Raw genomic sequence first — 121896 nt, forward strand, 5'->3', positions numbered from 1 at the left:
TTCCATTGGAGCACTAGTGACTCTGCATGCTGGGTGGGTGCTTCTCTTCCTCGCCATGTCCTCTTGGCTGGAGCTTCTGAAACAGCTCTCCAGGAAACTACAGTAGTTCAGGCCTTGCGGATTGGAGCACCTAAGCAAAGCCTTTTTAGAAGCCTAGCAGTATGTCAACCATCTTGTCTGCTTCTGTAATGTGACTGTCATCATTGCCCTTGCGCTCTCTCAAGACATATCGCATGGCCTCTGAGCGCAGCATTCTGTCTGCCTGCCTCCGAGAGAAGTGAACCACCATAGTTGCTGACTAACAGGGATGCACAGAAATGATACCCACGTTTCACCTCTGCTTGAGCCAGTAGGTGCCCTTGGGTCTGGCATCTATCGGAGTTGTTAGCAATGAGGTCATCCCTCCATTATAGCTGATCTGGAGTGTCTGGGAGGCTCTCGGAAGCTTAGCTATCGATCACCCTCCACTTAAACTTCCCCCGGAGGGCTTCTGTTTCAGGAAATCTCTACTTTTCCTTCTCCTACATATATTCTCTGTGGTGTTATTCTGTGAGGGAGGCTGTGGGAGTGGGATTTAAAGAAGCAGTAGCTGAAAGTGCGGCTATCAAGTGAGCGTGTCAAGCATTTTGCTGAATATTAAATGTTTCTGACTTTTATTCTCCAAGGTCTATTGGGGAAATGACCCTGAGATCAGAAGTACGTTTCCTCAAAATAACTAGGGCTTAGTTTGGAGCCTGACAACATGAGCACATGGCTAATTAGAAAATGCTTGTTTTCAGTTACATTTCAGCCACTGAGCACAGATTGGTCTTGGGGTATTTGGCTGCAATGAGGTCATGGTGCTACTGGGGTGGGACGGGGCAAGGAGCCACAGGTGGTGAAGCATTGTTGTTTTTAAAATCAGGCCTGAGGTAATTCAGATTCCACACTTATAACTCCCGGTTTGAAATGCCAGTTCTTAATCTCAACTACTAGGGGACTGTGGAATGGCCACTTGCCTTGCAAGGGATTGTTTGTAAAGTGTGTCACAATACTTTTTATAAAAAATCATTCTTAATCCAGTGCCCCCTTAGTTACTGCTTCTGTGACTTCAGTGCAACAGTCCCTCACAAAGTATATGGCAAACAGCAATCTTGCTCCCGCAAATTGAAATGAAAAAAGCCAGAAGTCAGCACTCAACTAAAGCTCTGCTCCCTGCTGTACAAAATGGGAAAGCAAACAGTCAACTGCAATCAGCCAGCCCTCAGGTCTGCCACTGCTGCTGCCGAATGCCAGGTCGGCCTGGAACAAAATCTCCCTCATCCATGATCTAATTATGGATGAGGAGGCTCATCTGGCATGTATTACTGAAACTTGGGTGGGTAAACAGGGTGGAGTTGGTCTCACCCAGTTGTGCCCACCTGGCCCACTTGGGTGCAGCATCAAGCCAGACTCGAGGGTTGGGGAGAGGGAGTTGCTGTGGTCTATAGAGATTCTCTATCTTCAGGGTCTCTGTCCAGGGGGGGAAAGGAGGAAATTTAGAGTGTGTGTTCCTAGTGTTGGGCAATCAGGACAGATTAGAGATTCTACTGGTTTACCACCTGCCTCGCTGCCCAGCAGTCTCCCTGCCTGAGCTGACAGAGCTAGTCTCGAAGGCAGTGTTGAGGACTCCCAGACTGCTGATTCTGGGTGACCCCAACATCTATGCTGAGGCAGCTGGTTCTGGGGCAGCGCAGGACTTCATGGCTCCCATGACAACCATGGGGCTGTCGCAACATGTCACTGGCCCAATGCACATGGCAGGCCACACTCTGGACATTGTTTTCTTGACTGGGCAGGAAGAGGGTGGTTTGAAAGTGGGGACAGAAAAGAGAAGTTTCCCATGTGAAGTTTCCTGAGTACTGATTTTTTTTTAAAAAAATCTCTTTACACTCATCCTGTAAATTCATATCCCCCCACTTCAGTCCCTCCCATTATCAGCTGGGGGGAATGGTGGGGTAAATAGGCTTTGTTCCTTTTTATATATATGACCATTAGGTGGTGAAATTGCATTTTATTCTCTTATCTTGGAAGATACAATAATTAACTACTGCTTTGGCCAATGGGATGAGAAGAAACCCAGTCACCCTAGCTGTTGGATTATGTAGTACTAATCACCAATTTTTAGTGAACCAGGCTGGAGATGACTTTTTGGAGAAGGTAAGGGAGAATTTCAGCTGCTTTTCTAATCCAAGGCCACTTTTTCATCCATTATCCCAGGCTGGCCCAAACTTTTGTTATTCAGAAGATCACACCCAATCAAAGACCAACCTAAACAAGTGCCCAAGAAGTGACCACAGAAAGAAACCAATTTAAGTTCAGGATGTGGTAACAACATCTATTTCACAGTATTCCAAGTGTAGTGGAAAGTGCATTTTAGTGGCATCAGATTTACATTCCTGAGCCCTAAAATAAGTACTTTTTTCTCTTATAACTTTATATTCATACTTAGATGTATGAATGTAAGTTGCTTTGAAGTCGTAGGATCGCAGAACCACAGAGAGCCCAAGATTAATCTGTGCCTTTTTCTTACTTAACCTCTGCAGGTAGTTGCAAGAGATATATAGACATAACCTAAGGCAGCTGTGTCCTTTCTGAGATGCTGGGGGATTCCTTGTGCGCCCAAGTGGGGAAGTGGAGAGGAGAGCTGCTGTAGCTCTTCCAGTCAAGGTCTGGCCTGCTTCCCTTCTATTGAAATTACATTTCCCTGAGGTAATCTTCAGGGATATGTTCTGCTTTATTGTCTGAGCTAATTGCTCATATGAGATGTATTTACAGAGGAGTCTCTGTTTGTGAGAGACCACTGGTGCAGACAAATAGGTTCTGGTTCCACCAGGCTTTTTCCATTAAAACGTGGAGGATGAGAGCACTGTAAGAAGCTGATTAAGCCCAGGCTAGCAAGGGCTGTAGGTTTCCTCAACACTCAGGACTACACGTGCTTTTTACTCATTGTTCAGCAAATTGCTAAGTTAAATCCTCCATCAGTGTGCATAGGAACATAGGAAACCACCTTATATCAAGTTAGACTACAAGCTCATCTTGCTCATTCTTATCTACACTAACCAGCACTGGCTCTCCAGAGTTTCAGACATGTCCTTCCACACACCAGTCCTACCTGGGATGAAACCTGTTACCTTTCGGATGCAAAGTAGGTGCTTCACTGTAGCAGACAAACTGTTCTCATCAGCAGAAGTTGCTAACATTACTGCAGTCCAACATAATAATAATAATAATACAAATAACATGGGGGGGGGAATTCTAGCATCTCCAGGTAGGGCTGGAAAATGCCTCATCTGAAACATAGTACTGAGGCAGATGGACCAATGGTATAAAGAAAAGGAATGTGGCAAGGCAACAATTTATTTATTTCGAACTCTTGTTGGCCACCCAGTCAACAGAGTCCTCTTGATGATCCACAGAATGACCATGCCCTCAAAGGCCTCTGCACACATGCCAAGGCCCCTTCTTGCCAGCCAACTGCAGAGAATCCAGTGCCTTTTCCCCACTGCAACTGCATTCAATCTGCCCAACCCCCACCTAAACAGGCAGGATGTGCCCGTCACCTAGTGCTCACCAACCATCACAGACCGACAGCATTCACTTAAGCAAAAGTCTTCTAGCCCTCCATGTGCCTTACATGACTATTTTTGCCATTAAGTAAGCTAACCAAAAGTCTAGAAAAAAGTTCATCCTCCATGTCCAAAGTAGATACTTACAACAGTGTTATGTAATGCTTAGTGTTTTGTTAATGATTATCTACAGGATAAGGCAGCTTTCACATCCAAATGCACATGTTGTTATGGAGACTATTTACAGATTTAGGTAATCTTGGCCATAATATGTTTTCTGGGTTGTGTCTACAGCAGTGCTTTATGCGTTTTATAGTTTTGTTTTAATGTTTTACTGTGGTTGTTACTGGCCTCTTAAATGAATTCAGCGTATCATGTATCAGAGATCTCCACCCTACTGCCAAAAGAAGAAGCATGGAATCAGCCCATGCCCTCTCCTGATGAGTAGTTTCACCCAAAAACTGTAGTGATGACTTGGGGACTGAAAATCTGTTAACTAGTTTTTATACCTATAGAGCACCTTCATTATAGGACTGCCACACATTTTCAGGCTGCTTTCCCCCCACCCCAGATCATGAGGCAGATGTTTGTTTCTTTAAATAAACCCTGGCACTCTTGTTTTACTACAAATGTTGCCAACCTTACCCATCTCTAAAACAGTCACATTCACCACACAGTATTTGGCAGCTTTGCTGGAAAGAGCCTGTCCATTTGCTGTCCCAGTTCCAAGCCTGAAGCTTAACAGGGTACTGTTGTACAGCAGGCTTTCTTGCAAGCAGAATCACAGAGCAGCTTGACTGCCAATCAGATGACCTTAAATTTTGCATGAGACATATAAAGAGGCCACTGCTATGGATGGAGACGTGTAGTGGCCGGCTGATTTATGATGGGAGGGCAGAGAGCAAAATGCAAGGAGGAGGCAGCAAACACTTAGCGAAACTTCCCAGCTCCCTCAAGCAACCACACGACCCGGAATTAAAATGAAATAAGTTTTCCTTCAGCTAAACTATTCAGTGCCTATGGTCCCTGCAATGATGAAAGAATGATTTGCTATGCTGGGAAGTTATTGCATGGGTGATGCAAACAGGGTTGTTGTTATTTTAAATCATCTTCCTCTTATTATAAAACCAGAAGGGGGAAAGACAGTGATGCTGTCAGGGCAGAGGGCCAGGGCCTCACTCGGGAGAATGAGTAGGAGGGCCCCACAAAGGCAGCAGGGCTGTTGGCTTGCCACGTTTTGAAGTACACACATATTACCTACCATCTGAAGGGAAATCCTGTATGACCACTAAGTCCAGAGTCCAAAATTACCTAACTGCACCACGGGGGAAAGGGAGAATTAATAGCAATCCCTGTATGCAGAGAGAATTTCCCTCTCCAGCCTTCAAACGGGCTGGTTTCCTTATTAAACCTTGTTTTATTTCTTTGTTGACCACTGACTTCTAAAACTAGATGTTAGGCATCAGGGCCTGGGACAGACCGTGTATTGCTGGAAGATACCAGTATTGTTTCTCCCAAATTCCAGATTTGTAGCAGCATGTTGTTGCTTGAGGAGGAAGAGATGCACTCGTACTTATTATTGGTTCACATGTAGCAGGATTCAGCCGCTGAATCAGGTTTGGTGGGGCTAAGTGCAAGTGAGCCTTGGCTTAAATAGAGTCCTATCTAAAACCACCTAGGTGGTTTTACTTACAGTCCTATCTAAAAGCACCTAGGTGGTTTTACTTACAGTGGCTTAGCCTAGTGTAGACTCAGGAGTACAGTTTCCGTACTTTAAAAAAGGCCCTCTACCCAGTGTGCTTGAAGACTCTCATTCCTTACTTACCCTGGCCAGCAAAATCTGAAATCCTAAGTAGCTTGATAAAAAGAAGTTATGGTACCATACTTACTTGAACATTGCACAGTAGCTGTGAAGCAGGGTGATAAGGAAATCCCAGCAGTGAGAATGAGGAAATTCCAGTGCAGAGTGCCTGTTTTCAGGATTCCAGTCACTCTGTTCCATTCTCCCCAACAGGCAGTCAGCATCCTATGCTCATTGAGCACCATCCATTTTCATTGCGCCTGTTTTTCCCTATTTCCCTATTGGGTGTTTGGGAGAGTAGAAGCACTTCTGCCTAATAATACCAACTGCACTAAAATGACTGGTTTCTCCATTGATGTTTATGAGCAGCTGTCCCTTACTTCCCTGGAGACATTTTAAAATTGCTGCTCAAAGTGAACTAGAAACTTACCCAGGCAATGAGATGGCTCTTTTTTTACCCTTTAAAAATATCTATAGGTCCTTCTCCCTTTCCCCCAGTGACCTGGCTGTGAGGTTTCCTTTCAGCTGTTCAATATTCTGTGCCTCTGAGTTATTGTGGAGCGGTTCTGTGTGGGTTTCATTCTCTGAGAGCCTTTCCTATACACTTTTGGGCATCAGCAAACCTTGGGGTTACCCCAAGTCTGCCGATACCTCTCTTACACACAAGAGTGATGCCGCTTTTGCCTCAAATTCTATGAGCAGGGAAGATCTGAACTGGTATTAAAATAGAATATGCTTTTTTATATATATAAAAAGGAAGAATGTAACAATGCATTTCCATATCAGAAGAGAGCACTGTCTTGTTTGCACAAGCTTATAAGGAAACTAGAGGAAAAGAGAAACAGAATTAATCTTCAGCACTACCCGCTCATGTTACTCGCTGTGAAACAGCTTGAGAGAGGTATAGGTTACAACCAATGTCAAAGTCAGGAGGGAATCTCACTGCACTAGGTGACTTTAGTCAAACTACTATTAGGCTCACCTTCCCATTCCCCCTGCCATCTGCAGTATGTTTGGAATAAGACTACCTTAGAGGGCTTCTCGACAAATGTATTACAAAGAAGTGGCTACGTCAGAATTTTCTAGGGCACTAGTCTGCTCTTCGAACACACATGGATTTATAAGAGCCTTTGTTGGAAGTGCAGCAGCAAGGATCATTTGGATAGTAGTCTAAGGATTACAGTTATGTTCACCGTTAGTGAACCAAAAGTTTGGTAGAGGTATATCTAGCAACCACTCAGATTGGCATTATCCTTCCTGAGGTAACTCTAGTTCTGATTGGCTATGTAGTTCTGAGGGATTTTCCTCCTGTATGTATAGTTATATATCTTCCTGCTATGTACTAGGCTTGAGCTACGAAGAAAAACAAACCTATCTGTTCACTTCTCCTTATATTATGTACTCCCCCCCCCCTGTTTATACAGTATAGGATTAGCAGTGCCTTTCCCCTCTGGACTCTGTCTGCATCATTCAAGTGACTCTCTTAACATCCTTCAATAAGAATTTCCAGGGCAGTTTGTATAAAAATATACAATTAACAACAATGATAGTAATAATAGTACTAGTGGCCCCTCGTTGTAGACCATTCACTGGTCTGTTTTTGTATTTGGTAAATGTCTGAAAATACAGAAACAAGCTTTCATTTCATGGGTGAAAGGCCTTTAGATATCAGGCCTTTTATAATGTTGCTTTAAAAATGTATAGTTCTGTTCTGGATACCTCAGTAAGTTAGACAAGGTTGCAGGTTCAATCCCCCTATGGGACAGCTGCATATTCCTGCATTGCAGGGGGTTGGACTAGATGATCCTCAGGGTCCCTTCCAGATCTACAATTCTATGATTCTATTTACAGGAATGCTGTGAGGAATGTGCATATAATTATAATAATAAGAAATCCATATCTGATTGTGTGTGGGGTTTTTTAAGTGCTACTTTCAGGGAAGTCCCAGATTTTTCTGAATTTTTTTTTAAGTACAGTGGTACCTCAGGTTACATACGCTTCAGGTTACATACGCTTCAGGTTACAGACTCCGCTAACCCAGAAATAGTACCTCGGGTTAAGAACTTTGCTTCAGGATGAGAACAGAAATCATGGTCTGGCGGCGCGGCGGCAGCAGGAGGCCCCATTAGCTAAAGTGGTGCTTCAGGTTAAGAACAGTTTCACGTTAAGAACGGACCTTCGGAACGAATTAAGTACTTAAGCCAAGGTACCACTGTACTGTACTTCATTACTTTTTCTCCTGTGCAAAAAGTTGAATTTGAAATGGTTTTAGATAAATATGTGTTGCATTTCAGGAGCCATCTGTGCAGTCTAATGAGACGGTTACTCCCTAGTATACATAGTATTGCAGCCTTAATTAAACAGATGTCAATGTTCCTTTATTTATTTATTTAGTATTTGTAAGCCAATTTTTAAATATTTCTATCCTGACGTGTTACAGCTATCAAAGTGCAAAAATTAAAATATTGAAAATAGAAAACAAACTGTAATTCAAAACAACAAATAAGGGGATGCAATCAGTACAGGAAACCAGTGCCGGTCAAAAATAAAAATCCATAACAATATTGTTAAAAGCCTGCTGGGGGGGGGAATGTATTTTATAATGAAAGTGTTGTGGTGATAATCTCCTTTTGCTTTTTGTCATATATCGTCATTGGCCCGATGGAGAAAATATTTAATCTGACATGACGCACACATTGTTTTGAGAGTCAAACATGGATTAAAATGTGTGTCATATAACTAAATACCCTCCTCTTAGTACAATGCTATGCACAGTGGAACTGGAGAAAATTCATCCTTCACTCACTGCCAAAAGTACTCTTAACAAAGGGTAACAAGAAAGCATAATTCAGATAAGGGACATCTGTTCCCTAGTGTTTGCAGATAATGATGGATCAAGTGTCTGCATAAAGGATAATTATTATCAGCAGATGGTTTATCATTATTTTTTTTAAAAAACCTGGAAAAGGGGAAGAAAATGAAATTATCACTGCAATAAATTGTATGATTTCTGCAGAATGTCATTTTTCTATACAGCATAAAGTGATTTGCAAATGAATGATTTCTAGTCTTTTAAACAGACCCTTGAAAGAGAGATGATTATTTGTGATCTCATGGCTAGTCACACTGGGTAAAACTGCTAATCTTATTCACTGGGGTTTTATGCTGAGACAGTTTTCTTTGTGTAAAGGGATTTTATGTGAAGCGATGGGTAATACTGTTCTTGGAATGTAGCGTTTCCTTTGATCTTTGGGTCTTGCCTGTCTATGTCATGCTGCCTACCATTTAGATGGTCTCTCAGAAGTGAAGTGATTGCAGCTGCAAGGGGGGCAAAAGGAGCAAGATTACTCGAGATTTCAAAATGTAAGGCTCAATGCACATCTGCGACATCTGCTATGCGCCGTTTTATGGCGTGTGATACTTATTATTGTACAAGAGGAGGAAAGGGATAACCCTTACAAGTAAGAGATGTACAACTTTCTTAGTAAAGGTAAAGGGACCCCTGACCATTAGGTCCAGTCATGACCGACTCTGGGGTTGCGGCCGAGGGAGCTGGCGTACAGCATCCGGGTCATGTGGCCAGCATGACGAAGCTGCTTCTGGTAAAGCAGAGCAATGCACAGAAACGCCGTTTACCTTTCCGCTGGAGTGGTACCTATTTATCTACTTGCACTTTGATGTGCTTTCGAACTGCTAGGTTGGCAGGAGCAGGGACCGAACAACGTCGCAGGGATTCGAACCACCGACCTTCTGATCGGCAAGTCCTAGGCTCTGTGGTTTAACCCACAGTGCCACCTTAGAACTTTCTTAGGAATGATGTAAATAAATGTTCAAGGGTCCCCCCTAAAAACACCACAAAAGAGAACAGACGACATAACCTAGAATCATACATTGACGTTTTATGTATTTATTGCACTGATATACCTCCTGGCCTTCAAGGTGCTCAGGGAAAGGCACACAGTTCTACACCCTCCCAGCCCATTACCCTAAAAATACTGCTGTGGAGGTAGGTGAGGCAGAGAGAGAGGGAGAAAGAGACACAAAGCAATTGACCCTAAGTCACTCTAGAAGCAAAACTGAATAAGGATTTAAACCTGAGTCTTCCTAGTCCTAATCAGGCACACTTGAACTAACTTCAGCACACAGGTTCAGTCACTGATGTACTGTATACTGATGGCATCTAAATCAAATGATTCATAGAAGTGGCCTGTGCAAAAATAGCACAAAAGCTGTAGAATAAAAAATGATTTCCAAATGCTGTAGAATATAAAATGATTTCCAAATGCTATGGTCAGCTGTTCATTGATCTGTTCTGAGTTCTTAAAAATATGCATGAGTTAAAGCAAACTTCATTAAGTTTGATATGGCTGTCTGTCCAAATGCTAACACAAGGAGGAGCCACTGAAGTTTGCTATACATCTTTTCCTCTGCATCTTTTCTTTTGGTTTCATGCAAAGCCGCTGCACGTTGGTGTGGCCGTTCCTGTGAAAGCATAGGCAGTCGGCATATATTGCCATTGCAGTTTGTTGCCCTTGGGAGGCGATTCAAAATCCAGAGCATTAACAAGACTAGCCACCAAGCCCAACCGTAGACACATGAAATCATAATCACTCTGTGATTTCCATGTGGAAAACCTTTGTGCAAATTGTTCCTGAAAAGGACAAGGAATAAAGACCATGCTATGAAGTGTGTGTGTGTTTCATAAGTGTGTATTTACACTCACTCTAATACAATCACGGTTGTCACATGTTCTCATAATACTGTGGTGACCTCATTTTTGGTGCTATGAAAATCTCAAATACTGTTTAAATTATAAACATCTGTATGCCAGCCTACAGTGTATTTAGTAGCATTTTACCATATTATTTGCAATATAAAATTATCAACATGTCTATTCTTTGCCAGGGTGGGTTATGGGGATTTGGTGAAGTTGGCTGTTTAAAGGAAAAGCAACTCTGGGTAGCTTTCCATGGGTCAAAAGTATTTTTTGTTAAAATGCTTGCTCGATCTTTACTTTTTCAGTGATTGTTTCAGAAGGAGCATTGTATTACTATGGACAGGAGAAATCACTGCTTCTGTAATAAATTACATGGAATAAGCCATATGAAATCAAAACAAAGCCTGGGTATTGAATCTCATAGTGGAAATGTATTTTTTGCACTTCCTCTCTACTAAGTATGTTTCCTCTGAATAAAATCCTGGTTCGCCTTCATAGCCTTCATATCACATTATTATTATTATTATTATTATTATTATTATTATTATTATTATTATTATTCAGTGCTTTTTTTCTTTAAAATGTTTAGGGGTACTCTCATTTTCCTACTCATATTGAAATACTGCCCCTCAATGAGGCCAAACTTAGATTCACAAAATGTTTAGTGGTATGCGTACCGCCCAGAAAAAAACACTGTTATTATTAATAATATTAATAATATTCTGTTGGGAGCTGTCCAGAGTGGCAGGGGAAACCCAGACAGATGGGTGGGGTACAAATAAACATATTTAGCACTTTACTTTTGGAGGCTCATTGTTTATTTCTGTGAAGCTTTGGGATCCTGTAAATTGTGGAACCACTCAGAGCTGACAACGTTCCATAGACTTAGACAGTAAGCACTATATATAGACAATGCATTTGACCTGACATATGGTAAAGACAGGTCAGGCACACATGGCATTGGAAAATGAAGGTATCTCGCCATTTAATATAGTATCCATTTAAAGGCAAACTAAGATTATATAGCTGTCCAGACAGGCTGAGAATGAGTCTCTCTATATTGGCCTTAATGCATTTATTTCACTGGCAACCTGATCCACACCTCACTGACAAAGGGCTACTGCTGAAGCGACACAAGCACACAGATACACACAGCTAAGAATACTTCTGCTATTTTGCTTGTTGGGATCAAGTGGTCCGAATGGTAGTTGTGTTTCTGACATAATGCTATCCCCAGCCAGCATAAACATTTTTAAACCATGTAATCTTGAAACAACAAAAATTTCAAGATGGGAGGGGGAAGCAGAAGTAAAAAGCAGAGGGCAGGGCAAACCACTAGCTTCTCATTTAACATCAATGCGACAACACTGGGAACCTATGCACAAACACACACAGAGCGGTGAAGAAAAGATCAGTATGCCAGCCTCACCCAGCAACCTCACCCACATGGCTCTGAAAGTGTATTAGGGATCCAGTGTTAACTCCAGGACAATTGGCGAAAGGCACATTCTGCCCTCCCTGTTGACTTCAGTGGCGCAGTTTGACTTACACCACCCTTTTTGCTGGTAGAACTTGCACTGGTTTGCCAGGTCATGTGATGGGCGTAGGATACAGCAAAGGTAAGGTAAAGGTAAAGGGACCCCTGACCATTAGGTCCAGTCGCGGAGAACTCTGGGGTTGCGGCACTCATCTCACTTTACTGGCCTAGGGAGCCGGCGTACAGCTTCCGGGTCATGTGGCCAGCATGACTAAGCCGCTTCTGGAGAACCAGAGCAGCGCACGGAAACGCCGTTTACCTTCCTGCCGGAGCGGTACCTATTTATCTACTTGCACTTTGACGTGCTTTCAAACTGCTAGGTTGGCAGGAGCAGGGACCGAGCAACGGGAGCTCACCCTGTTGCAGGGATTCGAACCGCGACCTTCTGATCGGCAAGTCCTAGGCTCTGTGGTTTAACCCACAGCGCCACCCGTGTCCCTCCAGCAAAGGTACCTCCTCCTTTGTTCCTGCCCTCACGTGGGTACACAAACTAAGGCCCTGGGGCCAGATCGCCTTCTCAATCTGGCCAGTGGGCGGTCCGGGAATCAGCGTGTTTTTATTAATTGAACAGGAAGGAAAATTAAAACGCTACTCGGCCCAGCAGATCTATGGTCAGGATTCCTCCTTTATACAATGCAAGCAAGCTGAATCATATTGAACAAACAGCAACAATTGGTCGGTGGATCTGTCAATGGTGTTCATTATCCCATACAGTCCACAAATTATAAGAAGCAGTTTTCTTAGGTACAAAATGAAATTGGAAGGAAAAAAATCTGGCTAAGCAGGAGTGATGATATAGCAGTACATGTAACAACAATAAAGAAGGAACGCTGTGGAATATGTTAAATAAAACTAATTTCAGAACTATGGGCGACAAATGAACAATTTCCAGGTGTAGAATTTAAACAGAACTAGAGGTGGAAGATCAAAAGCAGAAATTGAAAAGTATGTTATAACAGACAATTTAGAAGAAACTACTATTGACAGGGGGAATGTTCACATTTTTGTAAGTGTATCCTTTTCAAACCATTGCATAACCTCCAACATTCCTCAGATGAAAATAGAGACATTTCTGACTTCTCCTCAACTGACCTACCTTGACCCCCCCATTTTTGTCCCCCCTCCCCTGCAGAGCATTTCCTGTCAAAAGAAAAGTGAGTACTGTTATGTACTGAAGTTCTCACCCTGGGCCAGCAGGGGGATACTGTAGATAGTTCAGGTCCACATATGCAAATAAGGGATTGAAAGTGACGTTCAGTGATTGGATAGTTACAGAAAATGGTTACTGTTGCGTTCTAGTGATGCTCTATATAAGCAGGCTGACTGAACCCTTTGGTTCAGTTCTGTTCTGGCCTGTGAATAAACAAGAGCTGTTTGAAGAATCGCTGTGTCATCTGATATGTTCACCCACAACTTAACAAGTGCCACCACCACTTCAGCAATGGGACACAGCACACACACCCTCCACCAACCTGAGAAAAACCCTTAATCCCAATTTCATTTCATTACATTTTTTGGGTGGATTTACAAAAAGAAAAATGCACATCAATACAATTTTTTTAAAGAAAGAAGCAAGAGTAGAGGCAGACACACAAAGCATTAAAAAACAACAAGAAGACTCTCCTGAACTGCTGCTTCTGATCGTTTCTACTTCTTGCCTTGCCTAGACCATGGAGTTGGTTTGTTTGTTAGTGAATGCTGCAGAGGAGCATGTTGTTTGGAGGTCTAGGCTAATGGTTAATTTACCAGCTAACTAGTAATTTTCCATGTACCGTATTCCAAAATACCGTCCCATGTATACGGGAGTCTTTGGCCGGTTGGTTTGGGGAAGATAACATTCCAAATGTAAACAGATCAAGTAGCATTTGCTTTAGTATGCAGATAGCCAGGAACCATGCCTTTTAGATGTCCAGTTGCCGCACTAATTTTAACGTAGGACAAGATATGGATCAGCAATAGTCATGAGATCAGATGACAATTTATACTTTTTAGTTATTTGTGGCCCTAAAGATCTGAGTAATTCAGGCTTCAAAGAACTCCATTCTAGACCTGAAACCAGGGGTACATTATTTTCTGACACTGAATATGGAGCTTTTGGGTGCCCTCTAAACACTAGATAATGCTATGTGGTTTGGCATCCATTGATTCATTTACCCCAGGAACACCTAAAATTAACCTCTAGCCTTGCTAATAGCATGAGTCACATGGTTCTTTTTATTTCTTTTATCTGCTTCTCAAGGGACCTATGTGTTCCCAGTGGGACTGTAGCCAGATCTGAGATTCTTTTTTAAAAGGTGGCATTGGGGGTGGGGTAGGGGGAGCCATTTTTGTTTTGCTACCCCAGAAACCCTGGGCACAACTTTGTTTTGCACCTAGCAGAAGCTAATCTAATGAAGACTATGGGTAGGCAAACTAAGGACCGCAGACAGTCCAGGCATCAGCATGTTTTTATATGAGTAGAATGTGCTCTTCCATTTAAAATGCATCTCTGGGTTATTTGTGGGGCCTGCCTGGTGTCTTTACATGAGCAGAATGTGTACTTTCATTTAAAATGCATATCTGGGTTATTTGTGGGGCATAGGAATTTGTTCATTCCCCCCCCCAAAAAAATATAGTCCGGCCCCCAACAAGGTCTGAGGGACAGTGGACCGGCCCCCTGCTGAAAAAGTTTGCTAATCCCGTTTTAGACTGTTTCAATCTGCAAGTTGTATTTTGCTTAACATCTATCTTACCCTGGCGTCCAAACAGGTATTTATGCTTTTTGTTTATCCTCATACCATTGTTTCATGATAAAGACCAGAATGGATTTTTTTGTTGGGTCAACATTTGTCAGGAAATCGTAGCTGCACTTCTCCACTACAAAAACGCGGGCCATCATTTATCATACAAAGACTTTTACTTTGCAATCCACCCCAGCAACTATTCTTTAACACATCTGAAACCCTGGATGAGGGGAAAGTGGTTTGGTGGCTGTGGTGTTGCAGAGGCAAAACAGTAGGTGGAGAAAAGCTAAGCATCCTTGCCTTCTCCTCCTCCTTTGCAAAATATTCCCATTCTCCACCCCCACCTCCCAACTAGGAGGAGCATGCCTGGGTTTTCAGATTCATGTGGATTGCTAAGCATTTAGCAGCACAATGCATTGCATATTTATTCAGAAGTAGGCCCCATTGAGTTTATTCCTTAAAGGTGTACAGAACTGCTTGCATAGTTCCAGAGAGAGGTGATATTCTAATTGCAGAGCGGAACAGCAGAATTTGTTCACATCATTAAGACATTATAGACATACTGTTTCCTCCCCCCAGATTTCTCTTTCTTTTATTTCAAGGTTCAAAGTTACATTTTATCTCTCAACAGTTATAATCCTTATTCTATAATACTAATGACTCCCTGCTCATCCATCCTTGATATTTATAATCACGATTACAAATAATTGTGTCTTAAAATTCCATCCAGTTTCATCCTCTTTAAAAAGTAATTTAATATATTCTGCTATTTTCTCTCTCTTAAACTTCAAACCCTGCTGAGGCCTTCACATATTAAAAAATGTTTTTTTAAATAGACAAGAAAGAGTTTCCAGTTCTCCTTGAAAGATATACTGGGGTGTGTGTCTTGGACAGGTGTTACAACCCCATGATACCAGTAGGGGAAGCTCTGAGGGAGCTTTAGAGCACCATGCTTGAGAAGAAGATACATGGATGAAAGCATGCATTGATGTGGTAGCAAGGCTCAGCATTCAGAAGGCAAATAAGGAAAACACCACTGAAACTGGTTGTTGTTACTTTCGGAGGCCAACATAAGTTTTGAGAAAAGGTTAACCCACGCAAGACCCAATCCTGATTGTGCCATTCCACAGCTGGTGGGATATATTTGTTTGTTTGTGGGGGAACTGAACATATGAGATACAATTGCACATTTAGTGTAATGTCTAGTTTGGACTTTAGCATTATTGGATTATATCCAATTAAGTTCTCCTGTTCCTGCAGAGACTTATACAACAACAGTTCATGGAAGAACTTCCCCTCCCTTTTTCCGCACAGCCCATTGTTTTCAGAAATACATGACGTTCTAAGTGAAAGTTCAGAATCTTTCAGGCATGGATCATGGCTAGGAAGGGAAACTGGAAGTATGCTTTCATTTCCAAAAATAGATTGACAAACATCCTAATCCCAGTAAACAATCTAATTAATAATGATGGCTATATTTGCAGTTCAATCCCATGTATGTTTACCCCAAAACAAGTCCTGCTCCCAGTTACTTGCAGTTTGGAAGGTGAAATAAAGCAGAACTCTTTCATATTGTTATTAAATGCAATTGAATATCTAAAGTCATTTCAACTTTTAGAGACAGGCTTATTTTCTGGACCTTTTGGCTAAAAGCATGAGCCTCTTCTGGTTTGCATGAGAATGAAGGACTACATACTATTTTAAAGCCAGATAATACTAATATATTACTGTATATATTTTTAAGAACTCATTTATTGATAGTTTCTATTTTCAACTTTTATTTATTTAAACAAGTTTTAGTCAACTCTTTACCCATGCCCTCAGGCTTGCAATCTAAAAAGAAAAGAAGGGTTTTCTCGCTTTCCCAGCTGGCAAAAGCTATGAAGAAAAACAAAACATTTACGCATGCTTACACATAGGTAAGCTCCACTGAGTTCAATGGGGCATACTTCCAGGTAGGTGCGAAGAAGCCCCTTTTCCCAACCTGTGACGCGTTACAGAATTGTGGAACTCCAACTCCCATCAGCCCCAGCCCCAACGGCCAATGGGCAGGAACGACGGGAACTGCAGTCCAGCACCATCCACACGGGGCATCCCTGGCGCTTGGGAACAGCAGCCGCAACGTGGGAAAATCAGGACTCGGGTCGATAAGAAAGCGCAGCATCGCATGAGCCTCGCAGATTCCCAGCGGCCGCCGCAGCTTCAGCCTTCCTGCTATTTTTTTAGCCCTCCTCCCACTCTCTTTTTCCGCAGCCAGAAGAAACTCTCGCTTCTTCTCCGCTCCCGTTCAGAGGTTCTGTTCCCTCGGAGTTTGCGCCGGGACTCCATTTCCCATCGTCCCTCGGGAGGGCGGTCGCTTCCGGGTTGCTGTGCCGGGCGCGCGTGTGGAGGGGGAGAGAGGGGCGGGGAGAAAATGTTGGAGGAAAGGCAGTGTGTTTACTTCCGGCCACCCTGAGCGCGAGAGCGAGAGAGAGGAGAGAGCGCTTGTGTGTCTCTCGCCCGCCGAGGCTGGTTGGCTGAGGGGACCCGGCGGGCGCTGCCTTGGGGGCGGGAACCCAGCGGAGCCGCCCGGAGCAGCAGCAGGAGGAAGACGAGGCGGCGGCGGCGAAGAAAGAAGAAGGAGAAGAAGTAGCAGCCGAAGTAGCAGCCGCCTCCTCCTCCGCCTGAGGGAGGAGAGAACGGGGCGCCAGGCGGGAGAAGGTCCGGTGCGGGACAGGCGCCACCCATGAGCCGCCTCAGAGGCCGGAGCGGGCGGTGAGGAGAGGAGCTCAGGCGGGCAGGCAGGGACGCAGCCGGAGCCGCCTGCTTGCTCGCCCGGCCCAGCACCGCGGCGGCGCAAGGCAGCAGGCGGCGTCATGGACTGGCTCATGGGGTGAGTAGCCTTGGCTGGGCGAAGCGGAGGGGGGTGGGGGGCTGGGCTGAGGTGGGGTTTTGTGCTTCGTTCCAGCTTCCTCGTGGGGTAAGAAGGTCAGAAGGGAAGGTGTTTCCGGGCTTGCTGGCGGCTGCTCCCACCTCCTTTCCTCCCCCCCCCCCGAGGCCGCGGGGGTCGGTTTTGGCACGGCGCTGGCAGGGTCAGGTGCAAGTTGTTCCTGAGTTGTAGTCAAGATTGGATTAACTTGGATTAAATTAGCACCCAGCATACTTTAATCCCAGCCACCACCTTTCTACTGATTCTCAGTCGGGGCAAGGTAAAAAATGGGAGAAGATGAATTTCATGCTGCCTGCCCGAACAAGCATAATGTGTGTGCGCGCGAGCGCGCACGTGTTATGCACACATGCAGATTTGGAAAGTGCATCCTTATGCATGGAGTGGAGGTTACAATCTTTGATTTGCCATCTAGAATCAGGGTGGTAGTTACTCCAGGTAAGCAAGTCCTGAGATTTTTTTGATTTTTTTTAAAAAAGATGCAATCTGTGAGAGTATTTGGGAACTATTTTACGCTTGGTTATGCATGCACTGTCCTATGCAGTTGTGTAAGAACCAGAGACTATAATGCAGGGGGTGTCCTGGATTTCGGGGGTGGGGGGAGGGCAGCAGATCAGGCTTGAATAAGATGCAGTTGCTATAGAAACCTTAACCCTGACACAGCACCAGGATGTCAAGGAGGAATTTCCAGTGGTGGGAGACTTGGCAAGGGGCACAAAAGGGAGTGGTGTGTGAGTGAAATGCAAAGTGCTCACTTTGATGGGAGTAGTACATTGGTCTCGTGTGGGTATGTGGTGGTCAGTGTATTAAGGTTCTGCTGAGTGGCAGAGATGCTGGATCACATGTCCGTAAATGGCATTTTCTAATTGCAAAATATGGAGCATCACAACAGCTGGCTTGGGATCCTGTGCTGTTGGAAAGCAAGGAATACAAAATGGTTGGTAATACCTGGTTGGGATTGAAGTGCTTTGTAATGGTGGGGGCTTGACAAGGGAGTTTCCGAAAAATCATAACTTGTTCAGGCGGAGGGGCAGAGAGGTAATGTGCAATAATGTTAGGAGTGGGATTTTTTTAAAAAAAATGGGCTGATGCTTTTATACTTGTCAGCTGTCCAGGACATGAATATTGCTTAATTGGGTTAAGAGAGAGGAGAAATGTAGCATACATATATTGCTGTAACCCATCAATTTAGTAATAATTTGGATTCAGGAACAGCAAGTTGCAGCACATTTCTGTCAACTTAGACTTCTGTTTTTGCAATATCACTTCAGGTCACACCTTAAAACTTTTCCAACAGTTTGTCTGCTAGAATGTAAAAGAGGAGACCTTGGCGAAGGTTAAAACCAAATCATTGCCACCCCAGGGGGCTTGGAGAGCTTGGGATTAATAGTACTAATTACCCAGAGAGACAGAAGGTAGAAAGCTATTTGCTGTTGGTTTTAGGGTTGAAAATCTCAGGCAGCTGAGGGATGCTAGCTATGATTAAATGCAAACGCTTGAATACTGACTGCGCAACTATTCTTGACTTGGGTGAACTATGAATAACGGTGATGCGAAATTCATTGGTGAGTAAGATGTGTTCCATAAATGTGCACTCAAGTTATTTATCTTTATGTAACAATTTGATCTTATGCCAAAGGATAATAGTTTGATAGGATATCATAGAGTTTTAGTAGAGGGGTCACAAGCCTTGTGCAATTTTAGATGTAGGTGGGGAAGGTGTCTTATGCTTAGGGTGACTGAAATCAAATCAGTTTTGGGTAATACTTCTAATAAGGGTTTCCGGCTGCATATGCTGCTCCTCGAGAATACTTGCTGGGACATCTGGAGCAAGCATTGACTTTATGTGTATTATCAGATTAGGCGAGCTGGCTGATAAATTGTATTATGCTTGCATGTATGCCCATCAGTAGAGATGGGTAACATAATGATGGTTAGTTATTTAAAACCTCAGAGGTTTTTCAGAGTTAGGTCAGTTACTCCTTTGATGTTTGTGTTTATAAATCATAATGTATAGAAGGTAGAATTGGACCGTGTAGTTATAAGTAACACTTAGGGTAATTTAATGCAAATTGTTTGTGCTGACCTTTTTCTGAACTGAATCATATATAGATGAATAGAATTGTGTACTTTAGTGTGGCTGGGATTCTTACAGCATTATGCAAATCAAACTTAAATTGCTATACGTGCTTGCTGCTATTACCTGCAACTTTTGGAACACTGTTCACGGTAATGGTGCCTGCTTTGTTTTATCTCAGTTACTATAGGCTTTCTACTTGTGTAGTCTGGTTTTGAAGCGGGAAGCCTTCAAAAGTTAATGTGTGCACTTCTAGAACAAAACACATAGTATTTTACTACTGTAGCAAAGTTCTGATAATAGACAACAGACTTGCAACTAAAACTTAAAAAACAAAAGCCTAGTTTGCATGTTAAGATAAATTATTATTAATAGCTTACTACAATCATAGAAATTGGACCCTTTTGACGACTCCCCCTAGTGTGAGCAAAAACTACAATGCCTGACTTAGTGTTCTGTCTGAAGTGCGGATCATAGTTTGTTTTGGTCCACACCATGATTAGTAAGCCAAGAACAAACCCTGGCTTCACATCATGGTATGTTTGTCCCAAAACAAAACTTGCTGTAAGGGAAACACTACTATGATATTGGGGTCTCCAAAACTGATGATCAGGGGAATGTTTTGTTGTGAAGAATCTTTGTTCATACAGTGTTTTACAAGGCTGTAGGTCCTGAATTGCTGGAAAATAACAAACCACCATCCTTGATTCAAACATAATGCTAAGCCACTGTGGTTTGTTGCTTGCAGCAACAAATTAACAAAGCCACAGCCACCCCTCTAAAGCTTTATGCTACCTTTTAAAAGAGGGATTTCTGTGAAATAAACTTTGTGTTTCTTAACTTTGTGTTTTCCCTCCAATACTATTGCGCATTAATTTTCTTTAGTCCTTTATCTAATTACCCCTGAATAAAGCCTGTTGGAATAATTCAGAGTCACAGAATTGTAGAGTTGGAAGGGATCCCACAGGTCATCTAGTCCAACCCCCTGCAATGCAGGAATCTCTGCTAAAGCTTCCGTGACAGATGGCCACCCACCTCTGCTTAAAAACCTCTGAGGAAGGAGAGTCCACAACCTCTCGAGTGAGTAATTGGGACTCACTTTTGAGTAGACATATACAGTGGTACCTCAGTTTTCCATCATCTTGGAAGCCGAACGGTTTTCGAGCACTGAAAACCCAGAAGTATGGTAATTGCTTTTTATACTTTTGTATTGAGCAACATTGTCAATTGTCCTTATTCTAGGCTTTCACAGTTTCAAGTTCATTTGCTCTTTTGAGCCATTATTCAAAATCTCTGGTTACCTGAGTGGAAGCATGGTGCAGATGTAATGTTTGCTGATCTCTTAGGCATAGTTAAGAGATTGGAAGCATGCACAGACTCGGGTGCCTTCAGTGTTTAACATGATGCGTGGCATAGCATCCTATTTGTATCATGGTTAGCTTTAACCAGGGTTTGATGCTCGTTTGTAAGCTTTGGTTAAAGCTAACTGTGATGGGTGTTTACCCTCATTGTGGTAATGGCTCTACAATATATTTTTATTGTTTTATTGTCTGAGTTTCTGTGGGTTTGGGGGGGGGCTGTACACAACTTTGAAATGCAAATAATTAAGCAGTATGGGAACAAATATTAGGAAACACTACATTCACACCAAGCCTAAGGGCAGTAATCAAGATGACTTTGTACTACCCAGAAACATTGTGCTTCTCTTTCGTGTTCTTGTATGATTTGCTGAAATTTTGAGGGAAGAACTATGTGAAACAAACTGTCATAACTGGATCACCAAATTTCTATGACCTTTCTTTACATTAGTTAAATATTGTGTATCCTGCTGCTGAACACTGCCATATTCATGTCAAGGTCAGTGACTTACAGGTGTGTGCAAATCCAGTTAGTCTGCACAGGTGTTGCACAGTAAAGGGGAATATGTTAAGCAATATATTGCAACTTTTAAGAATGGGAGATTACAATTTTCCTGTTATATGTAGACATACGACACACCAGTTTGAATGGAGTTCAGAGTTGCATTAGGATTTTGTGCACTTAAATTTGGTATGAATATGTTGAGCTTTGTTTCCTTTTGGAAGAGGATTGATTGCTATGAAAGTTTGTTCTGTTAGTTTTAAGTGTCAACAAATAGTATCCATGGTTGTTTTTAGTTACATAAATTTCTTAACTTTTTATGAAGGAACAAAACTGTTAATACATTTGTAGTTCTGAAGTGACAAGACAGTGACCATTTCATCATGGGAGCTGATATAATGTTATGTGACAATTAAAAATATTTATTGAAGAGCACCTTATTTTAGGAGACATTTTAACATCACCTGTCAAGTATTTTCTAGCCAGTTAATCTTCTCACCTTTGGAACTTTTAAAGACTTGTACATTCTGAAGGAAGACAAAAACATGGGGCAGGGAACATGTGCCGTAGACTCCAGTAATGATGACCAGTTGGCGTGACAGAACACTGTTCTATATTTTTGTACCATATGCTAGTTTTTAGAAATACTAAAATTGTAAACTGTCCGGAGTGCCAAATGCCAACAATAACCTTCTATTATTCTGTATACAGTTTTCAGAGCAGCTACCTCTTTATTCAGTAGAAACTTCAAGCTGGTCAGTATTATAACCATGTTGAATTCACTATCATATGGAACTGAATAGTTAAAGAACTGAGAGATACTGTTTTAAGAAACCCAAGTCATCCTTTGTCTATGCTTGTGTGCCGCATACATCAAAGTTTATATTCTTCATACATTTTGCACATTTCTGGTACCTTCTATGTAGAGTGTCAAGTATTGTTCTTCTTTCCTTCTTTCTTTCTTATTTCTATACCGCTTTTCTACCATGGCATGCAACACTGTAATTTTTAAAATATCAAAACAAATAAATGACATAAAATGTGAAGTTGAGGTGTAGGGTTGGAGCAGTTCCTGATGTTGTCTTTGCCTGTCTTCCTTGCTCTCTTCTTCCTGCCCACAGGACAGAACATGTAATTTGAAAAAGTAAACATTGTGCCACAGTAACTAATGGTCTAGCATCAAAAATTGCTTACTCCGGTGGAAATAACTCCTCGTTTAAAGTTAGTTGGAGCCATACTTCCCCAAGCACTGCTCATGGGAGCCACCAGTTTTCTCTGAGTCCTGTTTCCTCTTGCAGCCCTCAGAACCCTGTGAAAAGCTGCTCCAGAGAGTTTGAGGCAGGAACTTCCTCCACTGGTTCTCAGTCCTTTTCCCCAACAGAAAGACAGATCTGGATCCATATTACCCTGAGAAGTGATGGTGACATACAAATATGGTTGTATTAATGAAACTATGGACATCTTGAATGGGAATTTCCAATGTGCATGTAAACTTAGAGTTACGATGCTAACATGAAACATTTAACATGTTACGTCCTCGTGTGGTAGACGAAATCTAAACATTTTAGAACTGCATTAATAGATTGGATCATGGCCCATTCGGGCTAACGGAGGTAAAATTTAGCTGTCATGACTGGTAGACAACTTCATGAAGAAGTCCTCTATCAGCGGCTAATTTCTTTTAGAGCCATCTTAATTCCTTAATTATGCATTGTGTGACAAAGCTCTTCATTTTGTTTGGCCTGAATTTAATGCTAATCAGTAATTAATTTGTAGTTTGTCAGTAAGCCCTAGAATATCATCTCTTGTCACCTCTAATTCTTGAGATGTCTTGCCTGAAAAAAGTAATTTAAGCATGATATCTAATATCTTCCACTGAAGATTGATGCAGAGAAGCAGAATGATATTGCCCTGCCCTTCTTTAATACTTTCACACCTTGGCTATCTAACAGTCACCTCCCAGGCTAGTTTCCTGCTTCTGTTGTTACTTACACAAATGTTGGTCTTAATGTTTTTAACATGCCTATTGTCAGGACACCTTTTTGTCAGTTTGTGCTTCACTTCATTTGGACAGGACTTTAGAGGAAACCGCCTTGGCTTTTATGGCTTCCTTGTCTCTGCTTCTTAGCTATACTGGCATACCTTTGGACTTGGTCTCATCTAGACAGCTCTGTAACTAAAGTTTCTAAGATGTTTATCTAGACATTTTTGTCACAACCTCTAAACATTGCTCCCCCATTGCATTGATTGCATGCATGTAAAAGACATTTTTAATGACCATCATGGGAGGTAATGTGTAAACCTGTTCTGAGTTTCACTCCTTTAATCAGATTGCACATAACCTCTGTTCCTACTACAGACTATTATTAGGGAGTCTAGAACTCCCTAATGTTTGTTAAAAGTGCTGCAGCTGCTTAGGTCAATATAATTATTTGTTAACTAGCTGTCTTCTTTGTTGACTAAGCAGTCTTCTGCAAGGAGGCTTCAGAACTCTTGGATTTTTTCATTGGAAAAGTACTTCTAGTAAAGTTTCAACTGTTTTTTGTCTCAGTCTGGTTTACATGTCAGTCACAGTAAGCTATAGTTTGAAGTAAACTACTATATTTGTGCCTGCTTTGTTACCTAACTTGGCAAAAGGAAGAACCCATGGAGTGGATGACTTAGCATTATATGTGATTCACTGTGCATGGTTTTTTCTCTCTCCAACCATGAGTGGAAGTCAAAGTGTTTCTTGTAGCTTACTACTGGATGCTTGTTTCGTAGAAGCAAATCATATGTAACATCAAGCCAGTTTCTCCATGGCTTCTCCCAGCCTGGCAACGGAGCAAGGGAAGCAGGTGAGATTGAGCAGAATGCACCAGCACATTGCTTGTTCATGGTAAACCTTAGTTTAGTTCAGATTATGGTTTATTACAATGTGCAGACAAGACAGTGTGTGCGCACGATTCGTGTGTTTACCATTATAAATGTTTTATATTTTGTTTATGGTACTATAAGGGTCTACTATGTTGCACACTTCTAGAACTAGTTTTGGTATCATGTATAAGTGAGAACCATGAAGGAGTTAAGAAGGTTGGCAGCTACCCAAAACAGTTAAACAAATTAATGTTAAAAAAATAGGCACCTTGTCTGAACATAACAGCAGTCTGATACAGGAAATGAATTAGATCTTAAACATTTATTAAATTTCTCTGTGGCTTTGTTGAGACAACTTAGAAAATTTGGGGAGTTTCTCAAGAGCAGCTAACAGATCAGATACAATCTTATGATATAATCTCATCACTATTTCTTGCAGGTAGACTTTCTCCAAACCTCTGTTTGAAGTGGATTCGAATCCAAGTTGGTTACTACACATAGAAACATAAAATTGTAGAGTTGGAGGGGACCCCAAGGGAATCTCAACACACTGCCTCCCATCCAATTTGAAACTGTATTGGACCCTGCTTAGCTTTGCAAATGTTCTGACAGTTTTATTGCTACTGTGCAACTAGATAGTTGCTATGGATGGATATTGAGTTTAAAAGAAACTTTCCCCTTCTTTTTGTAAAGCCTTGGTGTCACTTTGATTTACACAGCTGCAGTGTATATGCTTGCTTTCAGTTCTCATTTAGGCAGGTGTTACTCTTTTGTATTCCCACTGCTTTTTGTATTCCCACTACCTTTGTGAACTTCTTTCCCTCTACAGAAAACCACTGAAGATATCAGACCTATGTTTTCCACCCATGAAAAGGTTCATATTATTGAAATGTTTTGACCATCATATGCCCTAAATGTCTGATATAGTGTTTTCAATAATTTTTTGTGACTTCTTCAAAGATACTTAAAGGTATAGAAAAAAATAATTGGGAAGTTTGACAATTTTTGGATTCACCTAGCCGCAGCATTGAAAATTTGTCAGGTGGATTTTGCACCTGGCTATTGGCCACTTGTGACCAAGTGAAAATGCCCGGGCACCAGGATGGTACCTGATGACTCCACCCTATGGAAGTACATGCCTGGGGATCCTTGGATCCTGATGACTGTTTTCACACAGTAGCAACACATCCTGTAAAATTGTATACATTATATTTTATCTGCACTATCAGAATGAATTCCAGGAACCAAAAAGTTGTATTGAGAAATACAACTTTCAAGCTGTCTGGTCCCAAAAATGGCACCTAGACATTCTGTTTTGGTGACTATAACCCTGGTTTAAGGAGCCATCTGGCATATGCATATATCTATATTTATATCTATAGCTATCTATCTCAGAGTTTCTAATACTCCCTGGTAGGTAATGCATTTCATTGTTGTAACAGAAGAAATAAGTGGATGATCTCCCATTACAAAAAATTAACTCAGTAAGAGAGAGTTTTGGCATCTTATATTCTGTAGGACACTGTGAAGCTTATTCATAGAAGGGGTGCTCTAAATATGTTTGCATCAATCAGAGCAGTGATGGGAATTTGTGGTCCTCCAGATGTTGCTGGATTACAGCTCCCATAATCCTTGACCATTGGCCATGCTAACTGGGGTTGATGTGAGTTGGAGTCCAACGACACCTGGAGAGCTGTTGTTCACCACCACTGTCCTAATGGAGAGCAGGTGAAGATACACAGTGAAGATACACAAAAAAATCAGTTTGAAGATTAGCATCCTGTAGCATGCTGTTAGTAAAGAAAAATTAAGGCCATGTTCCTGAAGGTAATGTCCTTATAATGATAATGCATCTAGTTGCATCGTTTCTCTTTTAATATTTTCAAGCTTTGGCATTCTGTTTGTGTATTTGTAGGTACAGGCTTGTTGTTTCTTTTTCCTTTTAATAGGACAGCACACAGGAGAATCTCCAGGAAAGATGTTAATGCTAATGGTTATATATGTATGACATAGGTACTGATTTGCTTGGTTTGGATGAGATATTCAGGGAGTTCTGTATTTTTCCTTCATATACCAAACAGGGTTCACAGGAGGGCATTGCTTTAGCTTTGGCTGCTGACCAGAAAGTTTTCAGATGCCTTGGACTGTAAGCTGAACAAAGACAATAACTAAACAGACGTTGATTTCATTTTTCTTAAAAAATTAAACCTTTAACTCTTGGATGCCAAGAGAATTCAGGTCATAGTTGTGATAAAAATTCTTGTTGTGGTTGTGTGGTATGTTTGCTGGACTGTCTCATGGCCTCTGGAGAATGTGGGCAATGTGCCCTGGCATAAAGAGCAATTGAAAGAACTGAAAGCTGGCCTGGGTTTTCTCTCTTGCAGGAACACATAACATTGGTTTTCTTGATTAACTTGGTGCATGGACTTGTTAGATCACACGTTCATGCTAGTGCTGATAATATTACTCAGTGCACAAACTTCATCTTCTTATTTGGAGAGACTCCCCCCCCCCCCCAATATATGCTATGTAATTCTTCCTTTGTTATCTTTCTACTTGTGGGAGGGAGAGTTCCCTTCAGTTTCTTGTTTTACTCAGTAACAATTTTATGGGTTTCAGTTAGTGTGAGATTTGTCCGCTGAATTGAGCCACCTTCCTTTTGTAATACTTTGTCTGTAAGTTTTGTTGCTGTACCTGCTGTCTTTATACAGCAAACCCAGAAGTTACAGCCTAGAAATAGGGAAGTGTGTCTTCAGTGGCAAGAGCACATAGTAAGTTAATAGGCCCTTGGCTAGTAAAAGAATGGCCTGGCTATTTCTGTTAATCAGATTAACGCACGCATACACATGTTACATTTTAATCCTCCTATGTTTTTTAGATCAGTTTGAATAATTTATGCTTCTTCCAAGGCACTTTTTGATGATGAGTGTGCTCTGTGACCTTCAGCTCTGGAGTACATACTTGTATTATTTGAACTAAAAGTGTTAATTTCTCATGTGTGTGTTTGTCACAGAGCAGGCATTTAATGCTGTTAGATGGGGCTTTGTGGCACCACCACTTGCTGGGCAGTAGTTTGTTAATGCTAATGGTTATACTTCTCTCTGAGCATCCAGAGCAACAGAATATTGTAGGGCTTACATAAAATGCAATGTGAACAAAAAATAGTCCTTTATACCTAATACAAACCAGGAACTGCTGTAGAAGAAAATATGTGTTTTGTCTAATTTCCTTGCCTTGTGCATGGATGAGGGGAGGAAGATGAAAGGAGAACATTTTCCTGAGGCTCACCATGACTTGTTGCTACTCATGCACTTAATAACAAGCTATGGTTTGTCGTTGCATCTACGGTAAACTGGGTCATTGTCCCTCAGGAATGCATGGATGCAGCTATCGGTCTGTGAGGGGGTTGATTTTGTTTTATAATGCAAGTGCTGTACCTTTGTGGATAGAGTTAAGTGTGGGGTTGTTAATTTTTGCTGTGTGCATATCAATTTTTTTCTTTTCAAACAAAATCTGTAGGAAATAACTTCTATCTTTATCCTATTTCCTGTATTATTAGTCTCTTTCATTTGGAGAACAGCTACACTATCTCCTTTCCCTTTTTGTACTGTATTTGCATATTTTATAACTTGTAGACTTGTTGCCGGTACTTTGTTCTTTTCCAATTTCTGTAGTTTCTGCAAGGAAGACATGTGCGTGCAAAGCACCTCATATTCACATCCTGTTTTCAGGCACTGCACTTCTCTGATGTTTCTATTAAGAATGTGGCTTCGAGGGATGGATATACAATGCAGTTCTCATTGGAAAAGATTACAAAAGTTCTCCTCACCCACCACTGTTCAGTTGTTGTTGTTTTGTTAAAACACGTCTCCTGCATAACACTTGCTTCATCTAGTTGTGGTGTTGAAATCCCATGTTTTAGTAGTTATTCTTTATTTGACTGTCTAACCAGTTTAAGATTCTCACTCTGAAAAAATTCAACCACAGAGAAACGTCAATTGCACAGTGAAGGAAGTGGTCTTGGAGAGGAAACTAAACTTGTTTCGGTGTAGTGTTCTCTTTAGTCATCTGGCTAAAGAGATGTGCAGATGTATAATACTGGAAAGTAAGAAGTAGCACCGAAGTTCATTTTATTGAAAGTTGACCCTATCTGCACATTTAAAATAAATGTGTAACTGTCTGGCTGCATTCTAAATAGAAAGAATTTGCATTAGAACTCACTTAATTTTCCGCTGCAGCTTTAGGGGCTATGTCAAGTTTGTCAGTTCAGGGCTACCGTAAATATAATCAGCAATTGTATAAGCTAGAAATGTTAAGATTCTTATTTTTACTGATATTTTTCTAAATATGTGTATCTCTTCATAAATCTGTTTAAGGCCATAGAACTGGGTAGCAATCTAGAATGCTCAGTGAATCCTCTTCAAGACAAATGCAGCTGGTTGTGCTCTCTGTTCTGATGTGAGGTACAAATCGGTATGGGTCTAAAGACTCATCAAGATTATCTAACTACCAGTTGCCCAATTTTTTGCAGTGTACAAGTTGTAGTTATGCAGGCTTTTGAACACAAGCAATGTGAAATCATTGCAGCAATTTGAATAATGCACGTTCTTCTAAAATAGTATATTTGTAAGTGGGACACATTCTACAGAGTTTGACACGATACCATATTGGGTACGCCTGCTTTAGAATTTAGGTTTGTTACAATAAAACCCTGTGTTCCCAATCTCCTGTGTGACAATTTCTGGTCTAAGGTTGCAGCTTCCTATGTATAGACCAATAACTGAAAGAGTACTCTAGTTTATGGGTGAAGAAGAACCTGCAAATAGAATTCATAGAATCACAGAATTGTAGAGTTGGAAGGAACCCTGAGGGTCAACTAGTCCAACCTCCTGCAGTATAGGTACCTCAACTTAAGCATCCATTGGGCATCAAGAAAGCAGTTGTACCTCTGCATAGTGGAGGGACTAAATTGTGCTCTTCTGATCCTCAGCCTACCTATATCATCAGAAAAAGGCAGACCTTTCCATAAACTCAACCAAATCCTGATGCAGGGTTAGGCATTTAACCCATCAACAAAATATTGTCAAATAATCACTCCTTTCTTTGCAATCAAATGTAACTTTGATAGGTGTAAAAAAGAAAGGAAGGAAATTACAGTGGTACCTTGGGTTAAGTACTTAATTCATTCTGGAGGTCCGTTCTTAACCTGAAACTGTTCTTAACCTGAAGCACCACTTTAACTAAAGGGGCCTCCTGCTGCCGCTGCACTGCAGGAGCATGATTACTGTTCTCATCCTGAAGCAAAGCTCTTAACCTGAAGCACTATTTCTGGGTTAGCGGAGTCTGTAACCTGAAGCGTATGTAACCCGAGGTACCACTGTACTGCTTACAGGGACATTTGTGGCTGATGATATTTAGCTGTTTTTAAACAAATGCCCCAGTACATAGTATTTGACCAGTGCTTTGCCCTTGAGTAAGCTTTAATATTTCTTTTGCAATATCTTTGCCATAATCATTTTGATGCAGTGGGAGGACATGGTAGGTCTCTTCCCCCAGCAAATATCTGGATGTTTAGTGGGTAATAAGTATGAAAAAGTAGCTCTAATCTGAACTCCCTAACCTTGAAATGGTAACTTTAAAAGGTTTGATAGCCCCTTAAATGAAATGAGAACTATGACTGTGGAGAAAACAGAGAACGTCTATTTATGGTAGGTGTTTGTCCTACAAAATATTACTGTATGTTGGTGCATTGGGTTGTAAGGGTGAGAGGCTTGTCCATCTCTGAAGCCTTGGAACTATCTATAAAAGTGCAGTGCTGATGGAAGGAGGCTTTTTTTAGCTCACTAAAATGATTAGGATTTTTGGACAGAAGCAAACACTTGCATGGCATTAAAATATCTTTTGAGCTAAAAATAAATGATACTATTTTTAAAAAGTAAGTGCATCAGTTCTGGGTTCTGCATCAGCTATCTGACTAAGTATACTCTGAGTAGACCCACTGAATTTAATATGTATGACTAACTTTAAGTCTTTTTGAATTAAGAGGGTCTATTTCAAGTATGACTTAGTTGGATACCACCTATTCTTTTGGTCCTTGGTAAATATTCCAGTAGATTCCAGATTAGAGCTAAGCAAATATATTGAAGTCAGGCTAAGGAGTAGGCCTTATAAAATATCAATCCATGGCTATCATTTGGATATGTTCAGTGAAATCCTGTTAAATGACCTGATTGTGAAATAATGATAGTTTGTCGGAGCTCTGCTCTTGTGCACCAGGTGGTACGAGTATAATGGTCAAGTGATCTTAAGGAGGTAAGTTATGATGTGTAATTTAGCATCCACATAACCTTCTTGTGGTCTTGTATGAGCTAAATTAGTTTTTAGGATTAGCGCACATTTTTGTGTATGTTCAACCAAACCCCTTTTAGCTCCCAGCACCACTGCTTATCTTGTGTACATCCTGTTGCTGTACACAAGAATGTCGGCTGAGATACTAAAGATTCATAGGAGATCTGTGAGGTTAGGAAGAAGGATGATTGGAGGCGGTGGCTGCCTCCAGAGCCTGCCCAGCTACTCATGCCACTGGTTTGAGGAAAGGAACTGAGGGAATGGCTTCCAGCTGCTGCTTGTCACTTCATTGAGATCTCCTGTATTCACTTCCACCTCTCTGTCTACCAGAACCAGGCCTGTGCTGGTGTGTGTGTTTCCAGTCACCAGTAGTTTTCTAACAGCCGGCAACTACTTTGAGGCATAGCTTGTGGTAAGAAGCCTGATCCCCCCCCCCCCCGTTCATTTCTCAGGAATTGAAATGTAGGGATCATAGACCAGATCTACACACAGAGGGTGTAATCAACTGCATCCATGCATGTGCAGAATAGTCTCACACTCACTCACTATCCTCCTGTCTACCTACTGTGTGCCTCTTTGGAGTAGATTTTGCACCTGGGGGTGTACAGGGGCAGGGAAGTCCTGTTGCCAGAATGGACATGCACTTGTGTAGCATTTGATTTTACCCAGGAGCAGTTCCTGTGAATAGCCTGGTTTGCTGAGCGTGAGTATTCTAGCCTCATCTTGGAGCACTTCTATTTGCCTACCACTTCGAACATCTTTTCGCTTCTCTTTTCCTCTGTCCGCAGGCTAACAGGCAGTGCATCAGTACACTTGTTACAGCTCTTAAGTGTACTGTGTCAGTTTCACAGCTCTCTGGTGTAATGTGAAAGGCAGTGGGATAGGTTTATCAGAAGCAGCTGTTTTTATTTTGTAGATTGTTGCATGGGTGGAGTGGCAAGGGATGGGGCTAGTAGCTTTTGCAGGAGATTAAGATGTAATTGCAGATTTGCCTTTGAAAAACACCCTGCTAAAGAACAAAACCTGTGAGTAAAAGGAATAGAGCATCAATACATTTTAATAAGCCTTTTGCTTATGGATCTTTGTAGCAGCACTGCTCTAAGCTGTAGGCCTCAGAATACGTTTATTACATTCTCAATTTTGCCTTAAGTAATCCTTTTTCAATTGTGCATTGAACATGGGCGTGGCTAGGCTGTTGCTGAAATGGCTTGTACAACCTTCAAAGGATACTTGAGATGGGTCAAGGTGTTTTGAGGCAGGGACTAGCCAATGAATTCACCCTCTCTATATAATCTATGTCTTATACCCTGAAAGTGCTAATCAAAGAACATGCAGCTCATTAGTGATAGGAAAGGAGGAGTCTGTACAATATGAATACTAGACCTTTATGGAAAGGATAAGAATATACTGCTTTGTATAGATATTTTCTTCATCTCTCAAAACACTTCTTAGAAATCTTAATGGTTCTGAAAGGTAGTGTAGTGTCGGTATAATTTTCCCCACAGTACAGATTGGATGAGTATTGTGGCTGACCTAAGAAAATCTAGTTTGAAAATGTAAACCACTTGGTACTTTTCATTAGGCTTTTTTATCCCTTCTAATTCTAGGTGTGAAATTCTAGAGAAGCTGTGCATTTATTATTTATCAGGCTTATCCTTCAGTAGAACTTACTATGATGTACATAAAGTTTCCAGGTGATCTCCTGTCTAGGTGTTGACAAGACCCAGACGTGCCTGCCTTCATTAAGGTTCAACACCAAGTACCTTCTGACCATAACTTGTTGGGGAAAAAACACCTTGAAAATAAATACAAAATTGTTTTAGGAATTTACTCCTATTTATTTCTTCTGTGTTTGGGAATGCATGGCCAAACCTGATCCTTGGCATTCTGTTGAAACTGAAAGGAGTTTAGAAAATGTATCCTACAAATTATAGCATTGTTTGCATTCTGTGATGTCCTTGTGAAATGCCTAAATTATATTTCCTGTGCTGATAAGATCCAAGATCAGTTATTCTAGTAGCAAATGGTGGACATATAACAGCCCAATTTCTCATTAGTTCAAAATCATTTGTGAAATGTCTTGTGCTATCACAGATGCTTTGTGTTACATCTAATGCTAGTGCCACTTGCAGAGAAGCTAGTACAGATTATTTCTGAGCAGAAATAAGTGCATAGAGGAGCACTGGAGTGTCTGCCTTGCACTAAAGAAACAGCAACTACAGGCAAAGTGGCCATAGCTGCCAGATCAGCTGCTGAGAGGGTGTAATCCTCTTCCATAAACAGTCAGCTAGCTTGTTTCATGTTGCCTGAAACTGAGGCTGATCCCTGCAGCCCTGTTTGGAAACTTGATTTTTCTTGCCCTGCCCCTCCTCCCCCCAAACCCACTTTCCATCCCATCATCATTGGGAACATTTTACAATGGTAATGAGCTTGGCAAGCACAAGGGCTCTGCCTGCTGCCAGGATAAAACACAAATAAGAAAAACAACAGCGGCTCCCTCCTTTCTCTCTCCATCCTTTGCAGTGGGGTGGCTGGTACCACTGTGCCCATGCTGTAAGGAGGATAGAATGTCCTGCCTGCGGTTTCACGCAGATGGCCTGGAATCTGTCCACACTGGGCAAGAAAAGAGGGAATGCCACTCACTGGCCACCCTGTTGTTTGTGATTAAACAGAGGGAAGACAATGCATCTAATTTCTCTGTTGCTCATTTAAAAACATACTGGCATGTATTGTATATTCTGTGGAAGTTGACCAGGGATGATCCAGGAAATTATAGACCTCTAAAACTAGTTTTTTGTCCCATATGGTTGGCATCTGTATGTCTTGGGACAGATGGATTTGGAAGAGTGTGCCAAATAACCCAGTGGAAAGCACCTAAGGGTAGAGTTATTAAACATGTAGGAAAAACAAGCTTGCCACCACCAATCATTCATAATTTTTTGAGATGTCAGTAAAGACAGATGGAGAGATCTGGCTACATTAAAACCCACTTCCAAAGGATATTGCACTTATTCCTTGCGATGAGTACATTTTGGGCTTTCTCGTTTATTAAAGAAATAGCTAAGGACAGAGGTTCATCATATGATGAGGATAGAGGAATTTCCTCCATTAGAGTATCAACCTGCAAAGGCCCTGGGGACTATGTTTTTTATTTTAACTGGCGAGGCAAAGCCTCTATTGTTCCTGCTCAGGACATCTAAAGACACTCAGGGAAGTTGAATCACTGTTGGCTGAAAGTCTCTGTGTTTTTAAATGTAAACAACAGCTGTGATATGCGATTGGTAAACAGAAGAATAAGATGTGTTGGCATTTTGGATTTATTGTTACTGGATGATTGTCATAATATATTCGGGGAGTTCAGAGTTTAGGGTAGATGGTGCTCAGAAGTTATTGATAGCTATTCAGTGATGATGATGGTGACTGAACTTCAGTGACAGTGCGGGTGTGAAGGGAGAAACCTTGCAGGCACAAGGGAATGCCTCTAGAGGTGTATGTGTGCCTGGATCTGCTGCGCTGGCAATCCTTGGATTGAAACAAATCCTATTTTTGTGTGTGGTGGGGTGAACTTGAAATTCCTGGGTTCACATAGCTGAGACACTAACTTGATGGCCTTAGTTAGAGGTAGGTAGCAGTGTTGGTCTGTCGTAGGCGAAACAAAACAAAAAAAATAAAAAAAATCTCCCAATAGCACTTTAGACTAACTAAGTTTGTTATTGGTATGAGTTTTCATGTGCATGCACACGATGTATCTGAAGAAGTGTGCATGCACATGAAAGCTCATACCAATAACAAACTTAGTTGGTGTCTAAGGTGCTACTGGGAGGAATTTTTTTATTTTATTTTGATGACCTTAGACACGCTGTTCGCTCAGCCACAATTTTCTATCTAAAATAGGAATAATAACCTATTTGAAGGACACATTGTGAAGATGAACAAAGGCTTGTAAAGCACAAAGTGCTAAAGTGCTATGATAGGGTGTAGTAAACTTCAGAATTACTAGGTTTTAGAGAAATGCAGGTGGCAAATGCTACTTCAAAAAGCTCTTATTGCTCTGAGCTCTCCCCCCACCCCCCCAAATGCTGTGGAAGTGCTACAGGGAAAAAACCTCAGTGACTCCTGATGCTAGTTGTAATTACTCAGTGTGCATTGTTGTCATGGTCTGATGTAATTAAGTTAGATGAAGAGATGATTTTGGCCTTTTGCTATTGATGTCCATTTAAGATTCATATAATAGTTTTTAGTCAAATTACCAGTCCCTTTTCTGAAGGCAAGCATTTCCTCATTTGTAGGGATAGATCTCATTTAACATTACTGTAACTTTTAAGTGTACACGTACGTTTTTGTTTCTATCATTGGCTTAATTTGGCAACAGCAAAGCAGGTCATTGGCAGTCAGTAGTGCGCATATTGGTCTGTGCATTTCTTCCTTTCCTCCCTGATTTTTAACATTAGTTTACTGTGACATCTGAATTGGCACACAGTGGCATTGCTTTGCCTCCAAGTGATACTTCACCAAACCAATTCAAATCAGTGGAAAGATGCTGCCAGTGTTGATTTTCTCTTGTAGCAAACTTGATGGACAGGAGGGTGATGAAACAAAGTCACCCACTGAAAAAGTGGAGGCCTTTGCATGCTTGGAGAGTGAAGCTGACTCCAGAGGACCATTTGATGAAGATATAAAAAGTTTAAGGGTGATATTTCTTCCCTTAACTTTAGCAAAGGATTAAAAAAAACTTGGTGGGTAGAGCATCACAGCATCATTCACAGGGTTGGAGCCACATGTTGGGCAAAAGATTTCTGCATTTCATGGGGTTGGACTAGATGACCTTTGTGGTACCCTCCAACGCTACAATTCTATTACTTTGTCAGGCACAGCAGGGAGGAGGTATATAACTGCACACCTCACGGTGCTGCTCAGGTTAGGCACTTGCTGATCAGATTCTTTTGCAACCAGCCCTGTAACCACCGTACTCTTTACAGTACTCAGGCTTGGAATGAGTAATTTACAGCATGGAGGGAATACCTCTTCCTCCACTGAGTAGCCCCCAATGTCCTCTCACTTTTCTGTCCTAACTGCAGCTGACTTTTTTTTTTTTGCCTGACTTGCAGCTGACTTTTGTTGCTTGACTGTAGTTGCTGACTAGCTGCTGCCCTTTTATTTTCTGTTGTGTTTACTTGTTCCAAAACTCCTATTTAGAATAACTGCCAAATAGAAAGACATTTCTGTGAAAATGATTGCCTATGAATTAGTCACTTTAACAGGGCTGTGTAGGTCTTTTCTACCATACCACACCCCATAGGTCTTTTTAAAAAACCTGCCTGAACAAGCTGGAAAGGCAAATGAGCCATAGCTGTGTTTTGTTTTCCTTTGGTAAATCATTGTCCTGGCTAACGAGTGTTGTCACCATTTTAAAACTACTTTTTTTCATTAAAAGCAATTACTGGTGTGTTGATTAGATGTTTGATAGGCCCAATTTAATAGAACTTTGTATTTGTCTTCATGAAATTGAGGTTCTCAGTCTAAACTAGTACAGTGGTACCTCGGGTTAAGAATTTAATTCGTTCTGGAGGTCTGTTCTTAACCTGAAACTGTCCTTAACCTGAGGTATACCACTTTAGCTAATGGGGCCTTCTGCTGCTGCCGCGCCGCCAGAGCACGGTTTCTGTTCGCATCGTGAAGCAAAGTTCTTAACCCAAGGTACTATTTCTGGGTTAGTGGAGTCTGTAACCTGAAACGTATGTAACCTGAAGTGTATGTAACTTGAGATACCACTGTATTCTGTTCTTGTAAACCAGACACATGCAACATAACATCAAGCCAGATGTGGGGCTTACTCACAGCCTATTTGCAGCCCCCTAGGATTCTTCCAAAATCCAATCAACAGTGGACGCAACAGTTGTGTGTTGCTCCTTTCTCTCTTTGGTTCCAGAAGGGTGGTGGAGTTCATATTAGTTTGTCCAGTTTATTGCAGCTGGCCGTGGTACTACAGGGGAGAAGGACCTTTTTCAGCTCATGAACTTCAGTGTCATGGGCAACATTCCAGGGGTCACATGCCAGTGGTGGGCATAGCTAGAGGCAAAAGTGGGTGGAGCAGTAGATGTAACTCTTGCCTTTGTTTAGTAAGCTGCATTCCAGCCAGGCAAAAGCACCCAAGAAGGGCATGGAGTGGGGTCTGTGGAGAGTCTCAAGGGCTGAATACAGAGGCCCAGAGAGACACATTTGGCTTCCAGGCTTGAGGTTCCCCTGCTGAATTGCCTGTCTAATGCTGTAACTCTGAACGAATTGCTGGGAAAGTGAAATAAGCACTTGGTGGGTACCCTTGTACTGAACAGAAATGAGGGTGAAGAAGGATTGAAGAAAGAAAAATGGGGCTAATTGTGAGATGAGCAGAAAGATTCCTGGTACAGGGTATATATGTGTGTTGGGGAAACGGGATTTCAGCCCTGTGCCTCCAAAGACTCACCTAATCTATCCCTGGTATTCTCCTCTCTATAGCTGTTGGAGCACCTATAGAGGGACAGGGGAGATTTCTGCCATGAATAGATCTTTGGCAAATTGTCTCATTTAACTACAGACATCCCTCTCCACCACTGAAGAGGATGGCCCTACAGTTCTATGTCGCTCAGTGTTCAGAAAAATAAGGGATTAACTCAGGTTGCTTATACTTCAGAACAATCCTCATTTGTAATAAGTATTTTCTACATCCCTTAACTGAGTATGAATGTTAGGTGAAAAGAGACATGGCTTTGACTTTTGCAAGTGGTAACTTGTGGAAAAATGGAATTGTGTAAGAGTACAAGGAGCTAAAAATCAGAAGGATGTAGGAGTGCTCTTTTTGAATGCATTTGCTGCAGAGCTCCCTATTTGTAGTTTGAGGGCGGTTATGCTGTCATTCTTCATAGAGTGGTTTGTAAGGATTACTGAAATAATGGTATATGAAACTCTGAGTATACAACCCCACGTTATGTAAAACATACTACAGACTATTCACATACTAATACTTGTATTTTATTGAAGCTTTATAAAGAAAGTATATAAATAAAGTGAAGGAAAGAAAAAAGAAAAATTAAACAAACTATAACACAATATGATATATGGGTATATAAATACTACCCACATACTAAGCCACTACTAGAAGTGCACTTTGTGTTGGGGGCTTCTCTGGATTTAAGAATTTTATGATGTATTCTTTGAAAAGTCTCCTTATTTTGTTGCATTAGCAGAGCACTTTGTATCCAAAATATGTTATTTTTCTCGGGACATTGGTGTTACCTTATTTAAGAGGTGAGGGTTAAAAAAACAACTGTCTATCTTGTCTCAGAAAGCAGATTGTAAAGGTTTAGACAACTTTCATCAGAACTAACCATAGAACAAGAGCGCACTTCTTTTTAAAAAAGCAACCAAACGCTAGGATGAGCAATGATTTTAGATGTCGTTTGTTAAACTCAGACTCCCCTGCTCCCTTCTGAAGTTATGAAAGGTTTCCTTGACTTTATTTTGACCTGGGCCAACTCAAGTTGCAGGCTGCAGATCTCCTTGCAACTCAGCTCTTTAAGCACCAGAGTTTCTTGCATTTGTAACTAGAGATGCAACGCCCTAATTTATATTCCGTGTGTGTTACTTTAGAGTTTATGGAACGTCAGATTCCAAGCAGCTACAGTTGCTCAGGTACAGAAATGAGAGCTGACAAGATATGTGGACAGACATAAGAATGTGTTGAATGGGATATCTTCCAATCCCCATTTGAAATTAGTTGTTGATAAACTAAGCTTGAACTAAGGCAGGGACATGAGAACTCAGCTATGTGATACGAAGTGTCGTTCTTCTATTATCAGTATTTGTGTACTCAGTGCTACGAGAGATGTGAACTTTGAAATTAAACAACCTGTGCTCCAGCAGTTATTCACATTACATTTCTTAAGTTTTCTTTGAACCATAGGGTCCAGTCCCTCCCCTTAAACAATATATGGACAGATGTAGTTGCATTGCAGCTGTTTCAACTTTTCCACTTGCATTTCTTGTTCCTCATATCATTGCTGTTTGCATGGGATGAAGAGGCATATAGTTTGTTTCTTAGAAAATGATATTAGCATCACCACTGGCATGTGCTCTAAATCTGAAGTTGAGGACTATGGCTTCTTTTGTGTGGATTTGCAAACATGGTGTGTGTGTGTGCTAGCAGCTTCTTAACTTAGTAATGCACTTTCTGCCAGCTAGACAGGGAATCTTTATCAGTGCAGGCTCCTTCTTTCTTCATAATGCTGAAACCAAATTAACAGCATCAACTGACTTTATTTCATACAAAATCTGTAACTTGTATTTTGCCATGTATTATGCATTATAACTTTTCCAAGGGCAAAACACATAAACCATCAGCTGTAGAGTGCTTTTCAATTCTCTTCCTCCCACTTGGTGTTCTAGTGAATCTGCCTTGCAGCCTTTTGATTACACCTACTTGGTAGTGCTCTTCAAGTGCACACTTACACACTGTCCAAGCATAATGCTACTGTATGAGCACAACACTTCAGAAATCATATATATGCCCCATGATAATAATTGCCCTGGGAAACCAACCCATAAGTGATACTTGCATGCTTAGGCTCTCTCCCTGCGCGCGCCCCTGCCCCATTTTTACTGTAATGGTGGGTTGTGGTGGTCGTGGAGAGGTGGATCAGTTCTGGACTTCTGCCACAAAGCATTTGTCCTGGGGAAAACATGGACTAGAGCTAAAGCCTCGGCATTTCTGCCATCATGGGAGGAAGAAGGCCGCTGCCTCCACCTTGATAAATTGCTTTCTCCATTCTCATTAACTCATTTCCGTCAGGATAGAAGCTAGTCAGCTGGTCATCTCCAGCATGTTTGCTTCATTTTAGAAACAATAGGAGGTGCTGGCTTTGAAACTTGCCCAGAGTCACATGTTTTGAACATTACATAACTTACTCCTAATGGCAGATGTGAAATAATTTGATGTAGCTACTCACTTGTAAAAGGCACTTGGATATACTCAGGGATGCCCTCTCATTATTTTATACACCTTTGGAATGTTTAAAAATGGCTTAATATGAACTATGTCAGGGCCCAAGTCTATCAGAAAGTCTTATTTAGCAGTATTTATTCTAAATTTGTATTTGGTGGTTTGTGGTTACACTGGAGAGAATGTTTCATATGCCCTCTTTTCTTTATAATTCCAGACAATCTATGCAAAACCAACCACATCTTTATGCTCTCTATCTGTTAATCTAGATGAGGGCAGCCCAACTTTTCATAGCAAGTGTGCTGCAATAGTACTTTGACCTGGAAACCACAGGCTGCACACTACCTTGTTGTGCAGGGAAGTGACCAGCATTTGATGCCCAATCCAGCCCTTCTTCTGCCTTCCCAAAGCCAGGTAAGCAAGGCACCAGGTTTTGGGAATGAGGTGTGAGGCAGGGCCCTCCTACCTCCTTTTCAGAGCTGGGAAAGTGCTAACTAGGCTTTGGGGAGGAGGTGGGAGGACTCTAGGGCTGTGTTAGAGCCCCCATGCCTCATTCCCAAAGCCTAGCATTTCCCTTACCTGGCTTTGGGAAGGCAGCACAAGGGCTGGAGGGGCGGGCATCAAATATTGCCAAGGGCTGCCAAAAAGGGTCCTTGGGTTGCACATTAGACCACCCTGATATAGAAGAAGTAATAACCTCTTATTTACATACTTGCAGCCACAAAAGCAGAAAAGAATTCTCAGTTTTCCCAGGAGTGAACATCAGCTTTCATATTTGGAAAAGCAAATTCTGGATCTAAAAACTGATGAGCCTTGACTCAGTTTAGGTCATGCACCACTCAGATCTTCCTTTTGCTTCAGAGCTAAGGCAGAGTTATTTTCTTAGGTAAGGAGATGGGTTGGTTGGAAGAACTCACATACACTTGCAGTATGTTATTTAATTTATATAAAAAGTATATAGTGCTCAATATTTCAATATAAAGGTATTAGGTTGACATGGTTTATGCCATTCTATGGTGTGTGAATCTGCATGGTTATTGAGACAGCAAAGTAACACATGAAAGTAATGTTAGATGTGTAGACGTAGCTACTTGTATGCTGTGTATTATGTGTAGGGAGGGGCAATCCTCATAGGTGGGCACATGTGCAACTTTATGGAAGTGAGAGCTGAGATTGCTTTGTATGACTGTGGCTGATCTAAAATTTAAACTCTGATCCCCAACCCCATATCCATAACCATCCATTGAAGCATGTTGCCTTTTGGCTTTGTGTCTTGTTGGAAACACCACAGTTTAAAGTTCTGTTGGGTTGCTGAGATGTAGTATGCTTTTTTTGCAGGCTGTAGCAGAGCAGGGTAGACATTTTGAGCTATTTTAGGCTAATTCTTATGGCTCTAGATCACAGAAGTTTGCTTTAAACAGAAGTTGTTGTTCTTCAACCAGGCATCAAACTGCGTTTGCAGATAAGGACTCTGTGAACTGTAAACTGGTAATTTACTAAAAATATCTGCTCTGTGGACCAAAGTAAGGCATACTATGATCTTGTAAAAGTAATCATGTTACATATGTAATCATGTGGGGCTTTTGTTTTACCAAACACAGCATCTAAAATTTAATTTCCACCTGTCAAGAAACCCCTGCATTTTGCTTAAGGGTGGAAAGTGACATGGGTAACTGCTAGCTTTATAGTCACAGATAGGAAATCAGCCATTGCTATGTTTCTTATTTCCAGTGAGTGTTAATGCAGCCTGATGCTTGCATAGCACCTGAAAGGCCTTATTTGAATACCTGCTGTTTCTACCCTTACTCCAACTTAAGACTACAAAATGCTGATAGAGATAGCTTTACCATCAGCCAAATATTTTGTTCCTCTTCCATAGCTCCCTTTTGCTTTGATAGCCATCTAGGCTGATAAAGAATGCTTGGGAACTTGAAAGTTTGTGCACTATTTTCTAATATTTTGGTTGGTCCACTAAAAGTATTGTCCTATAAAATGGACTTTGGAGTTTTTCTTATGGGTCAGCACAGCTATCTTTACTTTTCATGCTAAATGAAATATTCAGATTGCTTGTTGAGCTTACAAATAATTCGGGTATTTTTCCCCTATATGAGCAGCTGCTGATTTATTCATCCAACTGACACTTGCATCATTTAGTTCTGTCATCACTATGCTCTTTCAATAAGCTTCATGTTCTAACATACTCCTGTTCTTCACTGCCAATTTGTGATTCACTTCTCTTGAATTGCCACTTAACTTGCAGAACTCTCTCTGCAACTTTTCCACCTAGTGTCCCCATTGTCTCTGCTTTGGCTTCACTAGTGAACCAGTAGATTTGTGTGTTTAGCCTGGATGGAAACCAGGTTAAACCATGTACAGGATCCTTGTGACTTACATGCATTTAGCTTGTATGCATTCAGTTTTAACAAACAAGTAAATAGGGGGTTGGCATCCAAGGGAAAAAAAGACTTCAGCAACCCTACCCACCATTGAACCCAATGTGTTTTAACGATACACAATTTTTGACTTTACGTGCTGTTCTCAGAAGGTAACCCCCGTGTAAGTTGAGAATCACCTGTACTAAATATGATTAATTCTGAAACTATAATATTTCCTTGCAAAAGGTGCTGAAAACAAAGGTGGTATGTGAAACACTTGCAGTACTCAAAAGAGCAAAATCATTCAATTGGTAACACTTGTGCTTTTTGCCTTTCTTAAAATGCCCCTCAAAATAAAAAACAAAACTGATGCCCTCTCAGATACTTTTCATATAATCATAGAATGGTAGAGTTGGAAGGGTCCCTGAGGGTCATCTAGTCCAACCTCTTGCAATACAGGAATCCAAGCATGTAATAAATGACAGTTGGCCATTCAACCTCTGCTTAAAAATCTTCAAGGAAGGAGAGTCTACCATCTTTCAAGGGAGTTTGTTTCGCTGTTCAACAGTTCTTACTGTCAGAAGGTTTTTCCATATGTTTAGTTGGAATCTCCTGTCTTGTAACTTGAAGCCATTGGTTTGCGTCCTACTCTCTTCAAAGCAGGTGAAACAAGGTTGTGCCATCTTTCATGTGATAGCCCTTTAGATATTTTAAGATGGCTATCATATCTCCTCTCAGTCTCCTCTTTTCCAGACTAAAAACACCCAATTTCCTCAACCATTCCTCATAAGGCTTGGTTTCCAGACTATCATCTTGGTCGCCCTCCTCTGCACACATCCCAGCTTGTCAATATCTTTCTTAGATTGTGGTATCCAGAACTAGGCAGACTGCTCCAGAGAAGAAACATTTTGAAAGCCAGATCCCTCTCCCCAGGGGGCAAGGGAGGGGCCACCTTAGCTGGTTGATGAGCAGCTCATCAGGCTATTCAGCCTTTCCTCTCTTTGCCTCAGGCAGAATGAGTATTTGTTTTGTAGAAGTAGCAGCCCTCACATAAAAAGGGCATGTTCCTCAACCACTCTATTATAATGACTCAGCAGGGCACACTGTCTCTTTCCCCCTTTGAGACACTCTGATGCTTAAGTGCTATGGGTATAAAGCCACCTTCTATCTGCCTTTATTATGCAGAATGGCTGAGGTTTGCAATTTTATTTAAAACCTAATTTCATTGTCAAACTACAAAAATAGCAATTGGAAGTGATGACACATTGTTTTGGGGCCACAGCAGATCAGTAGGGAACTGAAGCTTAAACCATACAAGAAGCTATTAGCATCTCATCTACTTTTGTAATGGCTCTTTTCTTTAATAATTTGTTACAGATTAGTGCTGATGGAAGTTAGCATTGATTACATTTCAGCTACCCACCTACATTTTTCTCAATCACATATTGGTGCAATAGAAAGATGAGTGTAATAGTCCCCATGTTTATTTGGAGGTAGAAAGGCAAAAGAAGGCAGTGTTGGAACTTTCAGTTTGTTTTGCTTAGTAAAAGCTTAGGTGCAATTCCTATTTGTAAATACGTCATACCAGTATTCACATTTCTCATTTCCTGTCCATTATAATTACTGTTTTCCATGACTTAACTGTACCTGCTTTTAACGTGTAGAAAATATTTTTAATAAAAGTGTATTATATCTCATTAAAATTTAATGTATTGTTTCTATCTGACCTCATCTGAATGTCAGTATTGCAATCCAGCGCTTCTCATTTCTGCTTGATTTTCACCTGACTCATCCCTCCATCCCACTGCCCAGCTTGTTAAGTGTTGCATGCATTTTTTTCTTGAAAGAGAAAAGGGCAGAGAGTAATAGTTACAATGCATCAGAACCCCTAGCACTGTAAGGTCTTATCGGCTGTTTGAAAGTACAGCGGTACCTCTGGATACAAACGGGATCCGTTCTGGATCCCCGTTTGCATCCTGAAGCGAATGCAACCCGTGTCTGCGCGGGTTGCAATTCGCCGCTTCCGCGCATGCGAGTGCTGTCATTTTGACCGTGTGCGCATGTGCGAGCGATGAAACCCGGAAGTAACGCATTCCGTTACTTCCGGGTCGCCGCGGAGCGCAACCCAAAAGCGCTCCACCTGAAGCATATTTAACCTGAGGTATGACTGTATGAAGCTATTTCCCTTGCTATTCCCATTTAGGTTTCTTGGGTGTGTGAGAAATTTACAATGGTTGAGGTGAGGACTCCTATCCCATGCTACATTGAGAAGTAAATATGTATGTTGAATTTCCCAGGACAAGAGTGTATGTTTAAATTGGGATATATTGTTGGAACTTAGAAAATTTGTTCTCCTGTTGATGTAAATAGCAACCCAACCACACACTGCAGAGTCTCTTATGCAAACTGCTGGAGTGAGAGATGTTGCTTCTGAATCCTGCTAAAGCAGTGGTGTCCAAACTTTTTTCAAAGAGGGCCAGATTTGATGAAGTGGGGGGGGGTCAACCAAAGGGCTGACCAAAGTTGTTGACCTTTTCCCTTTTTTAAGGATTTTACCCCAGGAAATAAGATGCCACAGGGGCCGGATTAAACCAACCGACAGGCCGGATTAGGCCCCCCGAAATGGACTTTGGACATGCCTGTGCTAAAGGCACTGCATAGATTTAGTGGTTCCAGGACATTCTGAATGAAATTGATTGTTTACCTCCAGTTCAGTCTGACTTTAGGCTTGGTTTTGGAATGTAAATTACTTTGGTAATTAATTTGTAGCAGATAATGTACAGAGGACTTTTATTTTTAAAAGTAGCAGCCTAAATGTATTTGCATTCATTGTGCTTACTCATGGCATTACCAACTCATCAATCCCTAATTTGTTACAGCGTTTCTTTCATGTACGATAGAGTAGACCAAGATAAACCAGTAATGTATAGCAGTTCTTTCTTTATGAGAAACCTTAAAGCAGACCTAGAAAGAGAAAGTGTATCTTCTTTGATGCTTTGTCTCTATAACTTGCCTGCCTGGACAGAAATTTTATACACACATCATTGCATTAAAAGGTGGACCTGTACATTGTCTCTTGTTCCTCTAAGCTAGCGAGGAGGCATTGGAGGGTGGAATTCAACTTTTTTGCTTTGGTGAATGTTCTGTCATTCTGAACATTGCAGCTTGCCAGGCAGAATGATCTCCCCTGGCAATAGAGGGGAGGAAGTCCCATGGCGCAAGCAGATGCCCTCACACTGACCAACATCATTAGGTGAATCCTACCCAGAGTATCTTGTAGTAGGCAGGAAATATTAGGTAAGCAGTGATTCCAATGTTAATGTTGTTGGATTCTTTTCTTTACAAAAACTCAAACAGGAGATGCTAAATCCTGTAAACTGCCAGAATCAGCCTTGTTTTGTAAGCTTTTATGCACTAAATGTATGCTGTGAAGGAGTTGAATCCTGTACCTCTTGGAATTAGGTCTTTTAGCTTAGTCTGCTTCTCTTAAGCAGCTAACCTGCTGATGACTCAGTCAGCAGAGGGCTGCAGGCATACTGCACCCTTTGTAGCTAGCCATTTATTCATGCTTCCTTGTGGATTTGCTCAGTGTTAGGAGACTTTCAGGAGTGAGGTCTGCCTGTAAGTATGCAAACATGCCAAAGTGTGTTGGCCGGGCTCTCATTGTGTCTGAAAATTGGCCTGCTAAATGCTTCCAGCTTGAGAATTCTGAATTTAGGATGAAAATTCACTTTCCAAGCTTCTTGAGACAACAAAAACAGCACTTCCAAAGTGACATGTTCCTCTGTGTTTTCGATATCTCATGTGCTTTTACCTTCATTATGGACAGTTTGAGTTTGCCTTCAGACATGCCCCTTGTTTAGGGAACAACTAAATTATTAGACCATTTGTTCGCATATACTTCATTTTTAATGGCATACAGAAATCCACAGGTTCCTTGTTTATCTTTTACTCACCACAGATGACCAGGAGAATGTCAATTTGCAATCCTGTTTTAATCTCCTTTTTTGCTGAAGAGGAATATTCAAGAGCTATTCTTCCTTGATGCTCTAAAACGTAACACTAAAGATACAGTTTATAACACAGAAGATTGAATCTTTAGCTACTCCAGTTACTTGGTTTGAAACTTTTGTTTCTAAAATAGTTATTTTACACCTTTTTTCTTGTAAGCTAAAAACGAAATAACAGTGACATACAGCGGTACCTCGGGTTACAGACGCTTGAGGTTACGCGTTTTCGGGTTGCGCACCACGCTGAACCCGGAAGCACTGGAACAGGTTACTTCCGGGTTTCGGTGCATGCACAGAAGCACCGAATCGCAACCCGTGCGTGCGCAGACATGGCGCTGCGGGTTGCGAACATGCCTCCCGCACGGATCACATTTGCAACCCAAGGTTCCACTGTATTTGGAAAACCTGGTACAATACTAATCATCCACAAACACTTGCCTGCAATATATGGATATACACACTAAGAATATGTAGGGACTGAAGTTGGAATATCCTTTAAGTACTGAACTGAAATGCCTACATAGTGCAAGGAAGGGTGGCAACAGTTGTCACAAATAACATTGGCCATGACCTCTGCTTGTTTTGTTGCTACTTCTAGCTGGGAAATTATTGGTGGTATTAGATCCCTTTACTTGGAAATCCAAATGTTAATTATTTTGCAGACACAACCTACACTACTTGTCTGATTTACTGAAGCATGAAAAAAGTACTTTTCAAAATGTTCTTATCGTAATCTCTACTCTGTAATATGATACACTCTTTTTTGGGGGGGTGTCTAATACTACTTAAAAACTTTGCTTCCATCTGTTTGTGTTACTCCCCCTTCTCATGTTTCCATTTCCCAACACTTGGTTTATTCTCCTAGTAATGAATTAGCACTTGCTGTTCTCTTGTCTCATTTTTATTTTCTCTCATTATGGGAATCATCCACACTAAAACTAATCTGTTTAGGAGAAATATTGCCTGGAATTACTATATTCATATTTTGAAAACTCTGGCACTGTGATTTGTTACATTGGTATTTTGCTTTTGTATTAAACTGCTTAAATAATAGGAGGAAATGTGCTTTTCATCTGAAATTTTAATGAAACTTGTTTCACATCTTAAACTTGGGGAGCCAGCTATCTCTGAAATTTGGTAGGCTTCATCTCAGAAGAGGTGACCATGTCTTCATATTGCATCCAATTCTGGCAGAAAAATCAAACAGGCCTTTCGTTTGACTTTTCCTTTCCTAAACTTCTCCTTTGTTTTTTAAAAAATCAAAATGCTGTCAATTTGGGAGGTTTAAAACACTGTAGAGGTTTTCCTGTACCAATAAATTTCATTCACTTTGGCCAAAGGAGAATAATAATAGCCATTTTAGATACCCCATTTTAGTGAATGGGGAGAACAGAGCTTTGTTGTATAGACCGTAACTCAGACAGAACCCAGAGCACAGATCAAAGTAGAGAGAGCACAACGTGAATCAAGCAGATGAGAATTTTTTTTAATATGCAGGTACATATAATAGTGGATTTGCATTCTGCTTGAAAAAGTTGGTCCTAAGTATTAAATAGCTTTGATTTGCCTTCCAGTGCATGTTCCCTTCTGTGCAAATTATAAATTTGCTTGTGGTGGTGACTAATGTCAACCAGGCATCTTGTCAGTGCAGTGGAACATTTGCCCTTAGTATCCTGGTACTATTTAAAATGATAAGATTCCAACATTTTTAATAGCTACATAAATGAATTGGTGTCCTGTATTCTTTCATTAAGGTTCCAATAATGAACCCCATCAAGGTGAATAATTATCTAAATAAAATAGGGCAAAATGGGAACAAATGAATTTTATATTAAAATTAAAATCTCTGTTAATTGATATCTAACTTATCTGCCTTATTTATGCTTAAGACAGCAGCACCCACTATTTTTAGAGACAGGAAACAATAAAATTAGCACATTTACAATACAGGATGCTTTTGAGCTTTATCTGTGTCCAAGTAAAAAAATGAATCGGAATGTATCAATATCTCTCAAATGGGAGGCCTGCAGTTATAACATGCCTGCAGAAACAATTTTTATGAGTTCTGTGGCACCTTAAGACCATTTTTGTGCCATGTGAGCCTTTGTTTTGTAGACAGCATGAACACTCTACTCTACAACACTCTACAACACTCTACTCAGTAAGGTAATATGTTAGCAAAATGAAAGAGGTGCAATACTTAATAAAATCAGAATGATGAGTCTCTGTATCCCGATTTTACAGTATAGTTGAACTCTAGCAAAAAGAAGTTATTCTGGGTATGCGTGTGTGTGTCAGTCCTCTGGATCCTAAGATACTTGTAAAATCCAATGAAACCAAGGCACTATTTGAAGATCTGTGTTAAGACAAGATACCGTATTTTTTGCTCTATAAGACTCACTTTTTCCCTCCTAAAAAGTAAGGGGAAATGTGTGTGCGTCTTATGGAGCGAATGCAGGCTGCGCAGCTATCCCAGAAGTCAGAACAGCAAGAGGGATCGCTGCTTTCGCTGCGCAGCAATCCCTCTTGTTGTTCTGGCTTCTGAGATTCAGAATATTTTTTTCTTGTTTTCCTCCTCCAAAAACTAGGTGCGTCTTGTGGTCTGGTGCGCCTTATAGAGCGAAAAATGCGGTATGTAGTCTGGCTTTCATACTTTTATAAAAGCAATTTCCCCAGTTGTAATTGCAGATGTCTCCCACAAGATGGGGCACACTCCCTGTTGTAAGCAAGGTTATTTAATCCTTTCTCAATTGAATAACACTACTGAAATGACTGAGAATTCCCACCTTTTGGGGGAGTTTCCATTTCTTTTGGGGGGGAAAGATTAAAACCTAGCATAGCCAGTAAAACAATTTGAACCAAAATGCTCCCTTTTAAGTCACGGAAGTGTTTGAATTCCTAATGTTAGGAAGACAAAGCAATGAATAAGTTGCCTCTTTGCTTTTTGTATTGAATAATATTGATAGCATGGTAAGTAATGTTCTTCATAACTTTGTTTCCTGTTGAAGTGCGGCAGTGAATTTTCATAAATGGTGCTTAACACATGCCTGAAATGTTTATGTTGTAAACACACAGATACAAGCCAGTGCTTTTAAGGTAAAGGTAAAGGTACCCCTACCCGTACGGGCCAGTCTTGCCAGACTCTAGGGTTGTGCGCTCATCTCACTCTATAGGCCGGGAGCCAACGCTGTCCGCAGACACTTCCGGGTCACGTGGCCAGCGTGACAAGCTGTATCTTGCGAGCCAGCGCAGCACATGGAATGCTGTTTACCTTCCCGCTGGTAAGCGATCCCTATTTATCTATTTGCACCCGGATGTGCTTTCGAACTGCTAGGTTGGCAGGCGCTGGGACCGAATGACGGGAGCGCACCCCGCCGTGGGGATTAGAACCACTGACCATGTGATCGGCAAGTCCTAGGTCCTGAGGTTTTACCCACAGCGCCACCCGCGTCCCTTAAGCCAGTGCTTTAGGTAACTGTATTTAGTGATATTCTCCCTTTGTTCGCATGTTTCCAAATGAGTATGAAGGTGTTTGCTTATGTGTGGCAAGTGGTGATCCATCGCCATTAATAACTGAAAGCACTGATCATTGGAATATTTTAAGGTGGGGTGACTAGAACTGAACACAGTACTCCAAATGTGCTCGCGCCATGGATTTATAGAACAGCATTATGATATAGGCCAGTGTTTCCCAACCTTTTTTGGGCAAAGGCACACTTCTTTCATGAAAAAAATCTCGAGGCACACCACCATTAGAAAATGTTAAAAAAATTAACTCTGTGCCTATATTGACTATATAAAAAGTACAGTGGTGCCTCGCAAGACGAAATTAATTCGTTCCGCAAGTCTCTTCGTCTTGCGAGTTTTTCGTCTTGCAATGCACGGTTTCCCATAGGAATGCATTGAAAATCAATTAATGCGTTCCTAGGGAAACCGCCTTCAGACCAGGTCTGGGGACAGTCTGTCCCCCGACCTCTTCTGAAGGCTGGGGGGGACGGGGACAAGGGCTTTTCTTCCCACTGCCAGCCTTCAGAAGGCTGTTCTGAAGGCTGGCGGTGGGAAGAAAAGCCCTTCTTCCCACCTCCCGCCCCGCAAGCTCCGGGGACAGGAGGGCTTTGCTGCCGACCGCCAGCATTTTAAAAGCCCCTGCTGTCCCGGGGCGATTTTAAAATGCTGGCGGGCGGGAGCGAAGTCTCCGCTGCCCCGAGGAGATTTTAAAATGCTGGGGGTCGGCAGCGAACGCTTCGCTCCCGCCCGCCAGCATTTTAAGATCGCCCGGGGCAGCGGAGAAGTCTCCGCTGTCCCGGGAAGGCAGGCGGGGGGAGCAAAGACTTTTGCCCCCGCCTGCCTTCAGAAGAGGTCCAGGACCTCGTTCCGATGCCCGGCGGCAGGGTGCGAGGTTCCCGCCCCACCGCCCGGCATCGGGGCATCGTTCCGATGCCGGGCGGCGGGGGGAGAGGTTCCCGCCCCACCGCCCGGCATCGGGGCATCGTTCCGATGCCGGGCGGCGGGGGGAGAGGTTCCCGCCCCACCGCCCGGCATCGGGGCATCGTTCCGATGCCCGGCGGCGGGGTGCGAGGTTCCCGCCCCACCGCCCGGCATCGGGGCATCGTTCCGATGCCGGGCGGCGGGGGGAGAGGTTCCCGCCCCACCGCCCGGCATCGGGGCATCGTTCCGATGCCGGGCGGCGGGGGGAGAGGTTCCCGCCCCACCGCCCGGCATCGGGGCATCGTTCCGATGCCCGGCGGCGGGGTGCGAGGTTCCCACCCCCCCGCCCCGCTTCGGAGCAGCGTTCCGAAGCGGGGCGGCTGGGGCAGGTGTTCCCGCCCCCCCGCCCCGCTTCGGAGCACCGGGAGAAGCGATCTCCCCGCAGCCCCTTGCTTCAAAAGAGGTCCGGGGGCAGCGGGGAAGAAGTGCTGCGCTTCCCGCTGCCCCCGGACCTCTTTTGAAGCAAGGGGCTGCGGGGAGATCGCTTCTCCCCGCAAAGCCTTGCTTCAAAAGAGGTCCGGGGGCAGCGCTTCCCGCTGTCCCCGGACCTCTTTTGAAGCAAGGGGCGGTGGGGAGAAGCGATCTCGGGCGCCGGGGCGTGCAGGCGCACTGCTCGCTCCTCTTTCCGCGCAGGCGCCTTCTCTCGCTCTTCCCACGGCACACCAGGCAAGGTCTCACGGCACACCAGTGTGCCGCGGAACACCGGTTGGGAAACACTGATATAGGCAATCTTATTTTCAGTTCCTTTCTTTATGAATTTGCCATTTTCACAGCTGCCAAATAGTGAGTTGACATCTTTGAGCTATCTACTATGATCCCAAGGTCTCACTCCTGGTCCGTCACCTCCAGTTCAGACCCCATGAGTGTGTGTGTGAATTTAGGATTTTTTGCTCCAACATACATCACTTTACACTTGCTTTCATAGAATTGCATTTGCCATTTTACTGCACATTCACTCAGTGTGGAGATCTCATTTTGGAGCTCTTCATAATCTCTTTGTTTTAACAACCCTGAACAATTTAGTTTCATCAACAAGCTTGACTACCTCACTGCTCACTCCTAACTCTAGATCATTTAAGAATAAGTAAAAAGCACAGGTCCTAATATTGATCCTTGGGGGACTCTACTTTCTACTTCTCTCCATTTGGAGAACTGTCAATTCCTACTCTTTGTTTCCTGCAGCTTAACCAATTCCTAAGCCATAAGAGGACCTCTCATCTTATTCCTTGACTGCTAAGATTACTTGGGAATCTTTGGTGAAGTACTTGTGAAGTACTTTGTCAAAAGCTTTTTGAAAGTTCAAGTATATTATGTCAACCAGATCATCTCTATCTATATGCTTATTAACACTCTCAAAGAATTCTTATAGGTTTGTGAGACATGGCTTTCCCTTGCGGAAGTCATGCTGACTCTGCTTCACTAGGGCTTGCCTCTCTGTGTGCTTGGTTATTTAATTTTAAACAATACTTTACACAAATTTTCCAAGGAGAGATATTAAACTAACTGGCCTGTATTTTCCAGGAACCCACCCCCTCCCTGGATCCCTTCTTAAAAATTGAGGGTCCATCGCCAATTTTCTTGTTCGCAGGTATGGAGACTGATCCGATGAACAAGTTACATATTTTTGTTAGAAGACAAATGAGAAGCAATTTCTCATTTGAGTTCCTTGCGGACCCTTGGGTGGATGTCACCTGGAGCCAGCAATTTGTTGGTTTTTATTTTATCTATTAGGCCTAGAAGTTCATCTCTCATCACCACTGTCTGTCTTAGTTTTTCAGACCCTTCTCCAGAAAAGTTATTTCAGGCATTGGTATCTGCCACTGTGAAAACAGATGCAAAGAAATCATTTCACTTCTCCATAATCTCTTTATCTTCCTCTACAACTCCTTTTACTCCCTTGTCATTCAAGGATCCAACTGCCTCCCCGAAGGGTTTTCTACTACTAATATATTTAAATAGGGCTGCCATTTCTGAAAGATGGTGCTCAACAACTTTGGGGTTTGTCTATGGCAACCCTATATTTAAAGAACTCGTTGTTGGTCTTAATGTTTTCGCCAATGTGTTCTTCAAAGTCTTTTAAAGCACTCTTTTCTGTCTGCTTGCACTTTTTTTTGTCAGAGTTTATGTTCCTTTTTGTTCTCTTCATTTGGACAAGCCTTCAGTTTTTTGAAGGAAGACTTCAAATAGCTTATTTGACTTTCAGGTACCTTTTGGCCAGTGCCCCCCAAATTCTTACACCATTTTCCTTTTATTTTTATGCCTCATGACTTGATGGGGATCAAAATCAATATAATAAATCTTCACATCAGTAGTGTTGGAAATTCCCTGCTCACTGTTTCACTGGAATGGAATCCTTGTATCTGTTCTTCCTGTAATGACTGACTGGTGAAAGAGTAAGACAGGTATGAGCATGTATTAACTTCACCTGGGGGTCTTGAGAAGAGCTTTTTCAAAATTGGGAGGTAGTAATATTTCCAGGGACGCGGGTGGCGCTGTGGGCTAAAGCCTCAGCGCCTAGGACTTGCCGATCAAAAGGTCTGCGGTTCGAATCCCCGCGGCGGGGTGCGCTCCCGTTGTTCGGTCCCAGCGCCTGCCAACCTAGCAGTTCGAAAGCACCTCCGGGTGCAAGTAGATAAATAGGGACCGCTTTCTAGCGGGAAGGTAAACGGCGTTTCCGTGTGCAGCTCTGGCTCGCCAGAGCAGTGATGTCACGCTGGCCACGTGACCCGGAAGTGTCTTCGGACAGCGCTGGCCCCTGGCCTCTTGAGTGAGATGGGCGCACAACCCCAGAGTCTGGCAAGACTGGCCCGTACGGGCAGGGGTACCTTTACCTTTACCTTTAATATTTCCAGGGCAAAGTTTCAGAGGTGTGGGATATTGGAGCCATAATTTTTTACATGCTTCATTTACCTGGGTCAGTTTAGTGGCATGACTCAGCTTCTTAAAGAATTATCTCTAGTAATAATTACTTGGGTATAATTGTGAACTCATATTTCTTTTGACCACATATTAATAATAGTGCCACCAATCTTTTTTTTAAAAGAATGTTAAGAATTTCATGTTTTGTAAATACATTAACAGAAAAACAAGCATTAGGCACAAGGCTGCAACAGCTATTGATAACTTTGCCATACTATGATACAGACGATATAAAGTATCAGTATGGTTAAGTTGACAAGTAAAATGTTGAGGATCAAATGCGGAGGAGAAGGATTATGGCTTTGTTTCTTCAGCCCAAGGTGAGAATAGAGCAAGTTACTTGTCCAGATGTCCATGGCTGCTGAACAGGTGGGTGTATTTGATGGTTTTTAGCAAAGTCTAAGAAACCCACCACAAATCCCAGCCACAAATGAGCCTGGTTTTGCCTTTCCCTTTAGGAATCTGACATGCCATGTAAGTTTTTTCCCGAAGAGCAGAGTTGCAAGCATTGTTCTACCAGTTTGTAATACTGAAATCGGGAACGGTCTTCCAGCATTGAGTTGTAGATAGTCTTGTTGCAAGAATCAGGAAGGTAAGCAGTTAATATCCTCATTTATTCCTTCAAGTTTGGAGAGAACTGAATACTGTATTTAATATTCTTTTGGTAGGACTTGAAAACAAATAGAAGGGTGTGAGATAATTCTATGGTTCTGCTTAACCTCCCTTATAAGCATTGTGGTTGCTGGCATGACCTTGACGTTTACTAGTCAGTGTCTGCCGGACTGAATTTCAGATGTCAATGTCACCTTTGAACTCTTCAGTGCATCAGATCAGTGGCTACAGAATTTTCTTTCCTTTTGTTCATTATCAAATCCTTAAGGCAGAGATGCTGTAGCCCTCCAGAAGTTGTGGGACTCTACAACACTCCTAATTCTTGAACATTGGCTATGCTGCCTGGGGTTCAAAGATCTAACATCATCTGGAGGCCCGCAGGTTCTCCATCTGTGGCTTAAAACTTAGCTGAGTGGTTCATACAATGTCACCTATGAGTTCACTGGAAGTTTGTCTAGGCTTAGGTTGCCTCTATAAAAACTCCTTTAAAAGCATTTTTTAAAATTATGTTAAAGTTAGTACATTATTGTTGTTTAGAGGAATAGAAATGCATTGGTGGAGGAAGGCAGCAAGCGGGAGGCACATTTGGGGTACATTTGTGGAGAGTTGCATTGCTCAGACCCATACATCAAAGTATGGCAAATACACCAAGTATGTCAGAGCAGTCTAAATGATAGAGGACAGTTAAAGAGCACAGTTGTTTGGAAGAGGCTGTTTTCTTCGTTGGCAGAAGATAGTTGCTTGCTTTGAATAAGTTTTGGTATGCAGTATTAAAATAGAAACTTTAATACAGAAGCCCACTCACTTCCTGAGGGTAACCATTTGTAAGCTGCTAACTGCAGCCTAGCTCTCATATGAGAAGGGATTCAACTTCAAGCAGGAACAACATAATAAGTAGTTAGAGCAAATGAGGAAGCAAAAGCTAAGTCCCATTTCCTACAGAACTCATTGGCAGTGGAGAGGACAATTTTGTGTATATAACATTTGAGCATTATACAAGCTGAATAAGTTCCTTCCTGTGTATTTCTTAAATAGTATACTCTTCTCTGAGTGTTTATATATGTTTTTCTGGCCAAACACACAGCTTTCTGACAATAACTTTAATTTTTTTATTTCTTTATCTGTTGCTGGTATGAGTTTTTAGTATAGGTCTTGCTTTACTAAACGCTCTTTAGTTTTTCACCATTTGGATGATTCTGTACAATTTCATCAGTTTCTTCAAGTTTTTCCTTGAGTTTACTACCACTACTACCACTACTACTACTTGTTGAACATTATTGGCCTACTTCTGCCTGAATTACTGGTCTAAGGCAGCCTCCTTCACACTACAACTGCATCCCTGGCCATTTGCCTTGCTGAATGAGGTTGGTGGGAGTTGTCATCTAAAATTTCTGGAGGGCACCATAGGTGTATGGTTCTCGTTTGAAGTTCATGTCTTCCCAATTCCAAATTACAGGCAAACCCTGGGTATGGAAAATGTAGTATGACCCTAAAAGTACAGTGGTGCCCCGCAAGACGAACGCCTCGCAAGACGAAAAACCCGCTAGACGAAAGGGTTTTCCGTTTTGGAGGCGCTTCGTAAAACGAATTCCCCTATGGGGTTGCTTCGCAAGACGAAAAAAATCTTGCATCCCCCCGCGGGTTTTTTTCGCTTTTTTCACCCTTTTCTTAAGCCGCTAAGCCGCTTATCAGCTGTTCCGCTGATAAGCCGCTTAACAGCTGTTCCGCTGATAAGCCGCTTAACAGCTGGTCCCTGGAAGCCGCTTGACAGCTGTAGCGCTAATCCGCTAAGCTGTCAATGGGCTTGCTTCGCAAGACGAAAAAACCGCTATACGAAGAGCCTCACGGAACGGATTAATTTCGTCTTGCGAGGCACCACTGTATAGCAACTGCAATTTATTCCGATCTTAGCAAGTTTAGTAGGTGACTTTTCACATTTAGCCCTTTTGTTACAAAATGGTTTCTTATCGCATATCAAATGCACAATAGTGTTTGAATCATAGCATTAGGTAACTAACTTGATGGCAGTGAAAAAACGTTCATCATATACACCCCTGAATCCTGCATGCATCATTCACTCAATCCCATAGAAGACACTTGTTTGTTTTTGGAGCTACATAGGTTAGTACAACAGTTGCTTTGCAAGTACATGCTCAGCTGAAGGCAAGGGCAGTTACTATCTGGACAATACTGCTTAGAGATTTTTGAAATATTGAGCAGTATATAAATGCTTTCAAATAAATAAAATAATACTGCACTAGATAAAAGTGGGTAAGTGTCTCTGAATATGACCTCCTTAACTTACTACCATCTATGAGTCCTGTGGTTATCAGAAGCCCTTGGAGTTTGGCATGCCAGACTTTCCCCCACAACGTTCATGTGGTTTACATGCTGCTGTGGTGTGGGGAATATGTGATATAGCGTGCTATGAGTGCTTGGTGTCTGTGTGCTGGGATTTCAACATATGTAGCAAGGTTTACCCTTTGTCACCAAACTCTGAAGGAACAGAACTCTATCTTGACCATCTAGCAGTAGCTGGGTATTACTAAATAGCACTGTCTAGAGTCTGTTAAAAGAAGTATCATTACACTGCTTTTCCAGACTACTTTACTTCCTTCTGTATTGGGTCACCTTCCAGCTGTGTGCCTAGGATTTTGACCCTGAGATTGGGAAATCATGCAAAGCAAGTTGTTGGCAAAAAAAAAAGTATCAGAGGAATGGATCAATTCAGATACCTGTTTGACATGTGATTGATGGATCAGACAACACAGTTGGAAAGACTGAATACTTGAAAAGCATGAGTATCTGATGTCTGCTCATACTTTGAAGACATGGCTCTGATCTCTCTAGGCAGTTGCAGACATTTTTAGCTGTGCATAAAATATCTTTGCATTTATTATTGTTTGCTGTGCAGCTAATAAATGCTGGTTCTTGATATGTCTGAAAAAGAATGAAAGTTCGTTCACTAGAATTTGTCCAGATAAAGAAGTGATAATATACAGAAACTCATGTTGCTGCATTTTAGCATAGTTTAATAATTCTTGACATCCTGAAGGAAGTATCCAGTATTGATTGATTGAGAGAAGAGTACATTTGATAGATAATTGTAGACTAATATTTCCATCTTTTATACTAAACCTGGGACAGCTCTCTCTATAGATTACTTACGGGACCCACAGTACAATCCTATGAATTTCTTCTTCTGCTATACTTTTCCTTGAGACATTCTCTATGTAAGAAAAGAAAGGACTGGTGCCGTTGGTTAGTTCATAACTAATCATACCCAAGTAGTTTTATAGCTTAAATCACGTTAGACAGTTGCATAGTGAAAATTAACTCTTTTTTGCAGGTGATTGCCCTAGGAAGCATGGCTATAAATACAAAAGCATAGCTTTTTGAATGTGCTAAAATTTTACGTGAACAGTTATCAAAACCTTCACTTAAAAAAATGTAAACAATACAAGGGAGCATGTGCTAGCCATTACTTAAAACGTTTACAAGAACCCTTGTAAAAAAATAATAATTTCTAAAGAAAGCTTTTTATTTATTTGACTATAACATCTAAACTACATTGTATACTTTACTGATTTCCACCACCCCCTCGGCCCCAAATCATTTCTATTCAGATACTTTTGAAAAAAAACACTTGAGAAGTTTATATAGATTCAAAACTACCTGTCATGCTCCTTAAATCTTGCTTATTAAATAAGCAAAGCATGTTAAATCATATGGGCATTGCAAAGTTTCCCATATAGTTCTGCTTAGCAGACAATTTAAATTTTGACAACAGACTAACTATTCTTATAGCCAATCTCTGATTTCTAGCTTGATTACATTTTTAGAAAGGCAGTCTAGAAATGTTAGAAATAAAGAAGTAAGCAAGCTAGTATTTATTTAAACCTGCACTTCCCTCTCCAAACACATTCAAAATGTCCCACAAGCATATAAATCAGTCTTGTGAGAGCAGAAAGGCATTTCTGCTCATAGAAAGCAGCTGTTCTGAATTCTCCCAATTTCCCTGTCACACTGCAGCCCCCATGTTGTCCCAGAGAGTCTGAGAGATGTCTTTTGAGGGGCCTGCAGCTGTAGCGGGTGAGCTAGGAAAGCCCTGTTGTGCAAGAAGGGTTGCACTCACCAACCCAATGGATACAACACAGTAACACACCAAAGCTTAAAAAAATCCCAAGAAAGCTGGGACTAGCAAACATCACAATCTAAAAGTATGTAGCCTTCTATTAAGAACACAAGAGCCCTGCTGGATCAGACCAAAAGCCCGTTTAGTCTAGCATCCTATTCCAAAAGTGGCCAACAAGATGCCTATTAGAAACCAGCACTTGGCTCATAAGTGCAATATCACTTTCCCCATTCATATTGTCCAAGTTCTTTACTCACAGGCATGCCATCTCCAATACTGAGGTGGTATAGAGCAATCATGACTAGAAGCCATTGATAGATAACCTTATCAGATAATTCATCAATGTCTGTGTATTCATTTAAAACTGTTTGATTCATAGTTTTGTAACTCTCATTTGAGCTGCTTCAAGAATTGTTTGTGAAGTAAAATAGACATTTTATAAAATGTCAGAATAGATAGAAGGGGTCAAGATTTTGTCATGCTCATTGCCTTGAGCAGTGTTCTAATGGTCATCTATAGCAGAGGTCAGCTAACTTTTTCAGCAGGGGGCCGGTCCGCTGTCCCGGACCTTGTGGGGGGCCGGATTATATTTTGAAAAATATATATAAAAAATGAACAAATTCCTATACTCCACAAATAACCCAGAGATGCATTTTAAATAAAAGGACACATTCTACTCATGTAAATACACGCTGATTCCTGGACCGTCCACAGGCCAGATTTAGAAGGTGGTTGGGCCAGATCAGGCCCCCGGGCCTTAGTTTGCCTACCCATGATCTATAGCCATTGTTAAAGCTAAGACACTCCTCTTTGCTGCAAGAATTAGCAGTTGACCTGCATTAGAACTGGATTAGCTGCTTGAATAACCTGCTTTTCTTGACACTGGATACTCTTTTCTCCGTGTCTGCCTGATGGCACTTCAGAATATGAACGGCAACACCTGCCTTTAAGGATATTATAGTGGAGAGTGACATGATAAAACTAATTAAGGTTCGCTGACTTGGACATCATCTCTCAGTTCATTGATAGCGGTATAAGATAATTTACTTTTTCCACTGTTCAAACAAAGATGTGCTGCTTTAAGCTGCAGGAAAAGTTGTATAGTGATGAAGGAAAAATGGGAAAGGCACCAGAAGAGAACACCGGGCTTCAATATTCTCCTGTTTGGGCTGCAGAGGTGGCAGCAATGTTGAGAGATGCAACCTGAGAGGTTATCCATTCTGCTGTGGGTTGGTGAATGCAAGATATTCCTTTTGTTGATACATGTATTGGCATAAAACATAATATGTGCTGTGATGTGCATGGAATTAGTATGCAGACTTTACTTCTCAATCCAACCTTTAAACTTCTCTGAAATGGCTGAATAAAATGTATAAAATTGCTTTCTGATTGATAATGATGAGGGCACAAGATGCTTTTGACTAAATAACTGACTTTTGTCCTTACGTTTTGGGAAAGTGTTCATATTAAAGCACCATGGATTCTTGGTGCCTATCACAGTGGAATATTCACATTTTTTGTTATCAGATGGTGATATTCTATTGTCCGTCCTTGAGTGGACCAAATTTCTACTTGTGCAGTGGGGTATGCCCTTCCTCTCCTTCCCCTCATTGCCCCAGAGAATCTTGGGGGTGGGGGGGAGATAAATTCTTTGGAATAGATTTGTATGTGTGAGAACTGTAGGGTAAGAATGGAATGGATTTGTATGTGTGGGAACTGTAGGGTATGAATGGGCAGACTGTTACTTCTATTCACAGAATGTTGCTTATCATCCAGTATTGGCTAGAATACTCCCTATATATATTAGCCAGGTTGTTAATATGTACACCCTGTTTCCCCACCACCACCACAAAAGAAGACCCAAAGCTGTTAACAGCATAAGCAAGTGAAGAACGTCTCTTACGAAAGGAAATTGAAAGAAATGTTAAACATATCTACAGTGCAGTGAAGCATTTTCTGTATGACACTTTCCCAGTCACATTGTGAGCAGCAGCGTAGGAAAAAGTAAATACAGGGAAACACTCTATTTAAGGCTTTGGATCCCTTAACTGAAGTCTGCCATCTGGATGAAGGATGGATGGTTTGTTCCTGGAACATATAGAAAGAAATTCCAAGGGCTAAAAATAAACTGCACTGGAGACAGGAAGCATTTGAGGCATGGAAGGGATGATGAGAGCTGCATAGCCTTGTTCTTGTTGCAGCAAGAATGAGAATAAATATTTTCTAATCTCCCAGAATCTCAATGCATTCTTGCTATAGGATGCCTTAGAGACTAAAACTGAGTCCACATGGAAAACTCTCATATTGTAGCCACTCCAAATAGGGGCTATAGTGAATGTAATAAGTTTACAAAATGGATTAACACTATCATCCTGATAACATCCACATGGCCAACTGCTTTCAGATGTTTAGTCCCACCAAACATACCCCCTCCCCCCATGGTATAGGATTGGAAATGTTATTCAGTGCTCAGAAAGAGGATGAAACTGTACAAAGGGACTGCAATCCTATGTACATTTAGCCTGGGAGTGAGGTCCATTGAATTCAGTGGGATTTGCTTCTGAGTATGAGGAATACTGGAATTTGTGAATCTCTTGCAATCTCTAGATTTTAGATGCAGTATTTATACTTTGCTTTTTATTAAAATACTCAAAGTTGCTTACAATGATAAACAACAAAAACGCAGCATGAAGCACTACAATTACATATTCAATTTAATGATATCAAGAAGAACAGTAATATATTCCAGCTGCTTCTCTTGCTGTTCTGGAGCTCTGGTTGGTATCACTCCAAAAAGTTATTTTCCCTTTGGCAGCCCCCCACCAAAGGGCAATCACCTTTTAGGTTCCATAGCTGTGTATATTTGTGGATCCCTTTGGGCTATATATATAATGCCCTATTTTATTTTAATTATGTCTAAAATGGATGATTGGGGATGACAACTTTGTAAGGCTTCTCAGCTGGGGCTGCCTTCCTGTTGGTAAACAGGAGCATGGCTTTACAAGCTCATTATCAAGATATATGTGAAGGGATACTTGTTCAAAGTATAAGTTATCTTTCTGTGGGTCTGTCTGAGGACTGCAAGCAGGTAGGAACCCAGAGAATTCCTAGCAGAAGCAGTAAGAAGAGGGAAATACAAAGCCTTAAGATGGGATGAAAGGAGAACTCATTTAATTTTCATGTGTATGTAAATTATTTTCAGAAACTTTTAAATATGTTAAGAGTTTTCAGTGTAATTTTCTGATATTAAGACAGATGGGCTTTAATCTTGAGAAGACTGCAACAGAAGAAAATAGGCTGCTACTTGATTCTGTGGAGAGACTAGGGATTTGGATCACATGTAATTCAGAAAATGTAACATCTATGAAAAATATATTCATGGGGTGTAAAGGAAGACTAGATATAATGGAAATTTTTCAGCATTAAAATGACAGTACTTCTAAAATATACTGGGCCAGATGTAACTAGAGTAGCAAAAAACCCACAAATCCTTTGGTTCATCAGATGCATTGATTTCAGTGGGCTTACTCAAAGTAAAACTTAGGTGAATACCACCTTTTGGAACAACTGTAAAAAAGGGAAATAGCATTTCCATGTATTAAAAAATTGACATGTCAATACATTTAAAAACGTGGGACTACCTTCATTATGTACCTGCCTAGAAGGTGTGTATTGAATGCAAGCGTTCCTCTCTACCTTCTGGCATTTTGCTTTCAAACCTCTTCCCACCAAGACATAATGCAGCAGTGTGAATTGTCTTACCTGTGGGCCCAATTAGTCACACCAGGCCTCACCATTTGACTGATGAGAGCATTTTGACCAAGTTATACCTACATGACCTAAACTTATGTTATGAATGATGTCAGGTGTGGGACAGGGGAAAGATGTGATTGGCCTGAAATAGTGTTTGCAGGCATTAACAATCAGCTGATCTCCAGGGCAGCCCAGTGTCAAGTACATTACATGGAGAGAATGAGAGAATGAATGATTTCTGTAGGAAGGGGTGCAGTTGGCATATTAAAAGTAGTTGGCAAAAAGCACTCCTGGCCAAACTACATCTTACTGTATGTAACTTCTGTGCATGCAGTGAAAGCCAGCTGCAGAGCTAAACAGAGCATTAATTGGGGAGGTCGCTCCACCATGGGTCATTTTCCTATTTGGCATTGTCCCCATGAGAGTAAAAATACGTAAGATAACCCTTTGTAGTATGTCTTTTCATGGGAAAATTATGCACAGCTGCTCTGCCCTGAATCAAGCAGGGCAATTTCTATGAGGTTTTGGTGTTGAAATTATTATTATTAGTAGTGTAGTAATAGTAGTGGTAATAGTATTTATTTATATCCCATCTTTTTCCCAGTATGGGACTCAATGAGACTTACTAGAACAAGCTAAAAACATGGAAAAGTTTTTCATTAATATAATTAAACACTAATAGAATTAAAAGACTATAAAAAGATCCATTAAAAACACAGACAATAACAATAGACACACCACATTTTCCTCAGTTTCAAAATTCCTCTTGGAATAGAAAGGTCTTCAGCTGCTGGCAGAAGGACAGCAAGGCTGGAGCCAGTCTAATGTCCTAACTCTGGGATCGGCCACCGAGAAGGCCCTCTCCACCAAGGCTGCCTGTGAGGGTGGTGGGACTGAGAGAAGAGCCTCGCTGAAAATCTCAGAGCCCAGGCAGCAGGTTCATATAAGGGGAAACGGTCTCTCACATAAAAATCCACCCCTGATTTGTCCAAACAATTTTTTAGTTGCTATTATTAGACAATTTGGAGACAGAAAACCCTTTTTGATCTACTTCAAATCATTTGGAACTTCCAGTAAATACTAATAAACTTTCTGCCCATTCTTGGCGCTCTTTTCTGCTCACTCTTTGGTCTGCACGTAGGGTACAAGCCCTCCGTGCAGTGTGGAGGATTGAACTGTTCTCCTGCTTCAGGTGATTGAGCTAGAGTAGCAAAGCAGTTTTGGTTATTTTGTGTGTGTGTGTGTGTGCCTGTCCCAGAGGGCTATTCAGATCAGGTGGGGTGTAAGTGTCCATCCAAGTATTTTTCTGGAGGGTTTGCTACTCTTTTTGGTCACTGCAAATATCAGCTAAAGCAAATCTCATTGCTTTTTCTTCCTGAACTCACGTCTCTTGCTCTCCCTCCACAGCTTTCCTCCTCCTAGATTGTGTCACTGGCTATATTTTGCAGCAAAGCCTTTTATACCAGCTTGGGAGGACTTGGGTGGAGCAAATTGGCAAGCTGAACAGTCGCTTCCTGTATCTGGGCAAATGTTGTGCCTCAATTACCTGATTGTTCCTTCTCTGCGGCAGGAGGGGGGGGGGGGAATACTCCAGTAAACTGCAAGCTTTCCTCCTCCTCCCCCTTTATGTGCAATTTATGTAACTTTATGAACTTGGATCTCTTAGGAATAGTGGCTTCATGTATTTGGATATTTAAGAACTTGGCCACTGTCCAGTGTGCAGTTAAGCATGCTTATCTTGACTCTTAATTGTGGCTTTTGTTGATGGCTGCATTTAACAAATCTCTAAAATTGAAAAGGGGGTGGGGTTTACTCTGTGCGTTGTGGTAAAGAAGGACATTTTGTGTATCTCAGTTTATATATTTCTGTTTTTATTAAAGTAGTTTCACGCTTGTAGGTAGTTTTGTTCTATGTTTCAGAAGTACGTTTGCAGACAGAACCAAGACTGTGTTGTATCAAACATTTTAAATGTATTTTAAGACAATTTTAGACATTACTTACTTAAAATAGTGTACTGTGTAATTGAACCTCAAGGGGGAAGTGAGACATTTAGCTTGGTGGGGGGCGGGGAGAAGTAAGTTTTAACATGTACAAGCTTGTACCTCCCATGTGCCCCTCCCCCCCAAGCTAATGGTTCCTTGTACCTCCTGAAAACAGAAGTGACTTAGTATAATTTCCTTCATGTAAATTCCACCATTGGAGTTGTATCAGGAGCATAAAGCTCCTGCTAGTGCAGAAATCCCAGAGGCGTGACCAGATGCTACTTTGACCTCTGGGATTAAGTCATGCAAGACTTGATTTCCTGGTCCACTCATTATTCTCTTCCTGCCCGCGCACAAATGGACAGGGAAAGCAGTGCAGGAGCCCAGAGCTTTTCCCCAGCCTCATTCTGGGCATGAAGCAGCATCTAAACAGCCCTTATTTTTTATGGTTTAATTTAAATGCAATTATAATCTAATCTAATTTGGTTTATAATTCAATTAAAAGGTTTGGTGCTGGTTTGGATAGCTACGTGTCTTTGGATCAAATTCTCTTTGCACTCCGAAAGCTTTTATAAATTGTATTGTGTGCATTGTGTGCCCCCAAGCCTTCTGTTGGTTTTAATGGACATTTTGTTGGTGGATTTCATGGGTAACAGTTTTTCATTTATAAGCTTTACTTTCTTCTAAGACCTTTGTCTCCAGGGTCCTTCAAGTATGGCTCCCAAGGCTCATTTTGATCTTTGTTTTAGTTCGGTTACTCTTCTAGTGGCTCTAACACATGGTTTATCAGGTGTGAGAATCTTGTCCTAGCACACTTTGGGAACTCTGAGTTCAGCCTTGTCTTGGAGCACTACCATATCCATGAGTTCTTTTAAAGAATCAGTTGTAGTGGTGCTGACATTTTGTCCAAATATGCAGTTTTGTTTGGCAGAATATGTCCTACCTCAGTGTTTCCCAACCTTGTGCCTCCAGCTGTTTTTGGACTACAATTCCCATCATCCCTTGCCACTGGTCTTGCTAGTCAGGGATGATGGGAGTTGTAGTTCAAAAACAGCTGGAGGCACAAGGTTGGGAAACACTGTCCTACCTACTCCATCATGAAACTTCCTGCCTAAGATTTGTTGTTTTTGTATTTGCATATGGTAAAAGCTGCAAAGAAACAGATGTCTGCTTATGTTTTAGCTTCCTGATTTAGGGCTGATAACTGGCTTGGTTCACATGTGAAAAGAAATGCCACCAACCTCTTGTTTCCTATTCTCCTATTCAGTGGTGCATCCAGTTTTGTACTATATACCGTATTTTTCCATGTATAACACGCTCCCATGTATAAGAAGACCCCTATTTTTCTGGACTCCAAATTAAGAAAATGAAGGGAGATTGCCCAGAGTTGTTGAGCTTTTTAAAGGAGAGATCGCCAGTTGGATCTGCGCTGACACTTGCGCGTGCCGCAAAAGCCACCTATCGTCTGTCCCCTCACCGGCAGAAGCCACCAATCGCCAACCAACAGCAGCAACAACAGCCAATCAACACCAGCCCTTGCTGCAGCCACCAGTAACACACCCAATAGCCGCTGATAATCTCCGGCTCACAACAGCAACCAATCCCACGTCCCCTCTAAGCACTATCCGTGTATCAGACACCCCACAATTTTTAACATGATTTTAAAAATATAAAATCCTTGTCTGATACATGAAAAAACACAGTACTTTCCTTAAATGGCTCATACTTGCCTGCTGATTCCAGTTAATTTTTCTTCTCTCTGGTTCTTATGTGATACATTAATTTGACCATAATGCTAAAATCCCACATTAATGTTATTTAGAGTCCATTTCTTTACATGCCTACCCTATGTTGCAGATGTATATACATAAAATCCTAGGTTTAAACCTGTGAAGATACAAATCCCTCAGGTATTCAGAGCAAATAATAATGAAGTGATAGGATGTTCACACAGGCTGTTGATAACCTTACATCTGACTCATCTGAGTTGCTTAACAGTCTGGGCACATAAGATGCCTTTCCTTTAATCTTTGTTTTGATTCTCCTAAATCTTGAATAGCTTGAAAGCTTGTTTTTCTTAATTCAAAAGCAAGCTAGTCCAATTAATTTACTCTTGTACTCTTAGAGGTCCATATTATATGATTTGGAATTTCCATGCAGAATGGGATTCATGTTGGGATTGTGATGAAATCTGCATATCGATTGTGTGAAGATCTTGCATCTTTCCCTGTCGCTTGCATATTTTCTCCATGTGCTAGGGAACCAACTTCAGCCTCCTAATGTGCATATACAAACTCAGAACCACAATTTACCATTTGTGTACATGTTCACATTATATTCCTCCTTGGAAGTGCTCTCCATGTAGTGTGAAGCAGTCCTTGTTTTATGGAACCACTGCAGGTGCTGCAGTTCAAGTCTCATTTTAAAAATGCTTAGAACATTACATAACAGTTATAGTTCTGTGCTATAGAAATTGTGTGGGTCCACAGCATATTGCTAAACAGTCAGGGAGCGGCAGGCTGTACAGGAAGAGAAGCTAAGCAGCCTAATCAGAGACAGTGTGATCTAGTGATTTATGCAGGGCAGCCTGCCCGGGACTGAACTATTGGAAGCATTTCTTCCTCTCTGCCCCCACCCCATCCTTCCATGTGCAAGACTTGAGAGCAGCCTGCTTTTTGTGTTAAATGTAGCTGTCCCACCTACTCTCCTGCTCGGTTGTCTGCGGCTTGATCTCTTTTTTGTGATATTAAATAATCTGGACACCAGCTACTTTGATTTCTTTCTCATTTGCCTTGTTCTGCTTAGGCAGTCATAAATACTTGAGCAATAAGTCATGCAGGCTTGAGAGGAAGAGGGACTATCTGAAGCTGCTTTCAGACTAATTAGAAGAGGGCAAAACATAGCAAACTTGATTCATCTTTGTCATTATCCTTTGAAACTTAGAGAGGACGTAACATTTTTTATCTTTTGCTTTTGCTTTGCTTCAGCTGCCAAATTCTGCTCCTTTTTGGAAAAGGTTTTGAGGGTTTTGCTTGTAAAGAGGTGGAGTATTTTACATCCTCAGGCTCTTGTTTTGCCTGAACTGATTTCCTTTATATTTCCTGCTAATTGGCGGTTTCTGATTGTTCCCAACTGATGACTGTGTGAAACAGGAAAGACGTTCCCTGACCAGCAAAAGACTTTCTGACAAACAGGTGCTTCGGTTCTCATTAAACTAGGACAAGTAGATTCCATTCTGGATTTTTTCCTCAAATTTTTGTCTGCAAGCATGAGACTCAAGAGGAATGGGTCCTATACATTGAATAGGTAAGGAATGATAACCACTTTCATTTGTTTCATACTTTCCACCCCCCACCCCTCAAATGGTATGGAAAGGTATAATTTGTTTGTGAAGTTAAGACAGTTGTTTTCCAAAGTTTTTCTATTGCTATTGGAAGTATGATCACATATTTGCTTACTGTATTTATTTGCTGACTTTTAGTGGGAACTGAAGCAAGACCAAAGCATGAGTATTCTTGTTTGTTTGTTTTTTTGGCAAACCTATTTCCCATTTTTCCATGTCCTCACAATACCTCATTTGGTAGATCACTCTTGTTCCTGATTTACAGATGGAAACTTAGACAAGGAGAAAGTGATTTGCCCAAGGTCTAACTGTGAGTTCATGACTTATGCGGGATGAGCTAGGTCTTTCAGGAGTAAGTGCCAGCTTTCCATCTGGGCACATGGATTCCTAAATGTGAAGGAATGGCAAGGTGCCTTGGTAGTTGAAAGGAGCCCAACTCTTAATACAATGCTTAAAGTTTCTGCACATGATCTTTTTCTTAAAAAAAATGTTTGCTTTTTCCTTAACTCCTAGAATATTGATGCAGTGGAAAGTGCTTTCTTGTGCAAGAAGATGCTAGAGTTTAACTTGAAATCTTGGATTTCATTTTGGAGTTTTAAATACAACATAAAGCTCATGGGGAAACCCTCCCACTTTACACTTAGTTTTGTAGCTCAGTCTTACCTTGAATATATCAATTAGTTACAGCTATATTTAATAATGCTTAGGTCTGGAAGATATGAACATGTTAGACAACAGCTTGCTTTTAAATATTTTGAATAAGATTACCATATGTTGCGGAATCCTGTGTTTTGTAGCAGCTTGCTATGATAACTTTATACATAGATTTGACAGCTTGTTTAATGCCATAAATTGTGAACATTGCTATTGTTTTGTAGATATCGGAAACATTGTAGTAATTCCTTTTTAAAGAGAAGACTCTTAAAGTGAGGCAAAGTGCAGAAACAGCTTCCAAGGTTTGTTAGTCTCTTGAATCCTAAATACACTTTTGCTGTAAGATCTATTGACTACAATTGATCTAACTTTTTAGATTGGATTTTCTGCTAAATCTTCTCTTCAGTTAGTGTTCGTCCTAATTCATCCTGTGGTGAAATAACTAGATAGGAATCTTTTGAACCAGTGTGCATAATGTTTCAGAAGCTCCTGACAACTAGGTGGTTTTCAGACACTACAGAAGCTGCACAAGGGGGCTTGGCAGATGCTGTAAATTGGCAGCACCTGTCAGGCCCTGCCCTTATGTGCCCCACATTTGAAGTTTTATGAGGCATCAGGTGAAGGGCAGAAAGTGTGGCTATCCCAAAATGTGCTTGTGGGCCAAATGAGGAAGCCTAGCAGACAGGTTTGACCTGCGAGCTGGATGCTAGGCACCCCAGCCTACCCTCTAGCACTCAGGTAGCAGTATTATGGAGGGAAACTCACAGACATTCACTTGAACAATAGCAGCTTTAAAAGCTCACTGAGAAAGAAAAGTATTCAACTGCTGGTGAAACAAAGTAAAGATAAGATTACTTGATGCAGGAGGTCCACACATAGGCTGCTACCATAGTAATGCACAATGGGGGCTTCTCTAATGACCAGACCTTAGAAGGCAGTGAAATGCACAAGAGAGTTGCTTAAGTTGAACTTTGAGGCCACAAAGAGTGACATGTGCTGCTGCTGGACTGATCACTCGTAGCCAAGTAAGATTGTCTTCCATGAACACGATCTTAACTTTCCGACTGCTGGGTGGTGGTGACCTGACTGGGCACGGTAATCCAGTCAGGGGAAAAGGGAGGCAGACTGTGTTTAGGGCACCTTTTCTAGCCCTTCCCCCTTTTCGGGGTGAGCAGAGTGCATCCTAAATAGGACTGATCAGTTGTGGATACAGCTGCCAAGATACTAAACTGCCTCATTCCTTGAGTCAGGACGACTGAATCTGTATCCACCACCTATGTGCCGGTTCATGACTAGGGACTTCTAGATTTCATGATCCTGCCACTGTTACCATTTGCCGATTGCCATGGGACTTTTTGGGGGTTGGGTTTTGGATGGGTTTTTGGAAGATGCCTGTGTGTGAATTTGTTTTATGTGTGTAGATCAGTGCATGCTGACCAACACATGGTAAGGCTGTATTCCGATGGCATGAGGGTCACACAACCAGTAGATTCTTATCTGCTGCAACCTTCATCCGCTTTCACAGCTGTTGTAACATGCCAACATCTTCCACCTGTTCTGCTGTTGAGGACTTCTTGAGTCATTCTTTGTCTAGCTCCTCCCCCTTGGCTTACCACCTTGGGCAAGCTTCCTCAACCTTGGCTCTCCATATGTTTTTGGTCTACAACTCCTATGATCCCTAGTTAGCAGGACTAGTGGTCAGGGATGATGGGAATTGTAGTTTCAAAACATCTGGAGGGGCCGAGGTTGAGGTAGCCTGGCCTTGGAAGCATGAGATTCCTGATGGCTTTGCTCACAAGGATCATAGGAACATCCAAGCCCACTCACTATGACCAAGTGATGATCCAGCAAGTGAGGATATGTGCAACCTTCACGCCAGGCAACTGACATAATCATCATCACCACCACTAATAATACATTTATTACCTGCTCTTTACTAGCATGTCCTGGGGTGGGTTGCAACAATTTAAAATTCAGCAATAAAAAAAAGATTGAACAAATTACAGTCACAAGAATAGGGTGGGTGTGAAAACACACATCTCAGTTGTCAAAGACCAGAGTAGAGAGGTACATTTTCAGCATTCAACAAAAACTGTATAGCACCTCCCCTTTTGAGGGCCATCCTTTGAACTTCTGAGGCTGGCAGAACTACCAGGAGGTCCCCGTCTGCTGATCTTAAGACCCAATTGGATCTGCAGGAAAGGAGCCAGTCTTCCAGCTATTTGGGGCCTAAATTGTTTAGGGCTTTATATACTAGGGTGAGCACCTTAAATGGAGCTAGAAACATCACCTGTTTTGTGATTGGTGTGTACTTTGCCTCCTTAAATTGCATCCTTGCTGTGAATAGATAGCTGTGAATAGATACCTTCCTGGGGTGATGGTCTCCTTTTCCTGAGACCCTCCTTCTCTGTGACAGCAGAGCAATTGCCATGCTGGGAGTGACTTTTTTGATATCTTAGTGCTCAGGTGCTATTTTGCTTGTTCAGCATTGCTGGTTTTTCCAGTGCCTGAGCACTATTAGTTCTAACAAAAATGCTTGGTTTCTAAATTAAGCAGTGCATGTAGGGGAGAGAATCTATCTAATTAAATCCATTCATAATTTGTTTGTCTCATCACAGGTGGCCTCATAACATTATGTAATGGAAACAATGCCAAAGAAAAAAGCTTTTCTTGTTCAGCCAACCTTTAACTTGTCAGCAGAAAAGTAGTTTGCCCTTGCAAAACTTGCCCTTTAATACCACAGGTTTGTAATTGCTTTTGTATTTGTCTTCTTCTCCCGAACAACTTCATAGATGTAGGGAAGAAATTAAAAGCCAAGAGGATAGGGCAGATACAGAGCCTATCTGAAACATTGAACATTGTTCCAGGTGAACCACCTGGGAGAGTGCCTGCCAAATGCATCTTCTCTTTTAGGAAGCAATATGAGAGAAGCAGCATGGGAGCATTATGGCAAGATTGTGTGGGCTGCCTTTGAAATGCCAGAATCCATTCCCTTTCCTCATTTACTCTTGTTTGCAGTTCTGTGTTTTTGTGACATCTGTTTCAGCATATGTTGCATGTGACTTCATCCTACTAGAATGATTGAGTCCTGACAGGTTGCTTGTTTGCCAAAGAGATTTGAGCATCTCCCCTCCACTCTGTCTTGGGGAAAGTTCACAGTTGTTCTTTTAGTTCTTTGATCTAGATCCTCAACACAAGATAAAGGTGATGTGTTCAGTACATTATCTGTTTTGTGCAACTTCGCTTATAGTGTGGAAACATGAACAATCACCTGCAACAGTGGTGGCAATACTTTAGGGTACGTGATATTTCCTTGTTTGTAGTCATCTGCCACATGTGATAAGAAGCTAACCTTTAAATCACTGTAATGTCCAGTCCGTCAGGTTGGTGAAGACAGTAAACTTAGTATCAGTTGTTGATGTTAAATCAGTTGTTGATGCCTGCTGAGTGTCAGAAACCTTGGGCTATTTGCACCATGCATGTTCTTCATGTTTTAACTTGTGACATCTTTACCTTCAGCTGTTTGTATTGAGAATTTGTAACCAGTTTCCAATGCAAGTGCTACTCACAAGTTGACAATAAAATAGCAATAAACCTTCAATAAAAACATGCAACTGCAGTAAAAGTGAATTGAAAGAGCATCAAATCCAACCGCAGTTAAATAGAGTATATTTAGACAGCAGCTTAGGACCTTTCTGATAAGGATAACAACTACAGAGCTTTGCTTTGAGTTGAGAAGATTTCAAGATATGAGGTTGTAGAAGAAGTCATGTACACATACCCAAAAATAGGTTTGATTCATCTTATTTAGGGTTATTTCAAAACATAAGAATTTTTCGCGCTTTCTGACCCCATTGTTGGGGAAGAGGTAACATGAAATCCTGAGGCCCATTCCCAGTTGCACTTATCCACTGGAGTTGCTGGTGACTGAGTAGCCTTTAGTTGCCTTGGCACTTGCGGTTTCTGGGTAGGATATGTCCATTATTTCACTTCTTTAACTGGGATGTCAAACATTTTTGCAGTTCCCTCCCAAACCGCTGTGTATTCAATTAAGAATTCATATGTGTTACACAGAATCCCAGTAATGCCTGTGTAACATAACTACTCTTTAAAGCTGTAACAACCAAGACAGAGAGTTTCCTTCAGGAAATACTTCAAGAATGAAATAAAAAAAAAAAAATGTTCATTTTATCTCATTCTACTTGCCCTTATTTAACATGCAAACCAGACACTTGCAAATAGTTTTAGTGCAGATGTCACAAATCGTTGCGTAAGACAGTGTTGTTGTTTTTTAAAAAAATGTTTTTTCTCAGAGCGGTATCAGGCTCCACTTGCACCCCATTGCACCTAGAGAACGACTTGATCCAGAGCTATAAACTCCCAGGTGAGAAGTCATAGGCATTTCTTGGAATTAGAAAGATCTCAGGTTTTCATTTCAGACAGGTGGGAGGGGAAGAGAGGAAAGACTTTCACAATACAGTGGTACTTCGGGTTAAGTACTTAATTCATTCCGGAGGTCCGTTCTTAACATGAAACTGTTCTTAACCTGAAGCACCACTTTAGCTAATGGGGCCTCCTGCTGCTGCTGCGCCACCGGAGCCCAATTTCTGTTCTTTTTTTTTATAATGATTTTTTATTGATTTTCCAACACAAATTAAAACAAAACAACACAATACATAGACAAACAAAACATATAAACATATATAATTTCAAAACCCCTTTTTCATAAACCTTACTTCCCAGACTTCCCCTTACCTCCCCTTTTCTGCATCTCTGTTTTAAAATTTCTTCAACAACCCCTCGCTCCAATTAACTAATTGCTCATTTTCTTTTTTAGCTTCTTCTGATACCTAATCAATTACAGCTGTAATTCTATATTTTCCTTTCCCTTGACATTTTAGCACTCATCAATTTTACAACAATTCTTGAGATATACTTTAAATTTCTTCCAGTCTTCTTCCACCGTCTCTTTTTCTTGGTCACAGATTCTGCCCGTCATCTCCGCCAGTCCCATGTAGTCAATCACCTTCGTCTGCCATTCTTCCAGCATGGGTAGTTCTTGTGTCTTCCAATACTTCGCTAAAAGGATTCTTGCTGCTGTGGTAGCGTACAATTTCTGTTCTTATCCTGAAGCAAAGTTCTTAACCTGAAGCACTATTTCTGGGTTAGCGGAGTCTGTAACCTGAAGCGTGTGTAACCTGAAGCATATGTAACCCGAGGTACCACTGTAATTGGGTTCCATGAGAATAGATTCTTAGAGGAAATGGGAGTTTAGGGCTTGAGGAAAGAAGCCTTCCGGCGCTGCAAGTAACCCACAAATGTTACTAGCTTGCCTGCTCACTCAGACCCTAGGCTGTTTGCTGTCTAAAAGAAAAAAAAAGTTTGAAATGCTTTCCTTGCTATTTGCCTAGAGGAGATTTACTAGTCATACATTAGCACATAAGTATCTGTTCACAGGCTTTCTCCTCATCCTTTTACATCTTCAAGGTTGAAGCATGAATTGCTGTACTCCCTGTTCTCCTTGTCCTTGGTATCATTGTTCTCTCCAGCTTGGCTTCTCATTTGCAACTGTTCTTCAGTGTTTATTTACACTGCAGATTTTTCTATACCATGAAGGTCATTATCACAGTAATTTGCTTACTGTTATACATAGGCACTTTTCCTGGTAAGTTTTTAAAAACATTTCTCCATTCTGAGTTCTTGCTGCTGTACCCTGTGTGTCTGGCATATAGCTTTGCAGCATTTGCTCATGTACCTGTTATGTATGTGTTTGTATTAAGCCTATTTACTAAGGCATATTAAATTATGAGGATGCATATTAAAAGGAATAACTACCTACTTTATATTGTAAGCCACCCTCTGATCCTTGGATGAAGGGCGGCATAGAAAATACAAACAAACAAACAAACAAACAAACAAACATACTAATTTAGAGCCTGTCTACTATGTATTCTGACCGTGACAGCAGTTGTTTGCATGCTCAGTTCAATACTCATGGCAAAGAATTTCGCTGGAACATCATACCAAGCAGTTATGGAGCCCAATGTTGGGCAGTGAATTCTTGGTACACCAGGAGGTAGTTCTTGGTCATTCACTTCCAGGTAGCTGGTATGCCACAAGTGATTAAGTACATGTAAATGCTGACAGGCAGACATATAAAAACATAGATAGGCTAATAGCTTATGTAAACTTATTTATAATTTTTTTTAGTGAGCTTTTAGCTTCTCCATGAGTTGTTGATTAGCATCATTCTGCGTACACCATATTATTATAGTGCCACATAATGCACATTTTTCAAAACTAGCAATACATGCTGAACTTTGCTGTGAACAAATGGGGACCTGCAAGAAATTGGGGAGACAGTGCCCCCTATTCCCAGCCAAAAGAATCCACCCAGCAGGAAGCCATGGCCAATGGTACCAAAGGTCACCAAGAGATCAAGGAGAATCAACAGGGTCACCATCTCCTATCTCTCTCCTGATAGATATCATCTGCCAGGGTGACCAGAGCTGTAGGTAAAGGTACCCCTGACCATCAGGTCCAGTCGTGGACGACTCTGGGGTTGCGCGCTTATCTTGCTCTGTAGGCTGTGGGAGCTGGCGTTTGTCCACAGACAGCTTCCGGGTCATGTGGCCAGCATGACTAAGCCGCTTCTGGTGAACCAGAGCAGCGCATGGAAACGCCGTTTACCTTCCTGCCGGAGCGGTACCTATTTATCTTCTTGCACTTTGATGTGCTTTTGAACTGCTAGGTTAGCAGGAGCTGGGACAGAGCAATGGGAGCTTACCCCATCGTGCAGATTTGAACCACGACCTTCCATTGGCAAGCCCAAGAGGCTCAGTGGTTTAGACTCTTGGCAAGCCCAAGAGGCTCAGTGGTTTAGTTCTGCTATAGAACTCTTCAACAGGCAAGATGATCAGGCTTTTAAATGGACTATGCATGTTGAGGGTCACACTTTGATGTGCTTTCGAACTGCTAGGTTGGCAGGAGCTGGGACCAAGCAACGGGAGCTCACCCCATTGCAAGGATTCAATCTGCCAACCTTCCGATCGGCAAGCCCTAGGCTCTGTGGTTTAGACCACAAAGTCACCCGCATCCCTTAGAGCCGTAGTAGGTTCATATTTAATTGATACACCAGCACCGCTGCATTTTCAGCAGTAGGAAAAAATAGATGGAAGCGAACAGAGATAAGGTCAAGGAGGGTTTGAGGTGGCGAGATCTGTCAATTCCAGTTCTAGCAAAGAAGCCGGTGATTTCTCCTTAGTGCTGCCGGGGGTTGGTGGTAGCAGTGTGTGCGTGGTGTGTAGCCTACCAGTCATTTGATAGGAGAGCTACATTTTATGGACAGAAAAGCATGCTGTACAGTCAATAACAATACATCATCCCTGATCTAACAGCCAGGAATGTTTTGTGGTGGTAGCTGACTTCATTGTATTTGTGGTCTTCAAGAGGGGTTAATTAAGTTTTTATTTTTTTACCTTTTCCTTAAGTCTGATAAGGGTTAAGATTTTAGTGATTTATTTTCACACTCTCACAAACAAGTTCCCCATGTGTATGTGTGTGTGTGTGTGTGTGTGTGTGTGTGTGAGAGAGAGAGAGAGAGAGAGAGAGAGAGAGAGAGAGAGAGAGAAGGTCTGTGTACTTACTGTAAACCTGAAAGACTGTGATGCATAGCAATTCAGAATTCATTTTCTTGTGATGTTTGTTTGTCGTGTGGGTTCTGAACATTCTGTGTCAGCTTCCCTGGATTTTCAAAATATGAACCATTTCTACCTCCAGCTATGTGGAGTTCAGTTATAAACCAATACCTTTTCCTTCGAATTAAGGAGATCTCTGTTATTAACACACCTAAATCATGAAGTATGGGTGCTTTTGTGGTGGGACATGCAGCTGAAATTGCAATGAATGCATTTTTTGATTCCTTACGTTCTATTGAGTAAAATGCTCCCAACCCTTTCAGATAGAACTGATCCTGTTCTGTTAACTAGACAATCCTATGCATGTCTACTCAGAACTAAGTCCCATTGAGTTAAATGAACCTTACTTCTAGGCAAAAGGGTTTCATATTGCAACCTAAGACAGTTGGTTTGTGTGTGAGTGAAGGCAGGTGGAACTTTTAACACCAATGGTGCAAAGCTCCCGAAAATCTTCCTGTATTGAAAATCTTTTTTGTCTTCTTTGTGAAGACTTTTATTGTCTTTGGCACTAACTATAAGTAATTCTTGGATTGAAGCTAAATTAAAGATCCACTGTACTCTTAGCTATTGGTGTGCAAACTGCAAAATAATCCATATTACCAGGAAACATTTATATTCTCAATTCACTTTCCTCAAACCATAGCATTCTGTTTATAAGGTATCTGCATTTGAAAGCTTTTATTGGCTTCTTTAAAATGTGGAAAAGGGTTAAGAAAGTGAATGGTGCTCTTTCATATTGTTTCAGCATGACTCCAATAACTGCCAAGTTAAAAGGCAATCCCGTTTATTGCGCTCCTGATTTAAAACTAATCAGACTAGCTCTTTTAATGCAAATTTTAAACTTACTAGTGAAAGCAAATACACCAAATCTGAAATCCATAGCAGTAAACCTCTTTAACATTACATCATGTGCTGGCTATTTATAATAGCAATGTGCTCCAAACAATGCTGTTGTTGTCACCTCTGTCATGTCTGAGGGCACTTGCTGATGACCAGCCGCCCACAAATAATGAGTAGCCTTTTGTTCTTGGGCTTTCACTTTTTTCAGATGGAAATAGTACTATGGAGGAAGCCAATTTTATTTCTTTATTATGGAAATCCACCTTCCTACTACACATACTGGACGTCAAGACTACTTACTGGTCATTGCAGCTGATGTAACAATTTCCATTACAAATAACTGCTGCAGTGTATTGTGGTTTCAACATATATGCAGAAGTGCTGAGTGTAGAATAGCACTGTGTCTATGAGTATGTAGGATCATTTTGATCTGGTAAGCTAACGTTTATTATTTATTTATTTTGAGGGTTTAAATAGAAGTGAAAACATCTGAATTGTGAACACTTGAGAATGGAGGGAGTCCAAACTGTGGTTCATTCTTGTAACACTAAACTATTGTCTGAGCCATCTGCTGAAGTGGAACTCTAACACACAGTTTTCTGTGATTTATGTGCATGTTTAGTTAATAAAAATTTAAAAGAGGTTGCTGGTTATTAGAGTTGTGCACAAGTAGGAAAGAAGATTCCCATGAAGTGTTGGTTAGCACATGCCAAAAGCAGCAAGAAATATGCAATGCATTGTCTTTCTATACTTTGCAAACATCTGGAGTTGGCATCTGTGCATAGACAATTCTATTCTGCCACTTCTCTGACTTGGGCAACGATCAGTTTGTGATACTGCTGTGCTTTAACAAATGTAGTCACTACTCCCAACAGACACTTAATCAAATCATTATAAATGATATTGGCTTAAATTAGCTGTGTTGTAATCTTAATTTGGTGTGGTAATTTTCATGTCCCTGGCATGTTTGAAAAGAATGTCAATTGTGTTTTCTTGCGAAGAAAAAAAAATCATATTGAGAAATATATTAGTTTCCATTATTCTGGACTTCTCTGTCTAGGGATATAGTGCACACTGGCAATTGTAATAAAGGAATTGTTCTCCTACATTCTCAAGCACTTTGGCCTCTTTTCTGAAAGATGAAACCGTTTTTGCAAATATTTAGCTGGGGGTAGGCTAATAATTAGCTGGTTTGATTGGTTTTAGGTATGACTGCAGTTTAATGCTTATCAAATGCAAAATTGGGATTTGGGTTGTCCACAGCTGTTCTCTCTCTCTCTCTCTCTCTCTCTCTCTCTCTCTCTCTCTCTCTCTCTCTCCTCTCCCCCCCCCCCCCAAGCTATCTTGGGGACAGAGGCAAGTACTTGGTAATATCAAACTATATTAGCACTTGAATCTTGTTGAAAACTGAATATGTGAAGTTGAATGAGAGGGGAGTGCTGAAAATATATCTACACCACTGATATAAACTGGCTTAACCGTCATCTTCCCTGGGAAGTATTGGGACCATAGCTCATGAAGAGAGAGGAGTATGCGATAGATAGATAGATGATAGATAGATAGATAGATAGATAGATAGATAGATAGATAGATAGATAGATAGATAGATGATAGATAGATTGCAGCAACCTCTTGTTCTCTCTGGTTTTCAGATGTGCATGCTAAGGGTTATGTATCCAAAATAGTACCCCCCACATATAATAGATAAATTTAAAAATCTAGTACAAAAATGGGACCCCAAAGTGAGGAATGAACACCATCAATAGCTACAAATGTTTTATTATTACTGTTACTTAATAAATTATCATTTATTAAATTTGTATACTGCCCTGTTCGTAGATCGGGGGTGGGCAGAAACAATTTAGTGTGTGAGGAATGGAATGGGGTTTTGTGACAGGGCATAGTTGATTGGAACACTGAACAAAAGTGATGCACACTGCAGCATTTTGTTGCAGGTTCCGCTGTGTTTCATGTCACAGTATTATTCCAGGTTTTTTGGTTTGCAAAATAGTATCTGCTAGATGGGCACACTTTCCCCAGAACCCTTTTGAACAATACAGTGGTACCTTGGGTTACAGACGCTTCAGGTTACAGACTCCACTAACCCAGAAATAGTACCTCGGGTTAAGAACTTTGCTTCAGAATGAGAAATCGCACGGCGGCAGTGGGAGCTAAAGTGGTATATCAGGTTAAGAACAGTTTCAGGTTAAGAACGGACCTCCAGAACAAATAAAGTTCTTAACCCGAGGTACCACTGTACTTGCATGATAGTGTACCTGCTGCTACCTCAAAACAAGTAGCAGTGGCTTTAAAAAGTGATGAAGTAATTCTCCCCCCCCCCCCAAAAGTCCCCAATTTCATCCAAAGAATCTCTGTTGAGAACTTCTGGCTCAGCCAGAAACCATAGAAACTATAAACCTCTTCTGGTATAAATGTAAATGCAATATCTGGTTGATTGGCTTCAGTTTTCAGCTAGTTCAGTTAGGCTCAGGAGAAATAGATCACTGTTATTGTGAACTGCTAAATTCCACTTGGTTGTCTTAGAAACATATAGAAGCCAGCTCAGAGCAATGCAGTGAACTAGGAAAATTTTGTTACGTTGTCAGGTTCAAATAATTGTGTTCAAATACTTTAGCTTTTTCTTTTAAGAACTCCTTTTAGCAATTTTTTTCTACTTCTGAGATGATTATCTTGAGGCTAAAATGAGGAAGAACGAAAATGTGGCCAAATGCAATTTGTGGGTTTTAGACTATAATCTAGGCTCAGTTTTTAGTTTAGATTGATGGTAGGAAACAGAGCAGTGTTAGGAAACAAAAATGCTCAGTTTGAGAAGTTTGTAAGAGAAATTGTCATCCACACTTTCACTCATATTATAATCTTGCACATTACTTTTATTAAAAGTATACTATGATTAAGGCTCCCCCCTGATAACTCTGGTTTCTTAGACTAAGAACAAACCTTGTATATTCCTTACTTTCCCGCTTTACCATGGTTTCCATTACATCTGAGTTATGAAACTATAGTCTAATCTCGATCTACAATCTAGGATCTGAAACCAGGATAGACCAAGATGAAACTACAGTTCCTCTTGATATAAAGGGATACCTTGTTTTAACAAACCATGAAATTTTTCACCTATGGCATATTTGTGATAGGAGGAGGGCGTGTCAGGAAGGACACAAGTTTGATCTTAACCTAATAAATGATGAATTGCCTGAACTGGGCCATAGAGGCACACATGGAAGGAGTTTATAGATACATGTGCAAAGATATTTTAGCAACTGAGCAAGTAAATCTACCTGTAAATGTTCAACAGATTTGAAATGGTGACAGACAGCATGTAATATGACAGTGCACTGCAAAGATAGATTCATGAGTAGCTCTTAAATTATCTTCTGATCTGAAACATGCAATTCATACACATGGTAGTGAGCAAGCTGCGAACACAGTTCTGCATGTCTTGGCAAAAATAGTCAAATACAAGTAGAAAAATGTAAACTATGGTAGTTAAAGCAGAGGTTGGATGGCCATCTCTCTTGGACGCTTTAGCTGAGATTCCTGCATTGCAGGGGGTTGGACTAGATGACCCTCAGGTCCCTTCCAACTCTAAGAATCTAAAGTTACACGAAATACAGGGATGGTTTAGAAAGATTTAGAAGTTATTGAAGCTCTGAGTATGACTTCATCATACAGTGATATGGCAGCCAGGACTAATATGATTCCAAAGTGTATCAAAGAAGCAGGAATATTAAAAGGCAACTAAATGCAATGCAATTAAAATGCAGACAGTATTTGAGCTTCCTGCCTTGGTGCACATTCTTCTTAACTAATGGAAAGGTATTTGATAGAATTCAAAGAAGGTTTTTAACCAAGTCAAAGAAAACAGGAGAAGGAAAGTGGTCTAAAATCTGTCAGTAGTTGAACAACACCTATCCATAAGAAAACAGATTCTTAAATGTGATATCAGTTAAATGCTGGATTAGCTCTTGGCGTCAACAGGTTTACTGCCTGTTGAAGCTCCTCAAGTCTGGTTTAAGTCATGACTTAAACCAATCTCAATAAAAATAAATTCCATTAGAAATAATACTGTCTCTGATTCATGTTTAAAGTAAAGGAAAATTTATTCAACCTTCTTCTAGACTGCAACTACAATAGATAACCAATTGCTATCTCTTCTTGTATTTTTGAGTAGCAAAACATGCAAGAGCCCTGGTTTTCATTTATTGGTAGCTTCCTGCTTATTATCCATTGTTACAAGTTTATTATTCCAACATTGTATTTTACCTGTGGAACATCATAATTTATATTAACCAATCTTGCTCTATGTACCGATCAGTATGAATGCTATATCCCTCTTATGAATGAAGCAGTATTAAGGATTTCATGTGTGTGAGAGAGATATTCAGAAAGCATACATTATTCTTAAAATAAAGTTTTAACACTTAGTATTTTTCATATTTGAAAATAATTTTGTTGAGCTGCTAAATGGGACTGAAAAATCCACAGCATGTCAGGCATGAGAACTTAGTCCTGAAACTGCAAGCCTGAGCACTTCCTTATCAACTGTTCTGTACAACTAACCTTTCTGGCATGCATTAGTGGTAAGTAGGTCATTGACTGAGGTTCTTAAGCCTTTCCTGTAGCTTTCTGCTTGCTTTGCAGACATGCTGGCACAAGAATCCTGTCTAAACAGGTTTTACCTTAGGAATATGAAGCTACCCTTCCCAATTTTGTATACAACAATGCAAAAAGGATAAAAGAGTCATGTAAGATTTATCCACTTGTATGCAGGAACACATATACTACTCCTGAGGTGTCTACTTTTGTTGTTGGCATCTGGCTTGGGAGACAGTGGAGGAATATGCCTTTGGGGGTGAACACAAACAGTTGGGAGAATTACAGAGCCTGCTATGGCTATAGAAGTGTCAGAAGCACTTGTGGAGGAAAAGGAGAACATTCACACACTTGTTGTTAAAATTTGTAAACCGCCCTATACCCACAGGTCTCAGGGTGGTTCATAGGAAAAAATAACGATATATGTGTATATGAGGGGAGATACCAGATGCCAGTGTTCGTTTGATCCAGTAGTACAACAGCAAATATTGTCAGCCTTTCACAGAGCGCAACATCCAGCTATATAAACCATAAATAATGTAATATATCCTCCCCCTTGATACAAGTTAGATATATGACTCTCAGCCATTTTCTGTGTCAGGTTTTTGTTTTTGTTTTGTTTATATTGACACATTACTGTGAAAATAGAAATTGTGTTGTGAAGAGGAAGTGTTATGTTATGTGAAATGAGCAACTGATACTGAGTTAATTGAACTTTGGAGAGCCCTCTTAAAACGAGATCTAAGATTAGGGCTCTAGGAGCAAAGTTCAGTGCTTTCCTTTTAGATGGGTTGCATTGTTTGGCAATGCATTTCAACTTCAAGGATTGAGGTGTGTGAACACACAAACACACACGTGTATATCTGAAGGAGTGTCTCCACCCCCATCGTTCTACCCGGACACTGAGGTCCAGCACCGAGGGCCTTCTGGCGGTTCCCTCACTGGGAGAAGCCAAATTACAGGGAACCAGGCAGAGGGCCTTCTCGGTAGTGGGACCCTGCCTGTGGAATGCCCTCCCACCAGATGTCAAAGAGAACAACAACTACCAGACTTTTAGAAGACATCTGAAGGCGGCCCTGTTTACGGAGGCTTTTAATGTTTGATGTAGTACAGTATTTAAAAAAAATATTTTGGAAGCCGCCCAGAGTGGTTGGGTAAGCCCAGCCAGATGGGTGGGGTATAAATAATAAATTATTATTATTATTATTATTATTATTATTATTATTATTATTATTATGTCCTGACATTAACATTGCATAAGTAGCAAATGTGCTAAATGGTGGCTAGAATATGCACTCCACAGCTTTTTGATGAGGAGTAGTCAGTAATACTCCTCTTCCCCCAGTATTACTAATTCTCAGTATTGAGAGCTGGTGTAGTAGTTAGAGCGATGGACCAAGGTGGGAGTGGGAGACCCGATGTTCAAATCACCACTCAGCTGTGAAGCTGACCGAGTGACCTTGGACCAGTTGCTGGCTCTCAACCTAACCTACCTCACAGGGTTGTTGTGGGGATTAAAGGAGAAGAGGGGGAACCATGTACACCACCTTGAGCAGTAAAAAGCAAATACAATAATAATACAAGTCCTTTAAATATATTTATATACTAGCAGTGAATAAGTATTATGCACCAGTAGTAATCAATCAAAATAATTATCTCCTTCCCCAAGTGCTTAGCTATGGTTAAAGGCGTATGAAGAAATTGTGCTTGAGTGGGCAGAGCCTGAAAAGAAATTGCATCATAAGTAACAAGCCACCCAGGAACTGCTGTCTGCATTGCCTCAGTGCTTTGCAAGACGTGCACTTGACTTGTGGGAGGAATCTGTTATACTAATGAAGAACTAGATTAACTTGTCTGCTGTTTTTGAGAATATGCTTCCCATCTGCTTTTGTTACTAAGTGGCCTTTCTTATTACTAGAAGTGGATGATACAAGAATTTCTCCTGTTTCTTTTGGGCTCAGAATTACTGTGGTTTCAATATGTGTTTAGTTGTGTCAACACTTCTGTTCAAGAACAGAATTTCAAAGTGATATTGTGATATGGTGAGCACCTACTAAAGCAAATTTAATGCTCCCCATCACCTAACAGGTGTTGGAGTCCTCCCATGACACCTGGACTGTGCCCCCCCCCCCAGCATTCCAGCACCTGCTCTGCGTGCAGGAGACCTCTAGGTCCTCCATTAGGAAAAGCTGCTGCTACAAGATGTGACATAGAGATTGGAAAATGAGCTGAATGCCTTCACACTTTTTTAAAATGGATATTTTTGGGGGCCTAAAGTACCAGTTTCAGACAGGATAGGGGGCACAGCTCTCCCGAATTATGAGTCAGAATCCATCAGGCAGGGGAGTGAATGCATTTTTTAAAAAGCCAAATATGGTAGCTGTGACAGACAATGGTCTTCAACACCTTCAGGCATTTGTTGTTCAGTATGTATACTTCAGTCTTTGGATAGGACAGACAACTTTCTCAGTACTGTAATTTTGTGTAAATTGTTTTCCCTTTTTTCTTGCTGCAAGCTTGAAGCCTGCAGCACTTTTTCAGTGAAAGCCCTGAGTAGAAGCTTAAGTAAGAATAGTATTTCAGCAGTTTCAGAAGTCTAAAATATTTAGCAGGCATGTTTGGTTGGGCAGTAGTACACAAGCATGATGAAGTGAAAAAAGAAAAGGGCAATTAGCTGTATCAAGACATTCATTATGTTAGGCAGGGCACACTGTATGAATAGGTTGCAAGTTAAATTAAATTGACTTTGCAATTAAACCCTGCAAACTTTTGTTTGTCTCAAATGCTGCACTGTATTCTTAGTCAGAAAAATGAACTCTATTCACTTTAATTTTGAGGCAGAATTGCTTTTTTGAACATTTTTCTCCATGCCTCCTGATACTAATATTCTCTGTGCTGCTCACTGAATACTTGGTTAACAAACAGTTGCTCAATTAGCTATTTATTTGCCTCTTTCTGTGGTCATAAAAATAAAGTGGTTTTGTAAACTCTCAAAGTGTTGTTGCTTACTAATATTTCCTTGCTGTTGAATAGGTCGTCATTGTTGAAATTAAACAAAGCTCCTGCTGTATATGGTATATCAATGCATCTAAACTGTCTGGAAAGTTTTTCATCATGTTGTACTTGATATTATGTTTGTGTGTAAACTGCTAAGCAAAGGGATTTCCAACATGCATGAATTTCTGACAGCACTCCTACTGTTGACACAAAATAGGGATGCCCATGCTTACAGTGCATCACTCTCAACTTTAACACGGGTTTTCCTTCCTTTACTTAGCCACAGGATAGTAAAGGATTTAGGAACAACTGTAGAGCTTAATACCCTGAAGGAGCGAATGGGTAAGCTTAGGATGTATGTATGTGTGTGTGTGTGTGTGTGTGTGTGGGAAATGAAGTCGCAGAACCTGAACAAGCAGGTTGTGAAAACAACACTATCATATTAATCTTCCAGTTAACAGCCTTGCATATTTCAGGCAGATTTTGCCATTTCTCAAGATAAATTATTACCTATTTTTCGCTCTATAGGACACACCCGACCATAGGACGCACCTTGTTTTAGAGGGGGAGAACAAGAAAAAAAATTTGCCCCTCTTTGCGCAGCGCCCCTTCAGTGAAGCGGCAGGAGAAACGGAGCCCCTTCCATTTCTCCTCCCGCTTAGCTGAAGGGGCACCTACCCTTCAGTGAAGGCAACCCGAAGCCTCCGGAGCGCGACGGGAGCTCCTGCCGTGCTCCGCAGGCTTCAGGCAGCTATCTTTGAAGCCTGGAGAGCAAGAGGGGTCGGTGCATACCAACCCTTCTTGCTCTCCAGGCTTCAGTGAAGGCAACCCGAAGCCTCCGGAGCGCCGTGGGAGTGCTCCCACTGCGCTTTGGAGGCTTTGCGTTGCTATCGCTGAAGCCAAGGAGCCTGCATTCGCTCCATAAGACGTACACACATTTCCCCTTAATTTTTTTGAGGGGAAAATGTGTGTCTTATAGAGTGAAAAATACGGTACTTCAGTTATGCTCTCAAATAAGCACTTGCACTGTGAATGAAATGATACACCACTTAAATTGTGTAGGTACTTTTTTTAGTGGTGATTTTCTTAGCATCTAAATGGGCCTATGGTCTCTAATGATTTTTTGAACGCTTCCATGTTACAAAGTGCCTATATAAAAGTAGGTGAATTATTGCTTAAAATTGCACTTCAAGTTTCTTTCTTTAATGGAGTTGAAATGTTGCAACTGACTAAATTTAAAACAATAGTAGCATACTTGCCAAAATCTAAAGCGAAAAAGCACCTACCCAGAATGGAAGGAAAAATGGGGAGAAAGGTAATAGGATTCTTTCAAAGGGTGTAAATTGAGTTTTAGGTTTAAGTTTGTGGATTTTGCTATCTTCCTGCTTTGATGTGAAGAGTGTTTGTTATTGCTACGGCCTTGAAAATGCACCTACTTGGTAAGTGCGTTGAAGTCAAGATTGCAGATTCAATATATGAAATCTCTGTTTATGGAAGTAACACCCCAATTGTACTGGGAGTAGATGAGCCCCCTTGAAGTGGAAAATGAGTCACACAATCCGTCTCCTTGGCTTCATATAAAAGGGAAGATACAGACTATTTTTTTTCATCCTATTTGCTCTAAGAGTAGCAGAAGGTAGAGCTGGGCAATACCTGCTTTCTTACATCGGAATACAACACCAGCTAAGCATCTCAAAATGGTGGTATATTACAATGTTGGAAAGGATGCGGGAAGGAAGAAGGCAGTTGCCTGCCATGGAGGCAGTTGGCGTCACCAGGCATAGCTTCTGCCTCTTCCAAAGCCACCGCCTCCTCCAGCACCTTCCAGCCTGTGCTAAGGCAGCTGAGCTAGGACTGTGAATGCTCCATTCAGGCACCTGCCTTAGCCGCTGCCACCTTATAATGGGTGGGGTGGCAGGGCAGATGGGTTACCTCTTTTTCCTGGGAGGAAGAGGCAGCCCATCCCCCCTCTGCAAGCCAAATTAGGGGTGGGGGGCTTGATCAGAGGAGAAGTGGGTGGTTTAAGGAAGCCTGCTTCTCAACTGAACAAACCTCCAGCTCACACAAGCTGGAGTGGGGGCTTTGTTAAACTGCTCTGCTGAGGCATGGTCAGCTGCACACCCGTCAGCAGAGCAGTTTAAAGAAGCCTCCTGCCCGCATGGTACCTCTGAGGTATGAGGGCCAGAGCATGCTGGCAGCTTCACCCGTTGTTTATTGCAGGTGAAGCAGCCCATCGCTCTCTGGCCCTCATACCAGTCTTGCCTATTAGAAGGTACCATAAGAAACCACCCATATGAAAAAGGAATCTATCTGAACACTTTCACATGACCTATCTTTATTCAGTTTGCCCCTGGGGCAAACTAGATTTATGCTTCATATAATTGGAGACCCCTGCTTCCTTCAACATTGACTGCTTCTCTAGACCAGAATTCCCAGCTCCATTACTATTCCCTTGTTTGTTTCTTCTTTAAATACTGTCCTGGGATGGGGGAGTGGGGTTGTCCAATGCTTCTGTGTTGCATATAAGAGTTGGAAGATGCTTCATTTGGAAATACTACTCCAGCCAGTTGCTCCTGTCTGGGAAGAATATGTATTATTATTTCAGTTTCCAGAACTAGCTGCACCTTTACTCCATTGCTCCTCTCCTGATATGCCTGAAACTGAGAGATCTAGTGGAAACTAACTTCTCATTTGACCTAGACCCTGCTGTAGAGGCACACGTCCGGTATTGGTTCGAGCAGCGAAACGCTTACATGCTGGTATGAATGCACCCTTGGTATTTTGAGGATGACGTGTTTATGCTGATGTCTGCAAACTGCTACCTCCCCCCACCTTGTTTATGCTGATTACTTAAATCAAGTGTTTATAGGGTTCTACTGCTGACCATCATTAGTGGTTAAGGAGGAGTGAATTCCATGCTGGGCTGAACATGTACGAAGTCTTTAACAAAAGTCTTACAGTTCTGGAAACTTGGCAGGTACTATCTGGGAAAGGTACCATATCTTCAGGATTAAAATAATCTGTATGAGCAATGGACATGATTCTGAAAATGCAAAACAAATTCTGAGTTAAATTGGATTTATTTCAGCTTCAACACTAACTTTAATATGAGAGTAGGCTTTTCATTCATGAATTATAATTCCATACTGGGCACTTGGGGGGTCTGTGTGTGTGTGTGTGTGTGTGTGTGAGTGAGTGAGTGAGAGAGAGAGAGAGATTCATGATTAGTACTTGCTGTGAATATTGCATCAAAACTGTTGCATGCTTCGATGTATTAGTTAACACCCTCATAATTTCACTAGCTAGATTTACATATAATTTTATATTGAGTTTATGCCTTATCTGGTGGCATGTATGTCTTATGAGATATTGGACATGGTCTGCTAGGTTCAGTACTTCACAGATCACAGAAATTGAAGTGTAAACGGGCACCCTCCTCTCCTCTGTTCATGCAGTATCTCTGTAACAGGGTGCTTGAAAAAAGCTTGCTTATCCCTCACACTACTTCTCTTGTCCTGTTGCACAGCCGGCGCCAGTCTGAAAAGGCCAATTCAAATGCTTCCTTATTGGCACTGGCTCCTCTGGCTTGGCTTTTACTTAGAGTTTGTAAAAAGGAGCAGCTGTTTGTCTTTTCCAGCCTAGGTTTTTTTCCGGTTTCCTTTGCTGCTCTTTCATTGGCTGAGGGAAGGAGGGAGGAAGGGTTAGAGTGAAGTAAGCTGTGTAAACTCTGTGAATGTGGTTGGACTAGTTTTTTTGAGGAGGCAAGGAGAGAGAACTAGTAAAGCGTTGCGAGTCTGTACTGGCAGTTTCCAATTTCCCCCCTTTCCCCCTCACTTTCTCTCTCTCTTGTCTTTCTCCAACATGGTTGGGGATCATTGTAACCTCAGCGGCGAAAGACCAGTACTTGCCCAAACTCCCAAAACTGGATTAAGCTGCAAAATGGTTCTTCAGGCAGTGGGCAAAGTATTAAGGTAATAACTTATTTTAAACAATCTTCTTGATGTGATGGGGGAGAGAAGAAGCATATGTCGCATTCTCATTCTCTAGCTTGTTCGGCTATTAATTCACTTGGAGTGCAGACAGATCCTTATAGACATCAGTGGCAAAACTACAATTGATTTTAAATGAGGCAAGATTTCAGGTGATCATGTGAAGCAGAACAGTGTATTTAGAGCTAGGGTGTTAATAAATTCAGGTTGGATTTTAGTAAAGACAACAGTAGTTTAAGTGGCTTCGTCTTGCCCCAATTTTTCTGACTTCTGCATTCACTATTTTAGAATTCAGAATCAAAAGAGCAAAATGTTTGGAACTTCTTATTCTCTATGCACATCTGTGCTTGAACACCTTTGTTCAGATGTTATTGGGCTTCAACTAAGAAATGTAAACTTCATGTATGCATATTGATGGTGGGGTTTTCTGGTAGAATTACTTAAGTAAGGCTGCAATTCTGTGCATGCTTAGCTGTGGAGTAAGTCTCATTGAACACAATGGGCATCTTCATTTTAAAGTGATAATGCATATAATTGGGTTACAAGTTATTTTGGTAAATATATTTTATTTTTTGTTCATTAATGTGTTCAGTCATAAGATTTAATCAGGCTCTCGGTCCAGAGTTTGTAATAAGAATTTTGGTCAGACGAGGAGGTGTGTACTTTTCCATTGTAACTTCCAGAAATGTTATCACAGAAATAAAAATACCTTTCAGCAGAAGTAGTTCTTAAATCAAATATGAACATTTATTTAAGTTTGAATGTATGGTTAAATAAAGTGGTTAGAGATCAGTATCCGCTGAATGAGTTTATTATTTTATCACAACTTGGTTTTGGTGAAGGTTTTGGGACAGTTTGTCAACCAGAATATTATCCCCCACTTCCTTTCTTGCATTGTGCTGTCCACAAAAAAGTCATGGACATGTATTTATCTGCGTTCATGGGGTAAATTATATATTTGAAATGCATTTTCTTGTAAGTTACATTTTTCAGTTATTTGTAATGATAACACTGGTATTGACATGAAAGTGACGAACCCAGACTGCATAAGTGGGGTACTTGGCTCATGAAGAAAACTCTGAACTAGCCAATTAGCAATGGCAACATAGGTTGTGAGTACAACACTAATGATATGGTATGTGAGTATGATCACCTCACTGCAAGTTAAATATAATTACTACATTTTGAGGTGGAGTTGTGGCTTGCCTGACAGCGTTGGCTGCCATCTTTTGCTGAATCAAACTGCAATTAACAAAGATGGAAAAAGTGATGTCACAATGCAGTATTTTTATCATTGGTGACTACTGGACTCTTCTAAGTGGGGAGTGTGTGTGTGTGTGTGTGTGTGTGTGTGTATGCATGCTACAGGTAGACTTACATAATTGAGCAAGCCACTTTCGGCACTTCATTTTACAGGTTTCGTCTTGCCCCCCTCCCCCAATGAATAATCCAAAGTTGAACTTGTTTGGGGCACTTGGTACTTACTCTCTGGTGCATAAAGATATGATAAACTTGGGAAATGGCAAGCTCTGGGTGTGTGCTGTGCAGGAAGACAAGAAAAAGGTGGTGTTTGTGTGCTGGGATTCTGCAGAAGCACAGAAAAATCTTAATCCAACTTCCTAAGAATACCACCTGTCATTAAGGAATGACAAGAACTAACCAGACTTCCCAGCCTTATGTTTGTGAAGTTACGTGTGAAAACTTGTGGATGGTGTCTGATGAAATCTCAGAAGGCAGTGAGAGTTTTTGAGTAAGATTTCCAGGAGTCACAGGCAAGGCTTCAATGCCATGTATAGACTGTTGCTTCTCTTCATGTTAAGGATGAGGATAACAAATTTTGCAGAGCAAGAGATCTTCCCATTTCCTTAATAGGCAAAATTTATTCCAATTCACAGAAACCAGTATTTCTTGTCACGGAATTTGGGCTAACGTGGTGCAAAATTGTGTTCATTGCATGTGTTTCTCTTCATCGGAAATTATGGACCTGAGCAAGAGTTATTATGATACTCAAGAGAAGTTGAGGGGAATTTCCTTAGTTCCTTTGACTTTTCAAACAAGCATGGGAACCCATTTTTTATCTCATTTAAAATGAGTTACTCTTTATGTATTCAGATACTCACCTATGGTGCCAACAAAGAAAGGAAATAACCAATTAAATCTTTCCACATCTCTTTGCAATACCCTCTTCTGCATGTAATTATTATCAGTCAGCAGGATTAACTAATATAAGAGTTTAATAGCTCTGTTAGAGCACATAGGCTATGACTGAAAAGGGTGAATAGAAATGGGACATGAAGGAACAAGACAACATTGGCTGCTCAGGAAAGGTAAATAAATGATAGTTTAGATTGTATAATGCATTTGTGTGTGGCAGGTGACAGAGGGTTGTGCCAAGAAGGATGAAAACAAATTTAACCCACTGAATAGTCTTTTTAAAAAATTGGCAAGTTGGCTGTGATAATTTCAAAGTGTCCTTTCAATTTGCCAGGCTTTAGTCAGCTAGTTGACTTTAAGGACTGTGGAACCTAAACTCAGTAGAACAGTAACCCATTCATCATGCCATAACTGGAAAGAACTGCTTTTGCTATAATGTTTGCTGAGAGAATTAGGGAGCAGGCACACCTGGCTTTCCCATAGGAATGCTGCCACGTTTCTCAGGAAGCCTATGCAGTCTTTGCTTTCTTACAAAGGTAGCACCACCTTTTACAATTATCCACCTCTTCGGTTGGTTTGCCTCTTTGCTGTTACCGCTCCCTGACTACCACTTAGTTGGGGGAAAGGTCATCAGGGGGTGTGCATGTTTGTGTAAAAACTAAAATGTTGCTTTACTTGAATTGCTACAGTACATCAGGTAGCAGTAAGTTTTGTTGATAATATATCGTCTCCTCATCCAACAGTTTAGGTAGGAAGCATGTGCACATGTGCATGGTTTCATAGAATATCTAGTGTGGAGGGTCAATCTGGTGAAGCTTCTTCCTGATTGTTAAAAATCCATTTCCAAGATCTACCGCTGTTGCATTTCCTTTTGCTGAAAGTTCATTATTCTGGAGAGAATTTTATGTGAAGTCTGTTTCATGGGCACACTTTGTGAACTGGATCATATCCACCAAGCCCATGATCCTTTTATGTTTGAGTTAGTTTGCTTGTAAAACAAAAGCAAACAGTATTGGGACTGCTCATTTTCCAGTCATTGCTCCTCCTTATATTCTTTAATTGTATTGCAACTTCTAGCAAAAGCATGAAAGTGCATTTGTGCAATTTGATTTAAGTTTATACAGTGTTGATTTGGCTGAATCCTAGGCCCCAGTACTCCAAATTCTGCCCTTATATCATGCAAGTTGCCATCTCAGTGACTTACTCAGTTGTGCATGTAGATACGGCCTAGAATTTAACTTCATAGGAATGGTAGAAAAGTTAAATAAGGATTCTGAGTCACTACTATCAGATTAGTAGCCATGGGTAAGGAACTGGAAGCTATGTAGATCCCTGAATCCCAGCTCTGACTAGTAGAATCCCTGTTGATCCTGCCCATGCACACATTTCTTCCGAGTGTATTTGCAACACCATGATCATGACATTTTTCCCTCTAAAGGATATACACATTTTGCTTCCTTGAATTATGTATTCCGTAAATTGTTAGGTTGAATATAACTAAACTGGCAATCCTTTTGATTAAAGTCTTATCAATCTCCATCAATTTTACAGTGCAACTAATGCAACTAATTTTATTTAGGTGCTAGAGAGAAATTAAATGTTTTTATAAGAAGTTCAGCTTCTTTTTATAAACAAGTCAGTTGTGTAATACTACACATACTAGCTCTGAGCAATGTTTTGTTTGCAGACTAGACCACTTTTATCTCTAATGGACCAAGTTCAAATTTTATAAGCTTCAGCAAAATAGCTTCTTAATCACAGTATGAACTACTTTGTAGACATTGCTAGAAAACAGATCATCTTGGAACTTGTTTAAGCAGAATTTAAGATGGGTTGGAGACTACTGGGCAAAAGGCAATTTGGGAGCTCTCTGAACTATTTTTGTCTTGCTCTGTTCTTTTCTCCAACTTTCCATTTGACTAAAATAGTGTAGCAGGGAAAACTTTTGACGGAGAGCAAATTATTGTCTGCAGCTTGAGTTGAGTGTCTTTTAATTGCTTCAAACTGAAACTTGATTGTGTCTTATTCAAAATACATCAAGTAGCATTTGTCTCATTAGGTCTTGGCAAAAGGTTGACAGAAAGGCAACATTTATTCAGGCCTGTCTGGCAGAAATGTTTAAGCATCAACCTGATTGGTGGATGATAAAGTACATGTGTATATTCTGCGCTTAAAATAAAAATTGTGCTCCAGAGTAACTGTTGAGATACCAGGGTTCAAATCCCACTCAGCTATGGAGCTTACTGTGATTACCTTGGGCCAGTCACCATCTCTTAGCCCAACCTACTTTACAGGATTGCTGTGAGGATAAAATGGGGGGAACCACCATGTTCAACTGCTTAGAGGAAAGGTGACATATGAATGTAATAACAACTAAATAAATAACACTACATAAGAACACCTGGATCTATGTATGTACTTTGCATAATTCTGCTTCTAGTGCTTATGATGGAAAAAGTATAAGGGCTGTGTGGTACACTTGAGTACAACTCCATGAACTTGGGAAATCCTGGCCCAAATGTTTTAATGGTGATAAAAGTGAGTGTGTGAGTGTTTCTCAAAGATGCTCTGTCACTTCTTTAAGAATGGACAAGGACTCTAAAACTTCTTTTGTTTTTAAATTACGAATTTAGTCAATTTTTTGAGTTATACTGATGTGTAAAGGAGAATCAATATGGTACTTACGATTGTCACATATGATTGTCACATCATTTTACCAAGGTGTAATGTTCAATTGTCAGTTATATTGAAAGGGAATATTTCTAATCCTGTTAAAGATGCAGGCTGAAGCTTAGTTTTGAATTTAACAATAGAAGCCCATGTTCCTTGTTAACTATTGATTAAAAAGAAAACTAGTGTAAAGTTATTTTTACAAAGCTGGTTTTAAATTGTTGAGAGAACCTTTGGCATTGGCAGAAAATTTTTGTCCATACCTTTTTTTTGGGAAACGTCAGATCCTATTAATGCTTTAAGCATAACATGTTTTAATAAGCATAACATGTTTTAAAAATTTAAACAATTATATCTTTAAAATTATGCCAAACTACTTGTATATAGTGACATATATAGCAGAACTGGTAGGCGTATTCTTTAATTACAGTACACATGGAAGGATTTCTTAAATGTATGAGCAGAGAAGTGTGGGATCTGTCACCCTTGTTCCTAGTTCTTATAGTCTGGCCAGTACTGGGTACATAGGAAAATGCAGCATACTTGTGCATACATGGAAACCATTTACCAAGTGTAGAAATGCTTGCTGTTTACAATGATGTTGAATCAGTTGAAAAGGAATGTTGAAATTCCACTTGGAGAAGTTAGTTTGCAGCATGCTGAAAGAGTGGGGAAAGTGAACTTTTAGATCTTGCTATATTATCAGTATAGTTTGGAGTGAGGCTCTCTTTCTTGCACAGTAATTTGTATGCATGTACTTCTAGCCATTCCTGCAGTATTTCTAAAATCTTCTCTGGCTTGTCCAGAAACAAAATAGGTTTAATTTGACCTTGTGCTTATGAATGAGGCAGAGAGGTATACTGCAGTTACCATTCAACGCTGAATTGGATTTAATGGAGCAACATTGTCCTGACAGCCAACTCACCAGTTAAAACTTAGAACCAGATAGAATTGATGGTGTTTTGAATGCCAGTCCCAACAAGCTTCAAGTGTAGATGTTATTGCTTGCTCCAGTAATGGACTGAATTTTGACATACTGTTATCAATGCATTATGTGCTGAAAATTGTACACACAAAGTAGTTAAGGGGTTAAAAGGTATTATAATCTCTAATTTGAAAGAGTACAAAAAGGGCATCAGGCAGGGCAGGACCCTTTTATTTTCAATGAGGGCGAGACACAATGAAGTGAGCAAATGTGGAAAATACCTGGTTTCTCCTCCACTCCCTCAAAACAGAAACCAAATCTCTTCATCGCAGAGCACTTTAATGCATATATGGCTTTTCTGGCAGGACAAGGCAAGTCTGAACTAAAGACAGAGCTTTTGCTGTTCCTTCCCCCCAGGGAACTTAAAACAGAAATAAGACTGATTGAACTCAGCTGACGTGTTGTGCCGTGTTGAAAAATATTTATCCTTCAGAAAAGAGCTCAGCTTTGCGGAATGACTGTTCTGTGAACTCACTCACTGATGGTGGTGGGTGAACGTGGTCATCTTTGCATTCCAGCATAGCACTATTTTTGCTTGCTTAGTTTATTTTAGAATACTTATATTTTGCTTTATAGCCTAGAGAGGCACTATTAGTGGATTTAAGAAGATCCTCACAATAGAAGTCACATTCAAGTCTGGTACCAGGAATATTAATAACATGGTGTTCCTGTGGTGCCAAGATGATTCAGGTGGCATTTTCCTGCCCTCTTCTTTGGTGTTGTCCTTCACTCTCCACCTACTAGGGAACAACTCCCCTTGGAGTGAAGCCAAGCAGCTGGAGCTCACTTAGCCCATTATGAAGGAAAGTCCCCTTGTGACATTTTCTAACGTTCATCCTCATGGAAGCATTTCTGTAGATTGTTGAACTGTGAGAGTGTTTTCAAACTGTGAACATGTACTTGCTTCATTCATATCTTTTTGTACTCTCCTATCTGTGCTTCCCACTCTGTCAAATTGCTATGAATTGCTGATTGCAGCTGTTGTGCCCTTTGTGTCTGTACATTCCTCACAATACAATCACTAATGAAATCCTCACAATACAATCACTAATGAAATAGTCCATGCCAATTGCACTTTTATATAGGGGACCTTCTCCAACCTGGTGCCCTCCAGGTGTTTTGAACTTCAGCTCCAACAACATTCCAGTGGTTGGGAATGATAGAAAATGTAGTTCAAAACACCTGGAGGGCACTTGGTTGGGTAAAGTGACCAGGTGAAAGATTCCATGGCATAGAATTTCTTCTAAACAACAAAGCTGCCTTCATTCCTGGAATGTTATGGCATATCTGGAGATGACTTGTAGCCTTGAACACTCTGAAAGTAGTTTTCCATTGAAGATAGATTCACACTTCACATTGGCTCCCCCCCCCCCACAGTTCATCTGCGACTGTGTGTAACCCAGCTCCATTCTTCACTCAGCCGGGGGGGGGGGGGGAGAGATGATATTAATGATTCCTTAAATGGGGCCTAGCACAGTATTTTGTGACATTTTTGTTGGCCTAACAAAGGTATTGCCAAATATGGATTTGGGTTGAAAAGCAGGAGTAGACTGACCTTGAAGTGAAGATAAGCAAGCAGAGTGGCCCCCTAAAGACCTACTTTTGGCCCAGTGCTATTAATGTTTCATAAATGATCTGAGCTGAGTCAGGTTTCTTGATAATGCCAAATTATTTAGAGCCCTTAAAAATTCATATGGCTGCAAAGAACTCCAAAACAATTTCTCCAGATTGGCTGAATAGGCAAAAAAAAAAAAAAAAAAAAAGTAGAAAAAAGGTAAATGCAGTTCAATGGGCAAAGTAATGTGCATTGGGGCCAAAAATCCTAACCACACATCTACCAATAGGGTTGGAAATGAGTCAGAAAGAATATTGAAAATCTGGCATAAAAACAGATATTGGCAGCTAAAGCAATTAAGGTGATGGTGCATTTTCCCTGTATCGGGGTGGGGAACTTGTGGCCCTACAGATGTTGCAGGACCCCCACACCTCTGCCCATTAGCCATGCTGGAGCTTTGCTCATTTGTGAAATGTGTTCTACCTACTTTTCATTATAAAATAAGACTACTTTGGGGGGCCTAACCCCAGATGGCTTGCATATCATTAAAGCATAATACAATTCAAAGCAAAATTAATGGCTTAAATGATGGCAGCACAAAAATATTTATAGGCATAGGTCAGTTGATCCAGCTGTTAAAAAACCCCAGTAAGTCACAAAACATGTATCTAAGCTTATAAAAGGCAACCAGGCAGTGTAGCTACCGTATTTTTCGCTCTATAAGATGCATCAGACCATAAGACGCACATAGTTTTTTGAGGAGGAAAACAAGAAAAAAAATATTCTGAATCCCAGAAGCCAGAACAGCAAGAGGGATCTGGCTTCTGGGATAGCCTCTTGCTGTTCTGGCTTGTGGGATAGCCGCGCACAGCCTCTCCTGGGCAGCGGGAGGAAGGCTCCCCCAAGAGCCACACACACGCTCCATGCGGCTCTTTAAAGGGAGCGCTGAGCAGAGCCTCCCGCCTGCATTCCCTCCTTAAGACGCACACACATTTCCCCTTACTTTTTAGGAGGGGAAAAGTGTGTCTTATAGAGCGAAAAATACGGTATATTGAGCTTCACATGTTTAAGGACAGTTGTTAGGAAGACACAGTCTCTGTGTTCCGCTTGTGGATTTATTGAAAGCATCTTGTTTGCTGCTGTTTGAAAAATGTGTCAATTTAGATTGGCTTTTTAAAAATGAAACTATGTAACTCCTTACTGTGTAACATGTTCCTCTTAAGCATTTTTTTGAAGACATTTTGGAAAAGCCCTGTCCATTCCTTACATAGTTGCAAACCTTTGCATAAGTGATCTACAGCTTAAAAAGTGATCTACAGCTTAAAAAGGGTAACAAAACTGTATGTGGCAATGTTTTTATATGTACAAATGTGAACATTTTCAGCCATGAATAAAAATGAACCTCTATGATGGGATTGTTTGTAACAGCAACATGTTCCTCATTTCTGTATCATCATAAATGTGTACCTGTTAGCCAGCATGTGGGCTATATACTTGATGAGAGGCGGTAACGTGATCTCAGTGATGAAATAGATTGTGTAAGCTGAGGTGAGAATAGTACCTTCATAGCTTAAATCAAATAGTTTTACCATACTAGTAACTTCATAATGCTGCAATTAATATTTATCTGATCACAGTAGTACAATAAATAAAACTTGTCTAGGGATGTGAAGGCCTGGGAATATTCAGGAAAACCCCAAATTTGTTGGGGTTAGGTTTGTGTTTTGTTTTGTTTAAAAAGAGAGAAAGCCTTTTGTTTCCCCCCATAAAAATGGAAGATTTTTGGATGATGAGACGTGAAACAATATATAAGCTTGTTTCAATATGGGCAAATAGAAATTCATGATAAATGTGAAGAAGCAGAAACTGATAGTGATATAGCTCAGAAGATGAGACTGATTAAATTTCATTGAGCTTTTCCCACCCCCCTTAATACTGACCTTTTAAGAGGAAGGACTAGGACACATAGAAAGTCTAGAACAACACATTTTGTCATGGGAATATATTGGGCACAATAATTATACTTCTAACAAGCCCAACTTTGTCTTCATATCTCAAAGTTAAGTACATTTATTTGCACAGTGAATGCTGAATTTAGAAGGCAGAATTATGCAATAAGGTTATGGCACTTGTCATCCTTAATATGTTTGCCATGCTTGGGCACTGGCTGTGTTCAGTCCAGCAGCATCTGGAGCCAAGGCAGAGATTGCCTTTTAAGGGAAAGATCTGCTATGAGAATATGAAAGAAAAACTTTTCCCGGGCATGCAAGGAACTTCCTTCCTTCTCTTAAATAAACGATTAGCAACTTTTTAAAAAGGACAAAATAGGGGTGGTAAATAGCTGTTGTTGCAGCCAACTATTTTTTTAAGAAAAAACTTTTGGCAGTCAAAAGAAGGCAATGCAATGCTCCTTTGCCCACAGCCAGCATATGACTGCACAAGATAAGATGTAAAATGGGGTTCTGGGGTCAGGCAGCTTGGCAAGGGAAGCATTATTCACAAAGGGCTTGGTTGCCTTCTCTTTTGCAACCAACTGACCACAACAATAGAAGAATAGTTTTTCCCATACTTTTACCTTGCAGCTAGACCTTCTACAATGTGCTCATACCTCCCAGATACAAAGCTTGCAATAAAAAAGCACTTAAAAGCTGCTCTCATAAGGGAAACACTTATTCTTATTCTTGCTAATATTTTTCCTGCTAAAATATTGAAGATGAAATCCCAATATATACATTCTGGTACATAGAATTTAATGTGTGATGGGAAATTTGGATTTTTGAGGAAACCGCTTTTTAAAAAAATGACAAAGATTTATAACAATAAGTTTTGCTAATACGAAGTCTATTTATGTCTGTCTCTCATGGGGTTTGGGTCATGTTCTCCTACTCGTGTTCCTCTCTAGCATTGTACTGTCCTTTCTGGTTTTTGATCCCCACCTGTTAAAATACCTGGGCTTGAATTGAAGCATTCGGTTGGACAGACACACACACACACACACACACACAGAGAGAGAGAGAGAGAGAGAGAGAGAGAAGTCAACTATGAATGTATCCTTTTACCTTGACTATTAAACTTGAATTTTCTTGACACATTATTTGAATAATCTTGTGCCCTCTCACCACTGAGGGGGGGGAGAGAGATATTCCAATAAGTTATACTCAGATAGACTTAAGTGGTTGCCAAAATCTTTACCTTCTGCCTCATTAAAGTTGTTTATATTTGAAGTATAAACAAATTCATACTGCTTAGAGCAAAGTAGACCTAAATATGATGCTTTCCCTTTAATATGTAAACATTTTAAAAGCAATTTAGTTTGGCTAAAAATATGAGTTACATTTAATGGGATTCGCCATCCTGAATTTGCATGAACAAGTTTGAGTTTAACATTGACACAAGACAGGGAAGCCATGCAAGCCCCTTGCTCACAGCTCCCTGTGCTCCTTATTTTAGACATTCACGTGTTTAGTACAAAGCACTGGGTTCTGTGTGTGTTATATACAATGCACTTAGAAAGTATGTATAAACCTTCACGTTAATCAGTCAAAGGTCTAATAAGGAAGATGTGCCTGGCTGCGCCGCAGGTAGGGCTTACCTGTCTCTTTGCCCCCACCCCTTCTCCCTGTTTTGTGCCCATACATATGCAGGCAAACATCTGGGTTGAGCTCACATCTTGAGCTAAGGAGCTTGCAACCCCACCTGACCCTGGCCAATCAATTACTGTGATTATATGAAACATGTAAGCCCCGTGTTGAGAAAGTGCTAAATAGAGAAGCCCAGAAAAAGGACAGAGTAAGTTGTTGATTGAGAAGCAGTAACTGGTGGGAAAGAGCTGTAGGAAATTGCACATGTATTCTAGGAATTGAATGCGCTGTGTAGATTATTAGTAGAAGGGGCAAGAGGTTAGGTTGGCTGGGAAGGCGGAGAACCTGTTGACTCTGGAACAAGAGAGACATGGAGCTGAGCTGTATGTGTTGAATTTTCAGCACTGTATAAAACAACTAGCTAAATCTGAAGCTGTGGCTCTCTGATTAACAGCTCATTCAACTTTACAAAATTAACTAATATTTTGTTAACTTGTTGGCAGTGCTTGCTGACTAATCTAATTTACGTTGAACATTGCTTCCTACACATGGGGGGAATTGCATACCTGAAGTTACATGCTCTGTCATTCTCCCTCTTTTGTACTTTACTTCTGCAGCCATTCCACTTCTGAGACCCCACAGACATTATTGATCTACTGCTTTGTTTTAGCCATGCGTTTTGCTGGGTAGGGCTTACACTGTGTACTGCTACCACAGATTTATCTCTGGTCTCAGATGTGTAGGAGGAGATAACTTGCCTTCAGGCTTTTGAGAGATGCAATCTAGATTGTCTACTATTCTGTGTTGCGCTTTACCTTTTTGTTTTTCACATCCTACATTGGAAGTGGAGGATTGACTACCCCATTCACAAGCATCCCACAAAATGATATATCCCATAACAGGAACTCTTAGCATTGCGTTATATAGGCATGGACACTACTAGCTTAAAGTGGTTATTAAAATGCTACATGCTTTAGAGATGCTTGTAGAACTGTGTAGGTTCCATGCAGTGCCTGAATAATGGATTTGGACATGCCCAGCGGCGTAGCATGGGTTATCAGCACCCGGGGCAAGGCAAGTAATTTGCGCCCCCTAACCCGGGGCAAGGCAAGTACAGTAATTTACTCTCCCAAGCAGCAGCAGCGAGGCTTCTCTTTCCCCCGCGCTCTGCCGGAGCTGCCTCTTTTCTTTCCTTTTTTCCCTTTCTCCAAGGCTTTTCGCTTTCTCTCCTTAATTGATTCCCCCTCCACACCGCGGCGTTTCCTGGCTGCTCCCCCCCCCTCTCTCCTCCTCGCTCTGCTTGCCTTGCCCTGCCCTGCCTGAGGGCGCCCTGAGGAGACTCCGCTCTCCTTTTTGACCAGGCGAGGTGGGAAAAAGGGGGAAAAGTCTCTTCCCGCCCCCTCGCCAGACTCCCTGCTCGGCTCGGCTCAAATTACCATAAAGCTCCTCTCCCCCCGCTTCGCCAAGCTGTCAAAGCCCGGCAGCAGCGGCAACGGCAGCAGCAGGCACAGCCAGACCCCCGCCAGCCAGCCAGCCCGCCCGCCCGCCCGGCTTCCTCTCCTTTTTTTGCCCGCAACAGAAGGCTTCGCTCTCCCCCTTCCGCGACCTCCTCGCCAAGCCGAGCGAGCGCGGGCTCCCTAACGCATGGATTTTAGTAGGGGCAGAGAGCTGCTAGTGCGAGTGCGCCCCCCGCCCATGTTGCGCCCGGTGCGGCCGGCACCCCTGGCACCCCCCACGCTACGCCACTGGACATGCCAAGTGCTGTATAAAGGGTCATACTCCCTCTGTCCTTCTCTCTTTAATTGCTATAGTCTCCCTGTCTATGGAACAGACATTTCTTCCCCCATCTATGTCTCAAAACAGTAGCAGACAAAATAGGCCCTACCATGGGCTATTACTATCCTTAGTAAGAAGAGCTTCAATTCAAGTACAGATCTCAGTTATTCTTACTTGATATATCAGTGGCTTTTGATACCAATGACCGTGGTATCTTCCTGCATCAGCTCTGTGAGATGAGTATTGGGAACACTGTTTTGTAGTGGTTCCAGTTTCATCTTCAGTGTCTGTTTCAAAGAACAGCATTGAATGATTGTTTCCACAGTTGTGCTGTGGCATGCCAGATCATAGGGTACCATTGCGTCCCTGATGTGATTTAATGTCTACATGAAGCCATTAGGGGCTGTTATTGGAAGATATGGAGCAACATGTCAACAGTGTGCTGATGATGGTGAGGTTGCTCCTGGGCTCAGTGGTGGGCTGGATGAGGACCAATAAACTGGCAATACAGAGGTGTTGTGGCTGGATCCAGAGTCTAGATAACTGCTCAATTGCCTGAAGGAGCAGGTTAATTGGGGTTTCTCTTGTTGCTAGAAGCCCAGCTGCAATTGTTCTTTTTAACTGTTTTTATATTTTCTAATTGTTTTTATATATGCAAATTGTTTTAACTGCTTTTATATATGTAACTATCTTGTATATGTTCTGGTAAATCACTTTTGAATGCCTGATGATAACAATGGAATTTTTGTGTAGGGCCTAGGAAACGAAAGCAGACAGGTAAACTCCTGGTTGGGTCAAGAGCAAGCAAGAGCAGTGACACTGTTCACTTAGCTCTGAATAGCCCATAGCTGTTGCCTGTGACTTAGGAGAGGAGTCACTTTGAGTGCCGGAATAGTCTATATTGACTTGTTCTGGTAAGTTCAACAGGCTCACTGGAACAGTTTCTGAGGAAACATTTCTTCTTTGTTTCAAAGCATCAAGATAGGCACCAGATTTGAATATGTAAACATACACATTTTGTTGCATTTTTGCACTGAACAACTTTGCTTGATAAGGAACATGATGTGCCCCTGAAGCTGACACAAGCTTTAACCAGCTGGCAAGTCTGAGAGAACCCAATTCTTCAGCCTGTTTGGAGCATGCATGCACACCCACCACATAGTGTCTTGTACGGCACTGGGGTTTGTCTGTAGTTGTGTATGTCTCAATAGGAATTGCACACCATGGGACAAAACCTAGTTAGCTTGGAAATGTTGTTAATTCTACTCTTAACAAAACCCAACACTTCTTGTTCAATGTTTTTCATATGGGGATTGACAGAGCTTGTTTGGGGCCTCAAGCTGTGAGATCACTAAATTATCTGCATCACAAAGAACTTGTAAAACTAGAAACATTTATCATGTTACTTTGCACTGTTGTCTGCTTCCCATTTGATTTATTATGCTGAGAGATGAGAGGAACTAAAATTAAAATATTGAACTTAAATTTTCTTTTGGAGTGGATTCCTTTTGGAGTGGATTCCTTTAAAAAGAAAGTTCTATTCACAGTAAAGCACGGAGCATCAAAGAATTCAAATGAAGTTTAGGCCTGCAAGATGTGATTAAATATTGGCTCACTGCTTGCATAATTGTGCATTGGCTGACATTGAAGCCAGCTTTTCTCCTTGGGAGGCTATTGGGGTTGACTGTATTGGGAAAAAATACATTATGCTAGTAGGAGTACTTCATTCTAATGTCCTGAATAGATATGATTTCTCTCTTCTGCTGTGTCAGTGTTTTCTGTGATGCTAACTGTATATAGTGTAATTCTTCTCCAAAAACTTTCCCCCAAAATCTTTTCCCCATTTTAGTCTTACGGAGTGAGAGGAAGGGTAGCCAATTATGTGAGAATTTTATATAGTTGGGAGATTATTTCCTTTCTCAGTGGGTTGATCAAATTGAGTAGTTGCTTAAAACTATTTAAACTATGTCCCTATATATTTGGCTGATTTAGAAAATGTTAAATCTGGTGTTATCTCCCAATATAAAAATAGTTTCTGGAGCTATAAGGGGCTTTGATTAGTGTAGAAGTATCTGAGTTTAGCAAATGAGCCTGATTTGGCTGCTGTGTGAAGGAAGACTTTTGAGTTATTGGAACTAAAGGGGAATCAAAAGGTAAATGTTTCAGTTTCAGTTTTTTCCATCGGGTCAAATCATATTTTAGAAAGGGGTTAATATTGTCTTCTGCTGTTTCGTCCATTTTCTGATAAGGGAGTGAACACATAAAGTATACGTTGTTAGTATTGTGAGTATAGGCAGTTTGTTTTGAGGAACATTGTTAACGTGTAATTTGGTTTAAAATGTTTCTGATCCTCAGGGCTGGCAAAATGAAAAGAAAGGGAGAGTCAACATGAGGTGCTTGGCATGGAACTGCCATTTGACATTCTCAGATGAGTTTCCAGGGAAATAGCTTGGGCTGCAGTTTGATATTTGCATGCATTCCAAAGGGTGACAAATCCAAAGTTTTTAAAAAATGAGGCAGTTTGGAGGTATGGCATGTCAAACAGGGGTAATCCATTATGCTTTGTATGCAGCTGCAACTCTCTGAGATAAAGAAGATCTCAGAGGAGAATAAAGGACATCTGGCAGTCCTAGATGTGATAATAAATGGGAACAGAACCTATAACTGTTCATTGTCACTTATTTGGACTTTAACAAGGTTGTGATTTATGTGACTAGGCTTGTGAAACTCTTTTTAACCTCAGATAGGTCAATGTCTTTGTTATATATATCCATGGAATCCTTGGCTAATGGTAGAAATTTTGTGTGCATGTGTAGTGTATATATAGGGAACAAATTACTTTTAAAAATAAAACATTTCAATAACTTTCAGCTGTACTGATGCTTAGAGCAAATCTTTCTAATTTATTTTTATTTATAGCTGTAATGTTCATAACAGTTGTTGCCGTCCATTTTGGGTGCTGTGTCTAGTGGTTGATAAATTGATTCTAATTCCAGAAATATTTATTTGGGAATTATCTTTTGGTAACTGATGTTTTCTTAGGTTCAGCATTTTGATTTCTGTACAACACACTGGGGTGCATGAGTTTAAATGGCTCAGTTTATATATCTTAAGTATTCCCAAGCCCTTTTATTGCTTGAATAGGGCAGCTTCTCACCTGATCCTTTGTCTCTGGACATGTGAAGGGAACATGTGTAGAAAATAGGAGGGCTTTCATTTCACATACATGGAAATGGATACCCAATCCTTCCTTTGCTGTTTCAGTGCAGTATAAAATAAGGTGTATAGTGCATTATAAATTTTAAAGATCTATTTAGACATGCATAAGTGCTTCACAGTATCTGTATTTCTTTGTCCTTTTATTCCTGAGTGTTAGTACAAAATGCCAAATAATAATTTTCTCTTTCTGAAACTTCACAAGTTGTGTTCTGAAGCTGGCTGACAGAGCTTAAAGTCAGAAACTTGATTATGTTTGCCAATATTCAACTAAGTAGTGGTGGAGGGGGTAGCCTGGTGATGAGGTATTTTGGGAGAAAGAATTCAGGTTTTGAGAATGAATTATAATTGTTTTATTGTATTAAAATGTGAATTTTCAAATGCATTTTTTAAAGTCATGGGAAAACGTAGAAATGGGATAGAATGGAGACAGATTGTAAAAAGGATTGACCATCCTTCATCAGAGCTGAGACTTGCTGGGATATCACTATCTATCAGGATCAGTAACAAGGAGAAATTAGCCACTTGCCTTGAAATTAGCCACTTGTCTGCAATCAAGTAACAGTTTGGTCGAGGCAAATAGCTTGCCAAACCCAGAGTTCAGTGGTGAGTTTGCAGTTGAGCTTTCATTGCAATAGCATTTTGTGGGCTGCTGAGTACAAAAATGTTATCACTTAGGCTGATAGAAAGCAGTTTGCACATTATAGTACATTACAGTAATTGTGTTTTATATTATTCCAACTAGAGAGAGATTTCTTTCTCCCAGCTGAATATAAAGCGGTATGTGTGTGTAAAAGGTTGGCTGGAAGCAGCAAAAACTTGAGCAAGCATAACATTTCACACAATGACCTCAGTACACACTCCATTTGTCTGGCATTCTTCTCTGCCCTTCTCTCCCCCTTTTACTCTGTAGGGTGATTTGTGCCTGTGACATTTGCATCAACTGTGGTTTGGGTTTTTAAGTAACCTTTGCTTGACGAGCCGCCTGAAGAATTGGTTTGCAGTCGTGTTTTCACTGCCTAACATAGCTGAGGTTTATTTCCTCAGAGACTGCAAGGAGATGTGATTTGACTTTCAGCAACAAAGGGAAAAAAGCTTTGCATTTATCAAGCTGGATATTCACTGACATTTGACCATCATGAAGTGGGCTTTTCATTTGTTTCTTTATGTCCAAGCTTGTGTATATCTAGTAGAGGCATTTCAGATTAGCCAGGAACTGGTTGAAGGAATGTTGTTGTTGTTGTTGTTGTTTAGTCGTTTAGTCGTGTCCAACTCTTCGTGACCCCATGGAGCAGAGCACGCCAGGCACTCCTGTCTTCCACTGCTTCCCGCAGTTTGGTCAGACTCATGTTTGTAGCTTCGAGAACACCATCCAGCCATCTCGTCCTCTGTCGTCCCCTTCTCCTTGTGCCCTCCATCTTTTCCAACATCAGGGTCTTTTCGAGGGAGTCTTCTCTTCTCATGAGGTGGCCAAGGTATTGGAGCCTCAGCTTCACGATCTGTCCTTCCAGGACTGATCTCCTTAAGAATGGATACGTTGGATCTTCTTGCAGTCCATGGGACTCTCAAGAGTCTCCTCCAGCACCATAATTCAAAAGCATCAATTCTTCGGCGATCAGCCTTCTTGGTGGTCCAGCTCTCACTTCCATACATCACTACTGGGAAAACCATGGCTTTAACTATACAGACCTTTGTTGGTAAGGTGATATCTCTGCTTTTTAAGATGCTGTCCAGGTTTCCCATCGCCTTTCTCCCAAGGAGCAGGCGTCTTTTAATTTCGTGACTGTTGTCACCATCTGAAGTGATCATGGAGCCCAAAAAAGTAAAATCTCTCACTGCCTCCATTTCTTCCCCTTCTATTTGCCAGGAGCTGATGGTACTAGTGGCCATGATCTTCGTTTTTTTGATGTTGAGCTTCAGACCATATTTTGTGCTCTCCTCTTTCACCCTCATTAAAAGGTTCTTCAATTCCTCCTCACTTTCTGCCATCAAGGTTGTGTCATCTGCATATCTGAGGTTGTTGATATTTCTTCTGGCGATCTTAATTCCGGCTTGGGATTCATCCAGCCCAGCCTTTCGCATGATGAATTCTGCATATAAGTTAATTAAGCAGGGAGACAGTATACAGCCTTGCCATACTCCTTTACCAATTTTGAACCAATCAGTTGTTCCATATCCAGTTGTAACTGTAGCTTCTTGTCCCACATAGAGATTTCTCAGGAGACAGATGAGGTGATCAGGCACTCCCATTTCTTTAAGAACTTGCCATAGTTTGCTGTGGTCGACACAGTCAAAGGCTTTTGCATAGTCAATGAAGCAGAAGTAGATGTCTTTCTGGAACTCTCTAGCTTTCTCCATAATCCAGCGCTTGAAGGAATACCTTGATATAAAGGCATGTATAGCCATGACAGTGTGACTTGTGAATAATCTTATTGAGGGATACCTTGTTTCTCCTGCCCAACACATTAGAAGTAAGTGTATGTATGTATGTTATTAAGATTCAAAAGAATGGGAAAGTAGCTGTTGCTGGCATCCATCTGTCTCCCTTCCTGACCATTGGACCCTCTATTGGTCTCATCCACTCAATCCATCGGGATGTGTCCTTGCATGCAGGGGAAATCCCTAACTCACTGAGGGTTAGAGACACATCAGCTACCCTCACCTGGCCAGTCAAATCTATTTCCTGGGCTGTGACCATTGTCACATGCCGACAGCTTCTAGGAGCCACAGGTGAGAGCTTAATGCAGGATGGAGACCAAAGGTGGACAAACTACCTCAGGAGAAGCACAGCATGTCCCCCTCCAGAAGTACTACCCAAAATTAAAAATGCTGGGTGACAGAAAAAATCTGATCACAGGCCTGCACCATGGACAAACTTTTCTGCCCTTAAGGAAGCTCTTCCACCAATGGTCTGAAAGTCTTGAATTGAGTGAATAGGATTAGCACGCTCTGTATTTCCTTGCAGGGTACTCCAGTGGCATATAACATGGAAAGTGGTGTTTGTGGAGAATGAAGGGGTCAGTAGCCTATCCCGAAGCCAAAAAGCAGGTAAAGTAAGCAGGCAAGAGGGTAGATAAGCAAGGATACAAAGAAGGGTCTTTCAAATAAAATCAAGGAGAAATAAAACCATATTAAGTTCTTTCCCCTCTGTGCACAAATTACTACCACTGAGCTGATTTCTATATGTGAACTATCACACAGCACTGGATCAATAGGACTTCCAGTTTCTTGTCTCCCTTTTGCAACTGCCCTCACACCTCTGCTCCAGATGTTGCCCTAATTCCCTAGGACAGATATTGGGGGCACACAAGGAAAGAAAACGGCCCTTTGCACAAGTAGATGCCCACTCACACTACACTGAATGGACAACAAAACTGCAGCTTTTCTTTCCTTCCTTGCCTCCCAAGGATGGTTGCACTTATCAAATGGGCTCAGCACAATTTCTCCATCTCTTCTTTGACATGGCAGCAGCTTTCCAGCCTAAATAAATGCATGAAAGGTAAAAGGAAGTATTAAACAATCTTTTTCAGGTGATGGTGGTGGTATCACACTTTCCACTTCGAGCAGCAACTAGCATCATTTTCATGTAAACTCTTCTAAGGCTATTGTGCTCAGGATTCTCGTGCTTCTCCTTGGTAGTCAAAAGTTTTGAATTGCCTCTCCTAAATGCTGCCTCTGCCCCAAACCTTGTTATTTTCTACACACACAGCTTTGTCTAGAGAAGAACAGAAGGCATGCTGTACAGAACCTGGCCAGCTTGTTCACAGCATTCAGGGGGTTACTAGTGTAGATTTTCCTTTGGAATGAGGCAGTCTCATCATGTTGTGCTTTCTTGGCTACCTTGAGGCAAAGTGCATAGTTTGAACTGGATTTATGCTGTTTACTGTTAAGATAAACTGGTTCCATGATTGGAGCTTGGCATTCCTGGAGGAGGAAGAGGTCAAGTGGAATGTTTACAGTTGGACCACTTTGAGAAATAAAGATTTAAACAGTGTTTTCCACGAGTGCAAGACTCTTCTCTCTTTATGCTCCTTTGGACTGAGCAATATCTGGTGTTTTGAGGCATGACTCAGCTTGAATGAGGCCCAGAGGCAGAGAGCCCAGGCCACGCATGGTCTCTCAATCAGGGGCTAGATGGAAGAACACCTAGGAAACTTGTGTAGACCCCCTTTAGCTCCCTGTAGGAAAGTTGGACTATAAATGTAATAAATCAAGGCTATGAAGTTTAGTAGGCAGAAGCATGCTTCATTGGATGCAAATAATGCAAAATACTGTAAAAATGTTCAGTAGAATAAAATGAGTATCTGGAGTAACATACGCTTTAGCGTCAACTTCTCACCCCTTCTGTGTTAACCTTATGAGAGAGAGAGAGAGAGAGAGAATATGAGTGTGTGTGTGTGTGTGTGTGTGTGTGTGTGTACACAAAATGTTTTTTGTGTAGAATATAGAAGGAATAAACAGATACCAAGATTGCAGTGCGGGTGTTGATGTCCAAAGGACCCACCCTGAGTTTACCTTTATTGCTTTTTTCACAACAGCTTATAAGTCCTAAACCCCCAACATTTCTCATCCTACCTTTTCCCATAACAGTTCAGAATGCTTTCTTTGTGATTCATTGGATTCATGTATGGTTTTAAATATTTTAAGCAGCAATATTTTAAAGTGGACACCTCTGGTACAGAAGGCAGCATTAATTGATCACCTGGTAGAGGGAGGCTCACACCAGCTTGGGCATGAACCCAGTTTTCATTATTTTTACCAGGAAAAGGGCAGGGGTGCAATAGCATTTTCAGGCCGTGAACAACTAGCCTGGAGCTGTATGCCTTTTCCTTTGGTTACCATTGGCCTTGTTCTTGCAGGGATTCTAACAGCAGGTTTCCTTTGTTAATAAAGGAAATTGGATTATGCAGTATGAAAGAGAAAGTTATTACAAAAGATGGGAGATGAGTTTATATAACCTACACCTCAGTTTGTAATTCAAGGCATTGTTTCCTTTTCCTTTTGCAGGAAATCCAAGGGAAAACCAAATGGTAAAAAGCCAGCACCAGAAGAAAAGAAACTCTACCTAGAGCCGGAATACACGAAGTCAAGGATTACTGACTTTGAATTCAAAGAGTTAGTCATGCTACCACGGGAAATAGACCTTAATGAGTGGCTAGCTAGCAACAGTAAGTACCATGATATTTATAATAACTGAATATTCCTGCTAGATAGTTTTCATGCTAGTAGGTTTTCTAATATTTTTTTAAGGAATTGTAATGGGCAGAGGATGTTGCAAAACAAGTAAGTTCAGCAAGGTGAAAAGTTTCTCCTTTCACTTTGACATTTGCACAAGATCTTCAGTTTGCTATGGAATACGTTTCTAAAAGCTGATGATTATACCCTTATTGTAACTGGAAATCAGCATCCTAAATGCTGAATACAAGCCTGGATAACTTAAAAAAAAATCTGGTCAATGTTAGAAGACACAAAGTGCTAGGGCATTTTAAGCCCCTGCTTTAGATGGTGCCATCTGTGTTCCTTCACGAATGGAAACATCAGTGGCCTCCTTTGAACCATTCAGGCTGGTCTTGGTCTGCATGGCCCTCTAGGCATATATTGAAAAGTGTGCTAATGAGACCTGTTTGCTCCAGTTGTTGTGCTGCCTGTGAATAATTTAAGTAGTGCTTCTGATTAGAGCTCTCCACTGCCATTTTTGAAATGCATACAAAGAAATAACAAAAAAGGCCTTGGGGGAAATAATGGATTTTGATAGGCTTATTTTATTTTAATTTGTATTATCTATGCAGCTTAGGGTTAAAGTTCTCCCCCACCTATAGCCCTGTGATGTAGGTTAGGCTGAGAGTGTGTGACTGGTCCAAAGACTGCCAATGATCTTCATTGCAGGGCATCATGGGGCTGGGGGCAGCAGGATGGCAAGGGAGCTGGTGAGCGGCAGAACAACTGTCTGTCCCTCAAAATGCCAGCTAATCAAGCTTTGGAGCTGTTTCCCCCCAAAAAGCTCAACAACTAAAACTCTGTTCCAGGTGCCGGAAAAGGTTGCTACGCCACGGATTGCACGCTTCAAGCGAGGGAAAATTTAGTGATTGTTGTTGGGCTAATTGTGAAAATGTTCAAGTGAACCACCAAATCCAGTGTAATTATGCAGCTCCTTTCTTTCTGCAACCAAAAGTTCAAATGAGTAATGGAAACACCTTGGTGTCTTTTTCTCTTTCAGCAACAACCTTTTTCCACCATATCAATTTACAATATAGTACAATCTCTGAATTTTGTACGGGAGATACATGTCAGACCATGGCAGTGTGCAATACGTAAGTGATGTCTTCATTTGTGGTGTGGTGATGGCTTGGGCTATTCTGCTCCAGTGTGAGGGATGGCGAGAAGTGGAAAGCTTTCAGACTTGACTGCAAAAATGCTTAGTGCATGCTAAAAGGATGACCAAAGGGATTAGATGCAAGGAAGAAGAGAAAAGTCCAAATTTGAATAAAATGTTAGCTCGCAATGTTATGCTTATTGAAATAACAATTTTAGAAGAAATAACAGAATGATTTGCTTCATCTGACATATGTTTTGTTTTGGGCCCTTACCCACCACCCTGAAAAATAATCCACACTTGCAGTTTTCTCCCTGGCCTACAGTTCTATGGTTCTGGAACTGAGTTCTGCATTATTCAAAGCTCTCCCCCCTGCTGCCCCCCCCCCAAAACCGCAACACGGAAGTACAAAAGGCCACTTTTGAGCTGCTAGCCTGGGGGGACCTCAGGAATGATGGCTGGGCACCCAGCCATTCTGCAGACAACCTTCAAGTAGTGTAGCTGCCAAAGCTCTGAAGTGTTGTGAGCATGATTTGGCAGTTTCTCAGGGACCAGAGAAAAAATGCTCTGCTCCTAGTGTTTTTCTCTTTGAGGTTGACCATATCTTTCTAAAAGTAGTGAACTGCTGAGAGTGAAAAGAAGCATTGTTTCTCTATCATAATCTTGGAAAAAGAAAACATTGTTCAATCAGAGTATGCATGTAAAACATAAAGCAAATAGTTTTTATTATGTTTTTATTGAAACAAGAATGTAATTCCATTCAAATCTAAGAAAAAATTGAGAAACTCTAGTAGTGGTATTCCACTATTTCCACCCGTGCTGCTTATCTGCCATTGATCTGGCCAACCTGCACTTTCACGCCTCTTTGATCCAAATTCAGTGTCACACTATGGTGAATGTTGCATCGGTGCAAGCGTTACAGCTTGTCAGATGAAACAATCCCCCCCCACTCCCACTATGCACTCTTCTGGGGGATTCTGCCAACCTCCCCATGTCCAGTTTTGTAGGATGCCAGGAAAATCTATCCAGTACTCTGCTACCAGAATTATTTAACCTCTCATAGCTCTGAGCATGTGACCTCACCACACTGACTTCTTGCAGATCCAACACTCCTCTTTTGCCCTTACCTTGAAAGCCCCCCATGACCTCTCCCTGAATTACCTCTTTTGTATTCTAGTCCCTGCTCCTTCAGCTCCACCTTTCTACCCTGTATGCTCAGAACTGCCTCCCAGAACACCTGCATGAGGACACCTGTCTTACTTCCTAAAATTTTTCTACAACAGTGAACACATTATTTGAATGTGCATCATTGGGTAGCCAAAACAGCACTATCCATGCAGAAGTCATTGGCAGACTTGGGAAAGCTCCAACGTTTGCAGAAGAACAGTATTTAGGCTGGAGAGAGGGGGGACCCTAAGAGTATAAAAGACCACCAAAAACTGCCCAGTGAAGACTGAGCATGCTTAGTGGCCACATGGTGCTGGCTGATTGTTGTCCAGGGGGGAGGAATGGAGAGGAGTGGAATGGAGTAACTTAGAAGAGGGCCTGACTGAACAGGAGTGCTTCACATTTTCTTATAGAGCCCAGTTGTCCCTTGTTAAAACCCACCTTTTTCTGTGATGCCTTTAGCATACCTCCTAGTTCCTATATTGTACTGCAACTAAGCACAAGCACAAATTACTGAAACAACTGCATATTGTCTCCACTTTGTGTTTCACTTGTGTTTTGGATCATAAGCCCCTTACATTCTATAAAGAACTATGCACACTGATGGGGGCTATATAAATCAATAAATAAAATGTTCACAAGATGATTGCCCAGTAAAATGGCAGTCTTTATGCGCTATGAAATAGCATTTTCCTTTAATGTTCCACACATGGACTAAAAAACTTCTAGTAAAACAAAAATATGTACAATTATTTGGTGGTTTTGAAATGTGACTTCAGTCCCAGTCCCTTAGGAAAGTGGTGTGTCACATTTCAAAACTGATAATAATAAGCAAGGTGAGGCTATTCAATCCCTTTTTGTCCTCTGTCTGGTAGTTTAAAATCTACAGTGCCAGAACATGGAAGCATTTCTAGTTCTCATTGCTGGGGTAGCAATGTCAGGTTAGTTAATAAAAGAATTGGCTGGATCCCTAAATCCAAAGCAAGGAGCTAAACATACTCTCCAGCAAGAGATAGGCCCCAGCAGAGTATTAAAATTACAGAAACATGCAGTACTGTGAAGCATGGGAACAATAGGCGGTTAGACCTTTTTAATATCTCATTTAGTTTGCTTACAGCACCCCCCTGTTTCTAACCCTTTTACAGTCTACAGACCACACCATTTAGTAAGCTTAAATGTTTTACTTACAAACTCAAAAGGTCAGATTCATGCATTATTCCATGCAGCAGGAAGAATACCACAAATAGAAAATTCTTGGGTTACAAAATACTGCAAAATATTTCAGAGCATGCAGTCTGCGCTTGAAGCAGGCAAGCCCAGACTTGTTGCCTGGTCAGCTTCACGTGGTGCAAGAGAATGAAGAAAGAAGCTTTACTTCCTTCTTTACTAGAGGAGAGGGAGCATGGTGTAATTGAGTCTAGGAATACCGTTCTGTTGTCTCAACCCCTTTATGCTATGCATTAACTAGCTCTAAGCTTGCTAGTTATATTCAGCTGCAATTGCCCACACTCATAGGCAGTAAGCTACTCACCTTACTTACCATGTATACCTAACCTTCTTTCAAAAGCATTTATGCTACTGGCCATTGCATCATGTAGGAACTAGTACTGGAAAACTACTAAAGTTCTGGAAAAGTGAAGTTGCAGCTGTTTGGGGATAACAGGAAATAGGCAGCATCTGGGTGCAATTCTGTTAAGTTGTTGTTATCAAACTAAACAGAGTGACTGTTTTTCCTGTGCTGTGGAGCAGTTTGCAAACTGTAGCTCTGCTTCATTTTGAAATTACTACTCTGTATTTCCCCTTGCATAACCTCTTCCTTGTCTTCTTTCCCATTTTTAATTGTGTTGGGGTTAGGGGCAAGGGTGCTGTCTTGGTGGTTGCTTCTGCATAAGAAAAATATATGGGATCTGAGGGCATGTTTGCATTTGTCTGCTCCAGTATCCCTCCTGCTCAGTTTCGGCAGTCTTTCCACATGTCATTTTCACTTTTTCTTCTCCAAGGAAGTCAGTGCAGCTGCAGCAGTAGCTGTGCTTCTATCCTGGTTTTGGTTCCACTCATTGCTTGCCCTTTGTCACATCCTTTTCAAGCTTCATGGATGAGTGACAATATGGCTGATCAATGTAGGTAATGTGATGACTTGGTCGTTGCTGGTCATTCAGCTGTTGCATGGGAAATGCCTGGCCCTATAACTGGGTGTATATTTGTACATGGCTACTCCTTATAGAATTCACCTCTGTTTGTGACTGCCTTACCCACCTTATCTCTGGAAATGAGGGCACACTTAACTCTGTAGGCTCAGTGCTGCAATACATATTCTCGGTTGTCAAACCGCTTTGGGGAATAACTAGAATTTTGGGTCGTTAGCGCACATGAACAGCCACGAATGAAGCCTTAGTTTTTAAATTCTTCTATTTCTCTGTGGCTAAAATGGACATGCCTCTGCATTTTGCCCAAAGCAGGACTTTCCTGTTATACTGCCTGGACCAAAAGCCGGTTGTGGCTCTCTTTGCCCTCTTGAACTTTAAGACAGTTTTTGTCTAGAATTCAATCTCTCCACTGTGTGACTGTTGCAAAGGCATGCTGTGTAAAGACAAACAAGTTTAAGCTTGGACTTTGCAGATCAAGTGAAGTCCTTATGTATTTGCTTCTGAAGACGGCTGTGTTCAAAGTAATGTTCATGCTGTAAAATACCGTATTTTTCGTTCTATAAGACGCACCCGGCCATAAGACGCGCCTAGGTTTATAGAAGGAGAACAAGAAAAAAACCCTCTCCCTCTCTGCTCAGCGCCTCTCCAGAAAAGCGAGAGGAGAAACGGAAGGGGCTTCCCTGAAGGGGCGCTGTGCAGCTCTCCCTCTGTGCACAGTGCCCCCTCAGCGAAGCGGCAGCAGAAGCTGAGCCCTTTCCATTTCTCCTCCCGCTTCGCTGAAGGGGCACTGCGCACAGAGGGAGAGCTGTGCAGCACCTCTCCAGCAAAGCAAAGCCAGGAGAGCGAGAGGGATCGGTGCGCACCGATCCTTCTTGCTCTCCTGGCTTCAGCGAAAGCTGCGCAGTCTGCATTCGCTCCATAAGACGCACACACATTTCCCCTTACTTTTTAGGAGGGGGAAAGTGCATCTTATAGAGCGAAAAATACAGTAAGCGTTCTGCTTTGCTCCTTTTTCAGATGCAGGCATCATTAGCATTAGTCAGCTTTTTCAAAATACAGGTATCAGTTCAGTTTGTTCTGCTGAAATTGGTTTCCCATTGTCAAGCGGAGATGGAGGTGGGTGACTAGAGAGAGAGTTCAGCAAGACCCAGGGGAATCATGCCACAAACCAGACCAGCCAGAAGAGAAATGTCCACTGTTTCTTCTCTAGAAAGTGAGCTGACCCTGGGAAAGGATTGTCCTCTCGATACTCTGGGAAGTACAGCTTTCTCTCTTTAAAATGTGACAGCTGAGATCAGGAACCTCTCCTAGAGGTTAGCAGACTGAGGCTCAAGCGCACCAGGATTTGGCAGCTATGGAAAGGGATAGGCATAGCCAGAAATGGCACCTGCTGACCTGTTATTTTGCCCTTTATATTCATTCCCAATGTACATGAGCTCTGTTCTCAAAGCACTCTTCTGTTGCTTTTGTAGCTACTTCAATTCAATTCTGTTTTCTTGAGGTTGACCTAAAAATGACATGGGACTGACTTTCCTCTTATTTCAGTACTTCTGACCCTGTTAGGCCAGGTTGGTTTCTCTAGCACACAGCATCAGTGGTGGGGTCACATATGCTCAATCTGTCTTGGTTTAATGAGAAAATATACTTTGCAGTGAGGCGATAGGAGTGTGACTATTGAAACTGTCGTCTTGAAGACTTTCTTGAAAGTTACTCGACTGGGGAATGATAGATAGCAAGCTGCTCTGTGGGCAAGGATGCAATGGTTATGCAAGAAGCACATATTCTTGAAGTTGGGAAGGAAACCTTGCCCTTTTGAAAAACACAGCCCAGTCTTGTTTTATGGCTTCCTCAATGACTCATTGGTGCTGGCATTCCTTGCTCTCCCAAGCAGCCTGAATTTGGAGACATTCCACCACTGTTCATTTAGGTTGAAGGACAGGATTTTAAATATATTTCCCAGTAAGAATAAAATTATTCTTTTTTCTTTTATATTGTTTGGCCTTGTAATCAACAATTGCAAATTTGTTGCCTGAAGAACCAATATAAAATTATATTTTTGTTTAAACCCTTAACACCTAGCTCCTGAAGGAATTTTACTATGTTTTGTTTTTTTTAAAAAATTGCTATGATTTTCATCTTCCGTATTGTAACAAAGTCCCACTCACTGTTTATAAACCTCTCAATATAGAATAAAGTCTTTAAAAAGGATAACATGACAATGAATACTGATAGCTGATGCTGCTTCAGTATAAAAACGTTTAGAAGGTTCCCCATTGGTAGATGTAAAACTCATTTGGTGGTTGTAACAGGCAAAATCTGAGTGTCTAAATCCAAGGATTATTCAGATGATGGTTAAAGGCTGGAGTAAATTTAAAACTCAAAATCCTTACTGCTGGTGGTAATAAGAGTCCTGCAGCTTCTGAACTCTGCTCCTTAAATCTTTAAGAGAGTTTAAAAACCTACGTGTAGAACTGGAATCAGGAGTGTATTTTTCCAGTATAATCTAGTGAAATATACAGTAGTACCTTGGGATGCGAACGGGATCTGTTCCGGAGCCCCATTCGCATCCTGTAGCAAATGCAACCTGCGTCTGCGCAGGTCGCATCTTGTCACTTCCGCACATGAGTGTGAGTCATTTTCACCATCTGAGCGTGCGGCGAAACCTGGAAGTAACACGCTCCGTTACTTCCGGGTCGCCACGGGAACAAACGGAAAATACTTAACTTGATGCACATTTATCCCGAGGTATGACTGTAGATGGTAGGTTTGAGTGGTAGCTTGAAGGAAGCTTAGTCATATGCATAGCTGCAGACAACCAAGAGAGGTAAAAGCCTACTTTATGCACAATAGGATATATAGCAGGGAAAGCAGGATTGATGTAGACAGAATTATTTCTATGGTAACCGTGTGTAATTTACTATTCTTACTTCACTATGCATTACTGTAGTTATAACTACTGCTTACAACTGCTGTTACCTATTTGTTTTTAAATGCAAACAGCAGCCTCTCATCCACTTTTGTGCTCCAAATGAAAATCACTTCTTTGAAACAGCCATTTGCTTTGGGAGGATTTCTTCTCAATGCGAATAGCTGTTCCAAAGTGCAACTTTGATCGGGCCATTGGAGCTTCATGGATCAGGCCAAATGCCCATCTAGTCCAGTAATGTGTTCTCACAGTGGCCAACCAGATACCAATGAGTAGCCTGCAAGTGGAGCTCAGCCTGTGAATCCCAGCATCTGCCCAGTGGCATACTACTTCCATTTTGGTTTGTAGACTTATCCTCCATGCATTTTGTCTAATCCTTTCTTAAAGCCACCCAAATTGGTAGACACCACTACATCTTTTGCGAGCAAATTCTGTAGTTTATGTGCTATATGAAGGGACACTTTCTTTTGCCTTTCCTGAATCTTCCAACATTCAGCATCGAGATCTAGTCTATCAGGAACTCCACATACGAGAAAAGTGTTCGGTTTCCCTTGCTTGCTTCAATCACAGTAATTACCAGCCTCTCCCCAAGTGACTGCTGTTTGCATTAAAAAAAAAAGTGGGCACATAATGCAGGAACACATTTAAAACCAGTCTGGTTTGAAGCTGTGTAATAACTGTTAAAATATGTTGTTAAGTCTGTCTTGCTAGTGCCCTCTCCTGACAGCTGATTTTATTAACACTCTAAACTTTGCATTATGTATAGTCTTTCTACATACATTAATATTCTGTTGCAAATCAGTCTGAAAGCTTGAAATTCTGTATTCACTTGTCATACTTTGTCACAAGATCACTGGCATACTTTTGGCCTGCATTTCATTAGTGCATGGACCTACTGACTTCGATGGAAGATGTTATCTTGATGACAGCTCAATTGACTTAGGCTGTGGCAAAGAATGAATTGCCAGTTGAGTAGTCCTCAAAATAAGAGAGAACTGATCAACCTCAAGAATGGTCAGCAGGCAGGATGAATTTGTGCTAATGTTGGGAGAAGCAAGAGCTGTGTATTTTGCAAGAGCAATACCATTCTGTTTCAGTTGGGCTCCCTAAAAATTCTAAATAGGATTATTATCTGCTTGGTCCAACAGCAAACCTGCAAATGAAATCTTTATAAGCACTGGTAAAACAAATCTGTGCTTCCAGGCTTTTGCTGATGTCTAATTCCAGAAGATGGTGTTCTTAATATGCCAGAATCACAAATTGTTACATTGAACAATAAACAAAATTTTAATGTTCTAAAACACTTTTGTTTATTTTGTTGAGGATGCAACAGGAAAGGCAGTATTAAAATGCTGACCTGAGAGTCTGTTTGTTTAAGCATCTGGTGTTACATCACCAATTAAACACCAGCTCTTGGATTCAGTAAGCAAGAATACAGGACCTCATGTGAAATTTCTAACTCTCCAGGGAGGACAATTTATGACTCTGCTTGCTTTGGTCTACATGGAATTAAACTTCTAGGACAGAATACATTGCTGTTAATTCTCTCCACAGACAATACTACTGGTATGATGAGCGGGGAAAGAAAATCAAGTGTACTGCTCCTCAATATGTTGACTTCGTCATGAGTTCAGTGCAGAAGCTAGTAACAGATGAGGATGTATTTCCTACAAAATATGGTATGTTGCTTCACAGGAAAGATTTTATTCATTTAATTCACAAAAATTATACACCTGGTGATTAAAAAAACCGTCAAAGCGGTTTACAAAGAGAAAAAGACCCAGTCAGAGTTTTATGGCTTTGAAAAAAACAAGCATTACATATGTATAATTACTGATTGTTTGTAGAAGTGATAAATAATATGGGAAACTGTATATTAAATGCAGCTTCTTCAAACTACTTTGATCAGTGAATAATCAAATTGAACCAGCTTCTAAACGTATGCCATATCTGCTATTCCTTTCTATACACATAATTGTTTTTTTCTGGGCCAGTAGCTGGATGGGCCAGTAGCTGGATGACATGGGAACACTTTTCTGGCTAAATGTGAGGCTGGTTTGTGTACGGTTTGGGATCTGAAACATTAGCCTCTCCCAAAGACAGAGATTCACCTAAACAGCCCTGTTGCAAGGACATAGGCTTGCAGAACAGGGCTTTCTCCCCCTTGCCCCCAATTGAGGGTTGGAAGAATCCGAAGAACAATATGTTGGGTGAGGGTTCATTCCTTCTGGCATATTAAAATGGTTGCACAGACAGACAGATTGGAAGAGCGTGATGTTGAATTTCACCAAAAAGCCTTTCAAGCTTCCTGCCTAGTGGGCAGAGGGCTAATTCCAGTGCAGGGAGTTAAGCAAATGTTGCCTTACTACTAGAGTTCTTTGATGCACCACTGAACATTATAATGGTTCTTTTTCCTCTCTCGTGGCAGGCAAGGAATTCCCCAACTCTTTTGAGTCTCTAGTGAAGAAGATCTGCAAGTACCTGTTTCATGTGCTAGCCCACATCTACTCCTCACACTTCAAGGAAACATTGGCACTGGAGCTGCATGGACATTTGAACACACTCTACATACACTTCATCCTATTCATCAGGGAGTTCAACCTGGTGGACCCTAAAGAAACCACCATCATGGACGACCTCACGGAGGTCCTCTGTAGCACCAGTGGGAGCAGCAGCAGTAATGGGAGCGGCAACGGCAGTGGTGGCGGCAGCAGCAGCAGCGGCGGCGCAGGAGCACAGAACCATGTGAAGGAGAGATGAGTCCCAGCAGGAGCAAAACTAATGCTAACATTTTTTTTAAAAAAACAAAACACTCTATATTCTTTGTGTGTATGTATATGTGCATATTGTGTATATATATACAGACATACACAGCCATGACAGTTTAAGCAACTATGCTGCCACCACAGGACATGTAGACGTATGGAGCTTTCGTTTAAATGCATCATCCTTGGCGAGAAGTTGCACCAGTTCTATTTTATTTTTTTCCTTCTCCCTTCTTTCTTTTTCTCCCCTATCAGATGGATGATGAGTGCTGTTTTTAGAGAAGAACCACATTTTTTTTTTGAGTTGGGCTACTGCTTTGTCTTCTTTTGTTCTGCCCGCTTCCCCTCTCCCTTGGTGGGGTGGGGGTGGGGGAGTCCTTTACTGCAAGCCCCTTCTGTCTCTGTCTCTCTCTCTCTAGGATGGTGGTACTGCCATTTTATAAATGTTATAAGAAGTGACTTTTACTTGTAAAGTGGCTTAAGATGCAGATATTTTGTTTTGGGGGAGGGCTTGAGATTTGTCTTGTTTCTCCTTAAAACGGCCCAATTCCTTTCCCTCCCCTTAGGCTTTTTGCATCTAGCCCTTTGCTGGCTTGTACGGGGAAGAGTTTTGCCTCAACTAGAGTAGCAATAAGACTCCCACTAATGGATGTGGCTCACCAGTCTACCTGGTGTTGTCAGCATGGGAATCTCAAAAGAGCATCTACAAACCTGTTTTGCTTATTGCTTCTAGTTCCTCTGCCCAGCTGCCCCACCCCCCACCCCCGGCTTCTCCTTCCCAGACACAAACACCAGAATTGAAAGAGTGGGGAATTGAGCCTAAATGCAGTGGTTGAGTAGGGGAAGCCTGGGGCAGATGGAAAGGGGCATACAGTGTATCACCACCTGTGCTAGAGAGATGGCTGTTGGCATATAATTATATTGTTGGCTTATTTTAGTTCATCTGTCCAATAATAATAAAAAAAACTTCTATCAGGTATAAGTGTTCTATATGCAATGTCACATCATTAGCCCATTTGCTTCAGGGGTTGAAATATTATCTGTTTACAGTGTGGGAAGTTGTTAGCCAAGGTGTGTGTACTTTGCATTTCCCAGACAAAGTTATTTTGTGTAAGTATTTGGCATTTACTATTATTTATTTCTTTATAAACTATCAGGGAGGGTGTATGGCATTAAGTACAACACTATTAAAAACAAGATACCGGTAATTATTAAAATGACTGCCTAACCAGGAAATCAATTAAACAGCTACAAGGCCTACTGGTGTAATAGCTCTGGAAATCTCTGCTGCAAGAGTGCACTGCATGGGAGTAGCAACATGAATGCAAGGCCTCTGTAAGAAGCAACAGCCTTCCTCCAGATGACCCCAGCTGGGGATGTGAGGGCGATCTGGCTGCGACATCTGTCACCCCATTGATCGCCAGGGTTGATTCGGCTGATCTGGCTGGCTAGGCGGGTGTCCCCTTCCTCCCTCACCGCTCCATGTGCGTCCCTCCCGAAGCTGCGCGCTCGGTGGAAGAGGACGACCATCCCAGATGACCCCAGCTGGAATATAAGAGCCTCAGGTGGTATTATCAGGCCATGTACAATGTACTTTGTTGCAGCCTATCCCCATCTGGAGTTTTTGGACCAAAGGGGGCAGCCCCCACACAGTGCAGACAAAACTGGTACAAGGCACTCTAAGCCATAAAGGTCACTGGCTGTGAGAATTTTAGGACAGACTGAGCTGCATTCAAGAAGTCAACATGCTTCCTCTAAGAACATACTTGGAATAGTTAAAATTCTCTAAATAGAATTTTCTGGGAGTGGACAAGATTGACTAACAAATTATATAGTAGGATGACTCTTCAGGGACCCAGGCTTCTCTTTGTAGCTGTTTTGCCATTTTTAACAGTTCTGTTACATCGCAAGCCTTCTAAATTAACAACTTTAGAAAAGTGATCTTGCTTTGAGGAAAAGGAGAAGTTTATGTTAAAAAAACCAAGCACAGAATACTCTTTCCCATCTGGTACATGAGGTTGTTTTGCCATATTTCATATTTCATGGTAATACGCATTTAAAACATTTATCTGTCTTTCCTTAAAATGCTAAAAAAGAAATGACTAAGAGCAAGCAGAATACAAAAAGGAGCCATAATAAGGCTTTTTTCTCAACACAGTTAATGGGAAGAGTGTGAACTTAGTACCATCCACGGGTCTAAAAGCCTCTTTAGCCACGTGACAGAAGACCATTAAGAAGAGCCTCCCTCAAGAAGACACACTTGGATGCAGACACTGCATATAATAGAAAATGGTGCAAAATAGTGTAATGTAACTTAACTGATAGACATACTATATGAATCCACCTCCTGGTTTGTTTAAATGGGGAGGGGGGATATCTTTTTGGCCCAGTGCACCAGCACTAACTGTTCCTGTTGCTGGGTACAGATCACCTGGCCTCAGATTACTGACAAGTGGGTGGTTTTGCCCACTTGTCAAAATTCCTTGTGCTGCACTTCCCTGGCACCTGACAACCAGTTGGAAACTGCAGCACAAGAGGCTTGCCAGCCCTGAGCTCAGTGAAGTCGCATGCATAGAGCTGGCAGAATCGTTTTCTGTACAGATCAGCTGTGTGATTGAGTGCCCCATATGTGGATGGGGCAGGTGGCCATGGTTTGGGGAAAGTGGCCTCTCTGGGCTATACTGCTTTCAAGGTCCTCTGTTTTCTAGAAGCTCACAGATTCTTGTTTAGGCACTGTATCCATGTTGTTGTGCGTGGGAGAATTCCTCTTTAATTGCCTGATTTAATGAGGGAAACCTAAAGGCATTTCCTTAGTAATTTATGCATT

General features: G+C 41.3%; 1 protein-coding gene across 4 annotated transcripts; it reads left to right on the top strand.

The window, feature by feature from the left end:
* The first annotated feature begins 16803 nt into the window (after positions 1 to 16803).
* MOB2 (MOB kinase activator 2) lies at positions 16804 to 120051 on the top strand. 4 transcript variants are annotated; one of them, XM_081904590.1, is made up of 5 exons: positions 16804 to 17237; positions 108759 to 108919; positions 109969 to 110062; positions 117859 to 117983; positions 118733 to 120051. In XM_081904590.1, the coding sequence occupies exons 1-5, from the start codon at positions 17221 to 17223 to the stop codon at positions 119062 to 119064; spliced, it is 729 nt and encodes a 242-aa protein (XP_081760716.1). In that variant the 5' UTR covers positions 16804 to 17220; the 3' UTR covers positions 119065 to 120051. The 4 variants fall into 4 exon arrangements, with proteins under 4 accessions (XP_081760716.1, XP_081760715.1, XP_081760717.1 ...); XM_081904589.1 differs by lacking the exon at positions 16804 to 17237 and adding an exon at positions 66833 to 66986; XM_081904591.1 differs by lacking the exon at positions 16804 to 17237 and adding an exon at positions 67915 to 67979.
* Positions 120052 to 121896: the final 1845 nt, after the last annotated feature.

The sequence above is a fragment of the Podarcis melisellensis genome, assembly GCF_964234715.1.
Source record: "Podarcis melisellensis genome assembly, chromosome: 1".
Lineage (NCBI taxonomy): Eukaryota > Metazoa > Chordata > Lepidosauria > Squamata > Lacertidae > Podarcis > Podarcis melisellensis.

Coding starts and splice junctions, on each gene's coding strand:
- MOB2 (XM_081904588.1), top strand. CDS start 87,687: ATGGTTGGGGATCATTGTAACCTCAGCGGCGAAAGACCAGTACTTGCC. Junction 87,797..108,758: donor GCAGTGGGCAAAGTATTAAG/GTAATAACTTAT, acceptor TTCCTTTTGCAG/GAAATCCAAGGGAAAACCAA. Junction 117,984..118,732: donor TGTATTTCCTACAAAATATG/GTATGTTGCTTC, acceptor CTCTCGTGGCAG/GCAAGGAATTCCCCAACTCT.